The 144,179-nt window shown below is 39.6% G+C and overlaps 2 protein-coding genes and 1 long non-coding RNA gene across 6 annotated transcripts; 1 reads left to right on the top strand and 2 right to left on the bottom strand.

Moving 5' to 3' along the window:
- Positions 1 to 39,653: 39,653 nt before the first annotated feature.
- On the bottom strand, positions 39,654 to 48,097 carry LOC138110825 (uncharacterized). Of its 2 annotated transcripts, none has more exons than XR_011151091.1 (5): positions 47,707 to 48,097; positions 47,444 to 47,565; positions 47,090 to 47,116; positions 41,050 to 41,174; positions 39,654 to 40,902 (listed from the first exon to the last, which is right to left on the bottom strand). It is a non-coding gene; the product is annotated as an uncharacterized lncRNA (long non-coding RNA). The 2 variants fall into 2 exon arrangements; XR_011151092.1 differs by having other exon boundaries at positions 41,050 to 41,124.
- A 1,440-nt stretch (positions 48,098 to 49,537) lies between these two features.
- CLEC14A (C-type lectin domain containing 14A) lies at positions 49,538 to 51,629 on the top strand. The gene is given in 2 exon segments (XM_069017843.1): positions 49,538 to 49,687; positions 49,689 to 51,629. Coding segments are annotated over 2 exon segments (1,386 nt in total). The 3' UTR covers positions 50,925 to 51,629.
- Positions 51,630 to 59,926: 8,297 nt separating this feature from the next.
- Positions 59,927 to 106,524, bottom strand: SSTR1 (somatostatin receptor 1). Of its 3 annotated transcripts, XM_069017841.1 has the most exons (4): positions 106,413 to 106,524; positions 97,537 to 97,616; positions 81,709 to 81,823; positions 59,927 to 63,493 (listed from the first exon to the last, which is right to left on the bottom strand). In XM_069017841.1, the coding sequence occupies exon 4, from the start codon at positions 63,286 to 63,288 to the stop codon at positions 62,092 to 62,094; it is 1,197 nt and encodes a 398-aa protein (XP_068873942.1). In that variant the 5' UTR covers positions 63,289 to 63,493; positions 81,709 to 81,823; positions 97,537 to 97,616; positions 106,413 to 106,524; the 3' UTR covers positions 59,927 to 62,091. The 3 variants fall into 3 exon arrangements, 2 of the variants coding, with proteins under 2 accessions (XP_068873942.1, XP_068873943.1); XM_069017842.1 differs by lacking the exon at positions 81,709 to 81,823; XR_011151417.1 differs by lacking the exons at positions 59,927 to 63,493; positions 81,709 to 81,823 and adding an exon at positions 85,003 to 85,613.
- Between the last annotated feature and the right edge of the window lie 37,655 nt (positions 106,525 to 144,179).

The raw sequence follows: 144,179 nt of genomic DNA, 5'->3' as shown, positions 1-144,179 counted from the left end.
TAGGGCTGAGTATTCTGAGTAAAGAACACAGACTTAAAGATCAGAAGCAAAAAAGGTACAAAAAAATCCACCCGCAAAAGCATACATATGGCCATCTGTGCACTCCAAAAAGGAGTATTCAGAGAAACTAATTTTAGAAATAGAAATTAGGCTTTAGAACTACCTGACTCTCCTACAGAACCATTGCTCTTAACTCAGACTCAGCAGGAGTGACTTGTTTAGCCTACAGAAAATGCCAGGTAATTTCAGTGACCTTGGCTTTCGGTTACAAAGAACCTGGCCAATTTGAAGTATTTTAAATTTGCTAAGGGCATGCAGATGAGAAGTCTTTACACATTGGCTGATATAGGGTAATTTTTACTTTGTGTTAGTTTGTGTGGCTAATACTTTTGAGTCAGAATTAACTAATTTCCTATGCTTTTCCCAATATAACTTTTTTGTTTTTAATGGGAATCAAGAGAGATTTGTAATACAACATTTTAGATTTTCAGTCTTTTTTTAAAGCTTTTGATGCCATTTTTACATAAATACCTCCATAATTTGCTTATATAAACAGGACATTTATGACCTGCATGAAGAGAAACAGCTATAAAATTTCTTGGCTTACACACAGATTAGATCATTTAGCTTGTAATAAAAGGGAAATATTTTTTACATTATGGTTAATGTTTTCTGTTTGATGGAAAATTGTATCTTTCATTTAGATTTTAAATGAGCAGTATATGTTAAAACTCTCTCTGACGATTACCCTTTTTTATCCTAAATATACCTACTAGAAGTACCATAACAAAATGACACTGCATATAGTATATAACCCTCTAATACCATGTACCAAAAAAAGGGCTATTTTTCCAGCTGTCATAACAAGGGATTGCAAAATGGCAGCCAGTTGATGTAATGAAGATCTTTGCCTCCCAGGTGTTTATATATTTCCTATCACATTAGAACAATGCCAACTGAACGCTGGTTGCTACTGCAAAACTAATCATTACTGCTGCAGTTATCCATGCTTAGCTGGCACCTTAACTGTTGGGGCAAAACAGCTCATCACTGGCCCAGTAGCTGGTCCAGTAGCAAGGAATTAGCAGCCAGCCTCTCCTGCCGCTCTCCAGCTCTGCAGGAGCGTGCCTGCTTGCTGGCTGCTCCCTCATGCTGCTCCCAGCAGTGCGCAGGTGGATGTGCAGCCAGCACGGAGCTGGGCATGGAGGAAAGCCTGGTGATATTAAGGTTTGGAATGCTGTAAGTGAGGCTGTCCCTAGCAATCTTCTTCCCCACAGCCATTGCCTAAAGTGCTGATTTCTGTAGCTGCCCATGCTGAGGTTTGATGGGCTGTGTTCGGTAAGCAACAGGAGCCGGGGGCGTAGGAGGGCATTTTCCCATGTCCCTAGGGGTTAGCACAGAAACCTGAAGCACTAGTTCACTTTCTCTGGAGAGAAAGGAATGACTCCTATTGAATTTAGCGGCTCTGGATCTGGACTCTAATTCATGACACTGTATTTAGTATCTGCTGGAGGGATGGCAGGAGTCTGGGGGAGGCACGGGGGGCAGTGGCCACATCAGCTATTCCAAGTTAATCTACCTGTGATCAGGAGTGAGCCCTACTGCATACAGCAGCATCGAACAAAGTGCTGCAAATACTTCCAACCTACCAAACACAACATCTGATTTGTTTTGCTTTTTAGCAGAAACTGGTAATTGCTAGTTATAAGGCAGTGAAATCCATGTTAACTTGCAAAAAAATTCAATAATTTTTTTTCTGATCCAAATATCAATCCTCTTTTGGCATCACCCTATGCAACGACTCATTTATACTTCTGCCAGCATTACACAGCAGTGTGTCTCAGGCAGTGCTGAAATGTCCTTGTCTCTGAAAGCAGCCTCTTGCTTTTCCACCTGAGCTGTTCATGCACCCACAAATCACATTATCAGCAGGTTTCTGCTGTTCAGATGATACGAGAAGTTTTGGGTAAAACTACAGGCTCAGGCATGTGTCCTTTATCACTATCATATATAAAGGCCAGTGGCTTAGACCTATGAATTTTAAGCAGTTTGAATTGCATATTTATTCATTGAGGAAAATACAGACTGGCTCATTTTTTTAATGTCTAGCTAATGTACGTACTATAATAGTACCCAATGATATGTTTTTAATGCTGGCATCTGCTTGTACCAAGAAAAAACTTAGCAAGCACATAAAAAAACCCACATCAGGTTCTGCTCAAATTACTTCTGTAAGCTGTACCATATGGTCAAAGATAAAATCTAATATTGGAAATACCAGTTGTTTAATTGCTAGTTCTAATACACTGGGGAAAATAAGATATTTACTCTGAAGGATTCATAATTCGACTTCATCTCTTCTGGTTTTATTGCATGAATGTCAGTGCTGCCTTTTCTGATCATTCAGCTACTCATTAGCTCCTTGGCAGATGTAATGTCCCTGCTCTCTTGCAGTTAAATTTTAACAATCAGACTTTTCCCTATCTATCACAGCCCTCAAGCAATTAATGCTCTCAGAAGGAAAAGTGACTTGTCAGATAACTGAACCAGCCTCACAGCTGAGCATTCTAAGTAATTTCTCCAGTAAAAATGATTTTATAAGGATCTTTGGATCCTTTCTGAGCTGCATGAAGATTTTATATTCCCAAATCTACTTTACTAAACAAATTTACCTGAAAGTTTAGTCAAGTCTATTTCAATAAACTAAGAGCTGCATAGTGATTGATGGCTTTTTATTCTCAGTATTAAACATCGAATGAACAAATGATGTTGCTATTTTATATATATGTGAAGATAAAAATATGGTGGTTATATATTATATACGTAATATATGGCATTTTGCAAAACACAGCTATTTAAACACATCTTAGCTCCTGAAGAGAACATGTATGACTAAGGTGCTCTTTAAATTCCACATGAATTCTAGCCACAAAAAAATATTTTAGATCCCTGTGAAAGTGTATCAGTTTGTAGATAGATTTGCATAGCCTTGTAAAGAAATGAAGGAGAAATGTTCCCTCACATACATAGATATCACACAAGATTTTTCTGAGATTTTTTTAACTGATCTTTTTTCTCCGTAGTTTGAGCATGTTATGTAAGACAAAAATTTACATATGGAATCTACTTCAAGCTGGCATCACTATTACAATTTTTTATTAGCAAGTCACTCAGATTGGTGTGTTCTTAAAAGACTGATTTGCTATCACTATAGACCAGCAGTTTTTTAATCCATTTACTGATTTCAAAAAAAGGCTTATTAATTATTGGATCTGGTCCAGTAGAAAGGTTGATTAAATATACCTATTCAGAGTTTGAGAATTAGGGTTCTACTTTTTTTTATTTCTTTATTTTTATTTCTAAGGCAATCAGGATGATAATTGCCTACTCCTTTAAGAACAAGAAGAAAAATGTCCATAACTAGTTCATGCCTAATGAGGAGCTTTCTTTGAAACCCTATTTGCTAATGATTTAAAATAAATAGCAGGTAGCTGTTTGGAGAGGTAATCTGCTTTCCAGACTGTGTCAGGGGGTGCACGGTACCAGCTTTATTCAAATTATCTTTTCAAAGCAGGGGATATCAGCATTTCCAAGTGTTTCCCTTGAGCTACATGGAAGAAATGAGAATTGGAAAAGGCAGTACTTTGAGCTACATTTTTTTAGGAGTAATAGCCATATATTTGTGTCAGTACAGCTCTGTGTTGATGCTAATAAGCAGGAGATGTGAACAGCTGAATTTCTCTGAGATAGCAGTAAATGACATAAAAATAGCTTGAGAAATGCTTATGTAAAATATCAGAGTTCCTGATGTCCTCTGATGGCTCTGTGTAGACAGAACTGCAGCGTGTTATCAGACACAATTGTGCAATGATTTGGATTAGACGTGCTGGGGGCAGGGAAATCCAACAGTTTGCATACTTATGTATATACACACATACATTGCTGGCACATGTACTGCCACAACTTCACTCCACTACAGCCTGAAATGTTTAGTGACAAGTTATAAAATTTGTAAACTTTTTTTCAAACCCCCCACTACTAAAATATCTCACTCATGAGTAAAAATGTTTTCTTTGGCCGTATTGCAATATTAGTTCTAGTCAAGTCACGGTCTTTTGCTCCATCTTTATGTGACTTCTAGGATATTTCAGTGCATCTTTTCACAAAAGTTTTTTCTATTTTCTGGAAGCAGACTAGGAAAGTTTTTATTAATTTTTTTTTTACCTTAATTTGTGATGAATGAACATCTAATTCTGCTTGCTTGTCTGGACAAATCCCAAGTACTAACTATTTCCATCTGTCTCAGTCTTAGCCACACTGTCAAGCTCCAGGAACAGTGACTCTCATCAGCTACTTGGGGATCCAGGAGGATTGGGAGAGCAGGCATCCTGAGCCTGGCTGGTGGTTTGCCCCATTTACTGGAGAGGTCAGACAATCCTATTGGTTGCTTCCAGTTTTTCGTTTGGTTACTGCTGTGCATCAGGTTCTTGTCTCTCTTGTTTCTGAACCTCTCATCTGCAGCTTTGTTTGAGTCTTCTCCTCCACAGTCTTTGTTCCTGACATTGGTTAAGGCTCCTCATGCCATTTGCTGTTTAAATTCTGATCCCTTTAGTCCTGGCAGAGCACCGATGGTGACTGTCTTGTCCAATGTCATTCAAGCTCTCTCTCTCCCATCTCCTTGTCTGACTCAGGCTTCAGCTTTCTGGCCTTCACCCAGTCTCTTGTAGGGCTGCTGTTTAGCTCTTCAGTTTGGTGCATCCCAGTTTGACCAGTTTCCTGACCCGCAGTTCGCTCCTGACTGTACTTGACACATAACAACGCTCAGCAGCTTGGCTCAGTGCTCTTCTCCTCTAGCAGACTCAGATCCTGTTTCAGATGACACCTTGCCTTCCCATTCTAGCTTGGCTCTATAGGTCTAACTGCTGATATCCTTTGGGGCACCTTCCAAAAAGTTTAATTCATTCCTTCACTAGAGATGATTACTTTTATAAGCAGAATTTGCCTTGAATTTAGGAATTATGAAGAATTTTTTTTCTTTTTTTGATTTTTAGATTTCTAAAATAACTAGCATACATGAATCACTGACTGATGGGTCTTTAATGGCCCATTGTGGCAGTGAATAATTGGTACTTGTATAGAACTACAGAAAATTGTATCCCAAATGGTTGTCTCATTGAAAAGAGACAGCTGGTACCCAGATCAGCTATCCTGACTTTTACGGGATGGAGACTGCAGGATTAAAAGTCTCTTTTTTTAGCAGCAATCAGTTAAAAGTTCCAGGGAGATTTCTCTACTGAGTATATATGGGTATTTGACATAAATGGTGACTCTGTACATATTAGTTGTCAAATGAAGATCAGCATTGCAGTCAGATCAGGATGGAAGAAAGAAAGTCATAGATGACATTTCTAGCATAACCAACTGCTTATTAGGATTAAATTTTCCATATAAATAAATAGATTTACTACTTTGATAATACCCTCCCTTGAATTCAGGATTGGTTTACAAGACTACACCAAATCCTCTCATGAAAACATTTTGAAAAGAAATCCTAAGAACTGACCTTTTAACAACATAAATGAATGGTCACTGACACAATGTTAGTAAGATTATAACACATCCCCTCCACAAGAGAAAAAAAGCAGCTTAACTTCACCTTTAAGCAAAACAACATGGCCATCAGTTCATCCCACTGAGCTGAGGCCAGCTGGAGTCTGCTTGTGGGCTGCGGATGAATTTTCTACTGAATGAGGAAAGAAATCTTCTTTAATATGTTAATTTGAGAAACATAATAAAATGTATTAGTATAGTCTTGATCTATTGATCAGCTGTAGGTATGGGAATATGATAATCATATTTTGTTCCTCAGTTAAACATCTGTAAAAGTAATACCTAGATCAGGTATAGATGTTCAACTCATCCTGGCAAAGAAGTATCTGAATTAGTGGAGTTTTCTGGTGTCTGTGTTTTGTAGGTTATATACTTTGAGAACTGTGCCATGGAAAAATTTTCTCAAACCTCCCCCGCCCCAACCCTCTTTGTATTTAACTATATATCCTTGGCATTTATTTGTCAAATTTTTTTTTCATCTTAGAAAATAAATACTTCACTAGTTTCTTTTTTAACATTGAAAATTTTTCCCAGCATACAATGCTATAGATTAGATCATGAAACTGAAGGAAAAAAAACCCCAGTCAAATAATTTAAAGACCCGATTAGATTCCTAAAAATGGGAAAACTTGTGTGGCTTGCAACATTTACAGATAAAGAATAAGCTAATAGAATAAATAAGGTGATTTGGATTGGGATTTGGTAATGTATATAACATCTGGGACTACAAACTGATTCTTGTCAGTAATTTGTGTGTTGCAAGGTGGATACACACATTTACACACAATTTAACCAAGCTATTATAGCTTTTCAATAAGAGTTATTTTGAAGGAATGAAAAAGCTTTGATGTTTTATTGAAAACAGCACTGTTTTGAAATAGCCTCCCCTGAGCATCTAGTGAACAAAATTAACATCAAACATACAACTGTGGCAAGCATTTTTTTGCCCCATAATGTATATAGCTATAAGGATATAGATTCACAGCATTTTAAGATTTCAATTTAAAATGCAAACTTGCAATTCAAGACTGTGGAAAAGCATTTGATAACCATGATCCTCGTGGGGAACCCTTGTTCACACTGACAAGGACTTTTCAAGCATACAAAGAAAATCAGTCATTCTACAGTCTGATAGCCAACTAAATAACTTGCATTAATCTTTATGCCTTAGGAAAGTTTCTACTAAAATAATGGGGTTTTTAAGTGCCCTTATAGCTTTCATTAAGGTTTCATGATTATTGCCAACACCAGATAAGCATTGGATACTGAGGCCATGGCTTCACAGACCCCAACTCTGCATCTTTGCACTGTCTTATCTGAGTACATCACTGAGCCCTCGTAAAAAGAGGTTAGTAGAGGTTTTATACCACATTTATGATGCATGTAGAACAAAACATGTTACTTACTGCACTGTAGTTTAACTTAATCTACCACAGAGCTTCTTGGTAAAATGGTATTTTGACAGAAAGGTTTGAGCATACTTTAAATAGCAAATTATCTTTTATGGATACTGTGTATAGCGTAGCTGCACATTTTTCCTGCCATTCTATTGGTTTGGATACTATAAGTCAGTGTTCCACTGTCAGAACTAGCTTCTCAGCTTTGGAATAGGACTGGAGACAGTCAGAGGCTTTGCTTTAGTTGGAGCTGTGCCTGTGAAAAGATTTCCACTGGATAAAATCACAAAAGTTAATCTGTTCCCCCTTGCAGTAGCAGCCAGGTCTGTTCCAAAAATAACTAGCCATTTTCTGTATCACAGGGTAAAGCTCAACTGCGAAAATAGGAAGTAACTGACTTTTGCCGTGGAACATTCATAACAAAAATGTCCAATCAAAGAAAGCATTTGGCAGAGTTAAAGGCATGTGAGGAAAGATAAATTTAAAAAATCCAACACAGTATTATAAGGATTTATGGAAGAACACCAGCACTGCTCTCTTACACATCTGCTCAGTTTTTCCTGTTTGCTCAATGTCATTTTGGATATTGTCTTATGCAACAATTATGTCGTCTTTTCATGTCTTTTACTCTCTGCAGTCTATAAAGGATAGCACACAGTCTTGTATAGCTATTGTTCTCTTGTCCCACTCCAATCATTTTAATTCCCACTATATTTTTATTCAAGACCTTGACTGTTACAAACTGGACCATAAAGATGGACCTGCAGAAAGAATAAAATCATGCTGCACTGATCCTCCTGCTCTGTTCAGCAGAAAGAAGCACAAGACCTGCAAAATTCATCCCAAACACTCCTTACAATTGCAAAAAAGAGAATCCTGTCAGGCAAAATTGTTTCAAATGACTGAAGAATTGTCACTAGCATAGCTGGAAAACAACAGATCGTAATGTATGCTGCTTTTCCATTAGAATCTTTACTTTTAGTTCTAAACCCAAGGACTCTGGAATAATCATTCCAGTGGAGTTTACAGATTGTGAGACATTGCGTTTCTGAGGCATTCACTCTATAGATTTAATCCACCTGTATTGAAGAAGAATTTTTCACTTTGAAAAAAAGTTTTAATTGGAAATAAGAATTCTGTCTTTTTTTTTTTCTTTAATTGAACAAAATGAGAGAGTATGGTGTTACTAGGTTCCTTTGCATGCTTTTCCCCTCACATAATCTCACTGAATATACACTCCTTATTCAGTACACCATATGCCTTCATGGAATGTGTGCAGGCAAACCTGATGTGGTTATGCAGCCTGACAGAGTCCCTAAAGCAAAACATTGTCATCATAACAAACCAGTTTCAAATGGAGGAAGTCTTGTTGCAATCCAGGCTTACTTTTAAAATATGTCTAGGAGATATTAAAATCAAGGAATCCATAAAGATACTGATTTTGCCTCCGACTGTAATTTTCCCACAATTAAACTTTCAGTGATCTGGGGGTGATAAATACTTGTTTCTACTTCTTCTGAACACAGGGGTTAGCTACCTTCTCACCTCTTGAAAACATCCCTTTCTGCTTCACAGCTGCCAAACACCTTTTTCCATTCTGTGGAGTTTGCTATTTCTGTTTCAGACCATAACAATGTCCCCTATGCCAAAACCAACTTTTTCATTTGACTGTATCTATCACTTCAACAAGAGTTAATATTATTTCCCTGAACATATATTCTTAAGCCATCATCAGACACTGTTTCCTGACAGACAGTGACTGGACCACTTTACATTCAAGGAAAAATGAGACTGTGTTGGAACTTGCATAAGAAATCATCCCATTGCTTTGTCTTGGTAGATTCTGCTCAACATTTGTGGGGCTTTGATACAAAAGGACCTATTGCTGCATGGTGAGGGTAACCATGATCTGAATGACCTCCTTTATATAGGAAAGAGCTGCAATACTTTTGTGTCTATACAAAGATAATTAATAATAATTAATTCATATAAAATGAACTGTGTTAAATGTGCATTTGCATATATGCATTTCTGGAACATGGTTTTCTTGTCATTATGTCTAATTAAAATGTTTGTAAACAGGCAGTGTTTTTGTGTAATATGCCATGCAATGTGTGCTTGGGGAATATTTTTTAGCCAATCTAGTCTCCACAACTTTATGTGAGACAGCAAGGAGATGGAGTCCTTCCAAAGTAAGGGAATTTGTGGAGACTTTGCTGGAAGAGACTGATAGTGGCTTATCTTACCTATTATACTGGAACAGGAATTGCTGAACTAAGGAGCTGGACTGGCCCAGAGCCAGCTTGAGAGAAAGCAGACATTGTTACAGCAATCTGAGAGGAGACACGTGTTCTATGGAGCCACTTAGAGATAGGCAGCTTCAGAATGAGGCAGGTATAAGAAGATAACAAAGATGGAACTGTTGGAAAAGGAATGGGGTTTTAGGAAGATGTTTATGAGAGATGATGCAGAATTTTTTTTCTTTCTTTCTTGAAAAGTGATGTTTCATAAAACCAGAAATGTTACCTGGAAATATATCAGCCTTGAAAGAAAAAAAACACAAACAAAAAAATAAACAACAACAATACCCCCACCCCAGCCCACACCACTTTCTGGCAGCAATGGGAAGAGCAAGTGACTAATGAGTCATTGACCAACGGGTTTGTAGGTAGGACTCCAGGGCACTGAAAGATCTTGTGGGATGAATTTGCAGCTGTGCCCATAACCTGCCATGCCATACTGCACAGGACTTCTTTGACTGTGAAATGGGAGACTTGCCTCCATGAACTATTCAATATTTATACAAAGTGGAACAGCTCCAAGGAGCCAGGGGAGCACAGAGGACAGGGAAAGAGCCATACTCAGTGTTCAGGTGTTAATTCATTTTTGTCAAATAGTAAGATAACATTGTCATATATTTGGGTATCAGAACCTAAATGATGTGAGAACAGTTTGGTCATGTTACTCTGAGATGCCAATTGACAACTCTGCTTAGGGCAGACTACAAGAAGCTTTAAATTAGCATAATATAGACTCAAGTTTCAGCTTCCAAGGGGTGTAGTAGTGTATATCTAGAAACTCAGAGGATGTTGGCAAAAAAGTCCCTGACAGGACAATGGCAGAGGCAGAATGGACATAAACTTGCTGACACAGTTTTGATATAAAATCAAGTGTTTAATAGTAAAAGCTATACTAATATACTGAATGCAGAGGGAGGGGTTAACTTAGGAAAAGGATAACTGAAATAATTTTCATGATTTTGTGTTGTTAAAGCCATCCTTAGGACAAATTACTTTCAGTAAAACAGGAATGACACTTGCAAACAGAATGGACCCAGGAATTCTGCCAGAGGGATAATAGTATTATGTAGGTGCATGTTTGACACTGCCAGAAAGAAAACATTTCAGCAACTGGAAGGCATCCCTTTTACTACACTGTAACTTAACAAAAATATTCATCCTGTTCATGCCATGTGCTCAGTTCAAGTTCAAAGGTATGATGGAGAACCTTGTAAAATTACAATGCTTCAATGCTTTATGTATGTAAAGTAAATCAGTTATTATGCAAGAAAACACTCCTGTTAAACCTGTCTAGTAGTTGTACACAGGAAATGCTGAGTTTATGAAATGCTGGCAGTAATTTTTGTTCTGTGTACCATCATGTTGTCAAAGTCATCAATCCTCATTGTTGTTAATCCCCTTGCAGCACTAACTGAACATTCAGAGTGCCCCCCTTGCATGTCCAGTGCTAACTGAAGGCTAATAAACTATTAGTTCAAGCCTTCTTTTTTCTTTTTAACCATATAGCTTAATACATCGTAAACAGAGAAGACAAATGTAGAGAGCAGCGCACAATTGATTTGATTTAATTCGTATTTGGCAGAGCACACTCAGATACATTTTTAGCTAGCACTGACTTAAGCAAATAGGTTTGATTTTATTTCATTATTGTTTTCATTACTATTTAATGATTTACAGTTTAATTTACCCTAATTTTGACTTGAATTGTTATTAATCATCTTTAATACTTGAATATATTTGGACTCCATGGGGTGAAAATAGCATTTAAATTTTGCTTGGAATTTTCTTTTCCTTGGCAATAAATTAAACAAGGGCAATCCTCATCTACCTTTATTATTTTTCTTTAGCCTTTTCTGAATTTGAAGAAGAATATAACAGATAATGTTGCACAGAAGTCACAGCATTACCTTCCTCTTACTGTGTGCTTTCAAAGTTTAAAGAATTAATTTAAGAAGAATTATTGTATCTATTCTTTTTACATTTCCTCTTGAACATATAAGTTATTTCATGAGTGATGAACCTGTCTGACTTCAGATTCAGTTTAGAGAATTAAGACTTTCCCACTGCAGCCTTTCCTCTCTAGAATCTCTAACTCAGATCACAACTCTGCTTTTTCAAGAATAATCAATTATGTTATAGAAAAAGAAGTGCTAGCTCCAAAGAGCTTCCACACTAATAGACTTGAGGCAGAAAGGCAAGCAGGATTACAAGTCTGCTCTAGGATCAGTCACTGAATGCACCACTTTCCCATTCTTTCCCCACCCTGTCTGCTTTTTCTGAAAGAGAATGGAGGGGCTTACAGCTGGTGGAATAGAGTACATATTTTTCAGGGAAAATATATACATCTTGTTTTATTTAACTAATTAATTCTTGATACCGTACACTACAGAAACATAATTGTGTGTGAAAATTTTGCAGTGTTCCCAAGATAATCATAAAACAACCTGACATAAATGCAATAAATCACATACAAAGAATAAACCCTCCTATGGCATCATTTTCTTGGAAGGACATTTCTCCTCAGACAGGGAACAGATTCAGAATAAACAAGAGACTGCTTCTTTCAATCTCAAACAAAAGATCAAATAGAAACAATTCTAATACCCTTGACCCAGATAAAGAGTCTTTGTTCAGCTGTGTGAAGGCTGATCCCTGGGAGGAGACTTCTAGGCTCCAGTAACACTATTTTTATGGCTGAATGCTCAGCCACACAAGCAGGTACTACCCAACTCTGTTTAAGACCTCACTATAACTTTGTCAGAAGTAAGGCATCCAGAGGGATCTTAAGAAGTGAACACATGGAAATATCATGAGGTTTAACAAGGTCAAGAGCAAGGTGCTGCACCTGGGTTGGGGCAACCCTGGTATCAACACAGGCTGGGGATGAACAGATGGAGAGTAGCCCTGCCCAGAAGGATTTGGGGGTGCTGGTGGCTGGGAGGCTGGACATGAGCCAGCCATAAGCATTCACAGCCCAAAAAGCCAAATTTATCCTGCGCTGCATCAAAGAATTGTGGCCAGTAGAACAAGGGAGGGGATTCCTCTGCTCTGTTCTGCTCTGCTCTGCTCTAGTGAGACTCCACCTGCAGTGTTACACCCAGCTCTGGGGTCCCCAGCACAGGAAGAACAGGGACCTGTTGGAACAGGTCCAAAGGAGGGACACCAAGATGGTCACAGGGATGGAGAAACTCTCCTATGAGGGAATTGAGATTGTTCAGCCTGGAGAAGAGCAGGCTTCCAGGTGACCATATCGCAGCCTTTCAGTACCTAAAGGAGGACTGCAAGAAGAGGGGAAGAGCTTACAAAGGCTTGTGAAGGTATAACAGGAGTTAATGTCTTCAAACTGAAAGTTAGGATTAGATTAGCCACTAGGAAGAAAGTAGTTGCTGTGAGGGTGGTAAGGCACTGGAACAGGTTGCCCAGAGAAGTTGTGGATGTCCCTTCCCTGGAAATGTTTAAGCCCAGGCTGGATAGGGCCTGAGCAACCTGGTCAAGCAGAAGGTGTCTCTGTCCATGGCAGGTGGGTTGGAAGTAGATGATCTTTAAGGTCCCTTCCATCTCAAACCATTCCATGATTCCATGGTTCTATGATTCTATGTTTAACAATTATCAGAATGAGTAATTTCTTTCCTCCCATCTGTTTATCACAGATTATCACACAGGACATACTAGTTCAGAGGTCAAGAAGATCCAAATAATTTTGCCATTCTGGTACAATGCATTCCTTTTTATTGTTGGTATGTGTTCTGCAGGAGAGTATTCACCATTTCTATCTGAAATGAAATAAAATAAGTGTTTTTTAAAGGCCCATTAGTGAGCAAGATAGCTACTGATGGGCTGAATGTTGCATGAATCATTGGTGCTTCTGAACCTGTGCATCTCCTCTATAGTAATCATCTAGTTTTAAAAATGAAGGAGAATATCTAAAGCAAAAAATACTTTCAATAAAACACAGTGTCATGAAGGTTGATCTACTATTGAGAGCTTGTTTTTACTATTTAGTCCAGTATGCTTCTCACTGGCTTGTCAAATTACTTTCAGCCTAGAATTACTAGCTTTTATTTATTTTTTTTTTAATTGATGCAAGTGCTTTGTACTTTTTTATGTAAGAAGGTTCTGCTGCAGAACATCATAAGAATGATATTGGCTATTTGTGGCTTGATTTATATATCTGCAAATGGAACAAGGGATAGAATTCTTCTTCAGCTCCTTTATTTTTCACTTGTTTACAGAGATTAGAAAGTCAATGCAGTTAATTTTCAAAAAAATGAAGCAGCTTCATCAGCATCAGAGACAGTGACAACATATGGGGAATTAAGTAGAAAGTTACCTTAGCTGCTGGCACAACCCTGGCCAGGTTATAAAGAAACTGAGACTGGAAATTGACTCTAGAAACACAGGAGCAAGACTGGCTTGCTTCCCATTTGAAGCATGCAGGCAACTTTAACAACTGACATACAAAAGTTTTCAGAGCCAACACTGTTGTAAATGAGAGTGTATACACTATGTGGGCATACGCCCATAGTGTCTGAGTGAAAGAAAGCAGGACTAGAGGGAAGGAAATGGATGAGAAATAGAGTTCTTGTTATCTTTCTCTACCAGTAGCTAACCTAGGAAGAAAACATTTATGAAATTCTATCAAGGTTGGTTGACAGAGAATTGGTACTATCAGGAGGAAGACTTTATGCTTTGGAGGTGTGCTTGAGTTGTAGCAGTCTTCCACTCAAATCCCAACGCTGTCCAATTTAAATACCACATCTTGCTCAGAGGTATGTATAGAAGTCTCAGTGGTATGCATAAAACTGGTAATTACCTCAAATCTTCCTAGTACCTTAGAACTGTATTCTGAAACAGGCAAACATTTCATCTGCAGGCTCACAAAAGCCAATAACACACCGGTAGAGTGGAGGTAATTGTTTAACACAACACAGGGCTCTGCACAGCTCTGTGACAGAGTCCTCAACAAGCAGAAGGACAGTTTTGTTCTCCTTTCTGGCATGGTAACAGGAGGAGAGATTTTCACTGGTTAGGTAAATATAGCTGATAATTTTGCTTGAATAAAAGAGCAGACTTACCCTTGAATTCTCTGGATATGAATAAGTAATGCCCAACAGTTTCCAAATATAATTCAAAGCACTGTTTTGTCTCAACAAGTGTATCAGAGGTGATCTAAAAAAAAACTATTTCAGTTTTTTCAAAGCTTCTGTGCCAGTTAGTTCACCTATCCATATTTGTGTACACAAGGAGGACTCCATGCACGAAAACTAAACTAACTCTTAATAGACAGATACAGTAATTGCCATTAGCATTCTGCCAGAATAGAATTAAAATACTTTTTTTGTTGTTGTTGTTGTTGTTAGCTTCTTTGGCAATTGTGCCAAACTATGAAAACTGTGGATGTTTTCAGACTTGTTATGTTAATGGCTCATTTTCAGGATCTGTAGCTGGAGTATTAAGATAATGTGAGTCAGGGATGGTTACAGGTTTGCACATTGTACAAAACAAAATGAAGGTGGGTGAAGTTTTCATTTATCTAAAAAAAAAAAACATACTGATTTCTTTGCAAATGACAATAAAGGCTTGCCCATAAGAGATACTAGTATCTTATTTAGTTGAGCAGTTTATACTACAGTCATAGGATGATGTCCAAGATTAATTATATAGGCATGGCAAGCACCATGGACTCATTGCAGGGCTTGTGCCATGGCGTTCTTATTGTGCTACAAATTATTCATGTCACTGGAGAGTGGGAAAAGTGCATGTAACAATATAGCCATAAGTTATATATTGCTGCAGAAGAAGCAAAGAATAGGGTGTCTCATGCATCTGGTCTCAAGGGAAGAAAGTAAATTACATTGTGAATCCCCTATACTTGCAGTCTTGGCACAAGCATTTAGAGCAATTTTGGAAAGATCCTCTGTAAGTGTGACTCACTCTGTGGGCAAGTGGGAAAGGGCAAGCAAAGTGAGGCTAACAATCATATATTTAAGAACAAAGAAGAAAAATTCTCAGAAGACAGAGAGATGTGCATAAAGGACATCATACCACTGTAGTCAGTAAAAGTGAGGAAAATCAGCATGATTAGAGGTGCATCAATAAGTCTGAATGCAATTACCCTATGAGCTGCTGGGATTGCAGAATAAGGGAATGTTTGAAGGCCTTTGATTTTTGCAGAGAAAACTTTAAATTCATACTGTCAATGCTTAAAATGTATTTTAGAGCAATTCAGTGTTAGTAAAGATGAGTTTTTCAACTGAAGCTATTCAAGACTAATAACAGAGCATCTGTGAGATGTCACATACCCACTTATTAAATGTAATTCTGTGAAAAAATGAATATCTAATTTTTATTGAAATCAATGGAAGCTGTGAATTTTGCCTCTCACAGAATTGATTTCTATCTGACAAAGGTGCTGTTAAGCACTGTGACATTCACCTTCACTGTTGTAAATGTTTGTGGAAGAAATCTATAGACAGTTGTGCAGTGAATGCTGCATCTCTGTTATAACCTGGGGGGATAATATGTGATAATTAAAATATTTTATTATCCTAAGAGAAGAAATGAATCATTGCTGGCACACAGTCACATCAGGTTATATGCTGCTTTTCCAAATGCTATTACAACAGAATGATTCATTGTGAGGCTTCAAGGACCACCCCAGTGCCACCTCGTTCTCGCAGGAAGAGCACTAGCAAGAGAGGGGGAATTTTGCCTGGATTTTGTCACTTACAGCATCACCTCACAGAACCCTGCACTTCTGGCAGTTTTGGTTGAAAAACTTGCCAGACAGAGAAGTAAGAAAGCTTATTGATTAAGAGGGATGGAAATTCTTAAAAAAATAAAAGACTGAAAACCAGTTGCCAAAGCACTGGCTTATTTTGATTTGTTTTTCTAGGAAGATTTTGTTGAGATTAGCCACAATTTTTCATGGTTAGGCTTCTCAAAAGAAGAGCCAGTCAAAAACAGATTCCACGTTAGATGGGTTTTGGTAGAATTTAGGTTCTGTGAATTTGTCCCGAAGAGATTCCATGTTAGATTGGAATGTTTAATTTTTTCATGTAATACCAGATGTTGTTTTGATGTAAATTTTTATCTTTGTATTTTGAATTTTTAAAATTTCGTGTTTATTTTTATTTTAAAATACAGGATATAAACCCAGATCTCACACCTGTGACAGCAGGTAAGAAATTCTGTGGTAAATTCTTTTACACCTTGGATAACAGTCTTGCCACAATAATTAAGTCTTAGTCTGAATTTCCTGAAGCTCATTGAGGGAAGCTAAAACTCACTAAGAAATATTGAAGGGAATGGAATCACGAAATTATTGTAAGCAAAATTAGTAAATAAAATAGATCCAACAAACTATGTAGTACATTAACTGATTTAATTCATTAACTAAACTTGGCAACATGTTTGTGCACTGGCCATTATATGGTTTTGAGTGTTAAAGAATGGTTACAATCTGATTCATCAATATTTAACTCACATTCTGATAAAATCTGGGCTGCCTGATATCTTCATGACAGCCTTCTGTGTTATAAATATTGCACATTTTACTAAAGACTCAAGATCTTTTCCTAAAGCTATTTATGTGACAGTCCAGCTGTGTGACATCATCACTTTTCATGTCCTTTAGACTTAATTTCTGTATCTCTGAGTGATCTGAATATTTTCATTTTTTAGGTAATTCAGACCTCTTCTGTCCCTAAAGGTTACAGTCTTTATTAGGCTGGGTTAATTTAAAAGAAAAAGCAAATCTAAGTAACTTCTTTAAAGTGATGTGCTGACTTATCATAAGCTATTCCACTGCAACCTGCCAGACATATTATAAGGCAAGGACATGCAAGTGACTAGCAGCTATCAGAGAAGACCTTCAGCTGAAAATGTCTTTAAAGGCCACATATCTTGTAAATTCTATTTTAGAAGGTGTTTTTAAATGTTAACCAGTAATGGAATCCATAGCCCAAAAAATATACTATTACGCTATTATGGAGATTTATAAGAAACTGAACTGATATATACCAAATACATTCACTGCATTAGTAAGTACCTTTTTCTCTAATTTGAGACAGACAGGCTCAAACTTTTAACTTAATAATATCCCTTCTCAAATCTTCAGCTGGATTTTGGGATAGTCAGAAATGTTCTAGCATGAAAAATATAATGAATAAAAGCTCCTGGAGCATCAGTGGGCCAAGTTCAGAATTTGATTCATTAAATGAAACTCTTCTCTGGGCCATAAGGCTTTTGCAATGTTAGGCAATTAACTATATTTTCTCTTGGCTCCTGTGCCAGCAACAAACAGTAGTCAGCACAGTTCTAATTAAAGACTGCTGTAAGACAGAAACCAAATGTAGATTCAAATTGATTTACATACTGAATGAAGCTCATTTTGCATTTTGATAGTTCTTTCTCCTAGATCCCTCTGAGTTTGTTTTATTTCTTCTTTACCCCCCAGTGCTTTATGATTTCTGTGCTTACATGATTTTATTATCACCTCTTTGCTCCAACACTCTTCAGTTAACAGGAAAAACATCAGCCCATGGAACCTGGACAGTTTCTGAGTGGGTTTGCTTGTGGGTCAGATGGCCTCCTACCTCCACCTCAGGACAAGGCACAGCTACACACATTTGCTCCTCTACCCTGGTTTCTATGAGAGGAAAGCTCAGGTGTACAGCTGAGGTGAAAGCTGCAGAATAATTCAACAGGTACTGAACTCAGCACATGGGGAATCACCTCCCCCAAGGTGCTACATCATGTCTCATCATGAAGACCATGCAAAAGTGCACTATTTGTATTTCTGAACTTGCTGACCAAAAACAGAAATCAGGGAATGCCATGGGAGTAGTTGTTGCTCTGCTCTTTGCAGTCCAAATTCTGAAACAAAGGCTAGGCTCATGAAAATATTTTCAAGAATGCTTCTACATCTTTGCTCTAAAAAGGCTGAAAAGCCAAAAGAGCCATCCACATTACTAATTATCAACTAAACTGCAAGCACTTCTGTACAAACTGCTAGTTGTTGCTTTTGTGGGAAACACAGTTTAAATCAAGTTCTAGGGCACAATGGGACTTACATTCTTGTGTTGAGAAACACAAAATGGGATGGAAGCAATAACTCCCATGCTAGGCACAACCACAACACAGGCTTCCTGTGGTTCTGACATGCAGAAGTCACAGAGGGATGTCAGACCACTCATAAATGTGTAATAAATACACCTTACCCAAAAGTTACATCTAGCAGTAATCCTAGCTAAAGTTCCCAAAATAAATATTGAGAGTTTATCAAACAGTTTTGAGTTATTAGTGGATATATGGTTTCTTCCAGATAGAGTATATTAAACATCATTCACATTTCAGGAGATTCCCTTTTGTCCCAGTTTGAGACAATTTTGGAGGAATGTCTGAAATGAACATCCTCTGATAGAAGGCAGGTTTCAGCAGCACCCCCCCCCCAACAGGTTCAGAAAGAATTTTTCTCGGAGGAAAGTGAGAAAAACCTGTTTATTTAACAAGCAGGGTGCATGCAGGCACGAGAGGGAAGAAAAAAACAAATGAATAATGTTAAATAATAAAACCTCTCGCTGTGGAGAAAAGCTGGTAAATTCAGAGTCCTGTCTGTAGGTGTGATTCTGCTCTCTCTGGAGCTGGGGTGTGGTGTGGGCCCCTCCTGGCCATGGTGTAAGGCCTCCCGGTGATGTTCTGGTGCTGCTGAACAGCTCCAGAAGGAAAAAGAAGAAGCCACCGTCCCAGGAAAACTCCTTGCTTCAGCTTACAACAAGAAGCTAGCTAAAAAGCAAGAGAATACAATTCTTCCCTGCTGCAGAGAGCCGAGAGCTGGGGAGAAAAGCGAGCAAGCTATCTGTGTTTTTGAACACAGCTGCCAAGGAATTCCAGAGGCTTCTCACCCTGCCTCTCTTAAAGGTACAGAACTCATGTCTGGCATAGAACAGGCAATAGGGGATACAGCATCATAAAGTCACCCCAAGACACCTTTCCCCCTTCAGGGAACTCAGCTTCAACTGCTCAGCAAGTTGGCTGGGATGTTGGCTCTCCTGCTACTGTACAGCAAGCAGGGTTAGGCAGCAGTAGAAATATTTTTGTACTCTAGCAAGTCTCAGCTAATTCACAATTCCTTGAGTCTCGCAATTCTTTCTTCTTAAAGAGCACAATGGCTTTTGGATCAAAAGTTAAATAATCTTTGGCTTTATTATTTCTTAACATTACATGTGTTAGCTATTCATACTTTTCTTCACTGCAGTGTCTTTTGAGGCATTCCTTGTGACTCTGAGTACCATTTGTGTCTTCACATATTTTCATATGCAGTGAAAACTCATTAACGAACAAATTTAGACACAATCTCTCACTTTCATATGCTTTTTGGGTTAATTGGAATTGCATTCTCTATTCATAGAATCATAGAATGGTTTGGGATGGAAGGGACCTTAAAGATCATCTACTTCCAACTCCCCCTGTCATGGACAGGGACACAGAATTCACAGAATTCACAAAATTCACAGAATGTCTGGGTTAGAAGAGACCTTCAAAATCATCGAGTCCAACCCATGCCCTAGCACCTCAACTAGATCATGGCATCGAGTGTCATATTCAGTCTTTTTTTAAACACATCCAGGGATGGTGATTCCACCACCTGCCCAGGCAGTCCATTTCAGCACTTTATCACTCTTTCTGTAAAAAACGTTTTCCTAATATCCAACCTATATTTCCCTTGACACGGCTTGAGACTGTGCTCTCTCGTTCTGTCAGTTGCTGCCTGGTGAAAGAGGTCAACCCCCACCTGACTACAACCACTCTTCAGGAAGCTGTAGAGAGTGATAAGGTCTCCTCTGAGCCTCCTTTTCTCCAGGCTGAACAACCCCAGCTCCCTCAGTCGTTTCTCATAGGGCTTGTGTTCCAAGCCCTGCACCAGCCTCTTTGTCCTTCTCTGAACGCACTCAAGCGCCTCAATGTCCTTCCTGAACTGAGGGGCCCAGAACTGGACACAGCACTCAAGGTGCGGCCTCACCAGTGCTGAGTCCAGGGGAAGAATGACCTCCCTGCTTCTGCTGGCCACACTATTCCTGATACAGGCCAGGACGCCATTGGCCTTCTTGGCCACCAGAGCACACTGCTGGCTCGTGTTCAGCTGCCTATCGACCAGTACCCCCAGGTCCCTTTCCACCTGGGCACTGTCCAGCCACACTGTCCCCAGCCTATAACATTGCAGGGGATTATTGTGGCCAAAAAGTCCGGCACTTGGACTTATTAAACTTCATCTTGTTGGACTCTGCCCATCTATCCAACCGTTCCAAGTCTATCTGCAGACACCTTCTGCTTGACCAGGTTGCTCAGGCCCTATCCAGCCTGGGCTTAAACATTTCCAGGGAAGGGACATCCACAACTTCTCTGGGCAACCTGTTCCAGTGCCTTACCACCCTCACAGCAACTACTTTCTTCCTAGTGGCTAATCTAATCCTAACTTTCAGTTTGAAGACATTAACTCCTGTTATACCTTCACAAGCCTTTGTAAGCTCTTCCCCTCTTCTTGCAGTCCTCCTTTAGGTACTGAAAGGCTGCGATATGGTCACCTGGAAGCCTGCTCTTCTCCAGGCTGAACAATTCCCTCAGCCCTTCCTCATAGGAGAGTTTCTCCATTCCTCCAGCCATCTTGGTGGCCCTCCTCTGGACTTAATTCACTTAATAAATGTCCTTCCTGTGCTGAGGATGTTATTATTTTGCCTACTCCTTGTAAAAATACTTTGGTATTATTAAAATTTAGTGTACCAGAACTACTATGGAGTAATTATCATGCTATTATCATGCTTCCTCATTCAAAAGCTTCTGTATGCTTTCTCACAAACTCCTGCCTTTGATAATCCTTTTCCAACTTTCAGTCAGAGGCCTGTCTAGCCAGTGGTGCTTTTTAATTTCCATTTTCAATGCCAATATTTTAAAGGCTCATATGAAACTCTGACATCACAGCTTCCTTCCAAAACAATGGCTATGTGGATGTAAGAGCTGGAATAGAGGCTACTACCTTTCATCAGTAGTTTGCATTATTACTCTTATTTAGTTAGAAGATGACTATTTCTACTGCTGCTACTACTACTACTACTTCTTATTATTCTTATTCTTTTATTGTTGTTGTTGTTTTGTTGTTGTTATTTTTATTGTTATCATTATCATCATCATTATCATTATTATTATTGCATCAATATTTCTGGATACAAAGAATTTTCAACTAAAAATAGTTGATCCAACACAGCTAAAAAATTTTAATTAATGCTTATCTGGAATAGCAGTGTGGAAAACTGTAAGTGGGAGTTAAGTGACAAGTGTATAACTAGGTGCAAATTGCTTACATATTTATACAAAGTAAAACCAATAAAATATCAAATAATGTAATAAAAGAAATTTAAAGGAAGACTATCAATATTTAAATGCCATAACTGCCAAACAATCATTAGTCATTTTCTGTCAGGTAAAGTATAGGAGGGATTTTTTTACAGTGCCTCTTAATTAATCTAGATTTAGCCAGGATGAGAAAGTAATATTTCATGAACACTAGAAGCTTTTTCACAGAGTTGTATCCATGAGTAGAATAAAATGGGGTCTAGGGAGAACAAAAACTGTCTTCTAGAAGTTCTGGTTTTTGGGATGAAGCCAGGAGGAGCTAAGAGCCTTATGAAATACTATGCCTAGACACAAAATTCAGCAGTGTAAATGCCACTATGAGGGCTAGACGCATATGTTAGGTTCAGCAGTGCTGAACTTTTCTGTGCCTAAATCCCCAGTCTTGATCTATCAGCTTAATAAAGCTGACTTTGAATGCCTCAATATAGCTTTGAAAATGGAGGGAATTGTTGGAACATCATCTCCATAAAAAGGAATATATCTCTGGGATAGTTTATTGAACAGATGCCAATTTCTGCTAGTGAACTAGAAATATATTCTAATCCACCATGAAATTGAAAATACAAACGTAAAACTCTACAGTGTAATAACACAGAAAAAGCAATCAGTCATTGCAGCTGTCTATAGATATGTCCTTTCATAACAAAATAAACAAATTAGAAGACATTAAAATACACTGAAGTCTGTTTCTAAAATGTGTAGGGCATATAATAGAAAAGGGAAAGATAATGACCCCGCAGCAAATCCTTTGTGGAAAGATGACAGAAACTTTTGCCACTTAGTCGTCTCTGAAATTCAGGGGTCTGTTTCGTTCCAAGTCTTTCTATGGCACACATCTGTCAGATGCAAATATATTTGTACTATGCCTGTCCTGCTGAGACTCAGCAAGATGAATACTAAGATGTCCAAAAGTGACTAATGAACGCTGAGAACACCAAGCTTAAGGGTTTAAATCAGGGCTTTCTGAAAGAAATTTGTTTTTAAACTTTGAGTTCTCAGCTCTTGTAGCTACTCCACTCATTACAAATGCTAATAACCATGGCATCAAAATTAAAAAAAAAAAAAAAGAAAGGACGGGAAGGAAAATGTAGCTTTTAAAAATTATTTTTAATAATTTTTATTTAAATTTTTTTTAAAAATATTATTAAAAAATATTAATTGCCTTCTGTATCCTTAGCTCCTTTTCTTGGAAAACCAGTTTAAGATTTTTTCAAGTTAAGACATATCAATGGAAGCCATGCTTTTAACTCTTGGCCTAAGCCACTTGCCCAACACAACAGATTAAACTCCTGACAGGAGCAAGAGAAGAATCTGATTTCCTAAGCCTGCTCCAGTATCAGAGCCAAGGGATGACTGTGTAACCATTTGCAGGATTTTAGGTCTTTATGGTAAAAATAGTGCCTGGTGAAAGATCTACTTTTCTCTGGTGACTGGTATCACTCTGCTCAGTGAGACTTTAGAAAAACAACTTAATGGCTTCAGATCGCAAAGAGAAGGGTTTTTTTGGTGTAATAAAGGAACAGTGACCATAGAAAGGACATGGAAACCATCTGGCAGATCATCATAGTAGAAACAGCACAGGATTTTGCTTCCAAAGTTGAAGTTATTAGTCTCTCACAGTACCCTATTTTAATGGGTTTGTCAGACTAACAGTAAGTTAATCCACCAGCTCATCCACACAATCATAGTGTCAATGAATAAATATGGAAATTGTATGCTGTGTTAGTTCAAGATATCAGGTAAGAGAAATTAGGGACGTGCTTTTTTCTAATCACAATTTGTACCCATAAATATTTGTTACCGCTTTTCAGCAGATCTAAATATATCTTCCTGAATGAATATGATCTATTAGCAGGAATCTTATTCCCCACCTCTATTCCCAGAGTCTATTATCTTTATTTCCCTTTTCTGACTTGGAAAATAAGTTTCTCCTGTTCCATAAGTTTCTGTGCTCTCCCTGGCTTTTCCTGCCAAAACAGCAGACCTTGCTCTATCTCATCACTCTCCACTGCTGACACTATTCCTTAAGCTCTCAGGGGCATAAACTTATGGGTTTTGGAGGTTTTATGTTTAGTTAAGTAGACATTCTTGTTTTTAATTTTATTCAACCAAGAGTCAAAAAACTCAGAAGAAAACAAAAATGGATAGAGTAGTTTGTTCCCACCAAGGCCCATTCTCACTGCCAGGGTCTGGCACAAAGGATGCTCAGGTCATGTAATCTCAGATGCATGAAGCAATGCTGTGCTGCCTTATGAGCTCAAGGATGCAGCCAGTGCATCGGGTAAGGAGAAAAATCCAAGCTCAGGGGTGAAGCAGGTGAGTGTGCTCATGAGCAGGGCCTTGCTGAGCGTGAGGTATAACCAGATGGCAAACCCATGATGGACAAGGTCTGTAAAATTCCGTCTGAGGGGAGGGTAGAGGCTGAGACAGGGATGCAAATGTGAGAGAGGAAGCTCCAGCTGTGTGGCAGCAGAAGTCAGGGCTTAGTTATGTGTGACTGCTTGCTAGACTTGGTATAACAGGGAGCGTAAAGACATACTCACATAGAGTGACATGACAGACTGGAAAGAACATTACATTTCATCTTCCCTTCCCCAGCCATTACCTTCTCTTCATCCTCTTCTTCCATGATGCCTACTCAGCAACTTTATAATTAATGTTTATTAATCAATCTGCCAGAATTGAAGTAGATTAAAGAAGATTTAAACTACACACTGTAATAACATTGAGGGAAACGAGAGGGCGAGTAAATGCTTTCAATATCTAAATCTGGCTGTTTAGATATCTGTGTGATCAAGAAGCCATGAAAAAATTAACCTTGTAAAAGTGGAGAACATGAAATTATTTTCTAAAAGTTCGCATCTAAATTACCAAAAATTGGTTCATTTTAAAGGTACAGTGAATTCTTTGTTGTCTGGAGCACCTAGAATGCTGTTTATCTCTTCCTGTACAGAACATCTTTGATCAGGCAGCCTGTGTTTGCATGAGTGCTTCTGTCTGTCTTAATTTGTGTGGCTATCCATACTTATGTGTGTGTATCAGGTGTGCTCACAAGGAATACATGCTACTGGCTTGACCAACAAAGCTTGGCCATGGAGCTGCTCCAGCTCAGTTTCTCTCAGGCTACTGGACTCAGTGTCTCTGAACAAAGGTGACCAAAACCACATGTGCATGTGAACCAGGCAGTTTATCCTGGTTTATTAATGCATGTTTACATCTATACATTTAAAATATATCTGCATGGTTAGAAATGGCACTCAGACTCAGCAAAACTTTTCCAAGATCAAGTCAATTTGAAGAAAGTCTGTAACAGAGAAGCTTGTGTCACCAACATAAATTCCCATTTTAAGACTAAATGCTGCTAAAACACGCCCTTGTGACCACTAAAAATTATTTTGCTTCACCTGACCTGGACAGTCACTTCCAAATAAGAGAAATCACACAAATGCCCCTCTCTTGCTGATGAGAAGAGAATCCACCAATGTGGGAAAGTTTGGAAGTCATCTTACTCTGCACAAAACAAACAAGAGTTCTTGGAAAATGTTAGGGTTCATGCCCAGTAAGATGCTTTTACGTATCAGAAATACATGCCAATAGCCATGGCATCAGCAGATTGAAACGTGGACTTCTGGGGTTTTGTTTCATTTTGGTTGTATACTGGAACCCCGGTGGATCTATCTGGGCATTTATTTTTAATATCACAAGACAGTTGTCTCCAGAAATTTTCAACAACTAGGCAGGACATGATAAGAGGTCAGTGGGAAAAAGTCAGACACACCCCAAGACCATGATCTTCAAAAATACAGGTCTAAACAAATGGCTTTTAAAACCCTTCCCACAGGAACTTAGCCTAAGAAACAACATGATACAAGTTTTATTCCTGTCCTTAGGGCAGTGTAGACATCAGTATATATGTTTTATTTTTCAGCACTCATATGAAAAACTTACTTTCCTTATCAAGAGTGCATATGGCCCAGAATTATATGTATTCATTGAAAGCTGTCTGGTTTCTGGTCATCTGCCATTTTGACAGTGCAGGGTTGTTTTCAGTACTGTATTGAAGGCATTAAGAAAATAACATTAAACAATTTAATAGAAATAGGGAGAACCTGAAAGGAAAACAAGTCTGATAAGCTACTAGGACTTTGACACAATTAAGTGTTTTACAGGTGTAGCTTGTTCTTATATTTTAATTCTTTTACAGAAAGTAAAACCTCATGTTTAGACAAAACTTGTTATTTCTTATTTAAATTAAAATTCCTTTGATTTGGGCTACAAAAATCATACTTCAGAAGAACAATGTCATGGCTATGAAATAAATTCTACAGATTTCTGCAGTAATGCAGCACTTGTGACAACAGTGTAGAAAATGCCTTTATCTTAGGTTGATATTAGTAAAGAGTAAAAATATTGTAGTCCTTTTTCTAGTGATCAGCCTCTGTTACAACATTAATGAGGCCTGCTGTAACTCAGATCTTGTCAAACTCAGAAGCAAACAGTTTGCCTGCTATCCTCCCTATAATAATAAGTATAAGGTACTCAGTAGCACTAGACATTTGAAGTGAAATTTCAAAGTACGACTTGAAAGTGATCTTCTCTAAAGATGGTTAACAGATGCAGAAACTGAGAGACCCAACGTTTTTGCTATAGTCACTATGCAGACCTGCAACAGAACTGGAAACAGACTCCAGTTCTAAGCCCAGTCCAAAGCCCTGCCTTGTAGGTCACACTGCTAAATTTATAGCAAATTATTTTATATAAAACTCATACTTAGCAATGTAATTGAAATCTCCAAGAGTGCCATTTTCCATGCAGTCCCATCAGCAGCCTAAGCGAACATCTCTGCCAGCAACTTCTGAACCCACCACCTAATTCCCCTCACATTTGGCAGAAGTCTTGAGATATTTAAGCTTCTATTATCATTATGCTAGTGATGAGAGATACTTGTAATTGCTCTGAATGAAGGAAAAGTTCAAACCTGGTTTTACACCTTGAGACTCCTTCAACATGTTCCTACTGGCAGAGACAAGTTTTTTAGGTTCTGTCCTTCCATAAAAGCTCAACACAAGGAAATGAGGCAGGGTACATTGTCTCTCCTTTGCACCGCTCAGCAGCCTTCTGCATCACAGAAACAAGACATTGGAGAAGAGCCAGTGTACAGCCAGAAGATTGCAAGGACATACTGGAGCAACCAGCTGTGAGTTTAATTGTAAAGTGACTCCTTCAGACAGACAAAAATTGTCATCTAGACCCCAATTATTCAGATTAATATTCTACTAACAGATCCTTGGTGAGGATCTAAACATGTGAGAAACACTATAGAATACTCTACTTTTGAATTATTTCACCAGTTTCTTTTGGACAGCAGTTTTCTTGTGACATCTTCACAAGTCATAGTGAAGGTGGAAATGAAGAGATAAAGGCAGATATGTAATTGAGAAAATATATAAATTGTTGCTTAACATTTTAGAGGTAAAAGGGAAGATTAACAGAGTAACAAATTATTTCATTAACTGAATACTTGCTCAAGTTTTCATTACACAAAGTTCCAAACCAGTTATTATAACTTAAGGGAAGTGTTTTCAGTTTGACATCTATTTCTAAAAAGGTTCTTTCCAGGGTGACCTGAAAGGTTGGAAAGGAGTTCAGTTATTCAGGGACCTGAAATGAATTGTGGTCTTTTAGTGTTGTATGTTGGGAGGTTTGGGTGCATTTGGGTTTTTCACTGGAACTTCAAGCAAAGCATATACTGTTACAATAATCCTGACTAGCTGGGCTCAACCATGTCCTTATCTCTGAGTTTTACACAGCATTGGGACTCATTAAGGGGGATGCTGATGAAGCAGGTTCCACGGCAAGGTTATACTGGGAGGGGAGTGCGGGTTAGGAGGGACTGCAGGGGTGGTCTCTGTGAGAATGGACCAGGGGCTGGCTGCCCCATCCCAGGCCTAACCAGCTCCTGCTGGCTTCAAAACAGACTTTTGGCTCCACAAAGCTCAGTCAGGCTGGTGGCACCTCTGTAAAACATTTTTTTTAAGGGTAAAAACCACTTCACAGCAGCTGTGAGAACAGAATGATAAAAATGTGAGAGAAACAGCCTTCTAGGCACTAAGGTTATTCCTGCTTCCACAAAGGAGCAGTTTATGAAGGACTGTATCCCCCATGCTGGAGCTGGGGGAAATTAAGAGGAAGAAGGGCAGCAGAGACAGTGTTGTAAGCTGCCTGCAGCCCCCATTCCTCAAAAGCTGTTCCACTTGCATGAGGGAGAATGAAGAAGAGTCACAAACAAAGGAGTTAAGTTGAGCCTGAGAAAAAGGGGAGGTGGGGAAAGGCAGGTTTAGTTTTGTCTTTTAGTTTTGTCTTTGTGTCTCACTATCTTACTCTATTTCTAATTGTTAGTAAATTAATCTTCCCCAAGTTGAGCCTGTTTTGCCCATGATGGTAATTGCTGAGTGATCTCCCTGTTTTTATCTTAACTCACAAGCTTTTTCATCACATTTTTTTCCTTCGTCCTGCTGGGTAGGAGAAGTGAGATAGTGGCTGTAAGGGGGTCTGGCAGCCAGTCATTCTCAACCCACCACAGCTGGAATCATGGGACATCAAAGCATCCAGCACAGGGAAATCAAACAGTAACAAAAAGCCTTCCCTTGCCATTGGTTCTATGTTCTCTCATACACATATTTAAGTTTCTTGGGGCAATAAAAGTAACATTTAGGAATAAATACTGGAAAAAATAGGAAGGTCCAGGAGTTGATAGTTGCTGCATAGCTGTGTCATTTTTTTTATCCCAAATGATGTGCTTTTGGCTGAAGCCAGCTCTACCACAGCCCATTGTTTTCTGGCTGCAGTCTTATAGTGAAATGTAAGCATTTCAGACAGATGTCTGGCAGTAAGTTGTCTCTTCAAATATTTCCTAGGTCCTGTGTAATATCTGCATGTAGATGTCTCAGACACCCCTGGGATGTCTTGAATGGCACTTGCATTTAGGCAACAGCAGTAAACCCCACACAGCCCAAGCAAGTAAGACTCTTGGGAGCAGGCTCATTCCCTCTTTCCTATGTGATTAAGGTCTAGGCCATTCGTAATGCACCTATGAATTCAAAAGGGGAATCCATCAAGAAAAAATTTACATTTTTATATGTTTCATTAAGACTCACATCTTCTTACTGTTAAGCCATCAACTGTGTCAGAGGCTTCCCATCCACCAGGATACTATGACTGAATTAATTTCATAATTGTTCACCAGTTTAGCAGAATTATCGCCACTTACTTTTCCCTTAACCATAAATAAACACCATTCCCATATTTGCCTTCTGTTCATCACTGAGCTCTTGCCAAGCTTCCCCCCAGCTTCCCCCCTTTCTCCTCTTTACTGGCAAGTTTTCAAGGGCATTTGAAGACAATGTTGAGAAAAATCATGACTGATCTACTCATGACTTCTACAGCAAGAACTGCTGCATTACAATTGCATGGGGAGACAAAGGCTGACAGCTTTTTTATGTTTCAGCAGCAATTTACAGCTCTTAACCTTGAAGGCAATGGCAGCTGCTGATCCTCAAAGGCTGAATCCAGTTAGTGCTGAGCCAGGGAGTGAAGGGTTGAGCAGCTCTAGAGCCAGCCAGGTCAGCAACAGCAGGAGGGCTCAGTGCCCCAAGAGCTTGTCCCCTGACTGATGATTTCTTAAAGCTGCCTGGGCTGAAATACTGATTCAAGCCAAGTAACTTGTTCTTGCAGCTTGTTTCAGGTAGAAAAGTAAGGTAGCCCATGACTGTATAGCTAATAATTCAATTTAGGAGCTAGTCTTGAAGGGCACAAAGTGACTCAATTCACCAGGACTTCCCTGGGAGCTGATGTTATTGGCACTCTGCAGGGTGAAGCTCTAAAAACAAATATAAATAAAAGACTCCTCAGTTGACTTTTCACAAAGTGATGCAGTGAGGATTGGTCTGACAGATTAAAGTGATAAAGCTAGTTAAAAGATATGTTGTAATACTGAGTATTTATTGCCCTGCAGTGTCTTGTAGCTGACAGACAACTGGCAAAATTCTGTAGTCGGTGGGGACTCATCTATAAGGGTGGTTAATTTCACTGGTAATTTGGCTGAAGCAAGATCACTAAAGCCAAATTAATTCCATGGTAAAGCTCTGAAGATATGCAGTTTATGGGACTAAAAGACTTAAGCTACAGTCTTCTGTCTTTAACAGCTGATTAGTCCCTTGAACTAAACCTACTGGAAAAATCTTCAGTGCTACACTTACTGAGGCCTTTATTATTTGTTCTGGGTCTTTGTTATAGGTTGCCCTTGGAGCTTTCTCTACCTGATTTTAATTAAGAATGTATCTGAGCTTGGGAAAGTAATACCTGAGACAAAAAAGAGATTTGTAATGACAACAGTAGAGGAAATACTCATTTGTATTCAGAGCATGGAAGTGATGAGTGTTATTGCTAGCTGGTACCCTTGATACCACAGCCATATTGTTCATCTTTATAAAATCCTGGTAGCTGAGTTCAAGTCCCATTGTCATTGTTTTTGTTATTTCTAGGAAAATGCACTTCTGGGTTTTAAATCAGATTTGTTTGAAGACTTTACGATTTTCTTCTTTGCTTTCTCCCTCTTCCCCTTCTAAGTGTTGTGATTTCAGTCACTTCAAGGGGGAAAGAGTTTACTGAACTCTCTGAGCTGGAATTGTCATCCTGCCAGTCCTGTGCAAAGAGGATTTTCATCAGCTTTTAACCAGCACATGACAATTAAGAAACCTGTTTTCAGTTCTTAATCCTACAGAAGTACCCTTTACATAACACCACACCCCAAAACTGTTTTGCACATCTCTGGGCTGGGATCTGGGTGGTCTGCCCAAGAGTTCAAAGATGTGTGATGTCTTGTGTGAAGAAGGAAAAAAAGGAGGATGACTTGATTCCTCATTTTTTTTTCAACACAGCTTGTCCCTAAAACCAGCAGAGAAAAGGATGTGATGAAGCTTGAATGGTGTCAAGTTCTGAACATTTCAATTATCCCTTCTTAATTCTAATAAGACTTATATGTAGTCTAATCACAGAGTAAAAGAGCAGATGTTTAAAACATCTAGTTTTCCTTAAATTAAATGTGTTATAATGATGATTGCTTTTCTAAATATTCCTGCAGTTATTAGTACAGCAATGGAATTTGAAATACTTACTGCAAAACAATATTAGTAGATTTTGTTTACTGAGTAAAAAGGACATGATGTTATAAATTGTTTGTGCTATAGCATGAATGTTTAACATAATGTAAATTCTGACATTTTTAGCACAAGTGGCAGTGTTCTCATACCCTCTTGCTCAGAAAATCTGTCAAATGAGCAAGTGTAAACGGCAGTTTGAAAACAGTTCATGCCTATGCTCACATTTTATTAATCACCACAAACAGATTTGAAATCAGATAATCTGCATGAAGTATTTCAGTGCTATTTGAAGATACAAACTTGAAAACTTACATGTCCGTTTCTGATTTCACTCCATTTTTAATACAAATTATGATCATAAAGAGATTTGTTGCAGTGTGTTAAAATACCATAGAGCCTATCACTTGTATATCACTTTGCTTAAATCACTTAAGTATGTGATCTGGAGAAAAGAATCAAAAACGTGCTTCTGCTTGTACCACAAATGGTGCCACAAATGGTGCCTCAGGAGGCCCTGTGTGAACAACTCCCTGTGTCATCCAGGGAAAAGGAATCAGTTCAGTTCCCCCTCAGGAGGGCACTCATTATTGTGTCTCTCCCAGCAGAGAATTCATAACCATCTGGCTTCCAATTAAGCAAAACATACAAAAGTGCTTTTGCTGCTTTCAGTTGAAGCTGATATACCCTCCCTGCAGAACTCAAAGAACTAAAGAGGAAGACAACATTTAAGAGCTGAACACAAGACATCATGCTGGAAGTTCAGGTATTTATTAGAGAAAGAATAGCATTGGGAACTTATTTCTAAACATGTTTGAGTTTTACATTAAACAGCCATTTGGTAAAATGAAATATTCATTTTAGGCAAGGACTGGAAAAGTAATCACCTCTCTCCCAGGAGCCTGATTTCAGGATAAGGTCAAGGGCAGTGACCTCCACCATGGAAATGAAAGCCCCCTGCCAGGGCTATGGAAGCTGCTGATGCAGCTCCAGAAAGCATTTGGATTTAGAACAGCAGCCTGTCTAATACTGCCTAGTGAGTAACATGGAGCTATGTGCTTATCTCTGGTCCTACAGTGTATCGGCAATCTCAGCATTTGTTGGAGTGATGATTTATTAGGAACTGAGGGCATTTCTTACCTGGAATCAGGATCAGGGCTTTAGACAGCAACACATTTTCTTGTTCACCAAGAAGCTCATCCATAGATAAGAAACTAGAGAAACAGGGAGAATTATTCAGCTGCACCAGAAACAACAGAAGACCTGTGTGTAAGCCTTGGCAAGGCATCTCTAAGAAGCACACTGAGCTTGTAACAGAGCCCAGTCATATCTCAGAAGCAAAGACAAGATAGTTGTTCTCAGATGAAACATTGCAATAGTCTGAGACTGGGACTCAGAAACTGATGAAAATGCTCACTTCTGCCTAAAGCCATTGGGATCCTGCTGTACCTGGATGGAAATGGAGACTGAAATGTAAGCAAGAGTTGATATCCAGCTTTCCAAAGGGAAAGGATTAATGAAATCTACAATGTGTCCTTCCTCCTGGTTTCTTAACCTTATCACATGGTGTTAGGAAGGGAAAAGCAATAACAAAAGCAGCAAGAATATTACAGGCTGTGAGGTCTAGCCAGTGCCCTTTCCTTCACATGCTCACTCAGGATTCCAGAGGGAGATAGCTAAAGATGTACTATGAACTCATAGCAACTTACTTGGGTAGGCTGTGCTGGGGCAGTGGGAGGTGTGGGAGGAAGGGAAAGCTGCCTGTGAAGCCAAGCACAGGTGGCAGAGTCCACTGGGGCGGAAGCTGTGTCAGGGAGCAGAGCCTGGTGCCTACCTGGCTCCACCCAACCTCCAGAGCAGCTCTTGTTCTAGTGTGTTTGGACTGTTATAAAGCAATTTTGATAATGTACCTGTGGGAACATAATAATTAACTCTTAATAACATATACTTCCTAAAGCACTGCATGCTTATCTGCTCCTAAGCACCCCTGTTGTGCAGAGGGAACTGTCAATGACTCAGAGTGAAAATGCATGTAAATGCAAACTGTAACAGTTTTCCTGAGACTATAAGCTGAAAGTACAGGGTGACTGTGGGTTAGACATTCAAACTGACAATTTCTTATACAAAATAATATAACACTGAAGAGAAGCTGCTGTGTTTCCCTGATCTGACCAGACCATCGCAAACCTTTCTGTGAGTTTAAGCTCTCCTCAGAGCAGCTACTCTGAAACTTCAGCTGATCTTTCTTTAAGCTTCTCCAACTGTACTTTTCATGTTTGTTACCTCAAAGTAACTGAACTGACACTTCTGAAATTTTGCATTAGTGCTTGTTTCTAAGCTTGTCAAGCATGAGAAGAAAGACAGACTTATCACCAGCGTGAAGAAGAGCTTTATCCCCCAGCTGTACCACTAGAGCATGATGAATTGGTATTTAACAAAATTCCTTAATGCCTCAGGCAATGGCACAATTAAATCTTAGTTTTGCTTTTCCTTTTCCTCTGTACTGTACAAATATGAAACTTAGAAAGAGCTGTAACTGTTAATGATATCCCAAATCCCTAGTGAATAGACCCTTAGTGAGGTATGAATAAATGTAAAATATTATGTATTGGATTGTTCTGGAACAGCCCAAAAGTCTAAGAAGAAGTAAACTCTCCAGATTTGAAGGAAATAGTGTCAGAAGATATTATCTTTCCTTATATTCATAGAATCATAGAAATGTTTGGACTGGAAGACACCTCTGAGGGACAATTGAGTTGAACCTCACATCATCTAGTCCAACAAGGTAGGCTTTGCAGAAATCTCTGCAGTAGATTCGCTAGCCTTTAATTGAAGGGTCTTTTTTGCCCCTTGGAAGCATTTGGTGTTGGCTGCTGTTGGAAATAGGATATTGAACAAGATAATACGTGTTTCTGTGTTCCCTTTTTTGAAAGCAAAAAAAAAAGGAGTTTAAGGGAGTGGGTGTGACTTATATTCAAATAAGTGTGATGTACCTGTCCCAGTAATAAATTGCTTTTACTATGTACCACGTAATTAAAGTTACATAGAAAAAATTGCTTGGGTTCTTCTAAATGTGTAGGTCTGTGTAGTTAAATGCAATGATTGTATCTAATGAAAGAAAACAATTCCAAGTGATTTGATTTTGAAGGATATGAGAACAGTAATGAATTAATAACCATGAAGTTAATTTTCACTATCTGCCTGCTTAAGTAATACATCTGACAAGATTGTCCTGTTGCCTATCCTTTCTAAAATTAAAACCACAGCATTAAACCAGTTCATTAACTGACACAGAGCAAAATAAAATGGCTCGCTATCAAATAATAAACTTAACTATTATGTTAGCTAAAAATATGGAATAACAAACAATTTCTGCAAAATCCAAAGGCAGAACTCTTTATGGGCATCAACTACAAAACAACATCAAATCTAATATTAAACATTGTATTTTCATATTCAGTCTACTAATGTGAGAAGGATTGCTGCACCTGTAAAGAGCAAACCGAGTTAAGCTTTGTAACAACTGTATGCACTGCTGTAATTAAATAAACATTAATAACTAACAGATGAGAAAGTCACAGAGAATTACAACAGTCTGATGTTTGGCTCTGTTACTTTTGTTTTTATAATGATTCCTGTTAATTAGGGACAATATTGATATAAAATTTTTAAGTGAAAATGGCACTATTTCAGGACTAAAACCTTTTCCTCAGTCACCCATATTTATGCATTCGCAGCTCTATCTAACAAAAACTTTGCCTTGAGTGTTGGACACGCCTTCCTCTACAGATTATTTTCTCTTCTGGTGTTTCAGCTACAGATGTAACCCCCTGTGCCTCTCCCGCTCTAGCATCTATATAGGGATTTTGTCTGGCCATGGAGGATTAAAACTAGGTTAAAATTCACTGGAGCAGGTATACTGTTTCTAATTTGAAACAAAGTTTTCACTTCTGCAAGACTATTGTCAGTTCTGTTCTGATTTTACATATTTAATGGGAAAACCACCAGGAGTACGTTAAGAAACATAACAATCATTTGTCACTTGTCATACCTTGAGGAAAAAATTGAATGTTTGGTTCAGTGTTTTGTTCATTTTAAAAAGATGTGTGCCTACTGCTCCTGTTCTTTGATTTTATTGTTATATTAGCACCGCATTATTACATCTAACATGAGGGTTATGGAAGTCAGCACTAAACTTTCAAGGTTTTGCCCTAAAGGTAAATCTCAGTATGTAGCTTCTAAGGGTTTAAACCCAGCTGTCTTCTTGCCCTTGGGGACCACTAATAAGGAGCTGTAGAACTCAGAATTGGAAATACTCCCCGTCTGCAGTCACCTGGCAAATACATGAAATCAGAGCACAGCCATTTCATGTCAGCTGAAGTTTCCCCTGTTTATTTTAAAAGTTTTGTCAGGAAGTCCCTCAGTGTAAGAAAGTTTAAAAGTGTCTGACTAAGGTTGCCATGGCATCTGCACTACAGCTATTCTATAACAGCTGGCCACCCCAGCTCCCCTCGGTCTTCAGTTCCCTCAAGATTCTGTTTCAGCCTATAAAGCTTGTTTCAGATTTTTCTCTTTCCTTTCCATCCATTTAAGTGTCTAAACTTCTAGACTGTACAAACCCATGAATGTTAGTCAATCTCTTCCAGATACGCAGCAAAGAAACATTTGAAGATGCATAACGGTCTGATTCGAAGAAAAACCCCAAAGTTTTGTATTTTAAAAATAGTATTAATCATTTAAGGACACTCAGTTTTATCCTGCTTTTAACAATGTTGATGAAACCTGTTTCTCTCACCATCCACCGTCTGTCTGTTATTCCTCACAGTCTTTGCCCAAGGTAAAGTGACAATAAAATTTTGCTTTAAAAGACAAGGAAAATAAACCTAGAAATAAATTCTAGATTCTTGAACGTTTATGAATTTGGTTTACTTTTTCATAGACAGAGTCTAATATGGAAAAATCCAAGCTAATAATACTTTGACAGAATTTTAAATTGCCTGCTTTACATGTAGCAAGAGCTGTTGACCAGATACTGAATTTATAATATATTTATACTGTCAACTTGAATCTATAGATTTTTGTCAGGATGCAAGGGAAGAGGAAATTCCTAAAGAAATCCTTTCTTATACTGGGTGCTTTAATCTCACTATCATCTTTCTCTCCCATCACATTGCTGTTCCATCACCTGCTCTGATGTTAATCAGAATGACTGGGTCATCCTCTTTTATAAGCTTGCTGGATTAATTTTTTTCAAGGTCATCTGTGAATTGACTTTAGTAAGCAATTATAAATTGGATGATATTTTAATATTCTACCCTCTCCTTAGGCTTTAATCTAGAAAGGATGAGAGACAAAAAGAAACCCAAAGGGCATTTTAGGAAGCAAGATGATGAACACCATTATCCCCTACCTTTATAATTTCTCCTGCCCTGGACACCCTTATCTTTCCCTCTGAGTTCAAAGGGAATTGAGGGAAATTCAGCATCTTCCAGAAAGAGTCTTTTAGCTAATATATCTGCCTATGATCTCTGGGGAAATCTGTTGATATTGGTATTTGAGACACTTAAACTTGGCAATCAGAATTCTGTTCTATTACAATGCATCTCTACGAAGGCAACAGAAGTCTCTGTCTCCTCTCTCTCTGATATTGCCTTTTGAATTTTAACATTAAAAAGCAGTATTTTCGTTCACTGTATTTTTAAAAGAATTTGAAACAGTTTAGGAAACTGATTTTGGACCATCACCCAGCAACAAACCATTAGATACCTGCAGAACCTTGGATTCAAAGGGCACAGATTGTGAAGACCAGCTGAATAAGGATTGCAGATCTACTGGTTAAAGCTTTTACCAGCATTTTCTAGAGGAACATTTACCGCGGTTGTTTAGACTCAACCAGAACATGTGCTCTTAAGCAACTTTCAACAAGACCGTGCTAAAGCAATGATTTCCTCCTGACTGACTCTTTGGTTTGCTTTCTAAGCATAGAAAGCAAAGCATGGCTTTCTCTCTGACCCCTCACAGACATCAGTACAGCTGCCTTAGGTCTCAACAGGTTTGTGAATTATTCACAGTGCTTTTCAAGACTATGAAGAAAGCTAGACAGCAATTCTGATGTTTCAACTTAAAAGACAGATAGAATGACAAATGGACAACGTGGTTGCAATAGAATGTATTCCTCAAGGGTAATACTATTAAATAATAGCCCATGAGGATTCTGCTATGGGTTTCAGACTGTGCTAGGGAAAGAGGAGATAACCAAAAATGTTCGTGGTGCTATCAGTACACCCAACCTATAAAGACAACAGAAAATCCAGAAGTAAAAATTGTCCCATTTGCATCAGTATTTTGAGGAAGGAGTGAGTTTTGTTTGACTCAGAACAGGCTTGAATTATAATTTTGATGTGGAACTATGTAAAATTCTGGGGTTTGCTGGGCTTTTGCTCTAAGCCACAAACAGGAGATAACAGCTGCTTAGTGTTTTAATTTTATATTCACAAGAATTGCAAACAAAGAACAAAAGAAACAGCTTATACAATGAACCTTTGTTCTTGATCTGTTTATGACTGTTGATTTCACTGTCATTTAGTCCTGCCAAGGGCTGATACACATAAAGTCAAGACAATAAATGCAACTCTTGTCTGTCTCCTCTCTTTATAGTTTCTTTTTGAAGGTATGTGCCAAGCAGATAGTGCTGGGAAAATAAGTGTGTGCTTTTTTCAGCAGAACTTACACATCACAGGTAACTGCAGTGCATTGTGCTCCATGCTCATCCAGCCATTATCAAGCAGATAACTGCAGGAATGAGAATTAGGCTCAATTTCCTGCCTGGACATAGGCAGGACATTCTGAGACTATCCAATTTTAAACTTACGACATTAAGGCAATGAAGCAGAAGAGTCTTAGGCTATCATCAATACTGTGTAAGAGTCTCCCACCAGACGGTATAGATAGGGTTTTTTAATGCTTATAATCTGCATATGCTCATAATCTAAAGATAATAAGAAAGTTGCCTGTTACTCTATAGAGCCATATCAAATCTTTTCATCTAAAGAACAGACATCACACATAGTGTTAGGCAAGCTGGAACACTAAAGCCCCAGTAATTTCAGTAACCTACATCTATGTCACTGGATAATAGCCACTTTTCATTTCTGATATGAGTAGTAACAAGAAAATGTCAGTTTAAGAGATTTTTTTTTTTTCAAATGCATTCTTCTAAAATAAAAATGCTGTTTTCTCTTTTTGAAGGGAATTTTGTCTTTTCCATTTCAATGTCTTTTCCAGAAACCATTAATTTATACTTTTCAATATGCCCTAGATGGCATTCAAGCCTTTCTGAATCTAGTGGTAAAATTCCCACTGCTTTCAATGGGAGTAAGGATTTTCTTTTCTATGTATGCATATTTACACAGGTGTTCTTAAGGCCACACACTTAAGTAGACCACTTCAGTTCAGTGCTCAAGTATCATTTTTCCAGAGTCCCTGCTCACTCAGACCCTTACCCTGCTTTCCAGACACAGAGGGTTGTTGTTTTAAGTGGCACAATCTACATGCAGGGAGAATCAGACAGAGGATCTATTGCTTAGGCACAGTAAGGATAACTGTAGAGGCCCAGAGAATTTCCTTCCCCTTAAGGGTGGGTCATCACAATATTCTAGAAACCACACCCTGGAGTACAAACTGGGGTCAAATAAGTCACCTTAGAAAAAAATGGCACTATAGCAAAAGAATGGTACATGGCTCTGAAATATTTGATTTTCTCCATTCAGGCTTCAGAATGAAGCCATTCCACCCAAGCCTGCTCACTCTTTGAATTCACCTAATGTCATCACTAGAGCAATAAAATTTTACTCCTGGAAAGTTTAATTTTGTGCTTGCATGCCTGACTATTTGAGATGTATTACACTCTGTGGGTAGCCGCTTGACACAGCCATGGGCTTCCACCCTCTGAGCAGGCAGCTGTGCCTAACAGAGGAGCCATGAAAGCAAGCAGGCTGAGCCAGACACAGCTGTAGCCACACAGGCTTACTAGTGACCGCTGCAATGGCCAGGAAATCTGGATGTGACAGGGGTATGACCAGCACCCCTTGATTTGTGGCAGCCCCTGAGCTTATCACCCCTGGGCAGTGAGCAAAAGGGAGGCTGTGCATGGAGGGTGGTAACGCCTCAGGACAACCCAAGTTCAGGATTCCTGTAAGTCCATCTTGCAAAACCTTAACTTACAAACCTAGGGACCGGGACAGGGTATGCTGAGATGTGTCACATCTTCCAGATGCTCCGGTGCCCTCACAGCCCCCAAACCCACTTCCATCAGCCTCCTTTGTATCTTTTGCCCAGAACTCTAGAGCACAGAGATAGATCCAGATTGGCAAACTGCTTCTCTTGGGGATTTTGCTCCCGAGCAGGTGGTGCACTACTGGTCCCAGCCATGTAAAGGACAATTCTGAATACTCTGAATGCCTCTCTTCTCTCTCTCTCTTTACCTATTACTGGAATGACAGAACCTGAAGTGAAGACTTGGCTGGGAGGGTGTGTTTTCAGTCTGCTCTAGGTTTTTTCACATGAGATGTCTATCAGTGACACAGATGTGTTTCCTTGGACACTGTATAATTTGAGGGTGTGCACACAATGCACTGCAAAAAATAACTTATTTTTACTTTCTAACATGATGAAGAAGCCATAAATCTGTAGAAACTTACACCATGAACTGAGTACCAGAATATCAAAAGAAGAAAGAGGATTGCAAACTCATTTATTTTGCTGTTCCATTTCCAGCATCATGTGAATTGGGGCTACAAGTTTCACATTGGTATTCAGGAGGTCATTTGTCACACACAGAGAAATAAATTAGAGGGAACATTAATGGTGACAAGCATACAAGACTACTGAACAGCAGAAGCATTTCAATCCTGTTGGGAACGACAAGCAAATTTTCACAGATCTCTGGTCCACTTGCCATAAATCCAGCATATCAGTAATGAATGCATTCAAGCACACCTCTGAACTGTCATTGCATAGATTCTTGTATTAATATGTGTGACTATACAGGTCTAAATTTAAAGTCTAAAGTTAAAGGTCTACATAAAGCCTACTTTTCAAGGAAGCATGTTTCATATAACATTTTCTTGAGTTAGAAAGAAGTCTTTTAAATTATTTTAAGATTCCCTAATCCTGTTTACTGTATTTTTCTGAGAGAAAAGGAAAATCTCGTGGCTATTACAGACTTTTCTTGTGCTTATGGCATAGTCCCTTCACATTAAAAACAAAAAGGAAAAAAAAAACCAGAAAGAAACCTGTGTATGTTGCACTAACAATTACAATAAAACTAGTAAAATCTTTACACTGTCAGAAGGACAAGATAAATTCTCTCTGTAGTGACTCATATGACCAATGTGGCAAGAGGATTCAGAGTCTAAAGGTTTATTTCATCTTCTCTCTCCCTTGCTTCTCTCCCACCAAAGGAGTCTGGCTAAATCAAAAACACTGATGCAGCACCATTCCTGTTTCCCTGGAAATGTTATCCATCGTGAGCAGTGACTTGAAGTCACAATTACTTGGGAATCTTTATTAAAACATAATGTTGAGATTTTAGCTAAGATTAACTACATTCAGTCCCCTAAGTTTTCTCACACTGACATGGAAACTCTTTGGGAATTACTGAAGTAAGTAATTTTTTACTTTTTTTCATTAATATTGAAATGCTGAAGAATACAAATCCCCTTTTTTGTACACTGGTATAAAGCATGGGTAAGACTAAAACAAGTGCATTTAAATAAGTGGATGATTCTCACTGGTTTTATAGCAGCAAACATTGCCACCTTGGTCCTGATGCAGCAAGAGACGAACAGAGAGCATTTCAGCAAAAGACCTGTTTCTCTAGATAGTTCTGTAAGAGCTCTTTCCTTTGGAATACAGATTGAACATTGCAGACAGGCCTCAATTTAGTATTGACTTCAAAGGGGAAATCTGTGACAAATGTCCCATGTTTCTAGCTTGTTTGAAGATGGAGACATACTGACACCCTTCCTGTCAAGGAAGAAGGAAGGAAAGGAGGTTTGTTTAGTCCAAATCTCCATTGGTTGCTTTCCAATACATCAGAAAACTGGTATGTAGTCAGTCTCTCTAAATAAGAAAAAGGAAAAAGTAAGACAGCTCAGTGATTAATATGCTTACTTGAATGTCAGAGATGTATGTTCAAATCCTTCTTCTGTCAGACAGTGGAGCAGGGATGTGAAGCAAAACCCTGTGCTTGAGGAGAAGATCAGTCAATCTTAGCTGGGTTTCTGCATCCGTCTCTCCTGACAATTTTTTTTTCAGTGGATATAAAATACAGAAATAATCACTGCAGCAGAAGTAACTCTGCTTTGTCATGAAAAATGCCTTAACCTTCAGGCTACAGGATTTCCTTGCTCTGTCCTTTTGTGATCTGACTGCATTTTGTGCAAGGCTTTATGTATTAAGCGAATTAAGCTGATTTTATTCATCTGAGATCAAAGAATAAGCATGATACAGAAGGGACAATTCTTGTCAAGTGTAAAGTCAAGCTGCACATGTGTCTAATGGGAAAAATGTAAAGTAATTTACAGGAAGGAAAACTAGTGTGTTGGGGAGGTGCCTCTAGAGGGTTAAATCATGGCATAGCAGAAGCTTTGAAGACCCAGTCTTTAATTGGAAGTTGGAGCATGATGCCTAAAATCCTTTATGAATCCAGCTGGGTGCTCTCAGGGTAAAATATGAAGGCCAGTCATAAAATAAATGGGGTGGAAATTCAGTGTAGAGCAAGTCCATTGACTTCAATCCTTTCCTCCACCTCTGCATGTGAGGGCACAGGTGCAGTTCCACGAACCTGCCACCTCACCCTTATGCAGTCTCCTTGTACCTGACCTCTCCTCCCATGTCTTTGGCATGCCCAGATTGCCCTGAAGGATCAGGCATAAACAGAACGTGCTCTGCCAAATAAGAACACTTTATTTGTAGCTGACACACAGGAACTATTGTTCTTGGGTTGTTTATGCTTTATTCCCTCTGGCATCTGCTAATATATTCTTAGTCTGATTCTTATCTCTTACTGACACACATCAGAAGCATTTCTAAACCTCTGGGCCGAGAAGGGTTTGACATTTCTAGTTCAGATCAATATCACATCAGCAGAGATGAGTCAAACACTTGCAGCTCTCATTCCTGTATTATTTATCCACATTCAATTGTCTCTCACCTCTTATTGACCTTTTCTATTCAACTAATATGAAACTAAGGACCTTTGAACCAAAGTGCCAAGTGGTGCAGCTGGATTGCAGACTATCTATTGTCCCGAGTAATGGGCAGCTAAAGCAACAACTTGCAATCTTCACTGCTCATTCGTGCCTTACCTGGGAAAATGCCGCTGAATGTGAACCAATCCCCCGGTAACTTGGCCTGTTGGTAGAGCTCATCGGTACCTAAACTAGATTCCTGCAGACCCTAACCTATCCCCCTACATTACAGTGTGTCTGGTGAGCACCAAGCACAAACTACTGTCACTGTGTTTTCATACCACATAGAAGTAGACAAAGTGTATGATGGCTGAAATCTGAAACCAGCAGAGCAGTGATAACAGTCCCTCCCTTCACAGACAATCCCTGAACCCTGGTGATTTTCAAGGGCAGCCTGTGGCTGGTATTACTCTAAATGACGCCAGGAAATGAGGCCACTTTTTGTTTTCACATCCTATTATTCATGGCTTGTTTTAGATATGATTATATGGATTCTAGGGTTGTTTTTTGTCTTCAGCTAAACAGTAGTTAGGGCTTTACTTTATCCTATGAATAGATGCATGTCTTTCTCAAGGGTTCCCAGAATATTAGGGGAAGAATAACCACAAGTGTCCAGAATCAGGCAGAATGGGCATACACATACTCAGTGGGTACACAGTTTGCAGATGAGCACTTTTCCTTTCACAAACACACACCCACCACTGAACAGATTAATGACAGGCTCAGGTGGGACTCAATCTGCACAGATCTACAGGAGACACGGGATGTTCACGTGTTTTCTGCAGCCCTGAGATATTAATATCTGCAGTACAAGGATGGTATCATTGCTGCTACTGTATGATATAATCTAATAGAAATAATAAGTCAATTAAACCAGGGCCTGGCACACAACCATAATACAAAAATTAAAAAACTATATTAAAATAACAGAACCTACTCCTGGATGAAAATGTAGATCAAGTCTACCTTGTGAATGGGTAATTGCTAATGTATGGAATATGTGACTGTGTTCTGAAATGAGCGTTCTTTGATGCCTTTAGTGTTGGCAAACCTCAATCCTTGAAAAATAACATTCTCATATGTCATAACAGAGATATTTGTTTCATTTAAATTGGGAAAAACTCTCAGAGCTGCAAAGATTTTAACCTTCACATGAAAGAAATGCAGGTAAGACACATCCATTACTTAGACCATGAATAATTTCTAAAAAATAAAGTTGAGATATGAATTTAATTTTCCTATTTTAATTAGACACAAAGTAACACCCCAGTCCTAAATATTCCACATCCTGGTGCGTGGGAAGTCCAAAGTAAGACACTAATTTTTTTTCTTGAGACTATCTGCATTCAAAATGCACTTCCTCCAGAGCATATAAAGAACTCCCTTGTCTTTATTTCCTGTAAAATTTGAGGCTCCTAGGCACCATCTGATGAGTATACAACCATTAAGGATAGCAAGAGTAAGTACCGCTGAACACACATTTAACACACAAGTGCAAAGGATGGCACTGTTGGCCTTTTTTACTATGATAAACAGGAAAGGAAAAAAGCCATGTGCCATACAGCAAGATCCTCTTCTCCCTCTTCAACAGTATACAGATACTCTGCTTCTATGTCTTGCAAGCAAAAAATGAGGAACATTTAAAACAGACTTTCTTGAGAAGGAAATGCTTTAAGAGTTGCCATTATTTAAAAAGGGAAAGGAGGAAAATGCATCAATTAAGTGAACTAAAGCCTTTTTAGTCTGTCTAGTCTCACAAAAAGAATGACAATAAATATTTCCATAAAAGGTATGTTTACCTCCCATAATCTCCATGACAACAATTATTTCACTAGGCTCAGAATTTTCTTCCTTCCTTTTATTTTTTTCATCTTGAATTAGCTGCTTGTGCAGACAAGCATCTGCTGCCTCTCCATCTCACAGCTGCTCCTTCTTGCTTTTATTCTTACCAGTCTGTATCCCTTACCCATTTTCAAGAAAATACTACAAGACTCTCTCTGAAATGGTCAGTCTGGGCAAAAGGCCAGGAAGTGAAATCAACTCTTTACCAATGGATTTCCTTCTATTTTACTTTATTTCCCTAGGAAATTTTGTCTCATACCAAAAAGCCTTCCAGTAGCAGAAGTTTGTTGTATAATTACAATATTATAGGAAGTTACTATAAATGTGGGTGTTTCTCACTTCAAATGGAAATTCACTGATTTCCAAAAATGCTTTTACTTAGGTCAAAATCTGATAAAATACCAGAAACCTGCAATAGGATTGGGGGTAGATATGAATTAGTCTCTCATTCTTCTCTTCTGTTTGCTTTTTTTCTAGGATGAGAGGACATCAGAACTGAACACTTTTACAGGCCTCCAAGACGTATGGTTTACATTGGCTACTGATAGTACTTTTGTGGACCAGGAAGTAAATTGCATAAAGGTGGTGTTTAACTTATCACAGAAATGCTTTTTAAGGATGTCCTTCAAGCCACAAAGCAAGCTTCAAGGCTGTGAACATCCCTCAGGACACAGTGCGCCTCCTGCAGCTGCCTGACAGAATATGCTTGAAGACCCATGTGCTGACTTTATGTGGTAACTGCCTCTCACTTTGGCTGTGGCTGTCCTTTGTTCTGTGTTCACAGTCCTGCACCCACCTGGTATCAGGCTGCTGTGGGGCCCCTCCCCTCCCCTCCCCTCCCCTCCCCTCCCCTCCCCTCCCCTCCCCTCCCCTCCCCTCCCCTCCCCTCCCCTCCCCTCCCCTCCCCTCCCCTCCCCTCCCCTTTCAATCAGACATTGAAATACAGGCATAAACAAAAAACACAACTGAAAGCTCTGATTTTGCAGCATGCAGACACTTCACATGGACCTATAGGATATGCCAAAGCTCTGACCACTGCTGGGTGTCTATTATTCAATGTATGGAGAAAAGAGAAGATGATGAAGGGCGGTTTGATACCACGATGCATTTCAGGGCTTTTGCTATTTTTGACATTGTTTGCTGCAAAATAGAGCATATGGCCATACCTGCCTCTAGTTCTTGTGGACCCCCTCATGCCGATGTATATTCAACACAAAGGGGCTCATATGGAGCAACCAGACAGTGCTACATAATACAGGAGATGTGAAGAATTTTGAGGCTGGGATGGAACCAGTATGAATTATCCAGTCAACAAAAGGAAGGGAGTGAGCTAGAGTAAGAATAAAAAATATTTATACTCTACTGTATTTTTGGAAAAGATTTAGTGTGTTTAATTTGAGAGTTCTGGAGATCATTTCCCCTAGCTAATTACAGAACTGGAATCTTCCTTAATAACTCATTGAAGATTAGTGGAACTGTTAACAGAATACATTATTTTCTTGCATACTTAGCAATGGAAACATGAACATATAAACTGATCAGGCTTTAAGGGGAACATATGCATATGGGGTAATGCTACAGCCGTATCAATGCAGTTCCTCTACTAAATGTCCCCTTAGCAGGTCAGGATTAGTTATATTTTATGTCCATGTCATAAATGTAACAGATATACCACTGTGTTCATACCAGCAGTTAAATATCATTCCTTGTTACTAAGTCCCATAGCTACGTGATAATGTCACTGGAAATTATTATTATAGTAGACAGGGACTTGCATGACCCCTGCTGGGTTGTCTTTTCCAAACTCTGTAACTGAACCTTGTAATCTACAAAGACCTTTTGAGAGATGAATAATTAAATTCTTACGATCATGCACTTTGTTACAATACGGCAGAAATTCCTATTTTTGTTTCCTATCCTGTTCCCTGGAAAAGTAACAAAAGCATGCTGGATTCCACCTGGCATTTTTACTCCTTGTTGCAAGTTGTTTGACTGAATACAGAGAAATTAATAAGAAATCTTGTCACACTGTTGAAATGAGACAGTTCTCATTGACTTCAAGAAGGTCTTACTTCTAAAACTTTGGTATTTTCTTAAAGAATAATATAACTTTAGTGAGAAAATACTTTGTCTAAACACAAGTCAGATCTGAAATGTAGGGCTGCCTTATTTGCTAAACCATATATATATTTATATATTGTACCACAATATACCATATATATATGTTTATATAATATAGATATTGTTTCATGAAGCACTTAGTGACAAAAGGAGGATTTAACACATAATTTTTGAGGCACACTGCCAAGTGACAGCAATTCTCAATTCAGCAATTGTTTAAAATACCTGTTTACATTGGGTTAAATTATTACCTATAATTTAGCAAAATACTGAAAGATGGGGAGTAAGTTTTGACTTTACCCACAAAAAATTCAGCAGAAGGATGTCTGGATCCAGTAGAGATCCTAGCTGGGACCAGAGGGAAGGGGAGAGCTCATAGGGACTGTACAGCCTGACCACAGCCAACTGGTGTAAACTCCATGAGGCTGCACCAAGCTAAAAGGCTGCAGCTGTGCAAACAGGCAGTGCTGCCAGAATATTGATCTTCCTTTCTTGCTGCCTCTCCATAGTTTCCAACTCCAAACAAATCTGTATCATGCAACAAACCGCAATATGATATTTTACGTGTACAGGCCAGGTGATAAATGGGGGTGTACATCAGCAGCCCTCCTTTACATTAGCAGAAAAGATAGCTGCTTCTATATTTTAGATACTGTCTCCAGGTTTTGTGGCATAATGGGTAGACAGATCTATTCCCAGACATTTTCCTGTATTCCCTTTGGGAAAGAGAAATTTACGCTCCTTATGCTCTACACATTTTAGTTTGACATGATCATTTTACTTGTCCCCTTTGAAACAAGGCAGATCTTTTTTCTGCATCATCCATCTACCTCCAAGAAGTAAAATATGGCTCTTAGCAAGATCAGGATACTGTATCCCTCAACAAGACTATTACTAATGAAAATACACCCCCTTAGGCCCTAGCAGTAGCAAAGTATGTGCTGATATAAGGATGACATATTTCCTGGTTAGTTGCAAAAACAATAGTTGTAATTTACCTTATAAAAATACAAAAGGAATCCACCCTAAAAGAGAAAAGTAGTTTTATTAATTCAGCACTCCTCTCATAACTCCTTAGTAAAAATGTACATATTATTATAAGATAGATACATTTACATAATGAAATAAAAAAAAAAAATCCCAATGGCTCTTAATAAAAATACCATTAAAGCAAGCCACTGTTTTTTCAAGAGCTAAGATCTTACAGGAAAAAGACTAAGGAATGACTAAACCTAAATAAGGCTTTTACTATTGACAGCAAAAGCTACATTAGAGCTTATATATTTATCAGTTATAACATCCACATTTGTGTAATAAAGACTTCTTTATATGTAGAAGTTTAGTTGCCTCACCTGTGGACTGGTACCAGTATTTGTGTAGGAGTAGCTAATCCTCTCTTTCAAAAAGGACTTCTTCAGGAAAAGTCCCATGAAGACACTTAATGAGTGATTTCTTATTTATATAAATGAAAGAACTAGAAAGAACAACAAAAAACAGAGGAAGAGCTGTTTTCTGGAGATCAAGCAGACCTGTTATTTTTAAAATATTTTGCAGGACTCCTAGAGGCAGCAGTAGGACAGAAGAGCAGATATACAGGTAGGTTGAGTAGACGTACAGCAACTGCCTCTATTTTCAGCTGACAAAAGCCTTCAGTTTTGGCACACAGTGTTTTCATCCTTCTGTGAGGTACAAGTTCCTCCGATGAGATTGGACTGCCCAGGGCACTGGTGGCTAACCTGTTTTTCTGAACTGGTTTGCCATTTTGCTGGTTCAAATACAGCCTAGGAAATTAAAGTCATGGCCTGTGTGAAATGAGCCGGTAATAGCCATCAATTACCTGGTAGAGAGGCAAGTCCAGATAGCTCAAATCATGCCCTTGGCTAACAGCTGAGAAGAGAAGCAAGGGAGCAAATGTTTTCATGGACTGAGCTGCATTCTCCTCCTCAGGGACAGAGTCTTAGCTTTGAAGAATACCATGAAAATTTTGGGGCTTCTAGGTTATCTCTTCTATTTATAAAGTTTATCTTCTATTCAGCTATAATAAACAAACTCAATTTTGAAAGAGAAAACAAAGTGAAGCTGTAGGATTCCAGTGGAATATTAGGCAAAGCCTTGTAAGCATTCCTCAGTAAGATAGCAATAGCAAAGCTGTAGCAGTCTCTCTTCTCTCTCAAACATATCAATCAGATTTGGGGAAAACGGCTCAAGATACTAACTTGACAAGTATGTGCAGAAGCATAGCTTTTGTACATCATCAAAAAAAAACCAACCAGGGGGCTAAAGGAACAATTCATTTAGTTTGGGTACATTTAAAGCTAGATCCAGTGAAGAACTAGGGGTCTGAACAGCAGGTGATAAAGCTTCCTGATGCAAAATGAATTTCATCTTTCCGGCTTAAAATGCAGGCAGGCAGTGAGAATCTCCATGTACTGACCCACACAGGCAGATGGCTCAATGCCTCTGCCCTGATGCACCATGGAGAAGAAGGAATGCAGGAGTGACAATTCCACTAGGCAGCAGAGCTCTGAATACACAGCTGCTACAACACTGTAGACTTTGACTTCGGTGGCTGTTAGCACCTCGACACCCTGATTAACTAAAAATCTGATTTCATCTAGAATTAAAGCAACAAGTTCTTGTTTTGTTATGAAAACCTATTTTCCATAAAACCAAGCCTACTGGTACACAAATGGACTGCAGCTACTGAGAAACCTTATGTTTTAAAAACTTCAGATCAATTATTTATTTTCTGCTGTTTTCTCATATTTTTTTTTTCCTCCATGGTATTCAAATACTAGAAATTTGTATTATTTTTTATTCATAAAACCAAAAATACTGACATGGGTTTTTCCAAAGTAAAAGCTCGAAAACAAAATGCACATATGTGTGCTGTATCTGAATGCACGGCAGGTAACAGCACACAGAAATAACAGGACTATGAAAATGAGCAACATGGGGACTACATTCGGAGGAACAGTTGCAGTGGGTCAGTTAAACTCATTCAAGAACAGCGACTGAAGTCAACGCAGGCACCTGATGTATGATGCATTTAGGCCAGCCTGCTGGAAAACCGCGAACTGAATCAGTTTTTGTGAGTGTTAAATCACACCTTGTATCGAGAGCTAGGGGGTTGATTGCACAGCCTCACCTAACCAAGAAACCCCCATCCTTCAAGGAAGAGATAACTGAATGGACCGGTTTTCTCCGGAAAGCGCTAAGCAACAAGCTAACAAGACGGGCCCGGGCATCTCGGGCACACGGGCCTGACACAGGGCCCGTGACCCCGGTCCCAGAGCTGCCGCTCTGGGCTTCGCCACCCACTGGCCCCTCCGACAGCGCAGCTAGCACCGTCCTCCCCCGCGGCTGGACACCCGCCCACCGGGCTGGGCAAGCGCTTCCTGGCGGCGCCGTGACCTGCTTGCCCCGGGCCCTCCAACAAACGGAGGATGCCGAGGTCAGCCCCGGCTCCCGACACGTTTCCTCCGGCAGGTCCGGGGGAGGGCCGTGGGAACGGGGTCGGCGCTGGAGAGGGACGGCGCGGGCGGCAGACGCCAGCCCAAGCCGGGTCCGAACGCCAGCACAGCCGCCGGGGCAGCCCGCGCCCCTCAGCCCGCCGCCGGCATGAGGCGGGCCGGGCCCTGGTGCCTGCTCCTGGCCGCTGCCTCCGCTCTGGCCCGGACCCCGCCACCCCCGCGGGCCGCCGTGCGCTGCCCGCCCGCCGGCGCCTGCTTCAGCGCCCACCTCGCCAACGTCTCGTACGCCGAGGCCCGCGGTGCCTGCGACCAGCAGCGGGGCGGCCTCGCTTGGGTCAGCGGCGAGCCCGAGCTGCGCCTGCTGCTGGGGCTGCTGGCGGAGGCAGCGGTGCCCACGCCCGCGCTGTTCTGGGTCGGGCTGAAGAGGAACGCCTCCGCCTGCACCCACGAGGAGCAGCCGCTCCGCGGCTTCTCCTGGGAGGGCGTTGGGGGTGGGACGGCCCCGCAGGAGGTGCCGGCGGCGCTCGGCCGGTGGGTGCAGGAACCCCTGCGGTCCTGCCTCACCGCCCGCTGCGCCGGGCTGCACCTGGCCCGGAATGGCCCCAGATGGGGCTGGAAGGAGCGGGTCTGCCAGCTGGAAAGCCCGGGCTACCTCTGCAGGTATCAGTACGAGGGTGCCTGCCCCGACCTCAGTCCCGCGGGCGCCCTCGACCTCGACTACCGCCTCCCCTTCGAGGAGCACAGCAGCGGCCCCGGCTTCAGCCCGCCGGGCACCGTACTGACGGTGGCTTGTCCCGGCGGCGAGGTGCGGCTCACCTGCCAGCCCGAGCCGGGCGGCTTCGCCTGGAAGGCGGCAGAGAAGCCCCTCTGCCCCTGCCCCTTCGGCCGCAGGAGCCCCGACAGCGGGCGGTGCGCCGGGGCCGCTGGGTGCCGCGATGCCGCCGGCGGCGTCGCCTGTGCCTGCATACCGGGTGGCCCGGACGGGACTCCCTGCCCGGGCACGGGGCCGACTCCCACCGCTACAGGCGGCCCCGCGGAGCCGTCGGGTGCCAGGACGGAGGGGCGGCGTCCTTCCATCCCTGCACCCGGCGGTTCCGTGGAGCCGCCCGCCAGCACCACGGCTGCCGCCGGCGGAGAGAATACAGCTGCTCCGCCACCCTCCTCCTCTTCCAACTACGTTTTCATCCTGGTGACAGTCGCGGTGGTGGTGCTGGTCATCCTGGTCATGACCGTCCTTGGGGTGTTCAAAATCTGCTTCAACAAGAAATCCGAGGGCCACGGGGACAAGGAGCCGCCGGAGGCCGGCAGCAAGGCGGAGGCAGGCTCAGCGGAGCCCAGCGGAGCAGCGGGCGGTGAATAGCCCCGGACGGCCGAGGCCGCGTCCCTCGGGGCTGCCCTGAGCGGCAGCTCCCACCCGGGCCAGAGCTTGGCTCCCCACGTCCCTGCTGCCCCCCGCCCTGCTGCCGGGGGGAGCCGAGGGAGAGGCGCCGCGGGACTTGGCTGGGCAGGGCTTGCGCGTTATCAGATGCAGGAGCGCGTAGCGACGTTCTTTTGAGGTGATTGAAGCCTTTGGACAGTCAGGAATTTCTGTCGGTCTGAAAAACAGTTATTTAGGTGCTGACTTCAGTAAAATATAAATAGATCAGCCTGGCTGACAGAGCGATTGCAGCTGCAACAATTGTGTATTTTTATCCTCTCAGAAACTCTTCGTTGGGTGCCTTACTTGGAGCAAGCATAAAGTGGACCACTTTGAGCACTTGCATCTTGTAACCTAGAATCTAGATTTGTAGATCTAGAATTGTCATCTTGTAGTCTAGAAGTCACTCTTTGCCTGAGTGGTACTTGGAGGCTCTCATTTTCAATCTAATTGCTGGAACTTTTGGAGAGGTGAACTGCCATAATTTTGAATGAAACTGCGACCCATATGCTTTCATACTGACCTTAAAAAGTGAAAGTGTATTTCTCTACATAGAAAGTCACTAAACTGCTGAGGAAGTGAGAGGTTAATGGAGAGTCAGTTTTATACTTCAGCTGATGAAAAGAATAAAGGATGATGTAAATCACTGCCCTGTTTGTTATTTCATACTCATTTTTATTGTAGCAGAGAATAAATTTTTCAGTTACAGTTTTTCTCCTAAGGTGTGTTGATACAAAACTTGCTTTCTGTGTGCAGTATGTGGCTCCCTTACAATCAGACAAGGTGCTGACACACAACACTGCGAGAGGAATTAACGTGAGTCCAAATACATAATGCAAATCTCATTCTCTTTAGTCAGATATGTTGTTTTCCATGGAGTCCCTTGAGAGTAAGGAAAAATTCACCATTTGTGCCCTTTTCTAAATGAGGTAAACACTTCCTCTGTGATTTCCCTTGGGGATTCCTGTAGAGGAGCTTTCATCCTGGCTGCAGAAGTTGCTTTCTGTGCAGTTCGGAGTGCTGATGCTCACTTATTATTATTACGGTGTTGGTTTTCAATTAAAGTTGTAATATTAAATATTGATTCAAGGTTTTCTGAGTGCAGTTATACACAACTAACTGGTCTTATCCAAGCCTTTTGGGGTGCAAGGAGAATAGGGAAATATTTTCTTCCCGTAAGAGAACTTTAAGCTCTGAAATGTCTCTTTAAATATGCTTGTTTGTTTGTTTTCCTCTCTTGAGGGCTGACATTCTGACTACTGCTTTAATTTTGACACTTTCCTGTTGAGTTTGAAGAACTCTGTTTCAAAAAATAATGTGTGTTATTATTACCTATTTTTCTTGCAAGCAGACTTGATGATAAATATGGTGTAAATATCTGCTAAGGATAAAGAATTACTTAGTAGGAGTTTATTCTTTTTCCGTTTCTCTCTCTTTAATGATGGTAGGCACTGATATTTGTGAGCCATCAGACTGTCTATAAGCATAAATTCTCTTGTATCATACAGGAATTAAATCCAGCTAGGTGAGAATGCTACTCATTACAAGGTGACTCATAATCTGCATACTTTTCTAATCTATCTGACCTTTGTATTTCAGAAGGCAGGCATTTTTCAGCTTGGGTAGGAGGCTTGATTCTACATTCAGATGTGCACAGATTTGGAAAATGACTTAGCCATTAATGCCTTATTTCTTAATAACACTCCTGTTGCTGTCACTATAAGTAATTTCTTTTATGGGGCAGTGTACATGGAGCTCTCTTCTTCTATCAGGGGCTGTATAAGCAAATAGCAACTAAGATGAATGAGAGCTTCCCTAAATTATTTTTCCAATATTTTAGTCTTTCTCATGTATCAGATAGCTGAACTCTTAATGGAACTGTCCAGGTGTGTTATTCTAAGCTCTAGAAACTCTCTCATTCTCTGTTTCAGGAGTCTTACCAAGCACACAGCTAAGCGCTGAGTTAAGCACCTCACTACTTATTTTGGCATCTCTCAGTAGGTGACTCAGACTGTTTAGTTAAAATACACAAGTTCATGCCCTTGCAAGCCATTCACCTGTCTCATTATTCCCATTTCACTTTTCCTGTGAAATCATATTTTGATTTGAGAGTTCTTTTTCTCATACAATTCAGGATCAAGCATTAGACATTTGTCTAAAGGTCTACCCAAGGGTTCTACTACATTCCCCCAGCTTTTAATTTGACTCATCTGAAACCAGACTATTTTGCATCTAAGGATGGGATCCATCTTACCATGTGTAGACATCTCTAACAGTTCACCTAGACATTTTTTTACTCACCTAGACTCCCTTACTGTCTCTAGAGAGAAATATGTGCTTGCAATTAATCTCATTTTAGACTAGATGCTGAAAACAGGACCAATGAATTACAGTCTGAAAGTGACATTTCTCTATATGCACAGTAAAGAAGGCATATGGAGGCTACTCATATTTAAATGCCTGTAAAATACACCTTTAAGTCAGAAAAATCAGCTCACTTAAGTCGTCAGCTGTGCAAGTCACTTTTCTAAAAGCAAGCTCGTGGTGCCTTCTGTCTCTTCAAGGCATGGCTAAATGGTCATAATTTTATTATAGCTTTTATTGCTTTTACATGTTAGAGATTCTTATTTAGTATATTTGGGGTTCTTTACCTTATTTTTGCAGTCAGTAGAATACAAAACAAATAGCATTTGGATTTGTTTGGAACCTGAGCAGGTTTGAAATGCATGAATTTCTCTTTCTCTAATGGTTCAGACCAAAAAGAAGATGGTTTGGGAGAAAGGATAGAACATCTTTGCTTTCCACTCTTGATTAAATTGGGTCTTCAGTGAATAAGAAACAAACACATATCTGTCGTGCCCCCATTGGCTCATATCTCAACCATGATTCACTGGTCTGCAAGGCAGATTCAGAGCAGGGTTTGCTGTTTACATCTACAGAAGGAGAATAAGTAAGATCATAATGAGTACAGATAACCATAGCAAGTACTGAGATAATAAAAGTGTCTTGTTATGAAAATGGATGGATTTAAAAAAAATTATTCTGTAACACCATATATAAAACACACGATCAAATGCAAGTATTTTTCCAAAACATAGCAGAGATGGAGACAAATCTTGACTTTTCCCTCATGTTGCATACATGTCCTTTGACTAAAAATTATGTAAGCATATTATATTCCAACTGTTTTTCCAGCACAGGAAAAAAATATTATTTCATCCCATATTAAAGCCATATAAATCATATATAAAGTTTGTGTCTGTGAGTTTTACAGTGCTTACATTTATAATTAAATGGTGATAGCAAGAACCTGTGAGTCTATGTTTGAAAATGGTGACTCCTGCAAAGAACAGAAATGTCCAGATCTTGTCTATCGCAGTTATCCAATAAGTGTCCCCTGTTGCCAGTTTTAGATTTCCTTAATTTCTACAGAGATAGTTTGACTGGTAGGCATATCATTTGTCAGTTGCACATTTTATTTATGAACAAGTGATGAATTTTTAATGGTTTGTTTCATCAAATAATCAAAAATAAAATTTTAATTTCCACATTTTTTAAAAATAATTATTTATGCTGCTAAGGACTTAATTAGGTGTGCTATAAGTGGACATGGGAAAAATTTGAATACTTCTAAAAATATTTCTCCTTGTTTAAGTGTACTATATAGCTTAAAGAATATTAAAAATTTGAATGGATTCTCTGCTTCCCCTAGGACTTTCTTGTCACTTAATTTTTTTCATGTTTTAAATCCCAGTTACCTTTTCTCATTTACTACATGGAGGTTAATCACTGGTAGATGCAATGTAGTTCCTTCTAGAAATAATATTTCCTATTTCTTCAGTATGTGGACACTTACCAAGGCTGTAGTGTGGCAATTCATATATTTCACTAAAGGTATATAGCTGACTCAAAGGCAGACACAGCAGGGCAGCAGCAGCAGTAACCACATTCCCAGGGCTTCAAAACATTAAACTTAGTGTTTTTTCTTCTTCCCCCAATATGCAGCCTTGTCTTTCTCTTCTGGGCTTGTAGTCTGGGACTGGAAGACTTGAAAGTGGAGGTGTAAAGGGAGTTGTCTGTTGGTAAGCAAGTATTTTCCCTTTGCTATTGCTGACTAGAATCACAGAATCATAGAATGTGATAGAAGAGACCTTAAAGATCATCTAGTTCCAACCCTCCTGCTGTGTGCAGGGACACCTTCCACCAGACCAGATTGTTCAGCCTGGCCTTGAACACTTCAAGGGATGGGACATTCACAACTTTGCTAGGCAAACTGATCCGGTGTCTCACCACTCTCACAGCAAAGACTTTCTTCCTCGTACCTAATCCACACCCACCCTCTTTGTCTGAAGCCATTCCCATTTGGCCTGTCACCACATGCCCTAGGAAAATGTTCCTCTTCAACTTTCTTGTAGGTACTGGAAGGCTGTTTGTAGGTACTGAAGCCTTCTCTTTTCCAAGCTGAGCAACCCTAACTCTCTCAGCCTGTCTTCATAGGAGAGGTGTTCTAACCATCTGATCATCTTGGTGACCTCCTCTGAACTCCAGCATGTCCACATCCTTCTTATGTTGGGAGCCCCAGAGGAGAAAACAGTACTCCAGGTGGAGTGGAGGCAGCAGTGGAGCTGGGGAAGGAAAAGATGTGGTGGTGGTCCTACATTTGTACTGTCCTTCCCCTCCTTCTACTTGCCAGTCCTTTTGCATTCTGAGTCATAAAAGTGGGAAAACAACTACTATTATGTATTTTATGGGTAATACAAGAGAAAGAAGACTGCAGGTCCAGGGAGAGGATGAGCTGAGGAGGGAAAGACGAGAAAGGCAAGCATTCATCTTTACCAGGATGTAACTGTCCTAACCATCCTCTTGCTGCATATTTTTTCAGGTGTTATTCAAAATGTGGTGGTTTGCAAACAAATAAACATTTTCAGCCATTAAGCCAGGAACAGCACATGGGCTATAACCTGTCAGAAAAGCATGGTTTTGTTTTTGGAATGTAACCAGCAGGCCTTGTGTTTTGGACTGATAAGAACGGTTTGCACTGTTCCCTGGAACATAACATAGCTTAAGTACAGATAGTTTGGGTGAGATTATAAGTGATCTAAGTCTGTAATGTCCGTGGAGAGAAATTCATGAACATTACTTTTCATTCTTAAGAGTATATCTTCCTCTTATGGAAAGGAATTTTCCCAGACATTTTACTGAAGATGCTTTTAAAGTAAGAAATTCTGTAAATTTTACTTTATGACAGTGAAAGAGCAGTGAAAATTTTTCTGTATTCCATTTCTGTCTTGTCAATATGGAGGTCTTGGTTTGTGTTGAGCAAAAATTTGTTAGGTGTTTTCTCTATGTTAATGATAAAAGGAAAAAAAATCTGTGAAATTCAAAGCATCTGAAAAATCCAAAATAAATTAGCATTCAGAAAAAATCTATTATCTATCTGTTTCTGCCTTGTTTTCCCAAGTTTCTAGTAATTCCATAAAGTACCTAAATTATCATTTGGTTCTTAGAAAAAATGCCTAGATACTTTCTAACCTTCAAAAATATCAGCCAGCCTTGAAAATAGCAGCTGACATAAAAAGCAGAACTTCATCTTTTTTGCTGAGTAGGGAGTTTCTGTATTTGCTGTACTCTAAATGATGAAAGTTAATTATGTGAAAGAGCCAAGTCCTGCTTTACAATGCCTGTACTGGGCTCTACTTCTTTTCCTCTATTCTTAACAAAATGGCTTCTCCTGGCCATCACATCCTTGATTTTTCTCCATTTCTGATTCCTTCTCTCTCAGGCAGCTCAGTATCAAATATCCACCAGTTTTGCCTTCTTTCCTATCCATTCTCCCCCAAATACCTGCCTTTGCCACGTTTTGGACCACTCCAGTTAACCAGCAATCACTTGGGCTTTCCATTGTGGATCTGACATGGGCAAGTGCTGTGTGAATCAGTTGAGCTTGTGCTGTACTCAGGCTGTGTCAGCAGCACTGGCGTTGCCCAGCATTGCTCAGCTTTATTGGAGTGTAGTGCAGTCCAGCACCCTTCAGAAGCTTCCCCTAGGTTGGTAGGGCCCACACCTGCACTGACAACAGTACCATCACCAACAAGGTAAGTGGAGAAAATACAGTGCAGTTCCAAGTCATAAATACAATACAATTCAGATCCCAAGTCAGAAATCTGGTAATTGTTATCTGTCCTACAACCTCCCTATGCTGTGAATTTGGGCACTTTTATCTGAGCCTTTCTAGTTAGGAAGCTCAAGGACCCACAGAGCAACCCTTAGGCATATTACACAGTGTAAGAACCTGTATAGAAAAGACTTTTTTTGGGGGAGTGGTAGGGGAGAGGGGAATGGAGAGTAGAAGGAATTTTCTGTACTTTTATATTGTTTTCAAGGTGACTCTACCCATCATAGACATGATAATCATATAATGACAAATGTATTCCATCCAGACTGGACACAAAAACCTATGTATCTCAGGCAGGATACAGCACCTTGCTATCTCTGCTTCATAGCTGCTTACTGCTCTGCCAAAACCAGATTTTAGGCTTTTGGAGAAACAAAGTTGGAAGGGAGTGGGCATAGTTAGCTTTTATTGAAAAGCATTTTTCTTGTCAAAACTGTGCTTGGTTTGTAGCTGTCTAATGATATACTTTGAAATACTCTCAGGTTCACCTATTTTTCTTGGCCATTTCTCTACACAAAATATAATATCTAAAAGCATTTTACTTAAAGAGAAATCTAATTATTAAACCATCCTTTCTTCCTGTGGCTTATCCTGAAGTTATCAGCCAAATAAGGCTATGTTGAAGAGGATGGAAGTGCTGAATACACAATTCAGTAGAAATATTTTATTCTCCTCTAGAGAGTCATAGTTCACATCCTTGTCTGTAGAGCCCTGGTGTCAAGTAAGGTTCCTAGGGGCTGAAATTACAGAGTTTAGAACACTAGATTGATGTTTCCTTCTTGGCTAATTTCTTCTGATTTTTTAAAATTATTTTTCTTGGATCTTTTTTTAATCAGGATTATAAGAATTAAATTGTCACTGTTCTAGAAATATGGCAGAGTAAAGTCAAACCTTATATAACATGAATGTATGACATTATTTCAGTAAGACTTAGTTTAATATTTAGAATTAGGATGCTGATTTTGGAAACAGGTTTAAATACAGTGAATAATCACAGTGTTAATAGATCATGCCACATACATTAGAAATGCAGATTTTTAGATTTCCAGAAACAACCAGAAAGCCTTTTTTAAAATTCTGATTCACTGGAAACCTGGCATTTCAGAAATTCTTACATCACATTCAGAAACCTTATTCTCTGTGAAGAAATCAAATGTGTTCTTTACGTGTTGAATGCAAAGAAACCATACTCTGTGTAATGTTCTCTGCTGTAAGGACCACCTGAAGAGACAGAATATCTGTATGCAGCCACCACCCTTTTCATCCACAGCCCAGATATAAAGTGCCTCTGTGACCACTCTTGTTCAAGTCCACTAACAGCAGGTAGCAGTCAGCCTCAGGATTATGAGATGTGTTGTCTTTGCTACTGCACTGGGAAGCCTGGTGAGAAGGGAAAGTGATTTCCTGTGCACCCTTCGAGTGGGAAAATGCTGCAGCTGATGTGTGCTGCACACCTGATGTGTGTTCCAGGTGAAGACTGTTCTCTGGTATACCTGCCACAGGAAACAGCCTAGTGCATTGACTGGAGGCTGTTTGGCACTATCCCATTGCTGGGTATAGGTCTCAGGCTCAACAAAGAGCAACAGCTGCCTGGGTTTCAGTGGCCGCAAGGCCAATTTCCATGACAAGTTGAATGCAGTATTTTTAAAATATAACCCAAAACTCATGGGGAAGAAGCAAAAAAAAAAAAAACCAACAAAAAAAAAAAAAAAAAACAAAAAACCAAAACCCCAAAAAACTACTGGTTGCAAATTACAATTCACCCACTTGCAGCTGGATAAAAAGTCAAAATGTCACCAAGAAATACATCGCTGTAGTCTTTTTTTTAAATCAGTGAATTAAGCATTAGTTAAAATAATTTCCATATGAAATCTGAATACTCTTATTTGCCATTTGGAAAGCATTAAGAAGAGTTCTGTTTCTTTTCTGGTACACATTATTTCATGAGGAAAACTTTTTTTCTTCCTGGTGGTTGAGTTCTACTATTTAGAATAATAACACAGAGTGAACTAACTTTCCTTCTAGCTAAATTGAATGATTTACTGCTGTTGATCACCTCTCCCAGGGTGAAAAATAGCAGGAAGAAGTGTTAGTTTGGGATAAACAGATTTTGTTTCCAGCTGAAACCACACAGAGTGTTTTAGCCAGTAATGATAGGGGCAGTGCTGCCTGGGAGTGAATCAGCCCATCCATCCGAAGGCAAGCCTGCCATCTACTGAGGCCCCAACCCAGCCTCTGCAATGTGCCTGGGAGAACTGAAACTAAAGTGCATATGCTGGTACGTGTGCAGGCTTCCATCACAACATTCACAAGGCAAAGAGGAAAAAAAGATTACGGAACAAAACCCAGTTCAACTTTTCATCAAAGCTGAGTATGCAGAATGAATCTTTATGCTTTTCACTTTTGCATCATGATTAAACAAATTCAACTGATGTTAAACAAATTCAACAGTGAAAAGTAATCTGTTTAATCTGACAATACATAAGAATATGCCTTGGTGAAAAAGACCACATAAGATTATGAGATTTATGCCATTTTGAAGATATTTTGAGTGAGAATTCAAGTGAAGCCCTGGAAATAGCATCATGGATATCATGGGGCATTTTACTGCTTTGACAAATATTTGATTTTTGTGAAAAGTTAATTAAGCTTATAGAGAGATTTCATCCTTATTTCCCCATATGTACATGTAAAACATTACCAAATTTAATATTTGGAAGTTTTCTTTAAATCATGTGCACTAGGAAGTAAAAGAAAAGAAACTGTACAATTGTTAAAGCTTTTCATGAAATATTTTAATAAGGATGTAACAGTTTCCACATTAGCAATTTTTAAACTAAAAGGAGCTGACTCACAGTCCATTGAAGTGAATTAAGATTTTTTCTCCCATTTTGATGGACTTTGAACCAGACAACTTTGAAATACTAAATTTATACATTCATTTAACAGTACCTAAGTTTTGGTGAGAGAAACGTACAAAGTAGCATCCTGCTTTTTGCTGCTGAGAAAAGTTAAAGGGTATAATTTAACAAAAAACCTGTCATAAGTCCACCACCACAAATACTAGATGCTTTAACTGTCAACCTTACACTTAGCACTGCAGCTACGAGTACAATGCTACGGGTATGCTGCTACTAGAGATTTTTTCCAGTCTCTTACTTCAAATTGCCAGTAGTTATAATTAATACAACCACAGGATTGTGCTAGAGAAGTGATTTGTCACAGCTACAGAGACACTTGCCACTGTGTGACACTGTTAGCATAGGTGGTAGAAAGCAAAAAACACAGCTGCTTATTTCAACACAGTCCGTACCGACTCTTCTGTCTGGGATAGGAGGGGGGAAGGGATAGAAGGTTTCATTTAATCAGCTCTCATTTATCAAAGAAAGCTTCATCTGTCTATATGAAAATTATTTTGTCATAAGAGGAGAAGAGAGAAAATTCAAGAGAGAATTTCTGTGGAGTAGACAATGTAAATAAAAGAGAGAAAATGACAATGTTTTTATCTGGAAAGGAGCCTTCTTCAGCATCACCCATTTTAAATGCAACCTTGCAAGTAGCCACCACAGACATAAGTACACAGTATAAATTGCTTCAGAAAAACACATTCACGACACAGTGACTAGAATCAAATTAAAAAATCAAAACAAGAAGACATCTGGCACACATCAAAAACAAGAATTCTCAGAAATGAAACATTAAGAAGCTCTGGGTCAGTATATTACATTGACAACATATGAAACCCATTTTATTTTTTTTTTTTCAGTGCAACAGAAGAAACTGGAACTAGGGTAATAGCTATTACCAAACAGCTACTTTTTCTGTCAAATAGTTATTTCAGAGACGGATGGAGATTTTTAAATGAATACCCCTTTTTCCATGTAGGCTAAAGTGACTTTGCCATCACCCAGATCATTCAAAAGCTGTCTCAGCTCCCTTCATCACTGTTTCACAGCTGATGGAGCAGGATCAAGACAGCAGATTCACAGTCTAGCGCTCCCTTTAAACTTTATTATCAGCACACTTTATTGTATGTGTGGACAAATTCAAACATTTCCCAGCTCAGCGGTCTCCCCGGCTCCCATCTCAGTGAGTCCCAGCTCTCTGCTCCCTGTGTGTCACGGGACTGGTTATATCCCATTATCAGCAACCTGCCATGCAGCTCCAAAGCACAGCAATAATCAGATTTTTTCCTAAGATATTTTCTGCTCTGCTTTTGTCAAGTAGCACAGGCAGCCAAAGCCCCAATGAGTTGGAAGCTGTCTGCAAAGCAAAAAACATCTCCATGACTATGCTGCTTCTTTTCTCAAGGACTTTTTGCTCTCCGCTTTCTTTTTGATCCCAGTGAGAGGGAAGGGTAGGTGCAGAGAGAGGCTACTGGCTCCTTCCTGGGGGAGGGCAAGGTGAGTGTTGGGGGGAATTTTTCCAGCATTTCTAATCTCTGAAGGGGAGGTGCATACCGACAGATGTTGAGCAGGGTCATTTTCAGTTGGGGGGAGTCTGAGCCTGAATGTTGGGGCTTGACTGAGGCAGGCTCGACTCAGTGGCCTGGGGTGTCCCACGAGCCAAGGGGAAGGGCAAACTGTACAAAAGGTGAAGGGAGAGTCACTGCAGGACCTTTACAGCCACTTGTAAGACACAGAGAAGAGTGGCAGAGCCAGGCTACCAGACCCTAAGCTAACCCATGAGAGCTGCAATTCACTAAGTGGATGTCAAAGCATCAGAGAATGCATCCACTCTCAAGGGGGGCAGCCAGGGTGCAGGGGGGCAGCAAATCAAGGATGTGGGGTTATTTTTGCTCTTTCTTGTGCCAAACACTGCTGGCAGTAGGCAGGACCAAAACCTCTCCCTCCCAGCCACCCCATGCCACAGCCCTGGCTTTGCTCACCCTCCAGCTGGGGGGCAGTGAGGGAGCTGGGGGACAGGAATGCTTCCTCAGAGGGTGGTAATCCTGGAGGTGCAAGTGCCATTCCTGTACATGCTCCCTGACTCCAAGTTGTCTGGGGGAAAGTCCTCCACGCTGTATGCCCTGCTCTTGAGGGCAGTGGCATAGTAGTCGATGGGCTCCTCTGCAGCATTGTCCATCCAGCTGAGGCAGAGCAGCCGCTGGAAGGACCGCTTGAAATTGTCCGAGAGAAAACCATAGAGGATAGGGTTGGCACAGCTGTTGGCGTAGCCCAAGATGACAGAGAGCTGGCTGATGGTGGCATCGTCCTGCTCTACAAAGACATTGACCAGCTGCACAATGTAGAAGGGCATCCAGCAGATGACAAAGACCATCACCACCATCATGACCATGAGGGTGATCTTGCGCTCTGAGCGTTTGCGCTGCTGCCAGCCAGCCTTCAAGGCCACCATGCGCATCTTAGCAATGATGAGGATGTAGCAGAGGCAGATGGCCACCACAGGCAGCAAGAAGCCCATCAGAAAGGTGTAGACCACAAATACCACCAGCCATCTCTGGGTGGGCTCTGGCATGAGCATGTTGCAAGCCACTGTTCCATCACTGTTGGCTGCTGTGTTGGAGAAGATGATGATGGGCAGGATGATGAGGATGGAAAGCACCCAGACACCCAGATTGACCATCTTAGCCACAGTGGGCCGGCGGTACCTGGCCGCCTTGATGGGGTGCACCACAGCGATGTAACGGTCCACACTGAGCACAGTCAGGCAGTAGATGCTGGTGAACATGTTGATGGCATCCACACTGAGCACCAGGCGGCAGAGCAGGGAGCCAAAGGGCCAGTGGTGCAGCAGGGTGGAGGTAACCAGAAAGGGGACGCTAAGCATCAGCAACTCGTCTGCGATGGCCAAGTTGAGGATGTAGATGTTTGTGGCTGTCTTCATCTTGGCATAACGTAGGATCACGTAGATGACCATGGAGTTGCCGCACAGCCCCACCAGGCACACCACGGAGTAGATGAATGAAATGAGGATGGCGCTGCCCTGAGACTCACTCAGGGTGGTGTTCGGAGCGCCAGAGGAGTTCCTGCCGCCTGAGTCCATGCCCTCCGCCGCCGCCTCCTCCGAGGCGCCACGAGCTCCGCAGCCACCACTGTCGCTGCTGCCGCTGTCGCCGCTGTCGCTGCCTGCACCGCCCGGAAGCCTGGGGCAGGTGCCATTGGGGAGCATCCTCTGCCCGGACCCCCCGCCCCGGCTCAGAGCAGCAGGCGTCCGCCGCCGGCCGCGCTGGGCATCATCCCGTCAGGGATCCCGGTGCGGCGGCTGCGGGACGCGGGCATCGGGAGAGAGGCGGCTGCCGGCGCCGCTCGCTCCGAGCGGCGGCAATTGCTGCTCCCCGGCTGGTGAATGATTAATAGCAGCGGCGCGTCACCAGCTAAGGAAAGAAGGAGGGAAAGAAAAAAAATGCAGGAGGAGACGTAAGTGGGTGTCCCTTCCTACCCCTCACTCCCCTTGCCCGCCTCCCCATCCCGCCCTCCGGCTGTTCGCAAATCCGGCAACTCCAGGGCAGCCTGTCCCCTGTTCCCGCTGCCCCACACTACCCAGTGCCCCCCGATCCCGCACTTCTCTCCCCACCCAGTATTGTTTCCCCCACATCGCACTGGTCCCCTCCCCGTCCACCATCCTCTCCTCCTCCTCTATTCTTCACTGCTCTCCCTCCACGGCACCTGGGTCCAGAACAGGGGCACCCCTGGCGAAGGGACTATCCTTTCTCCTTTAAGAAAAAAGCCTGAGTCTTGCGTGGGTGGGCAGTGTTACCTGGGCAAGCATGCCTCATGTCTACGCAGCTGCTGTAACCCTCTCCTGTCACTGCACCATGTGCATTGCCCACCCCACAGCGCTGGCACCAGGCATGGCACTGACTGACAAAGCACGCAACATTCAAGACTCTGCACACAGCGCGGTCCATGCCTCCTACCACCACGCAGTTCCATGCCCCCTACCTTGTCCTGTCCCACCATCACCACTAGATACCACTCATGAGCAGCCCTGCTCCTCTCCACACGCTCTGTCCTGAAAGATTCCGCCCCCCCCCCCCCCCACCCCCGCCATCGTATTCTAACACCCTGGCACATGTTTTGCCTCTATCTGTCACATCCAAGAGTGCAGTGACCAGTTTGCACACTACAGCTTGCCATGACTATTTACACCACAGTGGTGCCAAGACCATGTCATGCTGTCCATTCCTCTGTCCCCACACATCTGCTTCCTCTCACAGGATCCCTTCAAGCTCAACCACCACGTGCTGCCTCACTAGTGTTACAACCCCCTCTCTTAATATTGTACTTAAAACAGATGCATATCTATATGCTATAAGCCCTCCTGAGCCTATACACAAACCATTGGCACCATCTCCATTCATACACTACACATATGTAGCTGTCACTACATAACTTATTGCATGCAATACCCACCAACCACTTCTGTACATTGACCTATACTGTGCTATTTTTCACACACATCCTGATCTTAGATGAACACACATACACCAGTAGTTCCTCATATTGTCATTTCTAGGCAGACATTGACACCTTAGACATCTCATCCACACCACCAGTTCACAACACACATGAACAACTGCAGATAGTCCTAATACTGCATCTCTGGCAAGCAAACTTTTCTTAAAAAAATCCTTCCCATACATCTCTCCTTCTGGTCAATATGTATCATCTCCCTATATGTTATCCTTCTGAGTATACAGTCTGTTCTTACATACTTAAACATAACCACTTAATCAATTTTCACATACCAGCACCACCGTTCTGTATATACCACCTGACCATTCTGTGTTAATCAGATATGGTTGCTCACTAGTACACACAGACCCTCACACTTGCTCACTGCATCAGCACTCCCTCAGGCATACACACAAAATACTCAGTAATTGCTTATTTATTCTGTTGGCTGTAGCCCCCCATCTGTGTGAGCAAACCACACCTGTATGGATAACAATGTGTCTCTTCACATAAACTGCCTCCTAAGAGCACCACCTACTTTTGTCAAGAACAGCAGGTCCACATCATACAAATATCAGCACGGTGCTTATGCTGCTATATGCTCCCCACAGCACCACTATACTCAGCATCACACATGCATCCTTACAACCTACGCATTTTACCATGCATACCCATCACCTCCTGCTGTTCACACATCTTGTTATCACTGTCTGCCCACCATCACAATTATGCATATTATCACTACCCACCACTTTAATATGCAGATACATGCAGCATTACCATTAATTGATTACAACCCATCATCACGAATTTATTCTCTCTAGAACCATATATATCCTCATACCCCTCATCAACACCAGCATCTACTGAAATACATGCATGTAACCTCTCTGACTGTATGACTTTCCTTGTACCAGTCATCACCTCCAGTCACACACACCTAGGCACTCCCATATGATGAGCATGTGCTGTTTGACACCTTGTCAAGGGTACTACATTTAGCACATGCATACTTTTGCATGACCCTTACCAAGCTGTTTCCTTTTCTTCCGTGTTTAAGAGCAGATTGTGAATACATGTAGATGTATATATACACCCCTACACACTATAAAAATAACCTTATTCAATTTTTGGTAATTGCACACAAGTTCTATTTGGATGATACTCTTTGTAACTTTTGAGGACTTTTTGTATTTATATTCTAGTATAGAAATGCATTTATTGAGCAGCCTTTGCAAATGATCTTACTATTCCTAGGACTGTTCTTGTGTACGAGGGCTTTAGCTGGATGTTTGAGCACTTGGGGATGTTATAGAAATTAAGATTTATCCTTACATTTGGGGTTTTTGACATTATATATTCTGATGTGTTCGCATCAGAACTTCCAGCATATAGAGAAAAAAAAAAATTATATTTAACTACACCATGGAAAATCTTTTCTTGCAATGTGCTATCTGACACTGCTCAAATCTCTGCTATTACATAAATTCAGCTGAAGAATTACCTTCTTTAAAGTTTGTATATGTATACTGGGAGAATATGAATCAGCTTTCAGTCATTGATATGAGAAGGAGCATAAGTCAATAGCTGCAAACCCATCAACAAGAACATCTGGTTGATGTCAGCACTTTAGTCCATTTGAAAACCTATAGTTCAGATATAATCCAATTTTTGTTTGCATGAGCATTTTTTTTAAGGGTCATTTACTTATGGAGCATGAATCAAAGGGTTTCCTTCTTTCATATTGTTATAAATTGGCATTTAGACATTTTATTCATGCTGTTGCCCATTTCACGTTACTTTGCCATGTTTGGATTTGGCCATGCCTTGCACCCATAAGGGTCAGTAAAAAGTTCAGCTTCTGTTGAAGTAGATGTGGGCATAGTGTTCTCTCTTACTGCATTTAGTCAAAATAAATACCTTATAAATTTTAGTTCCTGCAACAGGCATCACACACATACCTGCTTGACCAGTGCCCAGGAAAAAAATTGCCCAGGAAAAAGAAATGCCATTGTAAGCATAATTATGATAATGTACCCTGTGCTGTAGCATACACTCAGAAGGTTTGATATCTCCATTCACTGAAGTTTCCTTTGGATATGGAAAATTTCACAATAGAGAATAATATCAATTTCCAAAAAGGAATTGTTTGAGTGCCTGCTTAGTCACTTAGATCGATTCCTCTAACAAATGTTATAGGTATTAATTTACCAAGAATTCATAGCTACTGATCTTTACACATGTTCAGTGTTGCTCAAGATTTCTAACCTCAACTATTTGATAAAGTATAAATGTTTGATTGGAAATAATGCAGTCCATTATGCCAATAATGATATACTGCCTTTATAAATACCAACACTGGCATAGTTTCAACAATCAGATTCCTTTAAAGCAGAAATTCTAACAGAAACCAATTAAAATTAGGGAACATGCTTAGAACTACTATTTTTTTTTTAGAGCTCTTTCTTTTGCCTAAGGACTTTATCTGTAAGGAGTAGACCAGAGGTCTAAACCTGTGTTTATAATCCACCTGTCACTAAGTGGGGAAGGGCAGCTTGACCTGCTCAACACAGTCTGCAGGTTGGCCTGAGACATACATAGATCATTTCCAATTGCCCATTTTTGTAACAACACTTGCTTCTCATGGGAGAGAGGAAAAAGAGGTTGTTTTTTTTTTTTCAAAAGAAATTCTGGGCCATGCTGGGAAGTCCAGAGCTAAGGCTTAGGCCATGCCTGGGGTTAGAATTAGGATTGAGTCAAGAAGCCTGTAGCTCCAGGTGCAGTGGGGATGCAAGGGAGAGGATCAATGGAGTAGTCTGTGCAAGGAGCTCATACCAGAACACTTGATTGTCCCACTGAGATAACACTATGCATCTCAGGCTACAGTTCATCCCATGCCTAGGCTTATGTTAAGGTCAGGAGAGAGACAAAGCCAACAGCTCCTGCTGAAAGAGGTTGAAAAAGGATCTAAAACCTGAATAAAGTAGGGGAAGACTCCAGATGCTATCCCCTAACAATTTTCTCCTCTGTGCTATTGGCTGGGGACTCTGGATAGGGTAAATTTTTTGACTACATTTGTCTAACCCTCGGACTGGGGCAAGAAAAGAGACAAAGCCAAGAGCTCCAAGGGAGTTGAACTTTAAGAGGGGCTGCCAAAGGGTGAGGAGAAGACTGCAATCTTTTCTCTCTTGTCCACAATATCCTCCAGGACATGGTTAGGCTGTCAGGTTAAGGTCCATTCCAAGCACATTGTAGGATTAGATTGAGGTGGGGCAAAGCCTAGAGCTCCACATGATGAAGCCCTTCCCATTGATAATCAGAGCTCAAGCCCTTATTTTCTTCCTACATTTGAATGCTAGCCCAGCAGCTCCATCTGAAGTATTTGAGGCAAGAGTGCCAGTGGCAATTAGAGTAGCTTCCTGACAAACATTTCTCCTGATGGTGGGGTAAGGCTGACACTCAAAATCTCTCACTTAAAAAAGCCTACAAACAGGTCACAAGGCAGATGGTACCTTTTCTCTTTGTCAAGATACATTTCACCTAGTGTCACTGCGTCTCGGGTATTGTGGCAAGAAAAAGGAAACAGTCATTAAAATGAAGCCTACAGTAATTCATCAAATATTTAAACCTGAGACAATATATAAATAGTTTTTTTCAGTATCTTTCAACTTTTGAGCACAGCACTGATGTGGTAATGCATGAGACTGCTTTAATTTGCATACACCATGAACCCTAAGTAAATTCAAAAGAGGTTTTGTGGGCTAAGTCATTTCAGTGAGGTCCCACTGACTAATTCAGTAAAGCGTCTCCTATTCAAATTGTGGATGCCCTGTGCACCACTCAAACCAAATGTTTCATAAATCTTGCTGAGAAATTAATGAGCGAACACTCTTTTACAACCATATATTTCTACAGAATAGCAAAATATGATATAATTTGGGTAATCAATTGAATTATAGTCTGTTATAGTTTTGTTAAAAATCATTCAGTACCCATTTCAATTGCATATCTTTGGAAGTCATACATTTTTCATGACCTTTTGATTAAGATGGAAAATTTTGTGCTCACTCAGATGTAAATTTTGTTCTTACTTTTTGACTGATATCACTGGATCTGCTATGAGTCAGCAGAGATTTTAACTTTTCATTAGAACATCAACATGTTTCTAAAAGCTTCCCTTTTAATAGAGATATTGTATCTCAGATATCATAATTCTGGTTATCATTTTACTTTTAGCAGGGTGCCTAAACTTTACATCAATTTTAGTTATGATTGAAAATGAAGTGCAAATAGACAGATGGAAGTGATTCATTATAGTAGTATGTTAGAAAGCATTTTCTCCTAAGAGAAAAATTTTGTCATTGATACCTTACAATTAACTGAAAAATTAACAACTCTTCTGTAAAAACAGATGTGTTAAACAAGATTCATCAGAGAAAGAATCAAACTGTTGCTTAGAGAACCTAAAAATGAATCTTTGTGTCTTTATCCAGTTGCATCTATTTCAGACCTAGCTGCTGAAAAAGTTCAAATTAGATGGCTGACAAAAGCTGTATTACATTGCAATTCTTCCCACTTCATCAGTTTTCTACTGTGGTAGTCAATAACTGGCACAAAGTACCATTATTTAACTCAATTATGTAGAAGTCATACAACAAACTGCTTTGTGTCATTAATTTGTTCAGGAAGGCTGACAGCCGAACACATGTGCTGACAGCACACTCCCAAGTTCTCAAGAGCACGGTAGCTGCCCCAGCAAACAAGATATTATATAGCACCCGAATCTGATCTCAGACGCACTTCTTCAAATCTGCATAATTCTGTCTGCTGGTGGTTAACTAGGTTTGTATAAATGTGTAAGTGGTGGATCTCAGGTTTTATCCCTTGTCTCCCTTCAAAAAGTTACTCAGTGGCAAGTGTCAGTAGCAGCAGGTGCAACTGAAATGCTACTGAGCAAGTTTTGGCTGTAAACATAGCCAAGGACAAATTGTATTTAGCAGATTTTCATCATGCCTAGCTAAAATGCGCCTGGATCAGGGCAAAAGCTTGTTGAAGAAAAAGGTGTTAGGTTTTCTGCTCCTTGCTTTTTGGTGAGATGTTTCCCTACAGCAGATATTGTTCTCTGCTGCTTCATCCAGCCTGATTTTGGAATGGCTTAGTCTTCACCAGACTCTTTACAGTAATTGTTACATTTAAATGTATGCTGGTTGGATACTGTTTTCCAGTGCTAAGTATTTCTTTTGGCAGTATAAACATTGCATTTAATGTAAGAGGAAAATGAGGAGAGATAAATTATAAATGGGGTGGGCAGGAGAGAAGGGGGGTTGCTCTTTGCAAGAAAATAACATCAAACAAATCAATAGATATTTCTATGACTGAAGAGAGCAAAGTAAATTTTTAGGATAACCATAGATGTTGTATGGCACCCAATTCAATTTTATCACCTATTTCATATTGGTTGTGGAAAGAGTCCTCAGTGTGTGAGTTTTAATTTAAAGGTCATATGAATAAATGATACAGATCTTCCTGATGAATAGCTTCTCAGCCTTTTGAAACATATTTATACAGCAAACAATCATTAAAATCACTAGTCTTGTTAAAATTTGATTTTCATCATATTCTGATGTGTAATTGTTTCTTTTAACTTGAGAGTAATGGGAAGCTATTTTTATAATAGAAATGATGACACACAATTACAGGGAAATATTGCTACTAACAACTGAAGTAGCAGTACATGTCACACAGTGACAGCACCGGTCTAGTTTGTGCTGCCTGACGTTTAAGTCCAATTGCACAAGACTGACTAAAGAAAAGCCTAATCCTGTAGTTAACTTTGGTTATCTCTATTACTTGTACATTTCTGTAAATGGTTCAGCATTTGGGGAAAATTATTTTATACATTTAGCAGTCACTGAAAATATTTCAATTTTTTTTTTTAATCTGTTACTGGTATTCTCATGTCCTGTGCTTTAGGTAGCCACCAATGCTACTGCAAAAGGGTACACAGCTGTGTTTTGGATTCAGTAGGAGAATAATGTTGATAACACACTGATGCTTTAGCTGTTGCTAGGTGTTGCTCACCCTGAATCAAGGATTTTCAGTGTCTCATGCCCTGCCAGTGAGGAGCTGCATGAAAATCTGGGAAGGGAGCCTGGCCAGGACAGGTGACCAAACTGGCCAAAGGAATATTCTGTACCATAGAATGCCATGCTCAGTATATAAACAGAGAAGTTATCCAGGAGCTGCTGAACCATGCTTGGGGACAGGCAAGTCAGTGGGTGGTGAGCAGTCGCATTGTGAATCATTTGTTCTTGGGTTTTATTCCTTTCTCTCCCTCTCCTTTTCATTGCAATTATTGTCACAATCATTATCATTATTTCTATTATTATTATTATTATATTATATTTTGTTTCAATTATTGAACTGGTTTTATCTGAACCCACAAGGTTAACTTTTTTTTTACTTGATTCTTCTCCCCACTGCAGGGATGGGCAGTCAGTGAGCAGCTCTGTGATGCTTAGTTGCTGAGTGGGGTTGAATCATGACAGACTGTGAAACAATAAAGTGTACCATGGTATGTAACATATATATACACTTTGCTGCCTCATAGTGTGGTCAGGGGTCAAAGGGAATGAAGACATCTCCATGTTTTGAGTAAAGGTACTATTAGTCATTTCCACAGGCATCTTGCCCAATGTAGGTGTCCATGTTTTTCCATAATTTTATTTTCACCTCTATTTAAAACTCAAAGTATTTGTTTTTCATTTCTTACCTATGCATATCATCTTTCGACATACAAAACACAAGTTGTTTTCACTTCCTTCATGCCAGCTACCATCTTATTTAGCCAGTTGCTGTAATTTTCTGACAGGAAATGCATTTTGCAGTTTCCAAAATTGTCTAAGGAGAAGGTGCCTAGGCCAAGGTCACGAAGCAGGCAGGGGTGGTAAATGGCCTTTTCATCTCTGTGTCACAATCAATAATGAACCTTATATCACCTCAGAGTGCAAGCTGGGTGTGATAACATGTGAATGAAATACAGAAAAGAAGTCAGTTTTTAAATACTTGCATTTGTTAGAAGATGTTCAGTCCTGAGCTCTTGGATTAGCAAGAGGGTATGAAAAGTAGAAAAATATTATAGGCAGCATCCATGTTTACCTCCTATAATAATAATGACTCACTTTTTGGCTCCTTTCAGAACTCATCCTTTGGTGGTGGGATGGAGCCTGGACTAGCACAAACACAGTCCACTGTATTTAGTGCCTGTTTGTGCTGGCAGGGCACGTATTCAGTTTTTGCATGCAGGCACCACTCCGCCATGTGGATAAAACAGAACTGAACAGTGATATTAAGAGATACACTTGAAAAGTGATCCAAACTGAACCACTGATGCAGACATGCCCAGAGAGGTTTGGTATGGTGGGTCATGCTCCACTGGATATTAAAGGCAAGCCCTGGGTTTTATACATACAGAACACTATTTTGAGCAAGAAGTTTGTTAGCATTTATAGAAGGGACAGAAGACATTCTCTGTTCCCCTCAATCTTTCAAATAGTGTATGCTGAGAAACAAAATTTTTAGACCACCATTCAGATGGAACTTTCATTTTTTCTCTTTTCCCCTTTTGCTATCATGCTGTGCATCTCTTCCCCAGTAGTTTGCATTATTCCCTTTTTCATGTCAAACAGTTTGTGGGCTTTGTACTGTTGCATCTAGTGGGTAATAGGTCAAAGTGTATATTTAACATACTTCTTATCCTGTGAAACCTGCTTGTCCATAGGATGCTAGGCCCTCTTTTCTCCCAAATGATGACTTTGCTACTGGTGCTTCTGAGATCAAACACATGAATAACTGTGGAAATTAAGATCTGTGCAGTGTTCAAGATGCCTTAGGAATAGTCTTTGAAATCTAATATTTTGCTGTCTGAATGAGTAATGTCAATCACTACTGCAGGGTCTGTGAACTAAGCCATGAGGGCTGTGGGCATGCCTGGTTTGTCAGTATGCATTTTAGTAGCCAGCAGTTCCTGCTTTTAGCTGCTGGGTAATTCTGCTGCCATTCTCTAAGCTCTAGGGGAAACCACAGGGCTGGACTGTGGGAACAGAGGTCTTTATGTGTTTTCTAGGTATGGCCAAGGCTCTTAAATTTTACCCTACAGCTCAGACACCAGAAGACCTACACAGGAGATGAGAACTGGGAGACAGCTCTATTTTTAAGAATGCAAACAGGCATATCCAGATAAGAATCACTGTTTTGTTTTGTGGTTTTTCAGGATTCCCACAAAGACTCCCATGCAAGAGGAGAGGAATAAACCTAGATGTCGTAAATTTTTTCTCCTATAAAACCTAGAATGACTAAAAGATGTTTATAATTTTAAAGTTCTTAAAAATAGAATATATGATATGCTGGTCCAGCTGTGGTAAAATTTTCACTTAATTAACTGAAGCCAATATTTTATCTGAGGCAGACTGTGGAGGATGAACAAACAACTCAATATTCCCTCTACTGATGGAAATAAACACATCACACTATGCTAGTACATGACTGTCAGGTAATAAACCCATGACTATAAAGATGGGGTTTTCTAATTAGACTAGACAGAATATAGATATTGTACACCACATTGCAGATTTTCTAGCTTTCCTAGACTAAACAGCTATCTGTAAATATGGGAGAATGTGTGGAGAAAAGTCTGAACTAGAGTATACCATTAATAGTGGTGAAAAAACCAACTGTGACTGCAGTTCCTTTCCATTTCTCTCTCAGTGTTTGTTTCTGGAACAGTTTAAAGGAACAGTGGGCAGTATCCTGGTGGTCTGATGGACAGCAAAGTTCTGAGTTTTTAGTTCTTGGTAATCATGGTCTCATGACCTCTGTCATGCTGTGGGATAGGCAGAATTATTTTCAGACATGAATTTGAGTTGATCAGAAAGTGAGGATTTTATTTAATACTAACTACAGAAGAACAGAGAGAGGAGAATTTTCTGAAGGCATTTCTTCTGAATGGCCTCTATTTGTTTCCTTCTGTCATTGATGGCCCTTACTCATATCAGCTCTGATGCTGCAATCTTCATGCACTTCAGGTATCATCTAATGCCACAGAAGCTGGTCTGAAGCAGATTTTGACTAGTTTGAGTACTGGTTGCAGAATTTTCCCTTTCCAAATAGGTATTTGGTATTGGATATTCCCCCTGATTCTGAAATTAGGCCTTCCAGAAAAAAAGAAAGGAAAATGTTCATTATTGACTGTGCATCATAAAAACTTTTTGCATACCAATCGCATTGGCTTTGACTTTTATGAATTAGCAAATCCCATTGCAGGTTTAGGGTGTAATTGAATGGGAGCAATTCTCCTGACTTCAGTCAAAGCATTATCAGACTCCTTTTCTGATGTGGAGAGAAAAATAAAAAACTTTGGAGACTCCTAACATTTATATGATGTGATCATTTTAAATCTGTTGTCTTATCATCTTTAAATAAAATCCCTTCTATAAAAGAGATATAAAATAGATGCAGGAGACTGTTACAGAAGCCTACCCCATCTTTTAACTTCTAATAAGCTGCTAACACTCAATTTGCCAAAAATTTTGCGTGAAACCTGTGTTATTTGGATGGTATTTTTAGAAATAAAATACCAGTCCTAAAGTTGCAGCATTGTTATTCTAAGGCATATAGCTCTGGGGAGGAATAACCACCTTCGATGTCATCAAAGTGAGCTTTGTATTGATTAATGAATCAGATTTCTGCCCAATATTGAGTGACACCAGTACTTGACATCTTAATGGATAAAATCATTATCAAACATCTTTAACTTCACAGACCTATCTATGTTTCCCAGTTTGGTCCTAATTTTTGTCTACTCTGCTGAGATTACAGGCCTGGAGAGTTACTAAAATGCACATTGCACTTTGTTTCAGATCTTTTTAATTAAAAGTCATTGTGAAGCAATGCTGTTTCTTTCTGCAGCTATGCAGATATCCAGTGAATACACCCAGGCTCTCCTCTGCCAGGGTCCAAATTTCCTGCTCAGCAAGTTTCAGCAGTCGTAATTCACATAGGCTTCCCTGTGGACTGCAGGCTTTCCATCCTTTCCATTTGTGGCCACTCCTTCAAGAAAACAAGGTGGAAGTAGATGCAACAACATTACTTGCTATCCCGTCTCAAGAACAAAAAGATGATTTCAGCATCTGTAAATTTTTAATTAAACTCAATATATTCCTTGCACTTGTGTGGTGTTAGTCCTGCAGTCTTGTTATTTGTGGACCTCTATTCTGAGCTGGAATGGATGGTAAGCTCTCAGTGTCAGAATTTTAAGATGCACAGAAATGGGCTGGTGAGATAGAAAGGTATGTGCTCCTGTAACAACTGATAATGTGAAGAGAAAGTAAAAGGGAGATGGATTTTGCAACAACGACCATTGACCTTCTTTCTCCTTTTAGCAGTTTAATGAAGTTGGTTATGAATCAGCTGAAGACTGTTGTAGTGAGTTCTTGCTTCACTGTAATTTTTGTTCTATGTGTATTTCTTATATATTCAGTCCCTAATTTTAGCATTGATTTTGCTCTTATGATTTTATAGTCTGCATGAATTTATTTTCTTTCTCATAAGAAAGACAGTAAATAATCCTCCTTAGTGCAGTTTGAATTCATGTATATGTACAAACCTGTTAATATTTTCCTGTTGTACTTGTCTGAAAGGCTTACTTAAAGGAATTTAATCTTTACTATGGGTTAGCTTATTGAAAATGAATATACAACAAACACTACAAACCAACGTGTCAATACTTTTAAAGTATTTAAAGAGATATATATAGGAAATAGTATTTTTAACCTTTTTACTTTTTAAAAACATTTAGAATTTTTACTTAACATTTTTAACTCTTTGGTGAACCTCTATACCTTCTGGGCTTTTACATGGATGCAGAAAGATTTACTGGTGTTTAGAGATCAATAAATACACACCAAAAAGTTTCCCTTCTTCTCTTTATAAGCTGATAATACATTGAAGTGTACCCTGTATTCTAAGGGGTAGGGTAAAAATAGGTCTGTGAAACATGTAGTGTAAACTTTTATGGATCTGTCACTGGTTCATCACTCATCTTCTGGCATATTTGGAGTTTGGAAATCTTTACACTACAAGAAAGAATCCAGTGTTGCTTGGGCAATGTGAAACAGAACAGAGTCTGCAAGAGAATCAGTCGTGTATTTTCACAATTTAGTCAGGTTACATGCAAGGAACATGACAAGGATGGTCCAAGAGGAGCCATCCTTTGCTTTTGAATATGGTTCCTTGAAGGCAAGAGTGATGTGCATACTCTCATGACAAAATTGGCCAAAAGTCCTACAGATACTTTAGAGAGCAGAAGCCATGACTGGCACTAATTGCAGATATTGTGATGAAAAGGTTTGTTTGGAAAAAATAGAAATTTGAAGATACAGTTTGTCTGCTGTGCTGATTGATCCTGATGGTAATTTTAATCAAGTGCTCTGGTTGGAACAGCTGAAAGAGCAATGTTTATTGTTTCATTGTGGTATCGTTCCAGCAGTCTCCCTTGTTCTTCCCTTATTGATGTAAAAACACAACTCCCACAGCATGGTCAGGGCAGGGAGCTTAATGACACTGAGACTGCTTTAGGCATTCAGGCTGCCAGATTCGGGTGGTACCATGCATACTGGTTTGTGTTTTCTTGTCAGCCCCAAAATTTGATCAAGCTTTCCTGTTATTCATCTTCATTTGTTCCTTGATTGTTGAAACTTTGAGAGAGCTTTAACCTCAATTTATATCAGCAGTTCTATTAGTTTTAATTTCTATATTAGGAATTTAGTTTCACATTCTAAATTTCTAGTCACTAAGATCTGAGAGGATCACATGCTGCTCTTACAGACTATTAGTTTTACAGTAGCAATAATCCTGGTGAAATTGATTTATTACAGCAATTGTGGCAAATTTCAGGTTCGCTACCAAGTTAACTGCTGTCAGCATACCCTTATAACTCTTTCACCAATTCCTTAATTATAAATAATGATTATAAAACACAGCATGCTTCAATGCTGACAAAGATTGACTATATTCTACTATTGTGTTATCAATATGAGGGCAGTTGGGGTAGGTAAGCACTGTATGATCATTCAAATGATCTTTATGACTTGCCAATTAAATAAGAAGTTAAATATATTTTTAAATTACCTGAAAAGTTTAACTCTTACCAAGTCCCTCTAGTCAAAGATCAGAAATTATAACTTTTTCCCCCGTTAGAGTCTACAGGCATTCTACAATTTTTTCCCCATGTTTCTGTAAAACATTATGCCATCTGTATGAAGACATAGAGCACGGAGTAGAAGAGCATGGCTTTCCCAAGACCTGAGATTATCAGCTTTGTTTTTGTGTTCTGGTCATACCTGATGAATTGATAGAGTATTTTCACAGAAGTGTCAGGAAAAAGGAAAATTCTCCTTTTTCTCCGCATTACACGCTGAAGGTGTTGTTCACCTTCTTTGATCACATCAATATCTCCCTGATACAAAACTATTGTAAACTCAAGAACTGGCAGTGCTTGGTGGTCTCCTGTTCTCTTCTCATAGCATACAACAATTAACCCTTCTGCGCAAAGAAACACCGCTTTAATTATGCGTTGTGGTTTGAATATCGAGAACTTATTTGTTCAACAGGAGGTTTGACTGCATGATCCCTGTGAGGTGTAATCTGTATGAATCTATGAGAACATCTTTGTCATCTCTAACAGCATCAACTCTCTCTTCCTGTGCTGAGCTCCCACCATAATAGAGATGAAAAGGGAGGGGAGGAAGGGGGTGAGCCTGTTCCCCTTCCACCTTCCATGGTAACACATGATCCAGACAGAAGAAAGTGAGCAACCATTCATTACAGCCTCTGTTTGGGGTCTTATCTTAATTATTTTAGTAATGACTATACTAACATCCTGTGAGCCTGAGAAAAAACATTTTACTGTTATCCTGCATAGACACACAGATAAAACAGAATTCTCAACCTCAAAAATTTACAATCCAAAATGACAGAAAGCAGAGGGAAAAGGAGCATTACAAATTACTCAAGAAGTGAGTAAATGAGCACTGTATATTTAAAGATATTTTGATGTTTATACATTGGAATATTGGTGAGCTAAATATACATAGGAATATAAGACTCAGACCCACAATTTCTCTAATTACTGTAAATTAATTGCAATTATACTCAAAAATATTACTAGCATTTTAAAAAAGCTTTTAGATGCAAATAGTTTAAGCCAAAGGATTGTATTAATAAAATTTAATGGTTCTGTGCACTAGTTGTTAATTGGGTGACCTTCTACAGGAAGGACATTTGCATCTAGTCCATTCATATGCGCTTTATAAATGCAAGGCAGCAGAACAGTAAAAACTTGATGAGGCATTCCTTTGTCTCAATTTTGCTAAGCAGAAAAAGGATTCTCTATAATAAGTCACAACAATGGCTCTGTGGCCAACATACTTAGGGGGAAGAGGGCTGTTCTGAGTGCTTGTTAAGGGAGATTAATTCAAGCTAAATGAAACAGGAAAGATTACAGCTTTCCAAAGCAGTTACAATTAAACCTGACTAGCACCAAATGTCACCAGTTAAAGGGAGCACAGAGTGAGTGTGCTCAGCTTCATGGGATACAGTGGAGACATTTAATGATAAAACTCACTTTTCCATAAAATCTAGGCTCCTTCACAGTTAGGCACCAACTGAGCAGGGTTTTTGTTGTCTGAATTTAGTACTTGACAAAGGAAAAGGTTCAAAAGCTGAAACAGAATCTAAAAGCAGAAAATATACCAGCAAGACCAGACTTAAGAACTGAGTTCCTATAGTTGTTATGTAGGGGAATGAAAAATCTGTAGCTATTATCCAAATAGTGATTAACATTCTCCAGATACATGGAACATTTTCCATGCAAAAGTACGGAAATGTCCCATCTATTCAGTCCATTGCCCAACCTAGTGTCAAGGCTGGCAGGGTTCCACAACTCAGCAGTTCCCCTACCTTGTCCTCCTGAGATCTCCCAGCAAGGACACAGACATCATGTCAATATGGTGAGAGAAAAATCTAATATGTGCTGTAAGACTGAGTTTCCTCAGAGAGGCCAACTTGCTCTAAAACATGGCCATACTGACAAAATTCTTGCACAAGAAGTGGAACTCCTCTATCTTGAGTCTCAACTCATATGAACCATCGTCTTCTAATAAGACACCCTGTGTAGGATACCTGCTGTTGTGGATAGGGCAAGTTCCACCTCAGATTGTTCACTCAGTTTTAGGATGCCTGGAAGGAAATGTTTAATCACTGCTGTAATCTCAGTGCATTTCAGCACAATCTATAGAAAAGGATCTGTGAGGGGCGGCAGTTTGCTTTATTTCTGACACAAAGCCTTCTCTCTTCTGCATATTAATGTGGTTCAACTTGTAAGGTAAATGGTTGATAAATACAAATGTGAGCTGCTACCCCAATCCATTTCCTTATCCATTTTATATAGACTCTTAGCTTCTTTAGCTGCTGCTGTAGCATACTGTTGCATTTGTATGCACAAACAACCGTGCTAAACAAAGATTTATTCATATAAACAGTATCTGAAGACACCTTATGACAAAAACCTGAAGAAATAGATATAATAAACAGCTTCTTGATATTTAAGACTTTGCTGTTGCAACAATTTAAGCATGTAATTTATTTTAATAAATCCACTGTTTTCACTGTGATTATAACTGTTAACAAATTTAATCACATATATAATAATTTCAGGACTGAAGCTGAAATCTAAAACTGACACAATTGCATTAGTATCTATCATTTCTTGCAGAAAAAAGGTATAGTATTTGTATGGCATTCGACGTGTAATTTCTGCCAAAAAAAATCTTGAGGTACACTTACGCTTTTGCTACATCCAATTGGTAACTTTTTTTTATGAAATAAAAGAGCTTCTGGATGGCATAAATGTATCAGACATGTCAACACTAGGCTTTATTGTGACTTCAGCTAAAGCACATGAAAATGCTTCTTTTTAATCTCTGCTTCTTTATTATTAGAGAGATTTTTAAAACATTTCTTAGCATCATATCTGGCACAATCCTTCATGAAAAGAGCTAATAATACATTTACCAATGCCAACACGGCGTTTTCTTTGATAGGAAAGTAATGAAAAAAACTGTCATAACTGCATATGGAGGAGGATTTTGCTGATCATGTTCTGTGATGGGGAAATCTGAATTGGTATATTGCAGTCTGAAAGGGAAAAAATATAAACTTGGGAAATGGAAAGAAATAACTGATACACTGTGCCCCTGCCCCCTTCATCTTTCAGTACAAAGCTGAAAAGTCTAAAAAATTCATCAGCTACAGCTTTCATGCAAGCAGGCAAAAAATAGATGTACTCAGAGTCAACTCAATATTAAGGCTTTAGAGATAAGGACCAGTGTGCTGAATTAAAACTGGGCTCCAATGGGTAGCAAATGGACAATTTAGAGATTATTATAATGTTTTTCATCTATCTTCTCTGGCAGGCCACTGCATTTTGAATCAGCTACAGTTTCCAGGAATCCTGCAGGCTTGGTCCTCAAAGGCATCACTACCTCCTGTGACAAAGACGTCACCATCAATCCGTGTATGTAGCTTTGCATCTTAAGAAAGGAGCTGCAGCCCTTTAGTAGTAGTAAAAGGCTAGATAGTAAAAGGCTTTTCTGCTACAGTTGCTACTGGAATACAAGAGCAAAAATGAACTAAATCACCCTGGAAAGTAGACAACTAAAGAAACATAAAGTGTTCTGAAGCATGAAATATTACCCAGTGATGTTAAATCCTATAATTATGCTGTTATTTTATTATCTTAATAATGAATCTTTTTTCTCACATATCAAGAAGTACTGTGAACAATGGCAGTAGCAGCTTACTGTGAAGGTGGCATTCATCGTATTTGTGAGAGTATTTGTAAAGTGCAAATAAGAATAATAAGACTCCTATGAAAGGACAATCAAATGGAATGGGATGAGAAAGATTTTTTTTCCGGGAAAAGTAACTGTACAGATGTGTGTATATATATATATATATATACACACACATCTGTATATATGTGTGTATATATATATATATATATACACATCTGTATATATGTATATATATATATATATATATATATAGATGTACTTCTTACCCAGTTGGCTACCACAGCCCAATATTGCCGAAATTAGACTTTGCCAATACTAAGAGAGTAAAGTGGTACAGATTTGCTACACTGAAAGTATGCAAGTTCTAATCACAATCCTCAAGGGAAAATCCCCTCTTTGATGTTCCAGATGAATCTCATTAATCTACAACTACCTATTGCACATTATCCATTTATGCATTGTACCCAAGAGAGGAGGTTGTCTAATGATTGAGTTACTGCTCTCCCAGACTCAACTGAGTAACCTGGCTCCCCTGGGGATTTTCTCTGTTCCTTTGCTGGTCTGGTCCTAGACTGTTCCGCCCTGGGCTTAGTTTCTCAGAGTAACACAGGGAGGTGCTTGAGACCAGTAGAGCTGCTGTCATGGTGTTTAGTGGAATTCAGAAAAGGTACATGTGCCTTGGACAACAGAGAATGAAACATATGCAATCAAAGAAGAGGATTTCCAGAACCCAGGGAGCTGAGGAGAAAACTCTGGCATTGCCAGCCAGGGATGCTCAAGAACAATTTCAGCAGGTTGTGCCTCTGGAATGAAAGTACACATTGCCTCCAAGCCTGTGGGTTATACCTGTTTCTGCTCAAGCACCACCTACAAAATACATTTCTTGGAAGGAGAAAAGCTCCTTTTCAAAAAAATTTCGATCCTCCCCAGAATATCCTGTTTCACAGGATTTAAGTATGTCACAGAAAAGCAGGAGACCCATTTTCAAACCTTCCAAACTTTATGTGGAAATGCAGACTGAGTCCCACCTTGTATTCTGACACCAGAATATATCCTGCTAAAGCCATCCCACTTTGTATAAATAATTAACTACTCCTTAACATCTGAGAAATTAGCAGTTATGCCAGCACCGAAGAAAGCACAGTGCAGTGAGAGTTGTTGGTCAGTGTTGTTGGGGTTTATTTTCTTCTTTAAGGACATGCTGCTTTACAAATAATCTTTACCTCCTTAAATCATTGCTGAAATGCAAGCTGATTCCAGGGAGTTTCTGAACTTGCTCCTGAGGTGTCACAGCAAAGCTCAGATTCCTAGTTCCTCTGTAGAGAACCAGATCCAGGGCTGTTCTAGGAGTGAGGAACATCATAAGTAATCGAAAATGTTTTCCCAGCCAACAGCATCCAAAAATAAGTATAGCTATTTCAGTTCTCTTAGGGAGATACCCCAACTAATCAAAAAAATTATTTCTAAAACAGAGCACTCACAGAAATTTGTGTCTGTGGGAAATTTTTTAAAACTGATGCATTTGGTTCCCAAATAAGCTATAGTTTTGCTAATATCAGGGTTCCCTGGAAATGGAAATTGGGCATTTGAGAGTGCTCCCACCTTTACACTACCAGTGAGTGTTTTTCCAGTAGTGATAAAGTGGCAAACACATAAGTGTTACAACCCACACAGGGCAAGGCAGTTTATGCTATGACCTGAATTCATGGAGTCAACCAAACTGTTTTCAGCTGCTGTCATTTTCTCTCAAAATTACAATTTTTCAGTATTTCGAGGAAAAAATGTGTTGAATAGAAAATAAGAGAGAAAACCTGGAGCTAAGTTTGTGAGCAGAATTTGTCCTTTTCAATCACAGCCATAGCAGTATCACACTGCAACCTTTAAACATTAACCAAGAATAAAGAACATTTCCTGCTGTTTGGAGTACTCATGTTACATGATAAAGTTCTCTTAGCAGTTGAGAGGATTATCCTGATTCTCACTTTCATCTGCCTGTCTTTTGTCAGACACAGTATTATCACTTGCAGGCTCCAAGTCTCCAAGTAGTGAGTGGATTGCCTTTACCTCGAGTATTGGGCATCCTTGAAGTACTTACACTCAGCTTTTTATCCTTTTCTGAGTATTATGTATAGCTCACACAGCAATTTAGGAAAGCAAAAAAAAAAAAATTTTCCTGTCCTGGGTTGTCAGGGAGCAGCAAGGACAGGATCCTAAGGAAGAGTGAAGCAGGAGCTGAGGGAGGTCCAGCCCAGAAAGTGTCCTCACTGATCAGGACACAATCCTGAAGCACCTGAGCGCAGCAAGGCAGTGACAGGTACTGGAAACAGGATCCATCTACAGCCTCATCCAGAGGGTTCCATCAGAAGCAGCAGGAGACAGGGCTGCAGACAAGACTGGACACATGACTGTAATGCAGGTCTGAAGGTCTCGTGTGAAATGGGACAGGGAACAGACAACCCTACAGCACAGCTTGAGCAGGGACTGGGGGCTCAGGCCTGAGTTAAAATGGGGCTTCAGGGCCCATGGGCAGCAGACGTGGGTGGGAGTCCCAGGAGAGTCTGGTCAGCATCATTAGGGTCACCAGTGCTCTTAGGGCTCTGATATGAACGTTCAGTTAAATCCAGTAGAAACCCAATTCCACACATTAATTTCTACTCCTGTTTTTTCTTGTAACATCTGTCCTATTTCTTTCTTCCTCTGAGTTTCACATGCTGATTTCACTTTCAAATTGCCACAATTAAAGTTTTACCATTGATACATTTTTTGATCATCAAAAATTCAGAGAGGCTTGCTCCTTTTAAAGGCTCCCCAGGAATACCCCAGTAGGACCACAGCATCACAGCTCTCAAATGCAGGGTTAAGTGAATAAAAATAATTGTAACTGAAAAACAGATATTTTGTGAAAACTTAATTAATTGTATTAAAATTAGGAATTGTAGAGCTTTATGTGAAGGCCCTACTAGGTACTATTGAAAATTTTATCATTGGTCAGGTAAAATTCATCCATTCACAAATTGCAATGAATAACCCTTTATTTTTAAATAAAATATATTTGATGGTGTTTTTCTTATATACAGAGTATATTTCAGTTTCATCTAATTAAAAGCCTGAAATACTTTCAATTATGCTTCTGTGCTTTTTAAATTGAAAGCAAAACCTTGTCTACACAACACCACACCTTTTCTCTTGTTCCACTGAGCTAGTAGGTCACCTCTATTTGCAATATGATACTCTGGAGAGGAGAATGAGGTAAACCAAACAAATATTTTAGCTTGTGAGTCCGCTCAGTTTCTCAACTTGACAAATTCAGAGGCAATACACTACTGCTTTGCTAGCCAAAGCTAGATTTGTCACAATGTTGGAGTTTCAAAAACAGGCAGAAAGATCTTGTCCTGGGGAGGATCCATTCTCTGTATTAAACATAAATGTAGATACCTCCCCTGCTCCACACAAACATCAGTGATTTTGCAGGGAACTTGCTAACACAAATGCAGTTTATAAAGTGTTAAATTAACATTGCAAACCCTTTAAGAAATTCAGCTTGCATTAAATTAAAACTTAAAGCTTGGAGTTTTAGAGCCCACTATACAGGAATCAAGAAACTTGTTGGTTCCAGAAAGGGATGAGGGTGGACAACCTGGTGTGCCATGACCTTCCTAGAGAGAGCATCCTGCAAGGAACAACTCTTCCAGGAGCCATGGCCGGCTTCCCTGGGCAGTAGGCGATTTCAGCAAGTGTAGCAATTTCTCAGCTGCAGGTGATTCAGCTCTTTTGATTCAGCCCTTTGTGAAATCACCCACAGCAAACTCGGGGATAGAGAGACAGGAGCCTCGTATAGCAGTTCCACAGAGGTAGCCTTCATTGTCTAGCAGTCCCTGTGAAGGGAAGGCCAGGGACAAACACTCCCTGATAGGGGACAAAACAGGGGCTTTTTATGGGAAAGGCAGGGGGTGGGGTAGAAACCAATTAGCCAACTGGATACAGGTTATTACCATATAGAAACAAGGCATGCTGGGGGTGGTTCACTTTGTCACCAAGACCCAAGGAAGGTTGCACATCTCTGGGGAAGGTTATCTTGCCCTCAGGCCTCCCTCCTCCAAGGGAGTGCAGAGGGCTCTTGTGCCAAGGGCTCCCAGCCCTCCACAGAAACTGAGCAAGAGACACAGCACAGATTGCATACTGGACTCCCATGCTGAATCCTTTTCTCTTATGGAAACTGCAGAACAAAATGCCCCCAAACTCATGTTTCAGCAGGCACAAATTACTGCAGAAATCATTTGAACCGTTCAGCACTGATTAGATATGATTTATTGTGAGATTTTATCTAGATAAATTGAGTGAAACTAACAAATATTAAATGCAAGAATGTGCATTTTATAAACATTACTCAAAATTTCAATTCTGTGTTAAGTGAGGAAGCTGAAACTCATTTTGCAAAGTGATTGTGGTTTAGACACTGTACAAACAAGGAGCAGCCACCAAGGTGGCCTCTAACAGGACACACACGTGCACAGAACATAGCAGTCTTCTCTCTGTGTTCCCTCAGTGCTTTGCAAGGAAAGGGATAATGAAGGGCTCCATATGATGGAGGGTCAGTTGCCTCAACTCCTCCATGGAGTTCAGACAACAACCAGCCCCAGTACAGGCTGTACTCCACCTCTACATGCTGATCACCCCAGTTCCTGTGCCAGCAACGAAGATAAATTCTCTTCCACCTCTCTGATCTGCCTGTGCTGTACATCCTTTGCCCATCATCCACAGAGGTGTGGGACAGACGTAGCACTGCAGAGTTTCTCATGGTTATACCTATTTATAATGAAGAGGAAAGAGAGGAAATTCTCTGTAACTGGTTCAAAGACTTCCAAAGGGTTCATGCACACACTAGCAGAACTAACAAGAATCTGATGTGGCTCTTTGTCTCTTTCTGCTGCGTGTTTCCAGATGTAACCAGGGAACTTACTCTGTCCCTGAGGTCAAGAAAAACAAAGAGCAGTGGTGCCATTCCTTTATTATCCATTTTCCTGAGCCAATCTTAATTGCTTGTGGAGTGTGTTTTCTTCCATGGTTCTGTTTACCACCCGGACCGCAGGCAACCGGTACCCAAGGCTTCCACTTATTGCAGACAGTCCTGAAAAAGGGCAAAGGTGGAAAATCCACATGAACTGGCCCAGGGAACAGAGTGGTAAATGTACATTGTCATACATGAAATCCCTAATTAGCTTGGTCTTTGCATGTTAAGTGCCTTAATTAGTTAATTTTGAGTTAAACAGCTCCTTTAATTGAATGATAAAGTTAACCCATCAACCCAGGTACAAAAATCAAGCCTTATTATTAGGGTTTTCACTATCAAGCTTCATTATTAGTGTTTTCACTTGTTCAAAACAGTGTATTTGCACTAGTCCCAGTTAAAATTCCCAGTTAAAAGTTTCCTAGTTAAAAATCCCTTTTTCAAACTTTAAACCACTTGTACACTGTAAGAGTTGTTTCTCCTATGTTCATTGTCTGCTTTTGTGGATGTTTTGGGAGGTATTAGATGTATTTTAATTTTTTTTTTAGGGTTTTGCTTTGCACTTTAGTCTCGGGACTAACTCCAAAACCCCAGTCCTAACAGCCAGTTGCTATTTTTAGCCCCATAGCCCTTATTCTGCAAGTAAGCTCCATGGCAACCTGAATCTTAATGAGGGCATGTTACCACCCTTACTTCAGCTGTTACCACCCCCCTGACAACGACAAACTATTGGTAGACAGAGATGATCTGTCAAAAGGAAAGCACCAATCACTTTGGACCAAAGGGGCGGGCTGTGGGCGGGCTGTGGGCGGGCTGTGGGCGGATTGGGGCGGAGCAAAGGCACTATGAAAGAACGATGCACCCCCCCCCCCCCCCCCCCCCCCGAGCAGCTGAGACCCCTGCAGATCAGCTGTAGTGGACGCCAGTTGTGGGTACTTAAGCCTTACTCCTTTTTAAGGAGCCTTTAATAATTTTTACCTTTGACTTTTGGATTAGCTAAAAGTCAGCCCAGCACTGCAAGTTCTTCCACCAGAGGTCCAGTGCTGTCTAAGCCTGAAGATCTCTAATCCCTGCGCTCCTGGGGCATACCTCCTGAGCCACTAGGATCCCAGATTTTTATATTTTTCTAATTTCTGTAATTCTTCAATTTTTCCATTTTAATAAATTATTTTAATTTTTACTAAGAGTTGTCTCATTCCTCACATACATCCTTAACCTTTTCTTTTTCTTGATTTTCCATTTTGGGGTTTTGGCTGATCAAATGGAGTCTGCTACTCCTACTTACAAGAGCTTTCTTTTTAGGCCATATTTTCAATGGCATTGGTATAGAACTTTTAAGCACAAACAATTTCTTGGGATTTGAGTTCAAAGAAACAGCCAATCTCAATCACAGAAAATCATAGTTTTAGTGTTGCTGTCGGAGTTAGTTGAACAACGCAACCTTATAAAAATCTGTCAAGAGGCCCTTCAAAGCAAGAAAAAGCACAAACTATTCCAGAGCATCCAAAAGGTAGTTTTCATGCTATTCTGAAGCTCCTGCTAATGGGACTGTTATCTCATCTGTGCCTACGTATTGGTATGAATATGAGTCTGAAATACTCTAAGCTCTTCAAAATCAAGTATGTTTCCTCCTAGTAGGTAAAACAATCTAGAGTCATTCTTCTTTCCTTTTTTTCTACTCCAGATAACTATGAAATGCTGTGAGAGAACTCACAGTGTCTAAAGTAAGATCTTTCACCAAAGTTTTTTAGATAATTTGAATAGTTTTCACCTTAATTATAGTACAGGCAAAGTTATTCATCCCAAAAGAAAAGTCAGGGTATTTAAAACAATATGTCTTGAAAAAGCCACTCGTCCTTGCTGACCCTTTGCTAACAGTTCTAGTGTATCAGACACTGAATTGTAAGCTCCCATGGGTGTGGGACACTGTGAGATCTTGGATTCTAGTTGGTTTCCAAATGTGTAAGTACAAAAAACCTGGGAAAATTGTCAAGACTTTTCCCTGGTATTTTCTAAAATATTTCATCAGCAAATTCAAAAGACTGCTGCTTCTTTCAAGCTCTATACTTAATTAGTGTTTTGTTACCCTCAGACTTATAGCACTGACATGATGCATATTTAGGATAATATATATTGTCCAAAGAAAGAAGTCATTAGCTAATCAAAACTGATAAGCATATTTAAGTAATTTTTTTTTTTTTCACTTACATGACTTCAAAGTGGATGACTATTCTGTTCATCTGTGAAGAAAGAGAATGTGTCTGGTCTGGGTTTTTTTGCAGTTTGGGTTTTTCTCTTTCTGTTAGAGCGAATAGTTCAAAAAAGCAACATTATCAAGAATGAGAAAACTTGTTATAGAGCATTTAATTATGCCAGACCTAATATCATTCTGATAATGTGGGATTTAAAAAACTGCTGACATCAGTAAAGAAAGAGAAAGAACAAAAGAGTGCAAATCCCTTAGAAGTATTTCCTCAGAAGTTTGGAGCAGCACAAAATCCACAGCAAGCCAGAAAAGATAAAAGAGCAATGTGTGTGTGTGTGTGCGAATGTGCATGTGCACACTTCTGAGGAAATGCCATGGTTTTCAACTGTTTTCTTTCTCCATCTGTCAGAATTCTTTATCACTGTGAAAAAGTCACATAAAATTCTGTACCCACAATGGCCGCAGGCATTCTGGCCATTTTTTCCTCTCATACTGATGTACCATGCATTAATTGATGATTTTCAAAGGCTGTGAAAAGTTCATCAGCGATCCAGGGGGATCATTGTAAATGAAAAGGGGTTCTGTAAATGCAAAGTTTATAAAATAAGCATTTCCTTAGTTTATTGATTCCGTTTATTTATTTACTTCATTTTATAGCATTAGTGAGATCCATTTGACAGCATGAAGTAATATTTTTCAAACAGTAATGGTCAACTTTGTCTTTAAATGAAAACTATTCCATAATGTTACAGATAGATTGGAAACATGCTCTGACTGAAACAACCTCAGTGGTTGGGGCATTAATGGAGAGCAAGATATTCATCTTTCCATGGCCCAGATGGGTGCCCATCCACTTTAACCTGTAAAAGGTGGAGCTCAGTGGAAGAGAGGAAGGGTGGAAGAGTTAGTTAAGCATGTAGTCCAGTCAGTGCTTTATTCACAGATGGCCAGGCAGAAGTTGAAGTAAAAGAAAGAATAGTTAAGCTCTGTAACACCTTCTTCCAGACTTCCTCTGCAGTAACAGGGAAGGAAGGCATTTCAGACAAGTCTCAGACAACAGTGCATTAATTGATGCAGTTGTAACCATAAATAGAAGGAGTCTTCCCGATAAGGTGATTACAACCATTCCTACAAACAAAATAATGGAAAGGGGCCTCCTGGCAAAGGGGAAAGCGGAAGTCAAAATGCAGCAAGATAATTTCTATTTGGTGATCTTGCTTTCACCTATTATTTCTATAGTGCTTATAGCAGGACACGACAATCTGCCTGCTTGGGCTTGGCCATGGATGTTCCTAGCCTTAGTATCCAAGCAGGGTCCTGCTGTGCAGCCTCACTGCTGCCTCTTTGTTGCAGCATCTGTCTCTGTTTGAGCCTAACCTTCCCTGCAGCAGAAAGGCATTTAAGGATTTCAAAACTGGAGGTGAGAGCTGGTTACACATTCACCTTCCAATCTTTCCCTAAGTTCTTTTGAAAGGAATGTATTCGTATTATCTTTTTTGCCATCCGCAGTTCATATTAATTGATAAACCAATTTGCGTGGTATGTATTGTTGCTCTTAAAATGTGCAGGTTGGCCACTTGTGCTAAATCCAGCACACTATTTTGAGGATAGTGATTTTTCATTCTGAATTTTTACACATGGCTTTCTTGCTTTATTTCTCACAGTTGAAACTTAATCTTTCTGAACCTCATACTAAACACATTTGTTCCAACATATTGGACAGGAACTACAAATTGCTGTTGGGACACTTTTAGTTTGGTAATTACACTACAGATAATGCAGATAGAATAAATAGCTATTAGAATATGCCTGACATTCATGTGCAGTTGTTGACAGTCTCGTCTCAACAAAAGAACTGAATACCTAGTTCCTTTTTTCATGTGCCTGCACTAATTTGCTATGACCACAGATCCTATTTGTTTTGGTTAGTGGAAAAGGAAGGTAATGATTCTGTATCAATCTTTAGAATACATTTGACCTCAGTGACTTAGTGCTATTTTGTGTTCTCCTTGGCACTCATGTCTTCTGTGGGGAAATATGTCCTGAGTCAACACACCATTGTAATTTGCACATGCCTGTCTGCCAAAGACTGTTAACTCAAGAATGGTGTTACTGTAATTCCTTCCCAAATCTTGCTTACTTGATGGACTAGCTGATTGTGCTTTGATTTGTTGGGAAGTCATTGTCACCCTTCTGCATTGACTTTAATTCCTAGTGTGTTCTCAGACTGTGCACTAAAACCAGGTGAATATTCTTAAGAGATAGCCTTTTAAAATCACCTTTCTTCTGAGTTGCAATTATCACTCACCACCTCTTGTCCTATCACTTTACAGTTATAGACAGACCATCTAATTTATATCAGGGCCTATTTCAAAAGTGGGCTAATGAATGAATTTTCTGAGTCTCAGGAGTGTTGCAATTTTCATTCAACACAAGGAAGTTTTCTTCAGACATTTGAAGCCCAGATGTAATTGTTACAGCAATTAGTGGAGTGAATCTATCAAACATGCAATAGAATTTCCTTTTTCTTCTCTTAATTTCTTGTATTTCATCTCTTAAAGAACATAACTACTATTAGATAGGTTAACACACATCTCTTAAAGTAACCAATAAAATATAGAAGGGGAAAAGAGCATGTACTGGAAAATACTTCACACAGAATATTCTGTTTCTCACATTTGGCAATTTCAGGACAGCCTGTGATGAAAAGTCACACATGGACCATCGCCACTGATGGCCTCTGATGACTCTGTCCTTCATGCCATATGTCTTCCCTTTTTTTTTTTTTTTTGATGGATGTATCTTCCAGAGAAATCTATAATGATTTTAAAGTATCAAGTAAGGGTTACACAAGATTTGTAAGGTAGTCCAAAGACTAATTTTCTCTGTTGTTAGAATGTGCACCTTATTTTTACCTCAATTTTTGCAACTTCATTTTCCAGCTGTGACTCTACCTGGGCTTCCTAGATTAGAGAATTTTGCTGTCTGTACGTTTCCTCCTAGATAGATGTCCAGACATAATTATTGTGTACTTTATATTTGCTCAGATAGTAGACGGGTACTTAGCCATACAGATCAGGCAACCTTTGTTTTGGATTCTGTCTTGGGTTTTGTTTTGGCTTTTGAGCTTTGTTTTTAATTCCAGGAGACTGAACTTTCAGCAGATGAATTACCTTCAGTTTAAAAAAATAAATAAATAAATAAAAATAAACCCCTTGAGAACTGTGGATTTTAAGTTTTCACTGGACTTTCAGCAGTCTTCATTTCATTTAAGGTGCCTAAATACTTTGGGTTTCTTCCCAATTTCCCTAAGAACACACTTTCACTTTTTTTTTCTATGTGTAAAGTATCTGGAGGGTCTAAACCATTTGCTTACCTTTTTGAGGTTCTGACTTGGTGTTTGCTCAGGGTCAGGCTCTTCCAGAAGCCAGTAAGGTCTAGCAGGATTTCACCATGAGACCATAAATACCATGTGTGTTTTTATGCATTAGTGCCCATTAACGAGTGGGTAAGTGTAAAGGGAAGAAAGGTTTGGGAAAAAAATGAAAACGAATATGAAAAAGATCACTCTAATACGGTGTTTGCTTTTATACAAAATATGGACACATGAATCATGATTTCGACTGAGCTGCACTGTGGGATGTTATAACATACCTCTAAAAAGAGGAAACGATCAAGAGATGCTACAGCTACACAATACACCTGAAAGCTTAGAAAATGGATCCAGATGAAGGATGTTTAGAACATAAAACTTGAGTGTTAAGTAGTTGACTTCAATAGAAATAATGCGTGAGCTGCAGCAAAAATTTAGTATGATAAAACTGCAAGGTATGATGCAGATCTGCTGGTGAAAACATATTTATTGGTCTGATACACTATGCCAAGTTACTGCAACAGATGACCTGACTGTAAGTGCATTGACAGATGCTGGTTGAAGCTTTAGTAGCAGTAGTGACAAGTGATTAAGAATGTTAGAAACAACCTTCAAAAAGAAGGTCAGCTACATGTTTTTCAATCCAATAGGTGATTATTTCCTAAGAACCAGAATATGATGTTTTTATCTCTGTGCTTAGCCTCCTAAAAAGAGACACCTCACACTATCAAGGAGATAGAAGAATCATTAAAAAACAACCAAAATTAAGTCCACTAGAGAACAAGACTAAGTCTATTTAGCTAAACACATCTGAATTACAAAAACATAATATATGCAAAATAATTCAATTACTTCTTGGCATAATACCCAGTGTTCATCTTTAAAGATCAAAACATATACATATCTTGTTTAATTGCCAGACAAAATGAGTCAGCCAAATATAAAATTATTCATGACTAAAAGACTGTCTCGGAACCATTATCTTCATGATAAAAAATTGTGATATTGGCACAATATAAATTTGTAAATAACATTAGTCACAACATTTAGGTAAATGGTACGCTATAACTTTGTTCTTTTGCTTTCCAAAATGAAGAAAAGATTCTTTCATCTCACACCTGCTTCTGAAGGAAACAGAGACCTGAAATAGTAGGCTGAGACAAAGAGCATTTCATTCTATCCCACACAAATATCCTTCTGGGGTTTTTTGGTAAACAACAGCTTGCACTCTATGCCAACAACATATCCTCCTAAAAGTCTTAAGAGCATTTTATGAAAGAATTCACTCTGATCAGAACATGCATCACAAATAATACAATTAAGATCATCCAGTATTTTAAAAACCTGCAGGAAACCTTAAGATACATGTGATTTCTTCCTCTCAAGCTATGTGCAAAAATGTTCAACAGACACCAAGGACTTGTCCATTAACTCAGGGTTCCACATACTGTCTAACCATCCCTTTTGGGAGAAATCCAATTACGAAGGCTTATCTGAAGAGAATGCCAAAATTGCTGATTTGATGACTCTCTTAATTTTCAGGCAATCATCACCTCGTATGTTTAGTGGCACTTCTGCACAGCAGGTACGGAGAGCCGTGCTGGGTCTGCCTATACAGAATCCCAAACCCACATCTGAAGGGGAGTGTGATGCAACAAATTCTGAGACAGAATGTGATTGGAAGCAATAGATAATTTCCTGAGTGGACATAATATTTGACGAATGACTGTACAATCAACAGCTCCTTCAATAGCTCTGCTAATGGAGGTAGGAGCACCCCAGTACTCCCTCTCCAGGGGATAAACTTGTCTTTACAGCTCTGCCACTAGAAGCAGGTGTGTGAAGACTGCTGTGTTTGCTTCATGCAGTCAGGAATATGATTGTGAAGTCAGTGAAGATGATCTAAATGAAGCTGTCTGATTTCTCAAAGGAGACGAGTGTGTCATTTGCTCCCAGGCAGTCTATAGGGACAGTGATGAACACCTTGCTAGCAATAATAAGTAACTGGAAGAAGTAAAACATAATTAACATAACTGTTTAATATCAGAAAGAGTGCCTTTTCGCTGCCTGAGGAACTTATATCTCTGAAAATGGTGTGAAAAGATAAGCTATTTGTTTCTTCAGTGTTTCCTATCAGTTGTCACCCCCCCACCCCCATGACACTGGCTTTGCTGATCCCTTTCTTCAGGTACTTTGAATACTGTATAGGGATCCTCATTGCCCATTATTCTATAGATTGTACTAGGCAGTCAGGCATGTAAAAGGTGATGTCACTACTAAAATCTTGTGTGGATATAGCTACAAATTCTTCAGAAATAAGCTCCTGTGAGTATATTTTTAATGGTTTCAAGTATCTGAAAATTGGCAGTGTATTATGTTTAGTTTGTTAGAGGTCACCTGTAAATGATGGTTTGCTCACACTGTAGGAATGAAAAAGATTGTTAGAAGGTGGAAATCAGAATAACAAACATAAAGAAAAGAGTCATTTTATATTCTTTAGCTCCTTGTGCAAAGCTGTGCATGTCACTTTGCAGGGAAATGTACATATTGGTCTTTTAAAACATACGGTGCAGAACTTGCTGCCTGTGAAAAAAAATATCCCACTTCTCTTCAGACCACAGTCATCAGTCTCCCCTTCAGGTACAAATGCTTTAATCAGCCATCTGAAAAAAGCAAAAATTGAGCTGCTTCTTAGCAACCCAGTTGAGAGTGGCATAGTACAGATTCTTCCAGGAGAACATTCTAAGCATTCTTTCAGATATTCTGATTTGAAAAAGAAGATCTAAAAATTATATTCTATCAGGATAGAAGCCAGTGGGGGAAACACCACTGATTTTACTGCAACAAGAATTTCAGTATTCATTTTTGGCATCTTGATATAAAGAGTTTCTCTGTTCAGTAGTATCTCCTTCCTTTTATATGTCATATTTGTGAGGCTGAAATTCATTCTGCTAAAAGATTTTTAAGGAAGCAGGAGCTAATCTAAATGAGTCACTTTTTAAAAACAAGACTTCACAACTCTGAATAAAATTTATTAAACAAATATAATTTCCTACACACAAGCTTTTCATATCTGGAAACTTTATTTTGCAGGCAGGCTGAACAATCAAACGTGCATCTGTTTGCTTTGAGCTCAGATGCCTCTTTGCACATGTAAATGATCATAAAATATGGCATTTCTATGCTTAGATTTTCAAAAAATGTGTTCCAATTGTTTTTGCCATAGAGCTTGATTTCACTTATGCTGATACATATCCCTTCAAGTGCATCTGTTGCATTGGTGTTGAGACCCCAGTTCTGATCTTCTCAAATTTGACTATATAAGAGGCAAGGACTTCTAAAATTTTACATGAAAATGCCATTTTGTATTATTGGCTTGTGGATTGTCATGAACTTTGCTTTTGTTCCATTTTATACGGTCCTACTCTTATAATTTCAAGCACCTTATTAGGCACAATTGGTGAGAACTAGGGTTTGATCCAATGAAAGTACAGCATGTTAGTAATGATATAGCTTTATTATGTGTTTTCTGAAGGCAAAGGGAAAATAGTTAGGCAGTGCAATTGTTATATAGTATACCTACAATTAACATTTTCTTTGATTCTTAAATCATTACTTTCATGCACCCTTGCATGTTTTTTATTTTTTTAACCCTCATTGAGACATATACAAATCCCAGTTCCAACCATCATCTAATAGAAATGTCCCAGTTGGCTGGATGGGTAAATAAAGATTTCAGTCTTCAGCTACATCATATTAACATTAAAAATAGAGAGAAATCATGGAGGGAATGGTGCAGTCTAAGAATATATTAAGGGATGTAGGAATGCTTGTGTAAGTTTGCAGTGAATCCAGCACTGACCTAGTCTTTCCTGTTATTACTCTTGCTAGTTAGGACAAAGGTCTTGTGTGCAGGTTGTCCTGCACTGACACAAAAACACTTAAATGACTCACTGCATCCATGACCATTCCCTGTGAGGAGATGGCATGGCTGAAGTCACTGAAGTGGCTCCAGGCTGGGCAGAACACCGCTCATTCTGCTCTGGCCTTTGCTCATCCCCACATCTCTTTGTTTTGTACTTCATTGATAAGGTGGTTTCCACATGGGGAGGAATGAAAGGTGCCTTATAGATGTTTCTCAGCTGCTCTTTCCTCTCTGAGCTATGGAGTTTGGTGAACTGCCAAGAATGAGCTTTTCTTGCAACCTCAATGCAGAGCTGCCTACAGGTAGCATAAGGCAGCACAAACTCGGCTGGAAAATCAGGCTGTCATTAGAAGTACAGGTTCAAAGAGAAGTGTTTCATGGCCAGTTTTCTAGCATTACTATATGAAAATGTGTCCTTGAATTTTGCTCTTTGTCTAGCATATTGACTGTGGAACTTCATCATCAAACAGGTATTAAATGGGGTAGTGAATTTCACTCTAAGACATTTTGATAAGTTTTCTTATCTGAATAAACACTTTGCATGAAAAAGACAAAAGGCAATGACATAGTGACCATTAGAGAGTATCCATTAATATGTAGACAGAATACTTATACATTTTGTTGTTGTTGCTTAAATTTCAGTGCCTGTTTTGTAGTTTGTGTTTTTTAATTCATCAGCCTGGGAGGGCAAATCATAGAACCATAAATCATAGACTATTACAGGGTTGGAACGGATATTAAAGATAATCTAGTACCAGCCCTCACAGCCATGGGCATGGACACCTCCCACTAGAACAGATTGCTCAAGTCCTTGTCCAACCTGGCTTTGAACATCACCAGGGTTGGAACATACTCAACCTCCCTATGTGACCTGTTTCAGTGTCTCACCACCCTCACAGTAAAATGGGTAGTAGTAGAAGGGGGGAAGGAAGACAGATCTCAAAATAAATCACGTTGAAGATCTCTTCTAAATAGTTTTATTTTGTTATTCCAACTTTTTGACATATCTAGTTCAAATTCTAAATTGACATCTGATCATCTGGCACCAACGCTTGTTTGAAGTTGCTGGTTACAGTTCAGATGGAGGCAACATTTCTATTGGCACGCTGGCACAACTTGCAGACATGAAGGAGTTTTTCCTGTTTCTCAGTATCATGACTGAGTCATAGCAGAGGGGAATACACATTAGTGCTGGCATCTGAGTGAGAAGTGGTGAGAAAAAATATTTTTCTAATGTGTTTTGCAAGCAAATAAATAAGGAGAAGAAAAGAACTCACCATTTACAAATGCTAATGAACTGGAAATGTAATGAACTGGAGATGAAAATGTAAAAATGTAAAATGTAAAAACCCTGCACAAAAAAATTGTAAGACCATCTTGTAAAGTTTTGTAACAGAAATAAAAGAATGGTATAAATGAACATGGAATGCAAATGCCCATTCATAGTTCAAACATGCAGTCGTGGGGCCATAGAGTTGATAAGAGGACTGGAGTACCTCCCCAATAAAGACAGGCTGAGAAAGTTGGGGCTGTTCAGCCTGGAGAAGAGAAGCTTGCATGGAGATCTTGTAGCAACCTTCCACTATCTGAAGAAGGCCTGCAGGGAAGTCGGAGAGGGACTCTGTCAGGAACTGCAATGATAGGAAAAGGAGCAATGGGGACAAATTGAAAGAGGAGAGGTTAGGTATCAGGAAGAAATTCTTTACTGGGAGGGAGGTGAGGCACTGGAACAGATTGCCCAGGGAGGTTGTGGATGCCCCATCCCTGCCAGTGTTCAAAGCCAGGTTGGACAAGGCCTTGAGCAACCTGGTCTAGTAAGAGATGTCCCTGCCTATGGAAGCGGGGATTGGGACTAGATGATCTTTAAGGTTCATTTCTTTCCCCTAATATTCTGTGATTCTATGGTTCTATGTGTGCGTGAGAGCTCCAGAAGAAACATTAGGAAAAGGTTTAAGAGAATCACCTATACTGTGACACTGTTCACAGGACACTGCTCCCAGAAAACCTTTCTCAGAAGCAAAATTGAGGCACAGATCTGAAAGCCTGTGCACTGATAAGACCATAGCATGGAAGACTTGTTAACTGGACGCCTGTAGCCAGCTCACACCAAATCACATACACTTACCTTATTAGTCCACCAGAAAAACAGACACAGGTTTCAAACAGACAAGGAAGAACAGATAATGAGATATGGCTTTTTTTGCAATTTATAGAGACTGAAATAAGCAAGATTCTGAAGCAAAGAACTGTCCCATAGCTACTCATAAAGAGTGTAAACAATCTGTTGCCAAAGTGTTTTACCATTGCCGTTCAAAAGAGCATCAGAGGTGCATATAAGGACTCAGTAGGTCATGTCCTCTGTGCTGGTGCTCCTGGCCAGAATACTTGGGCATGCATGTCCTGGTATTTGTGGGTCTAGGGATGTGAGACTGTGAGGGAATAAAATCTGAGACCAAATGCACGAAAGTTGATAAAATCAAATTACCTGGATACTGTAAAAATAAATGTTTACTTCCCCTACACAACTTTTCACATTTACCTTTGTTACACTTTCTTACATGCAGAATGGACTCAGTGCTTCCTGTAAATTCAGAATACTGTCCACTTCATAATTTTCATCTGAAGGACAAAACCAAGAAGGATTAAGTTAAAATTTTTCTGTATTTTCCTGCTAGAGAAAATACATCACTTGCTTGGTGTTTGCAGGCTGTTGAAAGAACATGCAAGCATAACTCCATGGCCCCCCACAATGGCTCTGTGACAGTCCTCAAAACACTGAGCAGTTTTTCTGAACTAGAATTAATTTCAGCATCATCATAATTTTGACTTTTGGGTTTGTTTTATCCTTTAATTGGCTTTTTGTACATGCTATAAAGGCTTCCTTTCAAAGGAATTAAACAATGAATACATTATAACCAATTAGATGTTTTAATGGACTCTGTGCCGAGACTTTTAAAGTCTGTCTGATCCCCTTGTATGCTGAGTGATCAAATATAGCCTGATGTCATGACAACTCGCTTGGCCTTGTGTGACTTAGTTTACAGACCAGCTGGAACATAAACTCATTAGAAATGCCCACAGATTTATGTAAACAGAAGTGGTGAAGCCCAGTTTCTATTTGACTGAGTTAAAGTAGCCACAACACTCTAGAACTAGGTGCTGTGCCCAGCTAGAGAGGTAGGTATTCGGGGAACAGTTATGGCTCTAAGACAGCAGAATAGACACAATTTATGTTGGAGAGCATTGCTTTTTCATTCGACAGAACAAGAGATAATGGTCTCAATTATGCTTCCAGGTCTTGCTGTGCAGCTGTGTTAGCTTTAGTGGGAACAAATGAATTACATTTGCCTGACTGATTCTAAAATCACAATTGCATGTCAAAAGCAAGGTTCTCTGCTATTAAACTTCATGAATCCAACTCAACCCACACCAGCCTGAACTGGTTAATGAAGGGAGATTAGATGTGAACTGCAGCTGGAAGTGGGGGGGTCTTCACTGGTTTAGGCTCTCAAAGACTGTGATCTTACTCACTGGTTGTATGAAATAGGATCAGTAGTGTTAATAAAAAGGTGATATGTGCCCATTCTCTCCCTTGACTTGGGGCTTCCCTGTATTACACCAAAATATGGATTTATTCTGGCACTGGAAGACACCTCATCTGACCAGATGTTTACTTGCTCCCTGATCACATAGTGCCATTGTCACATCGGCATCTTAGGGAAGAGCAACTGCACGAGGAGCACGTCACATGGGGAATATCTGTTGGTAAGCTGTGACACATACAAGCATCCAGTTATCTCCTAGGTGGATGTCATGTTGCTTGCAGGAGAGGTGATCATCTGACAGGACAAAGCCTCACCATGTGTTTTTGAGCTCTTTCATAAGCCATCTGTGATCCATCCTGCACTTACTGAAGCTGGAGTTTTACCTGAGTTTTATCTGATGAAGTACAAAACAGTTGTCATGAACTACCTCCCACCTAATGTTGCAAAACTGTCAACATACTTGATAGACCCACGGAATTACAATAGTAGAAGGGCAAATAAAACAACGAGTCAGATGTTTTTTACTCGAATTAACCCTTATGGTAAATATTTAACTTTACTATTGCATTGGTTAAGAGGTAAAGGCTGACACTTCTCTCAGTTACATTGATAACAAGTGATGCTGTCTCCATAATAAAAATGCTCACTAGATGCCAAGTTTGCCTGAACCAGCTGTACCAAAACGTGTTTTTACACTGTCAAAAATTATAGCTCTGAATTTGGTTCTTATAACATATAGGTCAGCAAATAAGGTGACATCTCATGAGCCATAAACCAGTGGAGATTCAAAAAGACACTTTTTTTTTTCCCAATTAAATATCTCATCTGACTGTACTAACTTCAGAAAAGATATTCCAGGGACCATCAATCAAGGTAAACATAGGTGTTCCAAGAAGAAGTATTAGTCAAAATAAGTAGGAGTGTCCTCAGTAGTTGTCAGGCAAATTTTCCAGTGGTCTACAAGGATCAAATCAAGACTTATTAGCATAAGATGCAGCACCTTCTTAGACAGAAACCTCGTTTGTCAGATGCAACCTCTGTCTAATGATATGTGAGGGATGAACAGGGCTTACATGAAAGAGAACAGCAGAAAATGGACTTTGGAACAGTGAATAATTCTGCAGTGCTGTACCCCAACGTAAGTGTGATTCACTCAGAGGTGCAGTTGATAATTATCAGTTTTCTTGCATCTGTGTTTGCTTTTTTACATTTTTGGTCAGCAGTGAGTAGCTATTTTCTGAGGTTTCATAGCTTTTACCCTCTCTTTATTTAATGTTTCTGTCTTTGATGATTTTAAACATTTATTTCCACCCTGCAGTTGCTTAAGATTTCAAATTTCATTTGCTGGCAGTATGTTCCATTTTCTATACCTTGACTTCCAGTTACTTCCCTGTGGCAAGAACTCCACAGCATTCTCAGGAAGAAAGTTATACTTGGGTTAAGCAGCAAACAAACCTTCAGAAATCTGTTTTTCACTTTCAGTTCAGTTTTCATTATATTATTAGCATGGTATTATGAGCCAGCATACACATTTTTCATCATTTTCCATAGTTAAGGACAGTCCCTGACTCCGTAGCATGTTAAGTATCAAAAATTCTGCTCCAACTAGCTCCTACCTCACCACAGTGGTTTTCTAGAATGTGACTGGTAAGAGTGTGTCAGAACACTTTTTATATCACACCCTTGTTTCCACTTGTCAAAAGTCACTGGATTGCATCTGACAAAGGAAATTTTCTCCTCCATATGCAGCATTTGGCATCATCAGTCCTTGAACTGGTTCTTGCAGCTCCATGAAAATATAGATCTCAGCTCTTTACAACCCTGTCACATATTTTGGGTAATCACTCCTGCCAGAGCCAGCAGTGGTAATCCACTGCTCCCACAGCAATGCAGCAATCTTCAGCCTGAGAGGCCATGCTTATTGTCAGACAGAACTTACTTGTAGGAATGCATCCAGTTTATTGCTCTAGAAGGTCACCCTTTCTACAGTGATATAGGCAATTAATTGTCATGGTTCAACTTCAGCTCACAAATAAGTACCCTAAGTACCTTGCGGCCACCCACTCACTTCCCTTTCCCTGCCCAACCCCCACAAAGGAGATGGGGAGGAGAATCAGGAAAGAAAAAGAAATGGAGTTAATGAGTTGAGCTAAGAACAGTTTTATAACTGAAACAAACATAACATTAATTGTAATAAAAATCAGAAGGAGAGAGGGAGATAAAACCAAAGAACAAGTGATGCACAGTACAACTGTTCATCACCTGCTGACCAATGACCAGCCTGTCCCTGAGCCACAATCACCATCCTGCTCCCCCCAGTTTATGTTCTGAGCATGATGTTCTATGGTATGGAACACCATTCTGGGCAGTTTGGTTACCTGTCCTAGGCAGGCTCCCTCCCAGCTTCTTGTGCACCTCCTCACTGGCAGAGCATGAGACACTGAAAAATCCTTGACATAGGGCAAGGGCCAATTAGCAATAACCAAAACATCAGTGTATTACCAACATTATTCTCATACTGAATCCCAAACACAGCACTGTACTAGCTACTGAAAAGAAAATGAGCTTTATCCCAGCTGAAACCAGGACACTAAGGTACAGAGAGTTAAAAGTTAATTAAATATGGTTTTAGTGGCTACCAAAAAAGTTTAAGTCTACTTTCATGTCTTCATTATCCCTTCTCTTCCAGGCATCCACCAGCCATGAGGCTGAAGAAGAGACTAAGTGTTCTCCCTCACAGCAAACTCACTCTGGTTACAGATGGAATTGAAGGACTAACTAGTGAGTATAAACTGGAATCACAGAATCCCAAGTTGGAAGGGACGTACAGGTATCAACAAGACCAACCCTTGGCCCTGCACAGGACAGCTCAAGAATCACACCATGTGCAAGTTGTAAAGACTTGTCATTTTACTCTCCTTTGCATAGTAACATCAACTAAAACTTAAGTTTTGTTTTACCTGGTTTGTCTTGGACAGTGATGTTCATAAGTGTGGAGTCTATCACGTTTGATTTATTTATTTATATGAGAAAGCCAACTTTATTCAGTAAAAACACTGCAGGAGTTTTTGCATTCTTCCAGGGACTGAGCTTTATCACTTCTCTGTGCTTTTTACTGACCTAAGACAAACTGTTTTTTCACCCAGTTAAGCATGCTTTTACATGCTGTCTGGTTCAGGGCAGAGTAACTGCATGTCCCAGTATCACAATAACAAAATCAGCTTATTCCTGGAGTTTACAGAATTAAACATGATACATTAATGGACTAAGTGCTGAAACTTGAAATGGGAGGTCTTGACTGAACAGCAACTGCAGTAGTGAATTGTAAATGTTAAAGAATCTTATCATAGGTAGTGAGAGCTGCTCTGTCTTTGCCTGGGGTTCTCATTAAGCAATGACTAGGCAAGTGCTCTAGCTGAGCTATTTTGTTTTCTAATTTTCTTAGCTGTGCTAACTCCTTAAATGTGTCAGAGGAAAGTACCAGCTGAAGGACTGAACCATTCTTTCCCAACAATCACTGAGGTTAAAAGCTATTAAGGCTTTTTACTTGGAAAACTCAACAACTATAATAACACTCTGAAAACATTCATAGAGCTATAACATAAGCAATGAGGTATTTTATTTCTTCATTTACCATCCGTGAAGAATGTAAATATCTTACTTTGAATATGTTAAAGCATACAGCAATCCCCTTGTGAGATAATAATATATTATTTTAGCTCTGCTTACTCTTAATTACCAGTTCAAGTGTTTGTTCAGAGTGACCTTTCCAAATGTCAGTGTTTTAAAGAAAAACTTAAGGGGTGTCTTAATGCATCATTGGATTTACTATGCACAAAAATCCTGACCTGGAGACCTTTGAAACTCATTAGAGGTTCCCATTGACTTAATAGCATTAGGTAAGGCCAATAATTACTAGAACTGAGGCTAACTCATGATCTTGTATCTGAGCACAGACCATCTTTTAAGAGTGTGCAGAAGTGATGCTAAGCTGGGAGGTCAGTCTCATCTTGAATGCTTGAATTGTGTAAGGTAATGGTAATAAACTGCACTGTGTTATATACAGAGATGTATGGATCTAGAGGGAGGGTTGACGTGAAGGTGCTAGCCAAGATCTCAGATTGCACAACATAGCAAAGTCAAAGAGCTTGCAGGAAGGAGCAGCACTCAGACTTCCAGTGTAATTTCCTTTTCTCCTATAATTTAAAAGCAAAAGGCTTTCTGACTCTTCATAGTCTAGAATGAGTCTCTCAATGCAAAGAAAAATGCTGCATTTTCACAGACCAAAGCTAACTTTCTTTCTAATTATTCCCAGAAAGAAAAAATACTTACAAGAAAATTACATACCAGGAGAAAATGAGGTGATAGAATTTTTCCCTTATTATACTATTTTTGAGACTAAGGATAGTGAAAATAAAGTGCTTGACACTCCAAATTCTGTCTGCTTTTTTCTTTGAAGGGCTCTGCTTATCCTGTGTGTTGAAACAGAGATATGCAATTTAGCAGTGGGTTGCTTTTATATGAGATGTTTTCTTCATCTCCCTCATGAAAATCTCTCTTTATCTTGGACCTACTGAATATCTCAAGATGATGACAATTCAAGCAATAAATCCCTTCAGATAATTGATGTGTACAATTCCAAGTACAGTAAGGGAACAACAAGTTTTTGCTGCATCCAAATTTACAAGTACAATCAGATGATGGAAGTGAACACCACTGAGCAATAGGGCTCTGCCCAGCTGCAGAGACTGCATGGTGGCTGACTCTCATCCAAACAATGGCAGGCAGTACTGTCCTATTGCTATAGCACAAGGCACAGCAGAAAGGAAATATGGCACTGGAAATAAAATTATGGTGATCACTTTGTCAGAAACATGAAAAAATTTCAGACAATTCTATGAGCAAAGACAGTGAAAGGATAGTGCAAGTGAAATAAAGGTCACTTTCAATTGTGCAAGTGATCATTAAAGCCTCTGCAGAGGGTCATTGTACTAAGTATTGTTTTGTTTTGTGGAGATTTTCATATATTTCTTTCATTTGATATAGGCAAATTTACTGTTCCTAAGGAGTAATTTTTTTGTCTGCTTTGGGATGTTTTGCCTTCTAAACAATCACTTGAGAGTTTTTTTGCGTGAAATACTAACTTCAGCACCAACTTCTTAAAAAAAAATCAGAATGCTCAAAATAAAGAATAACTTTTCTAAATGGTTCAAGTACCTCAGCAAACCCTCAGACCAAACTGCCTTCATCAGAAGATTATAATGCAATATCTCTTTGATCGGGCTTGCATTATGGAAGTGGTTTTTGTTGTTGGTTTGTTCCTCCCCCACTTCTATTTCTAGCCCATTTTAAATGTCAATACAACAGAAGGGGGGTTTAAAATTTGGGCTTGGTCAGACATAAAACAGCACTTGCTCTGTAGTTCTTCACATTTTTCAAAATGTTCTGACATAGAAAAATTATTGTTTTTATCTTTTCATCTACTAAATTGATCCTAAAATGTTTGCTATAACATTCCCAGTACAGAAAATATGGTTATTAAAAAAGGCTGGAAGGTATTGTATTAGAGGCAAAGGTGCATTTCAGAGGTGTTTTGGTTTAGTGTGAAGACTGTTAAGCATTATATTGTCTTTACTTCTCTGTAGTGAAGTGCTATTGATTTTTCTTTTTCAGATACTAATCTTATAGGAATTACTAAATAAATACAGTAAAACGAAGGCTTTCTAAAATTCTGCTTACAATAGTAAACATTAAATACATAAATACAATAAGTTATACTTTCAAAATTAAACCTTATAAAATGCTTTCAAAGAAAGTAATTCCCTCCAAGAAGAGGTCTTCAGAAAGCAAAGGTGGTTCTATGTTTTACAGCTCTGTGTAACTTAGGGTGTCTGAATTTGCTTACTGCCCAGAGGCAAGGCAGTGGTGCCATCACAGAATCCAAGTTGGCTAAATACATCTGAAAATCTGGCTCAGCTATGCTTCACCACGCTACAGACATGGGCTAAAATACAGCCAAAGAATTCAAAACAGGTTTTTGTTTAGTGCTCAGCTGGCCAAAAACAGGATTGAAAAAGAAAGGGAGACGTATGACACAGTTACAAGTACCTTTCTTATTTTTACCTCAACAAACATTTGTTTGCAGACCAACAATGGGCTGAAGTGGGGCCTGTTTAAAAACTGAGTGCATGGCCAAGGTAAATCTGCCTGACTGTGAAGGGAGAGGGGGAGGGGATAGCAGTGCTATCCCCTTGATGTCCAGCTTGAGCACGCTGGTTCCCTTTCTGTGGAAAACAGCATGGTACAGGTGAAGGACAACATGCCATCATGCTGTCGAGCCTTATGGAGTGATTGAGAGAAAGTCCTATGAGTATTAGCTTTGTGTTTTAGGAACAGATGCTCTTTGTCCCTTGTATGTAGGCTGTGAGGTTCATGCAGAGACAATTTGCAGAGAAGTCCTGAAAGCCTGAGAGATCTGGATCCAGCCCCCACTGATTTTTTTTAAGTACTGCCATACAACACCAAGCATTCAGTAGAATCCCTGGTACAGGGCAGTGAGGTAGTGTCACAGTTTCAACAAGCCTGAGGCAGGGAGAAGTGGAAGGAGAGCTTTTTCTGCTGTGCACAATATGATAGACCCGCATGGCTGCGGCAAACTTTGGATTGGAATATCTTTTCCAGGGCAGTCCTCTGGAGTTGTTTTGTGGAACAGTGGAGATGTGAACACCATGAGGGGACTCTCCATCTTGTCCTTTGGAAATAGACCTCAGCTGGTACTGGCTGCATTGGGTTATTAGGCCAGGTCCGGTAACAGGTTTCTGTTGATATGTTTTAACTACAAACAGCTCTGGCTGAATAACAGAAACAAAAACTGAACTGAGGTTTGGATCCACTTTTCTTTTTACCTTTCCCAACCTCACTTCTCCACTGTCCTCATTTAGGACTACTGTTGCAGTCTGGGATGCCTTGAGAAAGCCTCAGAAATTTAGAGGACATATATTTACTGCTTTGGTTTCTGCATCATCTGCTGCTCACTTGTCTATTTAACAGGGTACGGAACATAAAACCACATACAATGATATTAAACAACAGATTGGGGGATAAGTAGAATAGCTTTTTAACAGTCTTTCAAGGAAAAAACCCTAAAGCAACAACATGCACAAAGTATTTAACCTGTTATTGTGCTCCCACTCATTTGTATTGTTTATATACTTAGTAATAACAGTAGTTATATCTGTAATACCAAAGTGAGAGGTTGTGTTTCAGCCTGTCCTCTCTGTCAGGCCAGCAGCTCAGCAGTTATCCTCACTCTTCTGAGATGACTGGGGATCAGGAGAGCCCGTCTTTTAAAAACTGTATAGAAATATTCTCTGCACAGCACTCTACACAATTGTAAGAGTGAAGAGGTACAGAGAAACAGATTAAGCCTCAAGGAATTCAGTTTGATTCCAATTTAAAATATTTCAAATTTTAAGAAAGTGTAGGGATCTACGCCAGATCCATGGCGTAGAAGAATCTGACTTACAATACTGACAGTAACTGACAGTATCACTACTCTCCAAAGTTAAGGAGTACACAATTCTTTTGAATATTAACCTCTAATTAGGATCAAAATATACAAAACTCAGAGAAACCTTGAAAAACAGACAAAGGAAACCACAAGAAAAAAAAAAAAGTCTGGTTTAAAATGGAGAACTGACTCATCTATAAGCAATAACTTTAAGACACACATATTTTGCAAAGATAGGAATTAATACACATAAATGAAAGCCATAGGTTTAATGTATCAGCTATAAGTAGATGATGCCAAAGATAATTCAGTGACATTTCTTATATTAGCTCTGTACATAACAGAAATAAAAAGCCTTACCCCACAGGAAATCTGCTTCCCATCCCTTTCGGTGAGGTAAAATGTTACCATTCTTGTTGCTTTCTATGAAGACAGCAGTGCAGTGGTGTAACAGGACCTCATGTCAGGTTCCAGGAAGACTTTCTATTTTGGAGTAAGTGTACTGTACAGTTCTCTGTTCTGCTGATTGCAGAGGTTCATCCTCCCTACTGCAGTTTTGGCACATATACTTTGTCTAACATTTTATGCTCCTACTAGACATGCCAGAGAGCTGTGCAGGAGTACTTTTGCCACTGAAACAGATAGAGGGACTTTCTATCACTCATGTTCCTTATTGCTTTCCCTGCATTGTTTGGCTGCTTAAACTCTACTTCTCTGAATTATTTTAGCCAGTTAAAACACCTTTAAATCTCCTGTTAAAAACACTTCTAAGTGACTATTTTGTTGTTGGTGTGGCACAATTATATCCTCCATCTTCTGTCTAGCTTAACCTTCTTTCTCTCTACCACATGTTCATGAAAATTCAGGTGCATATTAAATTAAAACATTAAAGGGACAGGTTTAAGCTCTTTATGAGGAGAGGGATTTCACTCACAGATACATTGCTGGGTGGGTGTCCTATGGTGATTCTTCAGGTACCTGTGTACCAGACAGGTACCTGTGTACCCCTAACACCAGATGTTTGAATTTCCTTCTTCCCTCTAATTTCTCTCTATGGACTCTTACCTTCTTAGCAAGCTGTTCCACAGCCACAGATCTCTTCAGTGCCTCCCAGCTCACCCAGAGCTTCTCAGACTTCTCGAAAGCATTTCACCTCTCCCAAATCCAATTTCTGGGTCTCCCAGGAGCAGTCCACACTTCTCACTAAAACCTCTTTCATCTATTCCCCAAGTCCTTCCCTATTTCATTTTTTTCTGACGGAATAGCCCCAGTCTTTAAAAAAACCTGCCCTGGGTCACTTTACCAGCTCTGATTTTCTCCACCAGTCACAACCCCTAAGTAGGGTTTGTGGCCACCTCCCAGTTTAGTGTGAGCACATCTGCTGTACTGCTCACTGGCTGCTTTGCCCACACATAGTTGCAGATTTCTAATATCACAAACACATTCACACATTTCTTTTAGCTGCTTGTATCTTCTGTCATCTCCCATTGCCAACTGCCAGCCCAGATGTTCTGGTCCTGGTTTTCCTTGATCAGATCTTCCTGTAGACAGCCAAAAGCCTATGACCAACATTTAACACAGCACCAATTAGGACTCTAAGGGCAAAAATAAAGACTTCACATACAAAAAAAATCTTTCTGAAGGGGTAGGATGTGTGAAGAAGTGAAATACTTTCATCCTTTACCATTCCACCTAAAACATCATGAGTGTTGGCAGCTGCAGCCAGGGCAGTAAAGCTCCCTCAGCTTTCAGTTCAACACTGTTGGCTGAGGAACATGCAGCATGTTATGAGGGCACAGTGAGAGACGTGTGGCAAAGCGCATCACAGCACAGTGTGGTGCAGTGTTTATTTGAACACTTGGGCCTTACTCTCATAATTACCACTAAGTGGGAGTTAGTCAGCCACCAGATACAATTCCAACTGTCCCAGTTACCCAGTGAGAAGCCTTAGAGGTGTCCCAATTAAACACAATGTAAATACTACAAAATATGTGCATAAGCTCAGCTCCTAGAGAGACCTCTTGATTAAAAAGACATCATTATTTCACACCTCTGCTAATTAGCACTGACAGTTACTCTGATTTCAGAGGAATTTGATTGCTCCCAGCATATAACCACACTGACAACTGGTGCATCCTGTACTCAGCTCCAAATGTTGATCTTGAGAACAATACTGTAGAATGACCTCATATTACCTCTGACCGCCTAGTTTTGCTAGGACACACTTTGATGCATAAATATTCAACACAGCCAGGAGTCCTCATATCAAAGGAAAATAACTATGTAACAACAGAGAGCAGAAAATTTGGTTCTGCAGTTCACATAACTTCAATTTCCTTACTGCCCCAGTTTTGTATATCCTGTTGTAGGTCTCAGTGCAAGTTAATCATAGAGTGGCTACTAATAAACAGTGTAAAAGAAAAAAACTGTAAAATTAAACCAGGAATTACCACTGAAAATTTATCATCTTCTTCTAATTAAAATCTTCAAACTACTTCATATTTACAAGAAATTAAGAGAAATGAGTAAGATCTGTTTTTTGTGATGGCCATCCAAAAATTTGGAGTCCACTAATCTGGAAAATAATCAAATGGCAAAGATTCCATCTGTCTGTAGATTATTTAATCACAATATGAGCAGAACAACCCAATACTGAGAAATCTTCCTGAACTGCAGGCCCATTACTTAATCATGTTTTTTTAATAGATTAAAAAAAAAAAAACCAACAAAAAAACCAAACCATAAAATCCCCACTTAATTTCAGATGAAAATGAAAGACTGACACTCTCTTATATTCAGAGCATTACCCACACAGAATCAGGAATAATGGCACAGCAAATTTATTTTATTTATAGCTTACAGTCTAGACCTTACTGAATTCAGCACAGAGCATGCAGCAATGTCAAATACTATGTATTAAAATACATATCCTACTCGAAATATTTAAAACCTCTTTTGAATGATTGCTACAAATACCAAGGGCAAGATGAAACCATCAAACTACATGGGTTTTCATCTTGTGCAATTTTCTAGATTCAGAATGTGCACATAATTTCTGCCTTAAAGTGAAAAATACATGTAAAGCATGGTTTGATTTTTCTTCTGCCTTTGGCTAGAGGTGAAAAAATCTAGATTAATTGTGACAGTACTCAGTGCAACAATTCAGCCTTCTTTCAGAGTAATCCTCCAGCTGCTAACAGTGTCTTTAAAAGGCTGAATGGCACCTCAGCTTTGTGAAGCACCTGTGGTCATAACATCCTGCCTAGACTAGCTGCTGGCACTTGAGCAGCACCTGTCTCCTGCATGATATCTCAGCAAACCCATTCACAGCAGGAAGCTCTGCTGGTATACCAGAGTTTAACCCCTTGTGCGTGAAAAGATGGATTGATAAAGCATACTGTACTGTTCCAGCATGCAATAAGAAATATTCTCAGTTACTCTGAACCATTTAATGCATCCAAATAAGATGAGATGATATCTTTATGATAACAATTCTTTTATCCTTGTTGTGACTCAAAAGATGTGATTGCCTGACAGCTTTCTGTTTTTACAACCTGTTCTTTGAAATACACATTTCAAATTGCACCATTTCTTGTAATCACATCTTGCATGAAAATTAATTTTAAAGACTGAAGCTTAATTCCAGGCTGTTGCTACCATTTGCTAGTTATGTTTTGTTCTATAAGTACCTGAGATAATTTTCCATATATATGGTAAGCACTTTGGATCTGAAAAGATGATACTTCTTTAAGTTTTTTAATCATAGATTTGGGGTTTTTTTTCCAACTATAATGAGCTCTCAAAGCACTAAGTACAAAGGACACAGCAGTATAGTTTTTTTTTACATAATTTTGTGGCTTTTACTTAAAGTTTATGATGAGTCAATTAAGTATACAGTATCTGTACTTGGAGATGGAGTGCATTCAGTCAAGCTAAGCAAAATCTGACAATTCAGCCTCTAATTATCTTGTAAGTCTGGCAGCCGTGCAATTTATTCTGCAATCATTTTGTGAACAGTGTGCTATTCATATGGCAAAAACATCTCAGTGTTTTTTTCACACATTTCCTAGACTTCAGATAATGTGTTTTCTCTGCCCTGGGAATAGTAGAACATTTCCAATTTTGTGCAAGTCCAGAAGGGATGAAAAGCCCTGTGACTCAGATTCAGATTGAATCTGATGCTAAAAGAAAACTGCAGTAACTAAACAGCTCCATGTCTCCTTTCTGCAACTGTAAAAGAGGTTGAGAGGGTTAGCCTAGAAGTACATGCCTTCACAGCAGATATCCATGGGTAGATAATATGGATTCTATTTGACCAGAAAGGAAAGAAAGACAGCTAACTAATGCTAAGAAATACTGATGTGACTGATACCAAAATTATGCAGAAGTCGTTAGGTGAGCATAATAGAAGAGACCTCAGAGTGATAGAGGAATCAGGGAAGATATTAGGAGTTCTCAATAAAGTAGTTTGTATGGGAATGCATTACTGTATGAGATAACAGTTCAGGCTGTATGTTCCTATAGCCCATTTTGGGCTTCAAGTCCACATTTGTCTCAAAGAGCAGCTTCTGGAGTGCTGAGGAATACAGCTTTCTTTAACAGCTGCTCTAGCTTCCATCTCCATGCAGGTTTCTGTGCATCAGCAATCTTTCCAGATGTGTTCAGTGGTAACAAAAATCAAAAAAAACCCCTCCCAAACCAAACAAAAAATCCAAACCCACTATAGCTAATAAAGAACACATAGACTTCCAATGGTCTTTTAGGATATTCTCAGTGCTTGGCTGCAGTTTCATTAGCATCAAAGAACATAGCAAAAGATTTTAGCTTTATAAAATCTTCAATGGTGTAACTGCCCAACTCTTCCGAAAGAACAGAAGAACAGAACTTCCTTCTGAAAGAACAGAATTGTATTGGACAGGTAATGTTAAGGATGACATGCATAATTATACTCAGTTAAATACATTCTGTTGAATAAAGAAATTAGATTCTATTCAGATTGCCAACACTTACATCAGAGGGTATTTTTAGCTGAGGTGCCAAAGAAATAGACTTTAACAGAAATAATCAGTATGATCATCATTCAGAGTACTGGGTTTTTGTTCCAAGATTCTTGGAGGACTTCAACAATATTGAATTTGTAAGCTTCAAAATACTGCCAAGGTCAGCTCTACTCAGAAACTGTGACTGTGCTCTCTTTGGGTCATTATCTGCACTAGAGACAAAGTATATAAAGAGTAAAAGACTCTACCTGCACAGAACAATCTTATTTATCATGTACCCTGCACAGATGAGAGTTACTGTTGCAGTAATATAGCCTTGCTGAATGCTCCAAAAATAAAACTAGCATAAATTAGCTCTATAGCCTAATCAAAGAGCAGGAGGAAAGCCTGTCTCCTAGATCAGTGGCTTAGCCACAGGTTTTTCATTTTGCTTTACATTATGTATTAACCTCAATACAAGTACTTGCACTGGAAACATGTTCAAGTAGCAGAATAGTCCCAATGGACCAATTTATGTTCATCAGGTTAAATATATGAACATGGTTAATAGGATGGGAACAACCAAGTTGTTCCTGCATTGGGAGGTAGTGTACCGTTAAGCTCCTTAAGCAGCTTCACAAAGCTTTGCCTTTGTAAACAGTGAAGAGTTTCGATTTATAATTTATTTGCATAGTAATACTAAAAGTATTTGCTCAAAGCATGCCACTGAAATGTATGAAACCAAATATAAGGTGTATATATTCCAAACCTGAATAATGAAATAAATGTTAATATTGGAGACTGTAGAATGTGCAAATACCATCTAGGTATAATTAGTAGCAAAAAGTAAGAATTTTGGAAATACAATGTGCTGTAATTAAAGTAAAAGCATTTGTTTGCCTTGTTTTGCAGTCATAACTTGGAGCAGCAACATCAAACCTCAGCTACTTATTTCAAAAGGCTCTGTCATATGTGCTGAGGTTTGCTGAGCTTTGTATTTAGAGAAGTTTATGCTCCTTGGAATGAAAATTCATGATGTTCAAAAAACACTGCTTTCTGGGTTTTGATACATTTCTTTATAGGTTTGTCTGATTGCCTTTATCTTTGGCTCAGCTTTGTGAAATGGCAGTATGGGTGGGGGCAAGTGAATTCCCTATCAAATTCAGGGCAGATAAATCAAGGACCTCCATCTACCTCTTTAAAATGTTGAGTATGGTCCCTCATTATATTTCAGAATCATCTATACCACTACAACATGTTACCCATCATCCACCTGCAATGGCAGGCCAAGACTCCAAAGCAAAACTAATTTAAAAACAGCATTCTGGTTAACTGCGAGCTAGTTGTCAGTTAGTTTAATTATTCTTTGAGGATTACAGCAAACCTATGAAACAGTTACAGGGAAAGGGGAAGAAACCTTTAATAAATATTAAAACAAATGTAACAGTCTTTCAGCTACACTCTCACAGGCCTTGGCCAACATGAAGGAAGCAAACCCTTTTCCATTGCTTGCTCAAACCGTAAGTTTTATCTTTTTTATCTTGGGTTATCTCCCTGGCTTAGTTTATAGCTGTATTGATCCAAATAATGCAGTAGTGAAAAGCAGTATAGGAAAAGAGAAAAAAAAAAAAGTTCCAGCTGGCAGAAGAGGAGGAGATGGGAGAGAAGTCTGTGAACCAGAATTCCAGCTGAAGAAGATGTGTGATAGAACCACACTCTGTGAGCTGCATCTTGAGATATGGGTGCACTTTGGTTTCCGAACATTCTACCCCAACACTGAAGAGACCTAAAAATGTAGGAGGGAGTATGTGGGTTATGTACAAGAGAGAAGAATATCTCAATTTTATGTGTGTGTCTTCCACCTAAGTACTCATTCTACTCTAACCTTGGCAGCTAATTCTTGTTAATGTACCCTCATATCACATCTGGCTGTCCCACTCCTGGTTCCCCTTCAGACTTCTGTTACAGCCCTCTTCCCTTTCATTCCTTTCTCTGAAACCTGAGTGTTGCAGTGGGGATACTGTAACACGCCTATATCAAACCAGGAGTCCCGTGGAAAAGAAATATATATATGGACGGATTCTTGGTAGATGTTTCAGAGATGTTTATTTCCCCAGCCGCATGGCCGGGCCCTGCCGAGAGACTCTGCTGCAGTCACACCCGAGCTGCTTTTCCCGCGCAGGGGAACACAAACCAACCCATGGGGAACGAGGCTGAGCAGGGGCAGGGAAACCCCGTGCCTCCCTCAGGGCTACATGGTGGGGGGAGGAGACCCCGACACCTGAGTAGCAGAGGAAGGTGGCTAGGAGAGGTCCATGACAGGGGCAGCTACCCCCCCCAATGCAGTCCGCAGATGAGAAAGGGAGGAAAAAGAACCCCAAAAGAGAAAAAAGGCAAGGATTCTTCAAGCAGGAGAAGGCAGCAAATCTGTTGCCCCCTTTTCTACTTTGCACTTTCCTGAGAAAAGCATTCCTGTAGGAGCCAAAGAAAAATCACTACCCATGCCTTACAGCAGGAAAATGCATGAACGAACAAAGCCTCAGAGAGCCCGGCTTAGATTGTTAGCAATTTCCTTGCTCATTGGTGGTAAAAGGTTTGTCTTGGACCTTTTTTTGAGACCTGCATGGTGTGAATTCCCTGGGTTGGGTGGCATTCAAACAGCAATTTTATGTGAAACATTTTCAAAACTGCTTTTTTTTCTAGAGACCAGACAAGTAAGAGTAGCCAAGGAGGAATTTCCACTCCCTGGCTGAAAGTAAAAGGGAGCAGCCATCTGTTTACCTTTTGAAAACATCTTTAGTACAGTGTGCCATTAGCCAAACTCTTTATAAAGAAAATTTCAGGTTTCAATTTATATATGTAAGAACTCAGCCAGTGAAAGGCTTATTGCAGTTAATATACTTTCCTATTTACAGGTCCCCTAAACAGTCTCTAAAGTATCACAAAATTAGAAAAACTCATTGTCTAGCACACTACCTCCCTTATTCATCATGAATGGTGACTTAGTCTTCTGAAACTATGATCATCTTCAATGCTTTTTTCCCTGTTTTCTAGCATATTCTGTTGAGGTTACACTAGGCTTTCAAAATGGGGAGTATTGTTCTTCTAAAACTATTTCCCTTTTTTTCTGACATCTATTTTACACTACAATAGGACAGTTGTAGTGACACATACAACATGACACATGACAGAATCACAAACCTCTGGCGATTCTGTGGAACAGTTAAACAGTTTTTCCTTGGTTAAATAAATACAAAATCTAGGGTGTTCCAAGATGATAATTTATTGATAGAAAACAAATATTCTAGCTGCTTGGTGCCAACCCACTGATCAACTTCAAGCACTCAGGCATGACTCAGAGACAGTGGTGTGCAAATTGACAATGTCTTTATTCCAGAATGGCCTGGCATTCTCCGTTTCTCCAAGGAAGCCACAAAGCGGGTAAAACAGTGGCTCTGCTGTAATTTTCACTCTGCTTTTCCATGCCCCACTTCTACCCAGCCTTTAGACATCCTAGTGAGGGGATCAAACAGATCTACGAGAGTGAGTTCCTTTTCTGAAAGCCTCCTCAAATTCATGGAGACAGTGAAAAGACTTGGATTTATCCCTTAGTATTTAATAGGCTTTGTCCTCACCCTTCTGTGGTATCTAGTTCTGGAAATACAATTATATTCTGCAAAGAGAAATCTATCTAACCTGTAAAGAAATGGGGAAGTGTTCTACTAGTCCCATGGCAGATGGTATGAGCATCACCACTGCACAGATCTGTACCAAAAAGTAATAAACAGTGTACTCATAACCGATTTTACAATGCATCAAATGAATCAAAAAACCTGGAAAGCTTCATTCCAAAGCTTATTTTGTTTTTTGAGAAAAATCAACAACAATATTACATTTCATTGACACTTTGCACAAGAATCACTTCAGGTATATGTTTGGAGAAAAATAAGCAAATGAAATCATGCTTAACATTCACAAAACTGTTGAAGGAAATGCCATATTTTGCAGTTAATAATCATTCAAGGCTGAGCAAGATTAACCAGAGAGGAGGAATTCTGAGCTGGTCGCAGGCCGAGGAGACCCAAACACAATTCTTGCTGCCTAAATGATTGCCCTAACTGCTGAGCAGCTGGGCAGAAAGGGGTAGCAGCCAGTCAGCGTCAGCTGCTACATATTTTCTGATTGGTACAAAATACTGACTTTGTCTCTAATATTGATCAAAAGTCTGAAAGATCGGCCACTCAACAAAGAGACAAAACACCCAAGTACTCTAGAGAATGTTTCATTGTATTTACTAAATAAAACAGCTCAAACAAGCAACAGTGAGAAACCATATATTTCATCTGCTAATAACACCAGAATACTTGCAGCTCAGCTGTTGTTCCCTGAAGGGGAATTGCAGGTAAGGTTTAGATCTTGCACAGAATCATGAATTGCATCTTCTCCTGGACCAAAGGAAGGTGAGAACTTCTCCACCATTTCTGTAATTCTAGCCCAGAAAATATATTTCAACTTACATAGCAAATACCACTTCAGATCATGATGTTAGGGTAACTAAACATCAAAGCTTAAATTTTGCCACAAGCTTAGTTTTAGCTGAAAGAAAAAATGCTCAGCTCTAATGATAACACTGCAAAATTGCCTGAGGGTTAAAATACCTTAAAGAAAGGACTTGTATAATAACAGTGACTAACTTATGGTGCTGGAAAGGTGTGGGAGTTTTTCATTGTTATTAACAGTAGCTTTTTGAGGTCATTTTGAGAACCTGTCTTATATGAAAAATGTTTAACTATTTTCATGCAGCTATCTAAAGCATATATCAAATTCAGCAAAAATAATTTGAAGGTGCAACTACTATTAAGGAATATTGTGGCTAGATTTTGATCTCCTATGTCATTTGGCTTAGAAATGGAAAATGCAATTTAATGAAAACAAATGTGTAGTATTAAGTCTGAGGTCAGTAAAGCTAATAGACAGTATATCCTTAATATCACAACTACAGAGAACATTGACCTGTAAATGAATTAAGAGCTATGCTGTAAGTAATCTTTATGCCATCATCTCAGCTCATCACTCATGGAAAAGTAATTCATAAGGGTACTAAGAAAGGAGACTACCTTTAGCTTTTTTTGCTAACACCAGTGATCTTCTGGATTGGGGATATGTAGTAACCTAAGCTAAGTAAAACAAAGCTGGTTATTAATTTAGCAAAACTTGGACTGGAAACATTAGTGCAAGGACTAAAAGGTAAAGCAAGGTAAGACTTAACTGGGAAATAATGAGAGGCATCTGTTGTAGTTTAACCCTAACCAGTTGAGGCAAACTAAAATGGCTGAATTCAAACTGAATTGGCTCCTCACACTACTCGGGGCAAAACCAGCAAAGCATCACAAGGAGAGCACGCTGGTTAAAATGGGGTTACTTTTGATGTTCCTCAAGGGTAGATGGAGGCACTGAGTCTCTTTAACATTTTCTGTAAAGACATTGGTACAAAATGCCAAGTTAATAAAATTTCCTGAATATTCAGTGATGAGTATAAAATCAACACAAGATCCTGAAGGGTTATATATCAAGAAGTATAACTAATCTTGAAAATAAAAATATTAGGAACAAAGTTAAAGTTTGCTGTATGAAATATAATACCACATATATAATATGAAATAATATCAGTATTAAATGTTATTTTACTAGGATTTCAGGTGTCAGAGGCAGTCCCTTTTCTGCCTCCCTGTTGCTCCCAACTGGATAGACATGCTTTGGTAGGCACAATCAGAGCACATCTGTGTATTTCAGCAGCAAACAGCATGGCAGTCCAACTAGCAGCCTGTGCTGAGAAACCTGGGCCTGACTCTGAGTGGGCACCCAGAATCAGGCCTTCCTTCTGGATAAAGAAGATCGGCACTCAAAGCCATTTGTAACACGATTATCAGGATCTCTTGTTGGAGCTATTTTGTCTTCTGTGAAACAGTTTCATGTTAAATGGAAGAACAGGAACGCTTGTCTTCTCTTATCAGACAGATGCATCCTTTATAATTTACAAGGTCATGCCCACCCTTTCTACAGCTTAATGAAAACTGAGTGACTGAATAGTTTATATAATATTTGAAGACAATTCAGCAACTTGGCTGAGAATTACCTGCTACATAATTGTCATGGATTGCAGCATTTCTTTCAGTGATCACTGTCAGGAGATTGTTTATAATTCATAGAGAGAAAGTCCTTGAATCTTTTGTGTATTTCCACATTGATGCAATCTGATGAGTACAAAGCTGCCAACCTTACCCAGTTTCTGGGCAGGACCTGAGCTCCAGGTGAAGCAGGTGTTTAAATTTAGCACAAGGATATCTTATGACTTCTGTACTCATCTCTGCAGCACTTTGTATTGGGCAGGCTGGACAGCATCCTGCTCAGTTTGGTAGCTCCTGTGAATTCCATTCTCTAGTGAATGTAGGTCACAGAGCATAGAGATGACCAAAGTTTATCCCAAACAGCCATGATACCAAAGGATGTTCAAAGCATGTATGTCTTCATGTCTTTGCTCCTCCTCCGTTCACTCTGGAAAGAGTTCCCAGAGCATTAGTTACAGCAGTACTCCTCAGTACACAAGACGGTAAGCAGAATAATTAGGGGTCTTTCAGTATTACCCTTTGGAGGCTCTTTTCGGTCTTGCTAATGCTAAATTGGATTCTTCATCCCATTTACTCTCTTCTAGCTAACAAATCTAATAATGCCATCTGCACCTATCTTTCCTTTTTCCCTCCTGCTCTTCCCTCAGTTCTGCAGCAAGGAAAAAAAGAAAAGAAAATTCTGTTTTGAAGTGCCAGATTACAAGATATCTTCAAAGCAAGTAAGCTCTGTTAATTTTCCACTTGACCTTTGGTCCCTACATCCCATTTCACTCCTGTTTTCTCTCAGAATAGTTTTTCTTTATATAAAAATAGAAGACTCAGTTCACAAAAGAGATGGGTGAACAAGTCCCTGGAACCATGTGGTGTCCAACTGTTCAGTTCATGTCTACACTTGTATCTCACTCAGGTCTGTTGAGTCTGAACACAGTGATTTAGACTCTTGCAATTGAGTCTAGTTGGAGGCCTGTATCGTGTGGTGTCTCCTAAGCTTCCATACTGGCCCCACTATTGTTTAACTTATTCATCAGTGACTTGGAAGAAGAGGAGAGGCCTTCTCAGCAAGTTCACTGATAACACAAAGCTGGAAGAAGTGACCGATACCCCAGAAGGCTCTGCAGCCCTTAAGAAGGATCTTGACAGGTTGGAGAGATGGGCTGAAAGGAACCTTCTGAAAATCAACAAAGGCAGTTGCAGGGCTCTAGGAAAGAATAGCCCCATGCACAGGATAGGAACCAACTTGCTCAAAAGCACCTCTGAGAGTAGGACCTGGCATCCTGGTGGACAAAAAACTGTTCATAAGCCAGCAGTAGTACTCTTGTGACCAAGAAGGCCACTGGTATCCTGGACTGCATTAGGAAGAGCACTGTGTCAAGGGAGGTGATCCTGCTCCTCTGCTCAGCCCTGGTGAGGCCTTGGAGTCCTGTGTCCAGTTCTGGGCTCCTCAGTACAGGAAAGACATGGGCCTCCTGGAACAGGTCCAGTGGAGGGCAACAAAGATGATTAAGGGACTGGAGCATCTCTCTTACTAGGACAAGCTGAGGGAGCTGGGCCTGTTCAGCCACAAGAAGAGACAACTGAGAGGGGACCTTGTCAGTGTACATGAATATCTGAAGGGAGGGTGTCAGAGGAAGGATCCAGGCTCTTCTTAGTGGTGCCAAGCGATCAGACAAGAGGCAATGGCAGAAACTGATGCAGAGGAAGGTCCACCAGAACAGGAGGAAGAACTTTACTGTGCGGGTGACCACACTCTGGAACAGGTTGGCAAGAGCATTTGCAGAGTCTACCTTACTGAAGATATTCAAGACCTGTCTGGATGCAATCCTGTATTATGTGCTCTAGGATGACCCTGTTTGAGCAGTGAGGCTGGACAATATTACCCATTCTGTGATTCTGTGAATTGGTTTCAATCTTTTGACAATCCCTGAAGTTGGTTCTATACAGCATTCATTTACAGTACAGCATCATGTTCTCTAGGATCCTATGTCCCAGTTGCACTTCGCTGGTCTGATTTGCAACCTACCACAGAGTGTGAAGGAATGATCTTAGCACATCTCCACATTTAAAAGAGTCACTCCCAGATGCAGCCTCGTCCTGTCACAGAGCTGACACACAAACTCCTGTTTAAGAAAGAACATATATGAGATCTGTGATTCAGGAGGTCTGGGGAATCACAGCTTTTATTCTTGTCTTTGTCCTGCAAAGCACTATGCACAGAATCTAATTGCAGCCTGAGTAACGGAATAAGAAATAAATCATTATTAATGACACAAGCAGCCCAGCATCAATTTTGAAAAATACCCAGGTGGAAACATCCAAACTTCGCCTAACACTGTTTCTGCTTTCAAAACGGCTCTAAAATTGCCAATTTGTCTTGAACAGAAAAAAAATTAATATTGCTTTCCAGACAGCTACCCAGAAGTGGCTGTAGGCATTGTGGCTGGATATGTTATTGGACTGCATCCCAAATAACTGCTGTGTCTGGGAGGCAGGAGGGGAGAACAGGACAAACAGTGTGAGTCAGAAACACACAACCCACAATTTGAACACACTTAACTTTTCTGCCTTTGGATTTGGGGTCATCTTTGGGTAGTTTGTTCAAACAAAATCTTCTTTTTGTTTCAGGTGTTTTCCTTAGAGAAGAAGGTGTGTACTGGAGGGAAAGGATAATTTCCTCAGCCTTGATCCATTTCCATTTTGCACATATTGGAGATCACATGGCATTTTTACAAGAATCTACAGGAGAAAGGTTTGGAAAGGTCTTAATTGACTTCTCTGGAACAATCAAATATATATGGAAAAAAAAGTTTGCTTTTTTGCACATGGTTCTAAGGATAACTCAAGTTGCCCAGAAAAACACTGTGTGCATCGACCCAGCCCCATGCCTTTCTCACCTTAGAGAGCAATGTGTTTTACCTTTTAATGATTCTCAGTCCTCACTAGCTGCTCTGCAAAAGCACCAGAAAAATAAAGGCACCAAAGAAAATACATGAAACAAACCAAGCTGGAACTCAAGAACTTTTTACTTAGAGTTTTCTTTATTAATTTTCATAAGCATGGGATTTGATTTTATCAATGAATACAGTTTTATTTTATTCCACTCTCTTTAATAAAGACAGATGTGTCTCCATTAGTTTTTGGATTGGCCCCACTACAATCATGGAGGTGAAATAACTGCAAAAGAAATCTCAGATCACATTCTTCACATCCATTAAACTCATGTGCTAGCAGTTTGAGCACTCTCTTAAAGATAACAATTTCTGTGGTATCTTTTCAGTATGTTTTGTGTTCAGACAGGTTATTGATGAAGGCTGCTGTCAGTACCTTCCATATTTCTTTACTGTCTTCAATAACTCAGTAATATTTGTGAATATGTGGCAAGTAAAATCTCAGATGTAAAGATGGAGCTGTTCAAATTTGTGTTTGGACACAGTATGTCCAAGAACATGGAATGCTACCTGAAAGGTAAAGTTTCAGGTAATTACAACAAACGCTTTATTATGATCAGATTAATTATGAGAAAGTGATTTGGTAATGTGCAATATGTTAACATTGAGATAGGAAGTACACCACAGGAAAATAAAGACTAGTCCTGTAACTGAGGAACTGTTTTCATAGTCAGTTTGGATTAAACTCTCCCCAGTGTAACCTGTGCTTTGTGTCTCTGCATATGAGCACAGTGGTGTTTATAGGACCATTTTATGGTCTTCTATTCAGTGGATTATTCACCTTGCTATAGTTGTGCCTGTTAAAGTAAAACACATACAGTAACTCAGAGTTACCAGATTTTAAAAATATTTTTTAGGGCTCTTGCAGTCAGTTTCGTGACAAAAAAATTCAAAAGATGGAAACATTACTGCCTTTACAATTAGAACAACACCAGGGGAGGAACTAGATTCAAACAGTGATTTTTTTTTTTAATCCTAGTAAACTGGTGAGCAGTGTCTGAGGAATTTCAGTATTTTCAGGATTAGATGTATTTTAAATACTCACCAATATTGTGAAAAGGACCAAACATCTGATTAGCAAAGGGAGTTGCAAATATTCAAGCTTTGTATGGAGTTGATGTAGCAGACCTCCATAACCTTCACATACTTCAAAGCCTAATAGATATTATCTTCATGGATTTTTCTCTCTGGGGTGGTTTCTGTCCCTTTTGTGGACTAACTCTTCACTCCTGAAATGAAGCATTGGCAAAGTGGTGGCAGCTACATTGCCACCAACACGTTTGCATTTCCTGCATATTTCTCTCTTTCTTTCAGGACACTATTGCCATCTTTCCTAATGTTGCTCTTCACTCTTCTCTTTCATTTGCATCCCTGAGGATGGGAATTAGGTACTTCTAAACGGGTGAAGCTCCTGTGAAGCTAAGACTGGAAGGAATCCTCATTCTGTGATCAAGTAAAGAGAGAGAAATACGCATGAAATGTCATAAAACAGTAAATAGTGAAACCTGAGCAGGTTAGTGTGAAGTCTGCAGTTTCAGGAAGATGGAAAAAATATGTATTTGACACAGCATTCAAGATGCAATCTTGAGCTCTGTAGAAAAACAAGAAAACATTATGTTCTTCAGAGCAGGGCTAAACCCAGTGTGCCAAAACCAAACAGCTGGTTCTTCTAGCAATGAATTCTTAAATACATGATAATATTTTTATCTCTGCTTCAGCCTTAAATGAGAATTTAGAAATCTCGAGAATTCTTCTTTCCCAAACCACACACTCTCACCCAGTTAAACACCCACTGTAACATGTGGATTAAACAGTTAAACAGATTTTAGGAACTGCAGATGAAGGAAGAGTATTTATAAGTCATAGGAGTGTCAACATCCTCAGCGCTTTATGGCTTCTGTGCATTATAAATTATCTTTTAAGTGTTATAGATAAAGTCTAAATGGCTAACTTGCAATAAATAGAAACATTAAAAAGAATGTTATCCTGGATGTAGCTCTGAAGAAGCCAGTGAGCAGGTACTGCAGTTGAAGTATCAATGTAAAATTTTCTAAGCACCACTGCAATTTGCCTCATGCCAGTGGCATATTTCCCATCAGGTATAGTACACGTACCCTTTCTGCTTTCATTCGTGTTTTATCTCCCTCAAGAGACTTGTTACAGCCAACAAGCAAAAGTTGTGGTATGGGGAATTATTACTATTATTAAAAATGAAATATAGAAGGAAAAAGTAATATTATTTATGTCAGTTTAGTGAACCAAACAAGCCTAACTCCTACTCTTGCAGATGTGGGGGCTGAAATGCCAGAACTGTGTTTTCACTTCAGACTCTCCAGCATTAAACTTACTGTGCTCGTAGAGAAAAGCATACCCAAGAATGAGCAAAAGTGATGTGTTTATAAAAGAAAGGTCTACATGTTTTCACTTCTTTCTTTAAAGGTCAGCTTCGAAGTAAGCATCGATTGACTAACTCCAGATGATGCCATCATTTTGTATAGTACTTACAGGACAACAGTTCTTTTACGCAGCAGCATTTAGCATGGGGTAGATATATTAAAAGAGTCATATTTTGTAATAAATAATATGGATTTTCTCAAGTCCTTCTCAGCTCTCAGCATCCTGGGGAGGTGGCCTCCCTGGCACTAAAACAGGCTGTGTGTCTCCCTGGGGACTTAGAGTTGAGAGACAGACAGGGAGCCTGGTGGTGTCCTTGTGTTCCCCAGCACCACCCAAACCAGGGTTGTGGAGCACTTGGATTCCACCCAGTCACCATTTCCTGATGGAAAACAATTCAGATGAAAACATTTCAATGAGCTCCACTAAATATACAAAAGTTTTGATATAAGAACCCTTTAATTCTAGGTTTATTTTCAAGCTTGGGAATAAGGTGCCAGCAGCAGTAAAATTGTGTAGCTTTGTCAGCATTTGCAAAGCAAAGATTTTGCCTGCAGAATTTCTGGTTCTTAGATTTGCTTAGCCTGTGTTGGGAACAATATGCAAAAATCCAACCAGTCCTACTGCTGACTTTAATCATCTATTCCTGTCACTTTGATAATTCTGTGACTGAAAAGCAGAAAGTTATTCATTCATGTCTGAGAGAAGGAGTTAACACTGTTTTTAGGAAAATCTGATGCAATTCATACAGGGCCTGGTCCTGGAGGAGGCTAAACACCCTGGGTTGATAGTGGCCTCTGATGGGAGACAAAAGATTTACAGGTTTGTACTAGTTTGAAAACAAACCAGTGAGAGGCACCAAGTCAGAATAACAATTTAATGGAAATTAAAGAAAAGGAAAAGAAAGTAAAAGAAAACACTGACAGAGTCAAGATACAACCTGAGTCCCTATTAGGCAGGGTAGTGGTAGCAGTCTGGTGGAATGGTGGCTGCAATCCTCTGAAGTGGTGATCCTGTAGTAGAAGGGGTCTGCTCTTCCTCAGAAAGTCCAGCAGTGGCTGTGTAGCTCCTGTCCTCTGGAAATCCAGTAGAGCCAGTGTCTTTGGTGCTCAGAGTCCCAGATTATATCCACGATGGGATGCTTGGTTCCTCCCTCTGGGTGGAGCATCTCACAATGGGGTAATGAGTCATGAGGCCAAGTGTTGATTAGGCTCGTTAACAGAAGATAGTCCGGAGGGAGTTATCTCTGAGTCATGTGGCAGGACAATGATGGGCCATTAACAGAAAGATAGTCTGGGGGGAGGAGGCAAGGAAACACTGCCCCACCTGATTTCAACAGCTCATGAGGATGGTAATAGAATACACCTCAACCCAGGACAAGGTTCCACTGAGTTTCTCTTCCTACAAGCATTAAAATGTACCCCATTTAAACTCTGACCATGACTCCATAGACAGAAGGAAGATGGATTGGAGAATTTTTAAACTGGGTTGTTGTGTTTTGCTGAAAATGAAAGGGTTGTGCCCTCAAAGAGCTATCAAGTCATTATCCCCTTCCTCTCTGCTAACATATGTCTTAAGTTTTCTCTTTTATTCTTGAAATATTTTGACAAGCTGATAAGAGAAGAGGAGGAAGGGAAGGGAAGGGAAGGGAAGGGAAGGGAAGGGAAGGGAAGGGAAGGGAAGGGAAGGGAAGGGAAGGGAAGGGAAGGGAAGGGAAGGGAAGGGAAGGGAAGGGAAGGGAAGGGAAGGGAAGGGAAGGGAAGGGAAGGGAAGGGGAGAGGAGAAAGAAGAGAAACCGCTTTCAAAATTGTTCTTTTGAGCACTGAAACAAGTACCTGGTGAATCCACCAGATACAGTGTCAAGGGGGTTCCATGTTTGGTTTCTTTATTATTTTACACATTATGTACAGAGCATTAGACCAGAGTCTGCTTTTCACAGTAGTGTATTAACTCTGTACAATGAAGGAGGTGTTCATCTACAACTACATCAAGTAATGCAGGGTCTGTCCCATGACAGGGGTTTGAAATATTTGGTTATAAGCACCTCTGAGAGAAGAGAGGAAAAAGAGAAAGACAACAGCCCTTTTTTTTCCTTTATGAAATCTGCTTTAATTCTCAGAGGAATACATTGTATGCCCCTGGGGGTATTTGTTCATGTCACAGAAGAAAGCTCATGTAGCTTATGAAGATGTTGAAGTCTCTAGATTAGAGAAGTAAGTAAAACTGTCTTTTTAACAAATTTTAGTCTCATAAATTTGAGTTACTCTTGCAGAGTGGAGCACTGAGCAATAAAAACATAAGAAGAAAATGATTTTCTGGTCTCTGCAAAATACTCCCCTCTTAAGTGTCAAAGATACTTATAAACATGTCTGGGGCAGGAATCCACTGCAACTGGGCACTGCTGAAAAAGTAGGTTGTCCACTGACCATCTCATGGAGACTTCAGTCTCGTCCGAGTAAGGCAGCCACACTCTGAGCAGATTATTCCTTTGTTATGAATCAAAGGAATCAAGCTCAATCATTTTATGTTTGCCTAGTAAAAAGCCAAAAAGTCATGTCCCTCTGCTGTGATCCATGGAGGGCTGGGCTCGGTTTTCCTCAGTTTCTGATGCACTGTGTATGGTGTTTTTTAATATTGTAGTCATAGAGATCATCCCACCATGTTCCAGTAATGGCAATTAAATAAAATTTCTTCTCATTAACGAGAATTATCAGTTCCCCTAGCTCAGTAGTCAGTCTTGTAGCATGGGTAGTTTAGTGGAAAATGCCTTGCCGTCGTATTCCTTGCCACATCGGACCACAGTATTTGTGACACACGGAGTTTAAATAGGTATTGTCTTTGCTGTCTTTATACCCCTTGTTCTTGTTGCTACTTCTACTTATTCAAGCTGATTTCCAGCTGAGAAAAGTAGGTCTCTAACAGTCTGTGAGGGATGGTGACACCAATTCTCAGTAAACTGTGACAAATTTAAGTGCTTCACAAAGCCAAAACCTTCTGTTTTCATCAGTCAGCTGTCCAACCCCTCACCTCCAAGGTGTTCTCCTTTTTGCTTTTCATAAAACATCACTTGAACAAAACATCACTTGAACTTCTCTCTGCTTCTCTCTGCACTTCTCACACCTTTATTACTTATGCTGTTCCATGTAATATTTTTTATTCCCATGTATTTTCAGCAGAGCAAGACCTGCCTGACTGGTCATTCCGTCTAATATTAATGTTACATTTCTACATTTTTGCACTTGGAAAACAGGACATTTGTTGTCCCTTCTTTCTTCTTGAATACTTTTGCATTTATTTTTATTTAGATTATAGACTGCATGTCTTTCCTTTTAAGACATCTTAAGAACCTCTTTGTTCCTGTTTCCTACAGTGACAATGTTTGTTGGAGAAGTCCCTCTTTTTTCTCAGCAGGTGACTCAATAAGTGTCTGATATTGAGACAATACTATTAGACAGATTAAGCGTCTCTTAGTTACAGATCGCTAGTCCACTGCAACAGTTTGCAACCTAATCAGTTCCCTTGCCACTGTGGCAATGAGTTCCGAATCTACTTGGCAGAAAAGCAGTTCTTTAATTCTGAACTATGCTGAATTTGGCACTTCCAGGTCACATATCTTATCCTCCAGAATAGCCATCAATTTGCACTTTGTGCATCATGAATCTCCCCAGCCTTTCTACAGAACTGTATAAAACTGCAAAGACAAGTCACAGTTAGGGTTTCTTTATCAATCATATTAAGCAAACAGCTCCCCAGCACATTTTCCCTACCAGCACGGGCTCTGTGTAATGTAAATACTAATGATGAACATTTATGAGTAATCCTATTTCTATGGATCCAGACCCTGATTGATTGAGACCTGCAAAGCAGTGTCAGACAGACATTATTCACAGTAATGTTTTAAAGCACTGCTCCAAAACATTTGAATCAATGGACTTTGTCAATCGTTATCCTGTCTTGCAGAACACTGTGAAACTAAACAAGTCTAAGTGGTATTTAGTGCTGTTGGTGACGCCACCCAGACAAACTACACTCAGAAAAGAGCCTTTTCACCTACTGCTGCTTTGTATGATTCCTGCGGGCCACTGACTAGAGACACTCTACAGAAACAGGTTTGAAGATCAACAGCTCTTCCTATTAGCCCTTGTGCCCTGAGGAAATGAATAATGATCTCTTGACTGGAGTCTGGAAAAATCTGATTTACCTGAAAAGATTTCATTGGACATTTTTGTTAAAAAATAAAATTTTCACATAGCAATACATTAGTACATAAACTAGAATAAAATTTAAAAAACCCTTTAATATGACATTTTCATGGGTTAGCATAGCTCTGGAAGTGATTTTCTTGCAAAGAGGTGCTTACAGCTTCCTCTATGACCTAACAGAACCTATCAACTGGCTAGTTTGAATATTGACAATTTTTTAAGCCACTTAAAAATTTTGACATGCCTCTGTGGTCCACATTTAAGAATGGACACACCCTGGGAAAGGTCTCTTGCTTCCAGCCTTGGGACAGGTAACTGGCCTGGGCCCGTGTGGCCCAGTGGGGCCGGGACACAGCCATCCTGGAGCCATGTGGCCCTGTTCCATCCATGCCCCCACCCCCAGTCCTGTTATGTGCAGACGGCGCGGCCTGGTTTCCCCCCTCCCCACCCTCTCCTGTGCAGCTGAAGATTCAGCTGAAGCTGCTCCGATGCCCAGCAAAGATCATGTGACCAACAGTGATAAGCGAATTCCAGCTGCAAGGGCCAGGTGAGATTAACCCTTTTAGTGCTGTAAGTTTCCTCCAGAACAGATGAAGCCTGCAGACATTAAGTAAAGAAGGAAGAGCTGAAACCCTGAGGGAGGAAAAAGAGGAGATGCTTAGAAGCTGAAATTCTGTTGTAAAGCTATGGTGGTGATAGGCTGTGATATATCAGAGTACCTGTTGTAAGTTCATAAAGGCATGGGGGATGGAGCGTTCAAACTGTACTTGTGAGCAAAAGTACCTATGCTGAAATAAGTAAATGCTGAAGCAGTTGTAATTTGATGAGAAGTTTGAACAGGGAAAGATGGAAGTGATGAGGACTCTTGCTCCAAATCGGAAGGAGAAAGACCTCTGTTCCTAGAGATGCTCCCAGAGATAGTCCTAGAGATGAAGATGATGAGGACCCTTTTGCTCCCAGGGAAGGGGAGGGCCTATATTCCTAGAGATGAAGATGCTCCCAGAGATGGGTGAAGAGAACCTTTGTTTCTGAACAGCTCAACCTTAAAATGGTACCCCAGTAGCTCAAGATTGGACCCTCGAAAGCAGTTGTGGGGAAAGCTGCAAGTTGGGGGAAGGGACTGTCACATCCGAGCAGAGAACCAGCCCAGGCGGCTGTCTCGTTGTGATACTGAAGTCATGAGAGAACTTCTTGTGGAGATGTCTCCATAGCATGAGCAAGAGAGACTCCTCTCCCTAAGTGAACTGAAAAAGGTTATCATAGAAGTGGTAAACTGACTGAAAATCTCAAGGGTTGTCTTTTTACATTGTCAGTGGGAGAAGGGAGAAAGGTGGGGGGAGGAGAAGTGTTCTGAAGGTGTGGTATGATTTTTTTTTCTTCTTTTCGGTCTGTTAATAAACTTCTTTATATTCTTTTAGGTTTTGTACATGCTTTGCTTTCTCCTAATTCTTATCTCACAGAAAGTAAATAAGTAATGAGTGTTTTGGACCAAACCACTACACTCTAATTGATGTTTCTGCCTGGTTACAAACTGAACCTGCTACAGAGATAAAACCTGAAAAGCTTCATGTTGGATTCCTGTACATTACAGCTCTGACATGACTTTACTATCCTGCTCTCTCCTTGCTTATATAAGGAGGATAATGACCAGAACAATTGACATTAACAATGGTACTGTTGTGAAGTGGGTATCAGCTTGGATATAGAAACCACATACTATATTGCATTAGAGTCTTTATTTATATCCCAAGATTTAAAAGTTTAGTAAAAAACCTGGGCCAAAATCACCATGGTTGTATTGCCAAGCTTTATTAAATGAGTTTAAGAGCCATATCCTTAGAGAAACCTGTATAATTGAGGAGAGATAAGGCTAGCAGTAGGTGCTACTACCATTAGTGGTAATCCACCAGAGAGTCAAAAATTACTGCTAGGTGTAACAAGAAGCCCTTGTATCAATTCTTCAATATTATTCTGCCTTTTTGAACATGGTAATAGAACATGTTGCACTTGTCTTCCATCTAGCATCATGAATCTTTCAGCAAGCCTTGCAACTTGCAAGTTTTTAAACTCCACACTTCACCTCTGGACACTTGCTTCTATTTTATTACCTAATTCATTCACCCATTACTTCTTCAGACTAAAATCAATTGTGACGCTTTAAAGCTATTTGCTGTGGAAGATGCTTTAGTGTCAGACTGCTGAAGGAGACAGTAAAACCCTTGGTTTAGTGACAAAAACATGGAGAAACACTGTTAGATGACTAACTTGTGTAAGCTCAAGGACTAGCTGGTCTTTCTGGGTCACAGAGTTTCTTTATGATAAATACAGGATTTCAGCTGTCTGAAAGCATTTTCAGGAAACAAAGATGGCCAAGAGGAAGATGGGAAAGACCTGAGACAAGTTTTTAAAAACTGTTGAAGGAGGCTTCCAAAAAGGAATGAAAGCAGTATGTAATGTTTTTCCCGGAAGGCCTGGCTCATAGCCTGCAGACAAAAGCAATGCCTTTCCTGTTGAGGCAGCCTTAAAATGTGTCCTGACAGATTGGCAAACTCAGTTGCAGCACCAATCTGGAACGGAAGAAGGGGCCAAGAATAAGAACTGTCTCTTCAGGAACAAAAGTTACCAGGAGCACTGCAAAGCTCTGCCGGAGGATTTCAAAAGCATCCAAATCAAATTCAAGGTCTTGAATCTTTCCTTTGAAGTGCCTTTTGGTCTGGACCCAGGTTACGTAAAATATCTACTGGTATTTGGAAATATCACAAGTGCAAGGTTTCCTCTCTCAGGAAAACACTGCTGTCTCAGGAGCTGGTCCATTCTGTGGTGTAAACTCCCCCATGAACTGGGAACTGAGTACATCACTGACTTCCTCGCCTACTCTTAGGTCAAGGCAGGTTTTCATCTATTTTTACACACTTGTATAAAACCTATCCCAACAAAAATCCTATCAGAGCAGGGCACCTTACTGAGCACATTACACTCCCTGCAGAGAGGATCAGAGGACAAATATGTGACAGATGGCCGGTACAATGCTTAATACACTGGTGAATGGTACTCAAATAGTGTGGTGATAAAGGCTGTAGAAGAGACAATATAGAGGAAAACAGGTAGAATACGGGGTGCTGGGGTTATGAAATAAAGGACTGACAATGGGAAGGGTGAGTGCTGTGTGAGCTCAGCATATAGAAGAGTACATGCAAAGGATTCAGCTAGCTCCACAACAAAAACACACACTGTTGTTAGAAAGGTTTCAGTGACCTCTGTCGTATTATGTGTTTGTTTAACAGGTTTTACCTGAGAGGGTGATGTACTTGTTTTAATGATCTCAAATAGGACTCTGCCCTCAGAGAGATCTTTTTTCCTCTATTCAGTACCTTATGTCTGTGATGTTGTCCATCTGGCAGGTAAGTGTTATTAAAGAGTAGCTGGTAAACTGGTAAGTTTGATGAATGCATGAGGTAAGTGTATGCTCAGCTGATAAGTAGTCTGATACAGACAATTTTACTTAAATATATTTAAAACATTTCGGGATTACTTGCAGTTTAAAACCATGGGGAATGAAAAGGAAAGGGACAAAGAGAAATAGCTTTATGCTAATCTACATTTCATCTTATTTTCTATTCTGCCGTGAAACGTGGGCTCTCCCTCTAGCTGAAATTGAAGATGAAGACAAGATTAAAACATGAAGGAGAAAAGGTCAAGAAGCTCATTAATACAGTGTTGGGTAAATGAAGCCATGTTATTAGCTACCTCAAGCTTTTCTTTGAATGCAAAATATCTTTCCCCATTACTGAATGTTGCTGGTTTTTGTAATAAATCTCTGGGCATTCTAAACCACCACTGTGTCCAGATAGTCAACACATATAGATCATGTTTATGCTAATCCTTGGACATTGTGCTCTCTCCCTGCATTAATCATGACCTCTTTCCAAATTTAGTGGCTCCAGTTGCACCTTCTGTAGTCAAAGTCCATAAAGCAGGTACAGGATTTAGGACTATGGAATCACCAGTTACTAGCAAAACTCTGCATTGACTTAAATGTGTATTCTGCTGTAATCCTGACCACCAGTTCCATATGATGGACTGTCTGTACTGTTTCCAGTTCAGAGGTCAGCATTTGTTCTTGATGAAATCACTCCAGCCTTTTGCCACTGAACTTTTGTGTAAATTCCCCATCTATCAACTTGATGCACATGTCTAAGATCAGCTGTGCACCCCAGCACCAGAACCCAAAGCTTGTGCTGCAGTACAGCCCCTGCATCCACACAGGCAATAAGAGCCAGAAAATCCCCTTCTCTGTTTGTGTCATCTTAGGGACACAGGAATGGAAAAAGTAGAGAGGGTAATATTTGGATTTTTTTTTTTTTTGTGATTATATATTTCACAACAAAATACCATGTTTTAAATTGTGAAGAGATGGCAAAAGAAGTGGTTTTCTGATTCCAAGCTCACTGAAGGCAATGGCAAGAACATACTGGGTTTAACAGGTTTCAAACTGGGCCATTGGTATTACTTGCTCCATTATCTTGTGTCCTCTCTGTGGATTTAAGTGACATTGCTATGATCTCCACTACATATTGCTTTGAACCTCTTACCCTACTGTTATAAAACAAATGTTCCTTTTGAACAAGGATATATTTGGAAAAGAAACTTGACATCAATTTCAGTTCCCCCTGTCCATTTTTCATGAATGATACAGCTTTATTGAAAAGAAACTAGAAGTTCCTGATGCGTTTGTTAATACAATATTTCTAAGGAAGACACTGACAGCTGACTGTATCATAAAAACTATGTATTTTAGAGAAAGTCTAATTAGATAAATACTAAACAAAACCAATTAGCCCACAGCAAAGATAGCTCGGTTATTGGTTCCTCCAATCTCACTGGTATTTATGTTGCTATAAAATCAGCACTGCAAGTAAACTAATGTAGAAACAATACTCATTATTATACCAGTATAATTAATGTATTAATGTGTGATTATATTGCACATGAAAATTTATGAGAAATTAGTCAAAATGTTGTCCTTTGCCAATATGTATGCATAGTCTAAGTCTTACAATCTAATGCTAAATGGCAAACTGAAAAACTCAGGTCTTTTGAGAAAATTTTTCTTAAAAAATTTTGCTCCAATAGAATAATTTTGTAGAAATATAACTGGTCTTCTTTTTTATCTTAAACTGCTTTCCCAAAGCCAATATACTAACCTTTTCATGTACAATAAGCTGCACTGAGGCACTATCACAATTTAGAAATATTTCTAGACATTTTTATAATTCAACCCAGTGACTAATAAGAAAGTGGGCAGAAAAAAGAATAGATAAGAAAAATAAGATCAGTAATGAAGAATTGTCAAGGAAGAAATTAGACTAACAGAACAAACAAATAAACAAAAAGTTTATCAAGGAAAAAGATATTAGACAATGTAAAACACAATGGGTAAAGATTAAAACTTCTTGTGAGATAAATATCAATGGAACTTCCAATTTAATGAAGTTTGAGGAAAAATGTTTGTGTGGTCAAAACAACACACATGGACATTTTCAGAATAAAGTTTCTATTCCTCATGTAAGATGACATCTGTTTCTGAAATTTTATTTTCCTGTCTCAAGAAAAGGAAGGAGAGATTACATGAGATCCAAAGTATTGCAAACTTCTCAAAATCTCAAGGGTCAGTTCCCTCTGATACTAATTAACTGTGACAATTAGGACAATCCATTTTAGCTGAAAGGGTGAAAACCTTGTAACTTCATACCCTTCTGAAATGAGAAAACTGTTTTTGTCCTGCCTTCCAAGGAAGCAGGAAGGACTCTGTGAAATGTTTGGGTTTTTCCCGCCAGTGGGGAGCTATTTGTTGTCAGCACTGCTCAGAATATCTGCTGCTTTTACTCTGCAGCTCCCGAACCTGATTGTTTAGGACATCTCCTACCTCCTTCTGGAGCAAGAGCTTCTGTATTGACATTCATGCAGCCACTGACTCTTAACCTCCCTTTCCTTCAAAGACCTGCCTGTACGGTACAGTCACACACCTGCCCTGGTCACACACTACATCCCTCCATGGAGAAGAGAGGAAGAAAGAGAAGCTTAGTTATAAACCAGAGTCTGGGCTAAGCTCATGAGGAGTCCCAATTTCTACACACAGATAGAGTGCAGATGGGAAGGGGCAGCAACGGGGCCTTACGGTAATGTCACCTTCCAGAAGCAGTCAGGCCTTCTTAAAACACAGTACAGTGACACTGCTAAATGTAACCCTCAGTTTTGAAATAGTGTTCTGCATTAACTGGTAATTTGTTTGTTCCATGACATTTAACTTCTTCCTACTTTTTCCAGGACAAATGCTATTCTCAGGGATGGCTGCGTCAAACGAAATGACAGTGAAAACATGTGCAACACCTTATGTGCATCTTTGTTGACCTGGCAAATCATAAAGCAGAAAAGAAATGTGGCCTACTTAACAGCACACTCTTAGTGTGCATGACACTAATGGTACATAGCATGTACCAGTAAACAGCTTTTCTTTTATGAGCTGGCCATGCTTAAGAAGGCAATAGTCACAAATCACAACTTTACAGTCTAAGTGGTAGTGGTAAAACAATGTTTTCAAATACGTGAGTCACATGTACTTGTACACATGTATTTTTAACCCAAGAGAGCAAAATAATAAGCTGAGATAAACAGGATAAGGATAAAAATCTAGGTAAAACACAGGGCTCCCAAAACAGAATTCAAAGCAGCAGTGCTCACTTCTATTTCTAAACAGAGCACTGTGAATTTTATCAGGTGAATTAGATACAGAGGAGTTTCTTTATTATTTAACCAAACTCCATGCAGCTGGAGGCAGCCCTTCACATTCAGAAAACTACCGAGGAGTTGATGGTGAGCAAAAGGAGGAGAAGAGAAAGAAGACCAGGTGAAGGGAATGGGGAAGGCAAATCAGAGCTCAGGCAAATCAGGGCTCCGGCTTAATCATCTTGAAGGGCTCTGTGGGAGACACACAATGATGCTGATGACAACTGAAATACGTTTTAAACAAACACATCTTTTGTGGCAGCTTACAGTCCTAGTCTTGCTCTGACCAGCACAAAATATCCTCATCAGCAATTCAAATTACACTGTCCTCCAGTCTTGAATATCCATTACAGTCTGGAAAATTGAAGTTGATATCTGTTTCCACAGTAAAACACCTGTTTCTGCCAGATATGTCTGTAGTGGTGTGTTTTCTTAGTAACTAAAATTAAATCATGCACAAATAACAAAAGCAAGATTCTCAGCCCTTATATTTTAATGTTAAAGTTGTAATTAAATGAGAAAACCCTAAGCTAATGTAATTTCAAACCAGGAGACCTGGAAGGTGTCAATTTTGTTCAGAAATAAGATGATTTAATGACTTGAATTGAGCAGAAAACTTCAAAATATTCAAATTTATTGTGAAAATGAGACGATGCCTGTGGCTGCCAACCAGCTGGATATAACATGCAGGCTGTCTGCCAGCAATCTGGTATTTTAACTAGAAATGTAGATTCCCTACGTTTGTAGCAGCATTATTCATTCTCCTCTTCTTGGATACTCTTTGGCTTGACAGATCTCTTTCAGCAACATCCAGTATCAGGTACTACTACTTCTGTCTGCCTAGGGTTTTCACTAGAAAGAACATGTTGCCTCAGTCAGTAATTCAAATATTTCTCTGCAGAGCTTCAATAAGTGAAGGGATTTCTGCCTTAGGAGTTCTGCATGGCAAACTGCTGAAGCAGTTGTAGTATAGCACACTGAAGACACAGAAAATGACAGGGAAAAAGGTTGGTTTGCCTTCAGCAAACAATGGCCTGCAACTATTGCATAGTACTAGAGGTCAAGACCTTAAAATATGTTAAAATGCCTCATGTCAATTTCAAAAGAAATTAGATAACTCTACATTTCTGTATGGATCACAGGTCCAGAAGGTCCACATTTAAGTGGAAAGCCACAAAAACATAATAATGATCTCCCTCTTCAGGACCTTTTCCTTAAGATTGTTTTTATTGGATCCTAAACCTTTTAAGTTAAATTTTAAGAAAGTTCAAAATCCCTTAGGTTTAAATAATAAAATTGAATTTTGAAGTATAAATTTGAGAAGTCATTGTAGTACACGGACAATACAACTTATGAAAAGATGGTGGGAAAGACAGAACAAATATCAGACTCATTGATGGCAAATGAGGGCAAATACATGTCCTCATAAACCTTCAGAAAAATTTGTTATGATCAGAAACCCTCTCCAGGCAAAAATCTCACTATGGTTTTTTTTTGCTGTGTACTTACTTTCTGAAAAATTTCATCTTGTTCCACTGTGATGTGGAGGATACTATTGAGTTTATGTATCATTACAACTTCAGCCAACGATGCTGCATAAACCTGAAAGACATTTTTAACTGGGATGTCACTTACACACAGATTTATGAAAACTGGACATGACATTTTCCTTATTACAGTAATTGCTCCTGCTATATCTTTGGGAATTTTCCTTAGTTCTCATTTGGAGGCACTCATTTGTGTTGTACCATCTCTTATCCTTAATATGACGAAATTAATTTTGAGTGTTAATCAGACATAGCTCAAGGTTTTCTTTCCCCCAGAATTTGAATTCTGTTTGTAGTCGTGCAGCTTTGTCCCAAAGTGCTGAGCAGCAACTTGCCTCTGTAGAAAGGAAAGAGCATTAGAAATAACTGAAACATTGTCTACAGGAAATTTATATCTGGGACAGAAATGTCCTCAGCTCTCCAGTCTGCAAGTTCACAGTGTGGACTGCAGTCAGAGTAGGTACTCCAGGGTGTAAGTCAGCACATCAGCATGGAGGTTTATCCTAGACTAGGGTGAGCTGCTGCCTGGAAATGCCTTCTTCTCTTCACTGAACAGAAGAATGACTGTTCAGTGACTAATATAATTTTGAAGAGGCCAGAGCTAGATGTAATGAACCTTACCCCATGTGAGAATCACAGAACCATAGAATGGGTAAGATTGGAAGGGACCACAGGGGGTCATCTGGTTCAACCTCCCTGCTCAAGCAAGGTGATCCAGAGCACATGGCACAGGATTGTGTATTCCAAACAGTTCTTGAACATCTTCAGTGAGGGAGACTCCAGAATCTCTCTGGACAGTCTGTTACAGTGCTCAGTTACCCACGCAATAAAGAAGTCCTTCCTCATATTCAGATGGAACTTCCTGTGCAGTAATTTCTGCCTGTTGCCTCTTGTCCTGTTGTTTGGCATCATGAAGAACCTGGATCCATCCTCTCAGTGCCTTCCCTTCAGATATACATATATGTTGGGGAATAGAATTATTGGGATCAATAAAAGAACTGTGCAAGCTATTGGGCTGGAGGTTTTTAGGCTTGTGTGTGTGAGAGACATTTTCCGTGGGAAAGTCCCTGTGTGAAAGTAAACAGTTCGGCCTGAGAACATACAGGGAGTAAAGAACTTGCAGGTGTGATATCCGGGCGTGATACAGAGGAGTTGAGCACAAAATTCTTTTTGATCATAACAAGACTGTGGAAAACTGCCAATGTAGTCCAATTATGTAGAAATAGAAATGTGTCTTGATAAGCTTTAAGCCACTTAGGAGCTAACAAGCTGGTATACTATATAAGTGCCTTTAGACTGCTAATAAAACGGAGTTCATTTATTCAACCATATTGGTTGGGCTTCTGTTTTTCTCGCTCCCCCCACCGGGGATCCGGGCTCCCCGTCCCACGCGGCTTCCAACATGTATACATTGGCCAGGTTCCCTTTCACTAACCTCTTCTTGAGGCTGAACAGGCTCAACTCTCTCAGCCTGTCCTCATAAGTGAGATGTTCCAGTCCCTTAATCAGCTTGGTAGCCTTCTCCTGGACCCACTCCAGAATCATCATGAACTCACAGCAAAATCTGACACTTAGCTGAGAGCATTTAGAAACTGTCTTATTACATCAACATGCTGTTGAAAGGCGCTATAACGTATATTCTTGGAAATATCACTGTAATTTAGGATGGATTAAAACAGAAGAACAAGTATCCAAGGATCTCAGTTTCACCTTCAGATCTACCACTTGTGATGCTTTCCTCAGCAAGTCCCTTAACCTCAATTCCATAATATACTCATCAGTCTTCATTCATGACTTTTGAAAGCTGTTCTGAGTTCTTTAGGTCATGTAACATGCTACAAAAAGAGAAAGGGAAATAGTAAGTAATAATAATTGCTAGCAACTGGAAAGAACTTGCAATTATTTCTTTGACAGCCCAAACTGAGTTTCACTAAGAAAACTGCATTTAAAACCAAATAAAGTGTGTCTGTACCTTTCACTAAGAAAACTGCATTTAAAACCAAATAAAGGGTGTCTTTACATTAGTTCCTCCTCAAGCAGAGTTAGAGTTGTGTATAAGAGATTTCCAGGCCGTTATGGCACAGCCTGGAGCAACTCTAATGAGACTGTCTGCTTTGCTGGATTGTTTTTAAACACACTTTTTCCAATTACTTTCTAAAATGTCAGTTTCTCATGTAAATGAAGCACGATGTTGGAAAATCCAAAGGCTGTTTTGTGGGGGTGGAAAGGGAAAGAAGCTGGCAAGCGAATCAGACCCTGAATTACTTGCATCACTTATTGTGCAGGGTTGAGAAAGGAGCAGTAATTTATCAAAAGTACAGAAGAATCAGAGTAGTTTTTGATACAGCAAGCATTTAGACCATTAATGACAAGTAGAAAACACAGAAACCAGCACTACCCGTACACAGAGTAGGGAGGTCTGTTTGATAGGCAAAGTGCACGTGTGTGTGCATGTATAATTATGGATCATCTCCTCTCCAGGTGACATTCAAAGACTGTAAGCAAGATAATGAAAAGGATTGCTAAATGTGTTTGTTATTAAATCGATAATAAAAATAAATTTGTTTTAATCCTGACATATGTTGGCATTTTTTCCTTTAAAGACAAAAAAAATAAATCATTGTCCTAAAAAATCTCTGCATTAGAGGAAAACACTTAAAGCTTATGTATTTGCAGTTTGCAACATTGATTTTCAAAATGTTTGCTTTTTCCATTGCTTTGTACAGGATCCATGTCATGAAAGTAAAAATACTCCAGAAAGGCCCCACCCATTCAGTTTTTAAAGTCTAAAGAAGAGATTTAAGGACACTTAGGCATCTCTTTTTTGCTGTAATGGGAACCAGGTGCATAAATGTCTTTCCAAGCGTAGCTTCTGATTTTGACTCAGCAACTGACGACAGTTTTACTGAAGTCACTACAATGATACTGGCTTACACCTACTTTCAGAAACCCATATCCTTCCTGTTTAAAATAAACAAACAAATGTGGATGAATTTAATGAACTTTTCTTGTCCTTTTAAATATTTCAGTTTGTTGCCAGCCTGTATGGTCCTGCATTGTTTTCAGAAGAATCTACTAAACCCAGTTTGCTGGTGCTCTATCTTGGCATTGTGGGAGACTGATCAAGGCTGTCATCACGGGTTATTACTTTCAGAAATCAAATTAGATGCTTATACTTGAGAGCTATCACGCTTGAAGCAGCTGGAGAAGAGGCAGGGAGTAGACACCTTCCATTGAACATGCATTGTTTTCCTAAGACAGTGTAGCTTTACATTTTCCTTACTATATAGGAATATATAGGAAATATATACCATATATGAATGTAGGAAAATAGAACGGGTACCCAGAAAAATGTCAGTATTGCTCACTGGAACCAGGGGATGACAGCTAGTACTGGTGACACTTCTCATTTTCTACTTTTGGCAGCACTAGGAATTCAGAATGGAGAAAGTGTTGATTCATTTTATGCCCCTTTTATACATTTCAATCTACTCTAGTTATTGTTAGTGTAACAAAAACAGACACATATTTTTCAGCTGTACAATGATCACAGGACTGGTGAGAACAGAGTGAAAGACTGAAGACACAGATCCACATAAGGGCCTAATTTCCTTCTAAACCACCTGAAGCTTCATATGTAAAGTATTTTGGTATACAGTGTATGGATACACAGAGAAATTAGAGACAATCTGACTAAACAAGGTGACAGAGAGTGTCAGCCAGCTTTCAGTCAGCCATATGCATAAAACCTTTGAAATAGATCTAATGCCTACGTCCAAAAGCCTGTTTACTTTTGCACAGAGTAGTAGGGAGAACCCTTTGCTGAGTTAAAAGTGTTAAGTACACAAACACTTAAGACCAGTGCATACAAGACAAAAGTTTTATTGCAACCCCCAAGCTATTTAATTACCTCCTTCCTGACATATTTGGAAAGATCAGCCCTGGCTTAGGTGTCTTCTGAGTCATGGTGCTGAAGGATACCATTCCCTGAGTCCTCTTTTCTTCATAACTTTCACATCTTTTTCTCTCAGATTCTGCAACACTCAGTTCCTCCTTTCTCACCTCCTCTAGCTTCTGTCCACAGTTAATCAAATCACAAATTCTCAGTCTTTCTCATATAGAGCTAGCTGCCATCTCTGTCCATCCAAGAAAATGTAAATTTCTTAACTTCTCTACAAAGAAGGAAAGACATAAAGATTTGAAAAGCATGTCAATCATTGAGGAGAAAGAAATGTCCAAGCAGTGAGAAGGAAAACAGGACCCCTGGACTAACACCAAGACTATGGTAAGGGTAGAAAAGGTGAAAGAAAAGGAAAGGTGAAAATTAAACCATAAAACTGAAACCGAGAAGAAAATGCATATTAACGTGAGTCTTCCTTACCATTAACCTGTGATTATCGAGGTGGTGAAATATTTCTCTTTGCTTTTTCATATTTATGTTTCCTCTTACTTTTTACCCTGTCACAGGAAAGCAGTTTCAAGTTCACATGCGCTTTTACTTTAAGGCAACATGTTAGCAGCAAGGCTCTCAAAGACAGGTATATGATATGTTTTCACTGCAATATACTCTGCTTAAAGGGAAAGGCAGACATCTCATATATATTGAAATGTAAATATCTTCCCAAACGGATTATTCTCCCTGGAGTTAGATATTTCAGATTAGCTAATTATGAAATCTGCCTACAATGATGGATTTTAAGGGTGTGAGAACCTGACATTCCTTTCCAACACATATTTATGTCCATCAGGTACCATATGACCATGTCATAAGCCTAACCCAGCTGTCTGGGAAAGAAATTGTGACAAGCTCTATCTAATATGCTAGGAAGTGTTTAAATCCTATCCATTATGCTGAGCACAGTACATTGGTTGTGGCTGAGGTGTCAGCTGCATTTATTTTCTCGGTGCATTGTTACAACGCATTTAGGTTGTCACTCAATTTCTCTCCTCTCAGGAACAGCAACAGAAATTCAATGGAGATGTAATTATCACCACCACATTTCCTCTCATCAGGAGCATGATTGATTCTATTTGTAGTTTTAATATGACCAGGGACATAAGTGGTGATTGAGATGGAAAGAGGAAGCCCTTTCATTTTGTGTACATAAAGGAAATGTGTGGCCCCAGATACACAATTACGGACATAAAACACCTATCTGCAGAACACCTACATGGCTGAAAGAAGTCACTTCACCAGATGTTAAAAATCATGTTTCTCAAAGAAGCTTGTCTCTAGAAAACATACCCTATTTTAGGCACTGCAAATTCTTCTTACACATATTTCCATTCAAAGTTTAGAGTTCATGTGACCATAATGTTATCATTATAAAAGTTCCAGTAGTGCCCTTAGAGAGGATGCAAGGGATCGATGTAAAATATTTGGGTTTGTCATGGATACTGGGAATTTTAAACTTGATCCTAGATGAAAAATTTCAGTTATACAGGCTTCTAAATAACGGGCAATGTTTAATCTAGTTAAGTAATATTTTAGTATCTTGCTAACATACCATAAGAGTTACTCTAAAAAATTTGGAAATACAGTCTCAATCACCATGATAATTTACATCCAGACATTAAGCGTGGCACTCTATTCATACCATTCAAAGCTCTTAGTGAAAGGGCAAGCAAGGTAAAATTATTTAATTTGTATTGAAGATGGAGTGTAGAGAGAAAAAAACAGGATAATAATTTTAATTTGAAATCTCCACAGCACTTGGTTCATGAGATGAAACACACATGCAGGATATTTGAAGCATGTATTATTCATCATTCAAGCAGCATTTTAACCTTCCATAACTTAATTTCATGGAAATTAGAGATGTCTGCTCTAGAGGCTGAGATTGATCAAGTGTACAGTAATAATCTTTCCTCCAAACTCTCATTTTAACAACATCCTAAGAAATCTATTCCAGATTTGTTTGGGATGTAGAAAGAATCTATTCCTGATATCTTAAGACTGCCTTTCTTGTTGCAGTTGAATGGAAGCTTCACTCAAATTTCAAAAGCATTTTAAAAACAGATTCTGCTTTTGCTTTTTACATCTGAACTCAGCTTTTTGTTAAAGGGAATTAATAACTTGCTGAAAGAAATAGTAAGACAGAACATGAATTGTTACCTTATTCACTCTTTCTTGCTGTGGTCTCACACATGCAAACTTCAGGGCATGTTTATATTTCATGTCAGGCCCTCGAGAGAGACAACTTGGGTGATTTTTACTTTTGTACTGATTGCCACCAGGAGCTCTTTGGGAAGTGAATTCTAAAGCTTTCCAATCAAACAGATTAACCTGTAGTGTTTAAAAGCAATAGGTTAGACAAGTGCCAGCCATCTGTCACTTCACTTAAATCTTTCTTTCAAATGTATTAGCTAGGTGTCACCACCTCAAGAAAGAGAAGAAGGCATTTGTTTTTTTCATGGCTTTGTTCCTAGCAGTGTAAGAGGGGTTTGCCTCACTGAGATCCAGGTGTCAGTCTCAACCTTGAGAGGACTAGCTAGTTCATTGTAAAAAATCACGGCCTCACCCTCAGGGAAGCAAGGCAGTACATACCTGCTACACGGCAACAGCTGCTCCAAGCAGGACATCAAACACACGGTGTGCCACAGAGACTGGATGTGAAGCAGTGCTTGTGCTCGAGTGACTCTTCTGTAAACTGCCAGCTCTCTCTCATTTGCGCCTACCTCACGGCAATTCAGCCTCCACATCTACCCGTTTTAGTTCAGCACAGCTTGTCCTGCTGAAAGAGCTCTTAACAGTTATTCTAGATTACAGTATCTTGGTTAACTCTAATGCAGGCTGTATTTCTTTTTTAAATACAGTGCTTTCTGTAAAGTGTCCAAAAATCCATTATTCTTCCACATACAAATTATCTCTACCTGTACTGTCCCTCCCATTACTACTGCAGGTGGATGGCATGGTACAGACACAGACACACAGCTCTGCAGTTTGGGATGTACAGCTGTGTCTGCTTCCAGTCCTCGCACCCACAACCCATGCATAAAGATCAAAAATGCTGCAGTGATATATGTAGACATATGGGTCATAACTGGAAATAAGAAATCTCTGAATCTTTTGCTAGCAGAGGACACTAGATTGCTATTAATAGCTTCCCAATGCTCTCATTTAACAACTGTTGCACATACACAGTTTTGCAGTTAAAAAGTAAGTTCTTGATCATTGTGTTCAGACATAAAAATAAATATTCATCTAATGTAGAAAATTCCTATTTACTTGTAGGAGATTTTGCTTCATCTAATAGCAAAAATATTGTGCCATTTTCTAGGAAAGACAGACATCTCCTAGCTGGAGGGTATGAAGAGAAGGACATTATTTGCTTTGAGCTGGCTATGACTGCCTGTAACAACAAACCTAGAAGTGCAGTGTAATTTCTGTCTCTTGCGTGTCATCATGCTTTCTTTGGGCAATCTAGAAAAATATGTCTCAACCGAGCATAAACATTCATCATTTAGCATTGTGTTAAGTTTGATAGCAAATAGTATGACACTTTTTAACTAAAACACCATTGTAAACCATACAGATTCACATTCACCACAGGAACTATACCTTTTATTCCTAAAAAAGCATCAGCTTTATATATGTGTACACTGGACAGTAGATTGCAAAATCCAACAGGATTTGCATGTAACATGCCTAGGTGCATATACAGAATTCCAGAGCTCTATTGTTGTCAGAGACAACATGGGTTAATGGGAGAGAAAAACTGGGTCCTAGGTGTGCCCCATTAACAGGGAAGTTTGTAATGAAACCATGGATCAGTTCAAGCTCTGGAACTGTAAGGCCTTGTCTGCATGTCCCAGCATGCTCAAAATAAACTCTAAAATCTGTTTTTGACAGAAATAAACACAACTATAAAGGGAAAATAAAAGATGGTGTAAATGGGGACAAAAGAAAGTGACTGGGTTCCCAGAGAGTAAAATCAAAGCCAAAGTATTTCAAATTTTCTTCTTCATTTCCATTTTTTGGGTTTGCAGATTCTGGTAATGAGAATTGCAGAAACATGAGCAGGACCTATACAGGATTATAAACCTGCAAAATGCAAACACTAGGCATAGAAATAGAACTTGTGTCACCTGAGTCCAAAAGCTGCCAGCGTTGTATTTAAAAAAAAGAGAGCAAAATCCTCACTGATCTGCAAAATATGCTAGAAATTTTTTAGCAACATGTTAAGTTAAAAACTTTTTTTTAATAAATATCACCCTTAAAACCTACCTTAAATAAAAGTTTCTGCTTGTGGGCACCCTTAAAATCTGCTTTAAATAAAGGTTGCTGATTGTGGCTCTGGGTGTGCCTAGCAATATACGGAGCATATTCATTTTCCAGCGTAGCTTGTGGCTTAATACAGTGAAGGCTACATTAGTGCTCGTTGTCATGACATTTCTTTCTGCAGCATGAAAATGTTTTCATTCTAGCATCACAGCTATTATTGAAATAACATAATTTCCAGGTTACATGAACTCTCTTCTTGCTTAGGATAATAGGTTGATGAGGCATTTCTATGAAGAACAGTGTTTTATTATTAGCAGTAAAAATGCATAGGTCTTCACAACAGACTTCATTGCAACTTGTGCATGACTCTGCTTTATTTTTCTGTTCTGATGCTGATGAGAAGCAGCAGTTGTGCTGTGGTAACATTTTACTTTCATAACAGCATCTGCAGTGCTTGGCCATCAGAGAGTAGTGGCAAACCCCAGTGGTGACATCTGAAACACTCATCCTGTGACTCTTCTCTCCTTGGCAACAGCCTCTGTTCTCTGTGCCTAATGTCTGCACCCCTTGCTGGGTTTCTGTAGGGCACAGCTGATTCCAAGGCAAATTTACTTTTTTAATAAAAATGAAATTCCCAGCCAGCATAACAGTGAAGGCAGTGGATTGCTCTGAAGCAAAACATGAGGCAAAATGGACACAAACAGAGTAGCTGTTTCAGCACCTGGGAAGGCTTCTGTCCTTCTCTGTTGACCACAGAAGGTGTCTGTGATGATTCCATTCTTCTGTTGGCTGCCTCAGATAAACGCCCAGAGCCTTCATAGCATCTTTCTCACAGGTGCCAGTGCTATGCTGTTCTACTCCAATCACAGATGCTGTGGCACACCACACCTTGGTCATGTAAGACCTTGAAAACCTCTTACAG

The sequence above is a fragment of the Aphelocoma coerulescens genome, chromosome 5, assembly GCF_041296385.1.
Source record: "Aphelocoma coerulescens isolate FSJ_1873_10779 chromosome 5, UR_Acoe_1.0, whole genome shotgun sequence".
NCBI classification, from domain to species: Eukaryota; Metazoa; Chordata; class Aves; order Passeriformes; family Corvidae; genus Aphelocoma; species Aphelocoma coerulescens.
Note: the sequence above shows the minus strand (reverse complement) of the source record. Positions and strands in the feature narration are given on the sequence as shown.

Excerpts from the sequence above, each read along its gene's own strand:
- SSTR1 (XM_069017841.1), bottom strand. The coding sequence starts at position 63,288 with ATGCTCCCCAATGGCACCTGCCCCAGGCTTCCGGGCGGTGCAGGCAGC.